A 144,179-nucleotide genomic window follows, 5' to 3' on the forward strand; every position below is an offset into this window, starting at 1 on the left:
TTGGGGACAAAAACCTGGAGTTGGAACATGGTTATTTTAGATGAGAGTTTCATATTTTGATAATTGTAGTTTTGATTTTTATCTTAACTCCTAAATTTCTTATCCTTAATTTTTTATTATTGTATTTTGAATTTTAAATGAAATTTGTAGATTTTATTTTGATTTTTTTATTTAATTATTTTTGAATTTTTATCTTACATTATTATTGTTATTTGACTTTGATTCAAGATTTTGATATGTTAAAGTTTTCTTGGGATCTAGCTTAAACTTGGATAACATTTGTAAATTTGGGCGTAAGTGTTTCCTTTGGTGATTTTTATGGTGTTTTAGTGCCTTTTAATGGAAGATCAAATCTTATTTTTTTGTTGTTTTTTTAACGGGTTAAAAAAGTCAGGGTTTCATTTTTATCCTACTTCTAATGATGGCAACCACATAGTGCAACACTCATGGTGTCCTAGTCCTAATTACACTATAGTTCCTCTAGCATACTTTTATCTAAGGCATCTATGTATGGGTATTCTAGGTGTGACGCATGGAATTGATAGGTGGGTTCTACACTCAAAAGTTCTAGTCAAGTTGCTAGCCTTCAAACCTCTACCCATGGATAAGTGGGCTTCTTTGATTAGTGGCTAGTTTGAAGGTTTTGGTGGAACCTTTGAGGACCAAAGTCCAGAGACATGCACCTACTATCCTTCCTTTAATAGGTAAAATGGGATTTTGATTCTGTTTACATGAGAGTGTGTGAATTGTGAGTGTTCAAGCATGCAAGAAAAATGAATAGGAAAGCAACAAAGAACAAGGGGAGTATATAGCCACATGTTCAAACTTACAAGCAATTGTAATTTCAAATTTTTGAGTTGCTATATACTCCCCTTTGGGCCACATTTGAACATGTGGCAATATACTATCCAGGTGACCACATTTGGGGATTTAATAGAAGCTAAGTTCTCTTGATGTATTTTAACAAAAACAAAGAAAAGGAAAGAGTAGAACAATAAATAAATATAATTTACTCCTACCAAAAAACAAGGATAATCACATATAGTCATAGAGAAAGAGAAAACTACAAATTCTTAGAGATTACCAAAAGAATAGAGGGGGTGAAGAAAAAACAAGGGATGTGATTTAGGTGCAATAAGACTGAATTAAAGTGCGATGGATAGGTTTTGAGGTGCAATGAGCAGGTTCTAGACTACGATAAGCAAGAAGGAAGATGCGATGAACAAGTTTTGAGGTGTGATGAGGAAGAAGGAAGGTGCAATGAGTAGGAAGGGAGGTGCGATGAGCAAGTTCTAGAGTGCGATGAACAAGAAGGAAATCTGATTTTGATGTTGAGGTCTATGATTGGACTGAATTCAAGTGCAATTTTGTAGTTCTGGGTTGTGGAGGATTAAGAGAATGTGTGTTTGGCTATTTAAAATGCGATGAGACTGAGAGGTGAGGTTTTGGACTTTCTAGGTTGTGATGAGATGAAAGAAGTTACGATTTTGAACTTCTGAGCTGTGATTGTCATAAAGGAAACAATGATTTTGAACTATTGGGCTCTGATGGGATTAGAAGGTGTTGTGATTTTGAACTTCTTGGTTACAATGAGATTGAGAGAATGTGTGATTTCAAATTTCTGGGTTGCGATGGGTTGAAAGTAATTGTAATTTCAAATTTTTGAGTTGCGATGGAATGAAAGGAATTATGATTTTGAATTTCTGGGTTGTGATGGGTTGAAAGGAATTACATTTTTGAGTTGTGATGGGGTGAAAGGAATTGTAACTTTGAATTTCTAAGTTGTGATAGGGTGAAAGGAATTACAATTTTGAAGAATATGTGTTTAGGATGAGACCTTGATCATGATTTTGGTGAAGACACGGTTTTGGGTGTGGTTTTAGATATGATTTTGGAAAAGGTACAATTTTAGGTGTAGTTTTGGGTGTGATTTTGGCACAATAACGATTTTAGGTGAAAGTTTGGTTGCGATTTTGGCACATAAATGGTTTTGGGTGTACAAGGAAGAGGTCTATCATGCCAATAAACGCTAAAACACGGTTTTGAATCGCATTGGGAATGTCTATCACGCCCAGCCTTCTTGAGATGCGATTTTGAATTGCAACCCAACAAGTTTTAAGTTCTTAAATCTTCACAGTACATAACAGAAAAATCACGAAATTGAACCCGAATAACACCCTATGAAAGTCCTAATAATTCCTAATGGAGCCGCCAGTTGTAAACTCTGGAAAGCTCATGGCCAATTCAAAGAAATAGAGTCGCCACCCATTTTTTAGAGGAAATGGGCCCTCATTTTTAGATTCAAAAAATTGATTTGCTTGCTTTGATAGTAACTCTACCCTCCATGGGAAAAGGCACACAACCGAGATAATTTGAGTCCTAAGGATTGGGAGAGGGAAGGTATTAGGCACCCTTTCTCTATGTTGCTATAGAAACCCTATATGGGAGTTGTTGAGCCTCGATTTCTAATGAAGATAAACAGAAATGGCTGTAGGAATTTCTTAAGTCTGGAGGAGCATGCTTTCAACTTCTCCTAACACCAATTTTGAGGTGATATTGTCGAGTCTTAGGTATTGATTTACCTAAGACCCTTACTTCTCTGCCTTTATTTTCAGTCAAGAATAAATTACAAATGATGGTTCTCCAATATTTCAGAACTTCAAACAAAAACTAAAAAAAAAAACTAAAAAAAATAGAGATTACGAAATCAGGTTGAAAAGTTAAAATGAAAGACTTACCTTTTGCATGTACCTTGTCAAAAGTTTTCCAATAGCTAGGGATGAGATAGAATGAAGATTAAATGGGTTCTTAAGCTAGGGAGTGCTTCTGGTTGCAACAACTTTTGCTTGAAAATGGAGGAGGTAAGTTTGGAATCTGAGGTTCAAAGTACCTCTGAATTTCGGGTGAATAGAAGTTAATATATGGGCTAGGAGAGAGCTTTCTTCTCTCTTCCCCATCCTCCTTTCTAGCTCTCTCTCTCCCTTTGTCTCTCTCTCTAGTTCCCCCCTCTCTCTTTCTATGGACCTCTCTTTAAGATTGAGTTAGATCAGTATTTACAAAGAAATAGAAATAATGATGTGTAAAAATGATATTTGTCATGCTCCTGCAATATGTAAAAATCTGTTCTCTGTCAGTTGCTTCACTAGAGATAATGATGTATATTTTGAATTCCGTTGTGATTGTTGTTTTGTGAAGGATTATATGGGGAGAATTCTCCTACGAGGGGTTAATAGAGATGGTCTATACTACTTCCCATCTTCTGCCACTGTCTCCACATCAATCATCTCCATAGGCGTTGAATGGGGAGCGAACCACGGTTCAAGGCTGGCATTTATAGTTAGGACATGTAGCTCTTCGGATTGTGTGATAGATTATTTCTTAGTTTGGTCTTCCTTACAGTTTAGATAAATCACTTAGCTCAATTTGTGTGTCTTGTCAAATGGGTAAAAATCATAGGTTATTTTTGTAGTCTTTTTCTTTTCAGTCTAGGAGACCTTTATGGAGGTGTTTGGTTGTGAAGTTTGACGTGTTAGGGTTTTTTGGGTCTCAGAATACAATGGTAAGGTCTGATTGTTCATATGAAGTTGGGATAATGGATGGTGGGTAGGCACGTTTTAAGGTGAGGCATCAAGTAGATAGTTCTGATATGAGAAAGATATGGTCAGTCTTGGTAATCATTCAGGGCCATTAAAATGGGACATTGGTGATTTTGTGGTTGAACATCGTAGATTTGTGGTGGGATTCGCTAGTTGACTGCTTCCTAGTGATCTTGAGGTGAGGTGTGTGTTGGATTTAATTTTGTGGAGTTAGAGTTTGAATATCGCATAGATCGGGGCCATTAGAAAGGGAGTTGGCATGATGAATGGTGGATATTTGGAGTTTAGTCATGAAAATTGATGTATAATGTCTAGGGGTGGTGTTTGATTAGACGTTGATGTTGATCTTAAGGTTCTTATTTGTCCCATAGATTGTGTCAAAAGAGGGTATTTCAAGGTTTTGGAAAGTTTCATGTTTCTATGTTTTTGGGGTGTAAAAGGAGGGTACATAGAGGTAGGGTGAAGGGATTTAGCAAAAATTGGGTGCTGACAATCATCAATTTTGGAGTTATGATAATTGGGAGCAATTGTACAAGCCACAGTAGATAATTCTCATATTTAGTTTTATAAGTAAATAGTGAGTAATATTTGGCATAGTAGTGGCAGACTCTATTGTTATAGAAGGAAGCAATGAGTTGGCTAGTATTGCTCTTTGCTCTTAGCAGCTCCTACTTGTTAGTAGCATTAGACTAGGATTAGGATAATCCTGAGATAATCTCTATCATGATTAGGATAAGACTAGGATAATCACACTCCTTAGAGTCCTAGTCTATGCTACTTGTTACATCTCACTTATCTTGTACAATCATAATTGTAATCAAACTCTAACTCTAATCAATATAAATGCATACCTAGGATCAGTTGAAAGTCACATTGAATCATAGAGTTTCTTCTTTATTTATTATCTTGTTTTCTCTATTCTTTTCATTTTAACTTGGTATCAAAGCTTATGGCCACCGATCCAGAAGCAAGAAATGTAACCTCCAATATGGGTAGCAGTGGAGTTATGTCGAATGGAAGCTCTTCAGTTCCTTCAATTCAAAATGTTCTACATTATCTCCGATTTAAATTATGAAGTGATAATTACCTACTCTGGTGAGCATAGCTTCTACCGATTCAGAGACATCATCATTTGATGGAGATGGTAGAAGGCAAGAAGAAACCGCCACCTCAGGAGATTGAAAATCCAAATGGAACCAGAACCATTTCAAGTCCAGAGTTCAAATGATAGTGTGATCTTAATCAGCTCATGTTGAGTTGGTTAGTTTCATCACTCAATGAAGGTGTGATGGTGCAAGTGGTCGGACTCTCAACCTCAATAGAAGTTTGGGGAACACTAGCAAAAATCTATTCAACCTACTTTAGGTCAAGGATTCTACAATTGAGAAGACAACTTTAGAGTCTAAAAAGGAATCTCTATCCATCTCTGCATAAATTCAATGGGCAAATCAATCTTCGATAGTCTCTCCACTGTCTATGAATTGATAACCAAATATGATCTCATTCTTTTTATTCTCATTAGTCTTGATAGTGAATATGATATCGTTGTTATTGCTCTTACAAATCATCCTGATGTTGATAGTCTTGGTATTCAAGACATTATGGGATCATTACTCAACCATGAATTTTAGCTCAATGAGCAATCTCGTTCTCTGAATGATGGATCTATTAATGCTAATTTTGTTGGTACAAAAAATAAAAATTCCTCACATCAAGATAAACCCAATCAATAGTTTCCTAAATTTAATAGTGGTCGCAAAAGGGGTAGGGGTCGAGGACCCTTCCCATTCAGTCATCAGTAATTTTATCAAAATAATTTTAATCAACAACTGTGGTTTCCCAATGGAGGTTGCAGCAATAAAATTCCTAATATTGTTTGCCACTTTGCAATAAAAATGGTCATGGTACACTACAATGTTGGAAAGCCAGGTATGCGTTTGGTTTCCAGAATGATAACTCATCTAATGATCCTTTAGCGTTCTATGGAGATTTGCAGGCTCCTCATTACCAGTTCATCAACCCCCATAATGGGAACTTGACATTTGACCCAACTTGGTATTTGGATTTGGGTGCTACTCACCACATGACTCCAAACATTGACAATTTACGGAACCGGTCAAAGTATATGGGTTACGATCAAGTTAAAGTTGGTAATTGGCAAAGTTTGCACATACTTCATACTAGGAATTCTTCTCTTCAATTCAATCACTTTGCTTTCAGTTTAAATAATATTTTTCATGTTCCCGCAATATTTAAAAATCTGATCTCTGTCAGTTGCTTCACTAGAGATAATGATGTATATTTTGAATTCCATCGTGATTGTTATTTTGTGAAGGATTAAACGGAGAGAATTCTCCTACGAGGGGTTAATAGAGATGGTCTATACCACTTCCCGTCTTCTGCCACTATCTCCACATCAATCATCTCCATGGGTGTTGATTGGAGAGCGAACCACAGTTCAAGGCTGGCATTTACGGTTAGGACATCCAGTTCTTCGGATTGTGTGATAGGCTATTTCTCAGTTTGGTCTTCCTTACAATTCGGATAAGTCACTTAGCTCAATTTGTGAGTCTTGTCAAATGGGTAAAAATCATAGGTTATCTTTGCAGTCTTCATCTTTTTAGTCTAGGAAACCTTTAGAATTGATTTTTTCAGATGTATAGGGACTAGCCTCAATTAAATCAAATAGTAGGCATTGCTATTATGTTTTATTTTTTATAATTATTCAAAATTTTTATGGATTTATCCAATGAGTCAAAAGTCAGAATTGTTTGATATTTTTCTAAAATTTAAGTGGCATGTGGAAGCGTAATTCAATACCAAAATTTGGTCTTTTCAATTCGATTAGGGAGGAGAATATCACAAATTATCCAAATATTTGGAGTCACAAGGTATCACTCATCGCATCACCTACTCTCACACTCATGAATAGAACGGAATGGTTGAATGGAAGCACCAACACATCATTGAATCAACCCTCTCTCTATTGACCTCCTGAATCTCTCGCATTTCTTCTGGGTAGATGTGGCAAAAACTGTAGTTTATCTCATTAATAGGCTTCCTACTGCCTCTCTTCATGGTCGATCTCCTTGTGTGGTGCTCAGTACAACCACATTCATAAGGGGTATCGTTGTTTTCATTCGGCTTCTAGAAGATTATTTATTGCAAGACATGTTATTTTTGATGAATCCTTATTTATGGGTATTCCACATCATCTTCAGCTCCGGAGGTCCCTTTCATCACTGGGACTTTTATTTTAGCACCACCTCGGCATTCCGATTCTACAAATATTTCTCCCTCAACAGAAGCCGCCAATTGCCAAGTCCTTTACATACTGCACCTTCTGATTCCTCTCTGACTCCATCCAGCATGGCAGAATCTACTCTGACTCAACAACCTATCACTTCGGTAACTACTCCTATTCGATTTCGCAACATTCAAGATATTCTTGATAATGCACTAGTCTTTTAGGCCCTGGCTCATTCCCATTCTACGATTACACATTCCATGGATAGCACATTACTAGTTCATTCTCATCAGATCTCGAGGTATCCTCTCCCTAACTTCATTATCTCTTTTCTTACTTCCCAAGAGGCAGAACCTCATTCTCACACTGAGGCCATGAAATCCCCTCATTGGCGTGATGCTATGCAGAAAGAATATAATGCTCTAATTAGTAATGGGACTTGAGAACTTGTTCCTTAATATTCTAATATGAATGTTATCAGCACTAAGTGGGTATTTAAAACAAACGAGACATCCAGATGGTACCCTCAACTTCTATAAAGCTTGCCTTGTAGTATAAGGCTTTAATCAAATCCTGGGTCTTGACTTTTTTGACACGTTTAGTCCAGTCATTAAACTAGTAACTATTCGTACCATACTTTCTCTTTCTCTCTCTCACAATTGATCGGTTCATCAACTAGATATCAACAATGCCTTCTTACATGGCCTTCTAGATGAGGACATCTATGTTGGACAATCCAAAGGGTTTGAAGATCCTTCTTGCCCTAATCATGTCTGCCAACTTCCTAAGGCTTTGTATGGTCTCAAGCAAGCTTCTAGAGCCTAGTATTCTTGACTTAGTAGTACTCTTTTGTATATGGGTTTTCAAAATTCTACTGTTGATCCTTCTCTGTTTATTTTTTATCGTGATGACACTAAATTATTTATTCTCATTTATGTTGATGACATTATTCTCACCAGGAACTCATCCACTACGATTGATCACTTTTTGGCCTCTTTATCTAATATCTTTCTATTGAAAGATTTGGGTACCATGCACTATTTTCTTGGCATTGAGGCTCAGTACAATTCTTTTGGCTTACATTTATCTTAACGGGAGTACATTTTTGAATTACTTCTTCACACTCATCTTGATGGCATCAAATCCGTCTCCGCTCCTATGGCTACTTCAATAAAACTATCAAAGTTCTCTAGCACGCCTCTTTCTGATCCTACAGAATATTGGAGTGTGGTTAGTACTCTCCAATGCATCACTTTAACAAGGTCGGATATCTCCTTTGCAATAAACAAGGTATGCCGGTAAACAACTTATCCTATTCTTACCGAATAGTTAATTGGATTCGAATTCGGGTATGACCTGATTCGATTCAATAAATATCCGAATTCGACCAGTTATTTAATTCCTATACATAATATATAAAATATTTTATATAATTTATATATAATAATTAAGTTATATGAAGAATTTATATATTTTATATCAATAAAATATTTATTTTATATATTTATTAATTATCTAAATAATTAATTAATCAAAATCGAATTGAGTCAAATATTCGAATATTTAATCAAATTCAAATTCAGATATTAATTTTCAATATTCATTGGATATCGAATCAAATTTAGATATCGGATTTTCTAATCGAATTCGAATTCGGATATTGCCTGATCTGATCCGTTTACACCCCTACTTGTCTACCAAAAAGAAACTTCAAAATTTACACATTCCTTCTTCTGATCAAGATGCTGGTATATTCACAAAGCCACTATCATCTTCCCGGTTTGATCTCCTTTGGTCCTAGCGTCACGTTGCCCCGTTCAACTTGAGGGGGTGTGTTAACAATATTAGATCAGGATTAGGATAATCCTAAGATAACCTCTATCAGGATTAGGGGCTCACTTATCCTGTACAATCATAATTCTAATCAAACTCTTACTCTAATCAATATAAATACATACATAGATCAGTCGAAAGTCGCACTGAATCCTAGAGTTGCTCCTTTATTTATTATCTTGTTCACTCTATTCTTTTTGTTTTAACACTACTGAATGACTGGTGTTGTTGCTGGAAGGTATTACCGATGTTCGAATCACACACGAAAACAATGGAAAGAATAAATTGGCTCCACCCAGAACCGTGTATTCATAATAGAATTCAAATAGAAGTCCAACATTCTTTTTGTTTTAAGCAGAGTTTCTTCCTTTTCCAATGGGACTAGCATTATCTGGAAATTAGTGAAACATAACTCAAATGTGAAAGATGGAACTTTGAATGAACCAGTGATAAAGCAATATATGACAATGACACCTTTTAACTTGGTTAAAATATTTACTAATAAATACACCTTTGGTTATATAAAATTAAAGTATACCTTGTGAAATGTAAACCAATGAAAGGTAGGAACGCCACAGTTCTGAAATATAAACCAATGTAGACCAGGTCATATCTTTAAAGTAATTGGTTGAAATTTTGATTTAATGTGCCGTAAAATAAACTTTGAAATACACCATAAAGTCTCTATTTTAATATACCAACTAGTGAATGATCCCGTACTAAGTACGGGGAAGTTTATATATATATATATATAAACAATAATGATTTTTATTACCATTTTTGTTACTGTTTATAAAATGCCATTTTTTAAGACACACATACAGTCTACAGGTCCACATAAATTGACCCTTACATATCAAACTTGTAAAATTATACGAGTCATTAAATTCAACTTGAACTGTTTATTACTTTAATTTAACCATAAGTAATTTGTTATAATTATGATTTTTAGTTAATTCCTGAAATAATAATTGCTTTTATATTTCTTTTAGTTTAACAATAATGGATAATTGAAAGTTTATAATTTAACTTTAACCAAATGAAATATTTATTGGAGAATAATAATAGTATTAATTATAATTACTTATAATAATAATAATGTAAATAAGTAGCACTAATTATATATTTATAAAATAATTAATACGAATTAATATAAATATAAAATGATTTTATCCCTATTAATAATTAACATTATTAAAATACTTATTAATTATCACAAATTAATTAACGTTCCGAAACAATAATTATCATTGTTATAATTAGGAATTAATAATCAGTAATTAAAATTTATCAGGAATCATTATTATTAGTAATAATTAATTATAACTATTGATAATAATAATATAAATAATGACTAATAATGATAATATAATTAATTATTTCATATAAATGTGTGAATTATAATTTATGATAATAATTCTAATATAAATAATTAAAAATAAATATTTATTTTCAAAATAATTAATATGAGTTAATATAAATATAAAATGACTATTTTCAAATTATTAATTACCATTATGAAAATCGTTATTAATTATAAGAAATTATTATCAGTAATTATTTAATATCAGTTATTAAGTATTAGTTGTAATTATTATAAGAAATTATTATCAGTAACTAAATATTATCAATGAGTTATTATTATTTGTAATTAATAGCTGAAATTAATTAATTAGGAGTCGTTAATTATTATTAGTACTCCTCTCTCTCAAAAAGTTGACTCATCACCATTGTCATCATCAATGACAACAACTTGATAAATACATAATTTGATAAAAATAGGTAAATAACATTAATTTATTTTTTATCTTTAGAGAAACTGAATAAGATAAAAATAAAATGGTGAGCATTGCAAATGAAAAATTATTTGGATTTTTGAAAAAAAAAACATTTTTGAACATAAAAAACCAATTATTCAAAAATAAGGTCATTAATCAAAGAGTATTTAAAACTATTCAGTAAATAATGATTTTAAGAAATTAAAATTATTAATTATTTATCTATCCGAATTAAAATGTGTAATTTCAGCAAATAATTTTAAGTAATTAAAATTTTCTATTAACATTTTTTAATAAATGAGTATTATTAATAGATTATAATATATTAATAATTATGAATTCAGTAATAATTAAAAGTATATTATTATTATTAACTAAAAATATATTCTTATTATGTGTGTATTGATTTTGAAATCAGTAATATTAAAGTATTATTATTATTATTATTTTATTTATTTTTTTATTAAGTAATTTATTTGTTATAAATACGATTTTTAGTAAAATAATTAATATTAATATAAAATGATTATATCCCAATTAATAATTAAATTTATTAAAATAATTATTAATTATCATTAACTAATTAACATTCCGAAGTAATAATTATCATCATTAGTATTAGTAATAATTAATTATAATTATTGATAATAATAATAGTATAATTATATTAACTAATATAATATTATTAATTATAATTGCTTATAATAATATAATTAATTATTTCATATAAATGTATGAATTTTAATTTCTGATAATAATTATAATATAAATAATTAAATGATTATTTCCAAATTATTAATTACCATTATGAAAATATTTATTAATTATCATTAATTAATCATCATTTCGAATTAATAATGAGCAGTATTGTGAGTAATAAATTATCAGTAATTAAGTATTAGCAGTAATTATTATAAGAAATAATTTTCAGTAATTAATTATTATCAATAAGTAATTATTATTAGTAATTAATAGCTGGAATTAATTAATTAGAAGTAGTTAGCAATAATTGATTAGTAATTAACAATAATTATTACATAGATTAATAGTTGCAATTAATTAATTGAAGTAATTAACAATAATTATTATTAGTAACCAATAGCTAGAATTAATTAATTAGTTTAGTAGTTAACATTAATTAATAACAAAGTTTCTTTTTTTTTTTTTCAGGAAAGGATTGAAAGTGGGAGCTTTCCACTTCTCACAACTCTACATGGTGGTAGACTCCACTCTCCATGTTAGTGGACTCTTTTCTTGAACTACCACTAATCAGAATTTGACACATATTCATTTTGTTTAAATCATTGGAATAACAGATATCTGAATGTAAATGAGTCACATGTGTGTAGGGGACTTTGGCCTGAAACATTGTTACAAACATGAACTTGGGCCTGTCATTATATATTCTCAATCCAGTCCTCTCATTTGGTCAAGTGCACAAGTCTAGAGGGAAGTGTACGCCTTGAGACAAGGCACACAAATACTGCTTCAAGGCTTAAGCTCCAAACCCCTTGTTTGATGCATAGTATTCTGTTAGATGAATTCCTTAGACCCATATTTCTCATGTTCAATGGTGGCCCATTCAGGCCATGGTTTTCAAAACTGGACTGGACCGGATGGTCGGACTGGAAAAACTGGGAACTGGTCACCTGGCTGGTTCCGTTTTCCCCAAAAGTCAGATTTCCCCTCAAAATCGTTGGTTTTGGTCAGTGAACTGTTGAACCGGGCGGTTAATCATTTGAACGGTTTTGACTTTTTAAAAAAAATATATTTTTTTTTTATTTTATTTTTCTGTTAGAACGGACCCGGTGATCGAATTTTAAAAAGCATGATTCAGGCCATTACCTTAACCTTTTGAAAACATTATTTGTTGTGTGTAGATGATGTGGGTGGTATTAAGAAATACCTGCTTTGTAATATCAGCTTATTGTTCTGTTCTTTTTTAACCGCACTCATGATTAGTTTAGAAACAATTTCTAGATAAAACCTACAAGCCTTTAACCCTGGGTTGATAGAGATGTGGATAAAAAATAGACAAATCAAACCATAGATCTTTTAATTGACATTGTTATCTAGTCTTCTTGCCATTTTTGACTTGAGAAAAAAAAAAAAGAAAAAAAGAAAAAGGATTTGGGTCCACAAGCGTTTTATGTTGGACTTTGCAAGGGATAAAAATGACCCGAGGTGGACCAGACCTAAAAGGGACCACAAATTTCAGGCCACGGAAAGGGATGGATCAATGGAAGATGAAAAGTTGCTAGATGCTAGCATGAGACCACAGTGTTAAATTAATTGAAGGCAGAGAGAGACGGAGATATCTAGCAATCGTTTGCTTGCAGAGAAGTCAATGGAAGACGCCTATGATGTAAACCATGATATCTAGCAATCATGTTGATATACGCCAATATCGATTTTCCAAATTGCTTGGAAGTGTATGTAATAGCTAGAAGCATCTTGTAGTCTTAATTGGTATCTTCGTACTTTGACCAATATGGGCCCCATCTCAAACATCTTGGTTCTTGGACAAGCAATTAATAAATAGGAATTTTCATTTTCTGTTCGGCTCTGGTTCCCTTTTAGGAGTGCCTATATTTGATAAATAAGTATAGGTTAAGAGCAACTTGTGGTGGTTCAGTTACTAGGATTTCTGACTCGTTGTAGGGATCAAATCTCGCTGCCATCAAGGGGTAAGGGAGGAGTCGAGTCCGGATTGTCTGTTCACACAAACTCTACCCACCTAATATCGCAATTATGCATGGAGAACATCTCATCCTCCTATATAATATTATGCGAGGGGAGATGTTCCTAATTCACGCATAAAAGTAGTGCATTGTAGATAAACGTGAACAGAATTCTCATGGGCAAAAGGTCTGGGCTCAGAAGGGAATAAGGATGAATATCCCTAATTGTGTAGTCCCATAAAGTAGTGCATTATAGCCTGAGTGTTTATCCTAATAACTGCTTATAATTATTTGGTGAAAAAGTGTTTAATTTAAATGAAAATGGTATAAGCATTTTGAAAATTATTTTGGGGGTTAAAGATGGGCCAGAAATGAGTCAACATTTTCAGCTTATTCAAAATGGACCCTTTTTTTAGAAATGCATAGAGGTGGTTATTGATGTGGTCCCGGCCTAAAATAAGCATTTTTTCAATAAGTGTTTAAAAATATGCACTTTTATATTTTTGGTATTTTAATGCAATACACTAATAACTTTCAAGGTAGGTGGTAACAGGTAAGGAGATTTTAATCCACATCTCCGCTTAGGACTATCTGGCTAACGTATCAACTGGAACCACCACTCAGTTAGTCCAAATTAGGGGCCTAGTTTGATGAGCTGGTTTCTTTTGAGCAAAGCTAAGAATTCATATTTCTCTTTTGAGCAAATCAAATACTAATTTTTTTTCTTGTATACATGGCTTGCAAAATGCACTAATTTAGTATAGGTGTAGAGGTGTAAAGTGGATCGTTGCAGGCCACCTGCACTATAAAAGGCCGTGCTTACCTAGTTTGGAATCCCTCAAAAGGGAAAGCCAAACACAGCCTGCAGCCCGAGACCAGGCAGGCCTGTTCCATGGGCCCTTGGTTGTACTGGGTCATGGGCTTGTTCCCTTTTTTGTTTACTTTTTTTTTTTTTGCTAGTTATAAAATAACAAAAAATTGAAAATAAAATTTCAAAAATTTTATTTCATTTGAAATTAATGTATACAATTGATCATATATGAACTAATAAAATTGAATTAGAAAATACAATGGAATTGGAATAAATAGTATAACAAAATTGAAAATGAAAATTTACAATGGGATTGAAAAAATAAAAAATAACTTTTAAATAAAATTTAAAAATATATATAATAATTTTAAAAATATTATATAATTATTGAATATTCAAAAAATTATAACTTCAATATTTTCTTTTAGTTCCACCTCCTCCATCTCCTTGATCTTGATCTTCATCATCTAGTGAACCATAACTTGAAGTGCTATGTCCTTGATCTTGTAGTTTGTCATCTACATTTAGCCAATCCTTCAAACATATGTATATTTTCATAATTTCATCATTTATACAACTTCTCTTGTTATACCCTAGTATTTACATTAAAAAAAAAAAACGATGGAAATGTAGACACTGAGATTAGTAGATCATATGCCATAGTAGTATATCTATCTATCTATCACTCACACCCAAAGACATAGAGCTGTAAAGTAAATATGATATATAATATACAATATATATTATATTATATAATTATATAACATATTTTATAAATATGTTATATTTCATATAATAAAATGTTATCTATATTATTTGTAATGTATTGTAATAGGCCCAAAGCCTGGCGGGACCTTTAATACGTGGACTTGGACTTATATTTCAAGCCTAGGGTTTAGGTTGGGCTTGGGCTATAGCCTTTATCATATGTTCTAAGCTATCCCTACATTACATGGAGGCTTTGTTTGCATTTCGAGAAGTTATTTACTAGGGTAAATGCACTGCTTCTTGGAAAATACTCTGCTGCGTAAGTGCATTTACTCATGTTCTTTCATTTCTCAAGTAAATAAGATAATGACCATTTTATCCATAATAATCCGTTATTAAAAGGGTAATTTTGTTTCATCCAAGTGTTGGCAACTTTCTCCCCTTAGGTAGAAAAGTTACTTATCCATGGGTATCACTTACCCCAGGAAAAATAAATTTTCTGTACATAAATCTGAAAAAAGAACATAGATATCTTGGTCAATAAGATAAATCCCATTGACTAACCCCCCTCAAAATCCAAAAAAAAAAAAAAATCAAAACAAACAAACAGGCCCTGAGTAATTGTCTCTCAAAAAGTGAACTGTAATACACTCTTCTTATTTTCACTCATATATTTGTATTAATGCAAATAAAATTGAACTACTTGGAAAATAGCCTTCACAACTTATATTCCTTGTATGAGGACAAAAACATCACGCTTATAGCCTGTAATCATGTAACATCATCATAGGTTGCATTAAATTCTTGCCCACAGTAAGGGTGCAACTTGGGTAGCATTTGTTAAATTTTGAATGTCACGTAGACAGTTACAAATTGCAATGATGGATTGGATGAGTTTGGATCTCCTTTGCTTAACGCTTTGTACTAAATTGTACACCTGAGAAATCATCAAAACTCATGGGGCGGTTTTGATTGGTTAAAGTCTAAATTGTGGGAGATTGAGATTCGGGTTGGGTTAGTTTTTTTTTTTTTTTTTTCTTTCTTTTTAGCCTAGCTCCATTTGGAATTCACGAGTGGAATTATATTAATTTTGCTTCCAACTTGATTTTGTGGAGATAAAACTGATTGGCCTTAACAAAGAACATGGAAGCATGGCTTCGTACATTTTTCATATTCTGCTACAGCACCTAAAGATTTTAGCCCCTAATTCCAAATTCACTCTAACCCAAACGTAATCTTAGGGTTATTTATCAACTGCCACACCATTAAATTCATAATTTTTTTTTTATAAAATGGGGGTATTTTTGCTTTCAAAAATGAAATCATACAAAATTAGAGAACATCCCATAAATGTATGGTAAAATTTCCATTAGAATTGGGCCCAATTTCTTGTGTTAAGGAAATGGGTGCATGATTCATAGACCAAACTTATTACCTACAAGGTTCCTTTGATAAACTTTATTTTCTATTGAACAGTTAATAAATGAAATTGGATAGAGAGGAAGCTTGGCCAATATAGAGGACGCCGTTATCATCATCATTGTCATAAAATATAATGAAACCAAGGTTCTAAATATTGATATCAAGCTGCACTTTTTTTTTTTTTGGTTTTTTTTTTTTTAAATTGATTCGAAAGATTGATTTAAAGTTCATCTACTCTCTAAACCAGGTCAGACCCTGAAATACCCACTGTAGAGATGTATCGAAGGTCACCGATACGATACATATTGACTAATACACCTTGATACGTTTTAATATTTAGAACATTGGGCGAAACCCATCAAACTAAACGGGAGGTCTAAAAAATATGAGGTAGAACAGAAGAATAAGAAATTGTCTCTATCTAACTAGAGTAAAGGATAATGCCCCATAGGTATACTTACATATGGAATGGCACCCACCACTCTGTTGGAATTTGACTCAACGTTTGATTAGAAATGGATGGTTGATGTGGCATTTCATGCACTGTAGATTCTTCTAGGTGGGGCCTATATAGGGCAGGCTACCGACAAGGGACTACTGGCACAAAAGCAGGGAGTGAGGAAGGAAAAAGGAGCACACTTAACTGGTTGGGTCACTTGAAATTGATGATGACTTGACCTAGAATTGTTTTGTATATAATTACATGGATTTCCTTCACAGGTTATTGGTGGACGACAAGAATGGAAAAGGTTGTTCGCCCCATCAATACCATTGATGTGGCATACGGCAAAGAGCATGGAACTCGTCATTTTATGTGTCTCATGAAAATGATTTTTACGTCACCTCATTGGATTGACTTAGGCTTGGTTAAAGCAAAATGTATGGAAAGGAAGGAAAAGGTAAGGAAAACCTATATACAAGGTTTGTAAAGGCTTTCTCTTTTCCTTCCTTTCCCTACTTTTTCCTTCAAATCAAACACAGTTTTACTTATAGTGGTAGAGTCCGGATCTACTCCTCACAGGTACATCCCACGGGAACATCTCCCATAATTTTATGTTATTATTCATGGGAGATGTCCCCAAAGGGTGAGCAGATCCCAATTCATAATGGTGGCGTGGTGTATGTACTATGCAACTATACCTAAGAATTCTAAAAGTAACTTTAGTCCAATCTTATCATATCTACGGTAGTATTCACCATTACAATCAGATTAGACCACCTTACTTTTCTTGTTAGATCACCATATAAAAGAGTAGGGAATGAACCACATGTATCAGTAATGTTCATTTCTGAGTTCATTACTTCTAATAATACCCTTTTTCTTAGACTTGGTTAATTTTTCTTTAACATAATCAATGCTGACACCAAAGTCGAAGTTATCTAGGATGAACCAACTTCTAATATTTTTTATACAGATATGGCATAAATATTTGTGCAACTACATAGAAAGTTGAATATGCAAAAGACTACGTTTAGTATCAATATTTAGAGAAAGAAGAAACAAGGCATACGTGGAATAATCAAGATCTAAAAGACAAAAACCATCAATTTAAGAATTAAAACCAAGCTGAGAATTATAAATTAAGCTTATGATTTTATTACTAAAACAAAATTTAAAACCCAATTAGTATAATTTGAAAACTAGAATTAAACGAATAAGAATAGCTTCAACTACAGAGTTTACCCCATTTCCTATGGTGATGATCTTTTGATCCCCCACTGGTTTTAAGGAATTTCTCATACAAAATTACAAAATGGAAATAGTGACTCCTGTCTTGACTTCGATCCAACTCGGTGCAGGTTTTGAGGAGAGTATGGATCGAGAGGTTTGGAGAGACGAAGAGATACAGAATTTATAAAATTTTCTCCAAAAAGCCATACCAACATGATCTTAGATGATGTGAAATGTAGACATAGATCAAATTGGAACGTGATGCTACATAACATGTTGTGAAACTGTTATTTTTTTCTGAGGCTCAGTTTGGAAGGAATATAAATATAAATATGTACAACAGTGCAAAACTTTGAATTTTATATTATTTTGTATGTACTTTTACTGTACATATTTATACTTGTACTCTTTCAAAACTGAACTAACGATGATGGAGTACTCCAACCCTTTGCGCGCATTGAGATAGAGATCATGTTCTCATCTTAAATTGAATGAATTCCAGCGACAGCGTACACCACCTTTCAATAAAAGTTCTCCATTCAATCCAATGATGGCCATGCTCATAATCTCTCCCCCAAGATAATTTCGAAAATTTAGACTCGGTTTTGTTGAAACTGACTCGCTATCGTCAACCCAGACAAAGAATTGTTGAATAAGGACCTCGTCTCCTCGGCAGTGCTGTTTCTATCCTCCTATTTTCTATTCTATAAATGCGCTCAAAAGTGATTTTAGCTAGACTTGGAAGTCTCCCTTTGTAATAAAACTATAAGAGGTACTCCATTTTCGGAAATATTTATTTACCCAGAGCCAGAGAAAATTCTGTGTGAAACCCGCGACAGCCTAGCTAACCTACTAATGTTTCTCAAGAAGAAAAACCTTTTTTTCGCCTCTATTGACTCCTCGACCTGATTCGGGTCTTATTATTCTACTCCAAAGATTTTCCTATCAGAGAGAGAGAGTTACAATTTGTCAATATGTAACCAAGTAACTAACGAATAGAAATTTATCCATTTTAGACAATAAAATTGTTGCAAGCACAGCTTCAAGGCTGAAATGAAAACCAGCAGTTTCGAATTAGCAGCATATGAAGTTACAGAAACCATGCAACAGTGCGTGCAGCGAGTCTGGTTTTATCGAACCAATCATGAAACTATACAACCAATACAAATTGTATTTACCTAATTAATTACACTTTACACACCACTCTTCTTGACTGAAGGAGGCCAAGACAACCTCCTCTGGCTCAAGCCGTCCGGGTGATGAGAATAACCCACCTCACTACTCTCGTATTCTGCTTCTTGTCTCTCCAACTCTTGTCTCCTCCGGCTATTAATAACCAAGTCATCAAAGCTTGGTTCCTCTCTCCAAGGAGGTGGAGTCACACAGTCAGAGTCTCCTACTACTCCTTGAGAAATATCCCTGCTGGGTGTAGAAGGCAACAAGGAAGAAGAATTACCCACTCGCAAATTTTGCAGTGTTGCAAATGTTTCCCTCATAGCAGACATGGCTTCAAAGAATCGGGTACATGACGCTAGAGCAACAGGAATTGGTCGGAGCATTTCCTTTATCAACCAACCAGACAAAAAACAGTAAATATATAAATGCCAATGCGTACAAAAACTTTATTGTGAGTTTTGTTATTACTAGTCTACAGCTATAGGTGCAACTAATATACAGGGAGCGCTACTCATCATGGTCAGTCCTACCAATTTGTGGAAACCTATGGTTGCTATCCGCAAATAAGAGTTTGGTAATTCTGGACCAAGCCATAAAATTGACACCAATGACTGAAATGTGGTAGAATTGAAGTATATTTAAGGAGCTGAAAGAACAAAATAAATGCGATTCCTAATTTTAATACTCGATTCATTTTTCTATGTTGTAAAAATGATTCTATTGCCAGATTGGTCAATGTGCACACTAAAAGAAAGGGAAAAAACATAAAAAGGATATCTATGTAAATTTATCTTTGCAAGACAGTAGTTGCAAATGCAGATGAAAAAACATACCCCCCATATAGCTGGTGGCTCCCTGAAGTTCTGGCTCCACTGAAAATCTGTGACAGATGCTGTCAAGGCCCCATAATCACTTGCAGCCTTAAGCAACAGTTCTGAAAATTGTTTCTGCATTGACAGAAACAAACAATGTCAGTACCTGCAAGTTCGCCTGAAATTAGGATATATCACTGCAGCCTTTATATGGCGAACTTTAAGGTGCCATCAACTGGACTGTACAGCCTTTATATGGGAATGGAAATTAAAATCATCTGAAACATGATTTGTTTTGCTGAGCCAAACAATTGGGATAAGGTTATATTTCGCTGTTTCTGTGAATACCAAAACTCAAACCTAGGTCTCTTGGGTAACAACTTAACCATTCTTGCCACCAAGGATGGACAAAAATGGTATGGCAGCAAGCTGAAAATTGTTTACGGTGAATAAATTTTTTGTTGTCAAAGGATCAGGAAGTTTCATACATACTGTTAAAAAACAAACAAAAAAAAAATGATAGCACAAGAATTTGGCTAATATGAGTATTTTTCTCATTTCAAAATTAATCAGACCATGATACAAGTTTTGATCTTTCTCATGCCTGATATTCTGCTTCCACTGGAATGCAATCTAGTGAATATGGTTGTTGAAGTCGAGCAATGATGCGATCCTGCAAAATAGAATAATATATCAAATAATTCATAACAAATAGCCATTTCATTTACAAGATTGAAGAAAACGAAAATAGAAATGATAGACAAAAGAGAAAAAAAAAATTAAAGAACAAAATCAAATATAAGAGAAAGGTAAAAAGTATTATTTCAAAAAAAAAATTGATAAAAGTATTACTGACAGGGAAAAGAAAATGTGATTTACGAGTCTGTAGAATGTGAGAGCATACTAATAGTTTATTTAGATCAAATGTATAAAAAGAAAACAACATATAGCCCCTACACAAAAAAGGTACTTCACTCTTTTGGTAAATAAGAGGAAAAGAGTTAGGGTCTGTTTGGTTTGCTGGAATAGGGGTCTGAAATCGGAATCAGAATGGGCTATTCCGATTCCAACTGTTTGGTTGGGTGGAATCGGAATCCCATTCCTATTCCTGCTGGAATGGCATTCCCCCATTTGAGGGAATGGCCATTCCCTGCCCCTCCCTTGGGAATGAAATCCCATTCCTGCTGATTTTAATTTCCATTCCCATTCCTGTCTGAACCAAACAGACTCTAGGAATGGACCATTCTAATTCTGATTCCGGAGGATTTCGCTTCCGTTTCCGATTCCGGTTCCGGTTCCAACTACCAACCAAACGGACCCTTAGTCTTATGCCTGTAAATCTCAACAAAAGAAGAAGATTGAGGGAGGGGGAGGGAATGGCCATCCCCTCAAATGGGAGATTGCCATTCCACCAGGAATGGGAATGGGATTCCGATTCCGCCCAACCAAACATTTGGAATTGGAATGGGCCATTCCGATTCTGATTCCAGACTTCCATTCCTACGAACCAAATGGGCCCTAATTCTGGGTAAGGAGATGAAGAAAAAATCTTTCCCAAACACTTGGAAAAAGGATATTAAGATAAAATTTGAGCCCAATAACAGAAATAACTTGACTCCACTTTGGCAACCTAAAGAAGTCCTTGAGAGAAACTCAACCAATTCAATCCTACTGTATTGAATGAGAATGTTAACACTGTTACACCAGTTACTAGCTGTTTCATGGTGTACCCTTAGGATCCCTGAATGTCAAGATAACTGAAGCGTGACTAATGGAGAGGTCTCCTTGAGAGGGTTTGGAGTTAAAGATTCAGCACAAAGAATACAAACAGGACTGATGAAAAACACCTATAACATCACCATATAAATAACAATTGAATAGCTCTCCCATGCCTTTACCCACGAAAAAAAAAAAAGAATAGCTTCCCTGATGTACCAGCTCACTGTTAAATTAATTAATAAATTTTTCTGTTACTGATGAAAACAAAAAAAAGAATAGCTCCCATACCTTCAGGTTTCTTATCCTACTTTTGATGCAGCAGTAGAAAAGAGAAACAAACAGGAAACCCAAAGCTATCATTTTTGAAGACCAAAACTTGGAATTCCAACCAAAGTCAAATTAGTTACAATGAAAGCCAGATAGATGTATTGCCAAATAATTACTTTATTCTGAATAACATCCTTCAATATAGCAGTAGTCCTTGCCAGTGATTCACACTTCTTTTCCATTTCACTCACATGCGTTAGATGTGCAATATTCTTGTCGTCCTAAACATTAAAAAGACAAATCAGCCAAATAAGTAAATTATAAAAGGGTTTAGAAGATGATGTTGAAAGCACAACGTAATGTCCAATGGTTAATCAAGAGCACCTTCTCTGCTTGCTGTAAAGGTTTGTATGGGTTTGAAGGAGAAGGAAGGGACAGGTTTGTATAGGTTTCCCTCCTTTCCGTTCCCTTCTTTTCCCTACCTCTTTGTTCAAACCAAACACAGCCTTAAGGTATGATGGAGAAAAAGAGGAAATTGTTGTATATCGTAAAATGAGTAATTAGATAAGTGTACCTTTCGACCTTGGAGCTCCACTTGCAAATCTGCTATTTTTCTTTGTACGGTGGTTAACTCTCTCAAGACCTTTATCAAATCATCACTCTTGTCACCAGTATTGGCAGACAAGCTTTGCAGATCTTCCTACAGAAAAGTGGACAAACTGCAGTATTAGTTTTAATAATGACAAATGATCAAAGGAACCAACCCAAAATGGGGGGTGAAGGATGCCGTAGCACAAAATCCATTGCAAAGAAAATGATCAAAAATCAACAAATTTGAACATATGATTCTACTTGAACAAAAAAGATTGGATGTGAAATAAGAAATGCAAAAAGCAACAATGCGACAAAAACTAATAAGAAATTCTTTTATTAATAACAAATGATTAAAAGAGAGCTTGTAAATGATAGAAAAAAACCTGCTGCTAAGTGCTAAAAGCAGAGAATAAAAACAGGTAACATATAACTGCGCAAGAACCAAGAAGTTAAGTTATCTTGCCCCCACCCATCCCAATAGCAGTTAAGACCTCCAAACCCCTCTTCTTGCAGGAGAATCAGATAAGGCATTATCCAATCTGGGGAGCCACCTGAACAAGCCATTCAAATGAGAAGCTAGTGCTCTGGTCTCTAATTCCCAAAACTCCATTTAAAAATTTATTTGCCAGAATTTTGATGGTTTCTCTCATGAAGATAATTTTCTTCCTTTTGTCAAAAAAAGGCTTTTAAATTAAATCACACCACACCATCCATCATTCTTGTCAGGATACAGCATTTTACACCATATCATAATTAGCTGACTAATAAGGGTAACAATGTAATTTGACTTTTATTATGGAGATTTAGTATAAAAGGTAGATACCATACGTGGCATGGACCTCGCTGCTATGCCCCAATTCTCTCTTTTCTTCATTCTTCTTCCTTCTCTTGTACTCTATTTCATCTCTAAGATTACGACTTGGAATGGAGCCATCTTCAAGGACAGTCTTGACTGTCCTTCAACACAGATCATATCCACATTTAACTTCCTAAATTGTGAAACAAGACCAGGAAGGTCTGTTGATTAGGAATGATACTGTTTAAGATGGAACATATTTCTGAACATGCAGAAGTGACAATTTGAAGTCTGGCTAGTTTTGAGTTTTATGGGAGCTTTTTCCATATCTATTTTACTGCCCAACTGCTGTTCTTCATTATTTATGATGAATTGTTTATGCAAACTGTTAAGACCCGAGTAGCAGCAGACCCAGAAGGAAGGATCCAGGCCCACTACTCGCAAAGCCCAAACTCAGGCCGCTCCAAAGATCACGCGCACCAAGCCTCTGCTGTGGTTTGTGTATCTGTATGATCTCTTGAGAAGGGCAGAACAGAATACAATAATCGTCTTCTTCTCCTATCTTTCTCTTTCTTCTTCCTCTCTTCTCTTATCTTATCATTTCAGGAAGGTGAGCTCCCTCGAACCAGCTCCAACTCTCTCAACTCAGTTGTGGTTCTACCAAATGGTATCAGAGCCACCCAGATCCATGGATGCGCATATGACAAGGCTCGAAGACAGTGTCAGTCGCCTTGAAGGAAGTCAGAGGAATCAGAAAGGAGTTCTGGCCGAGCTGAAGGTGATTTTAGACAGGCTTGGCACGATGGTTGGTTCTCTAGAAGAGCGTAGTCGCCAAAGTCCTTCCGTCATCACTCATTTCGGAGAAAATGGAAGATCAAAGCTGATAGAGAGCATTGGAGAGGCAATATCGACAACGAGATCATCACCAGGCGTTGAGACTTCAACTCTAGCAACGAGCTCAGCATTGTTAGGTGACAAAATAGGAGAGGTGGTACAAAAGGGCAGTGTGAAGACTATAACCTCATCCATCGTTATCCATGTAACTCGACCCCTGGTCCCTGTTCTCTTCCCTCTCACTTTCTCACTTAAATTGAGCCTGTCCATACCCAGCCCAGGTCCGTCTCAGTTGCTCAACCTCTGGTCATCATTTTCGTTGGCGGCAACCATGACCCAACCCATCTAACCATGCCACCTGAAACTCGTCTCTGTCCATCCTCCAATTTTACAGATCCCTGTTCTTTCTCTTCTTCTAGGGCTCCCTAGTGACAACTACGAGTTCTAGTTCATTATTGGAGTTAGGCCTGGTGATCACAGAACCTTCGACCACGAAGATCGCGTTGGACGTGTGCTTGTTTCAACCAAGTTGTTACGATGTCGACAGATTCTCTCCATCATTGACAGTGATGCCAAAATAGCTAAGGCAAACTCAATGATTTGGGTTTTGGTTCCAACAGGACCTCTAGACACAGGTCAACAACGAAAGGGGGAAATGATGGGTAATGGTGAGAATCCAAGCATCTTTAACATAGTCGTTGCTCACCTTGTCCATTCTAGCATCTCCAATAGTGCCAAATCCTATATCTGGGTGGATGTTGTTTTTGTATGTTCAGGCAATTTGGAGTTGGATTAATTAGTGCTCGTCTTGTTGCTACAAAGAAGAGGTTTGTCATTGTCATTACAAAGAAGAGATTTGTCATTGTCATCATTGTCCCAGCCTCAGCTATGCTCTCACCAAAGAAGATGAATTACGAAGATTTTTGCCATATTGCTTCTGTATGTACGGAGAAAATAGGTCCAAGGTGTCAACAGTTTTTCAGCCCTTCAAATTTTATGAAGTCTGAGAAAGATAAATCTGGAAGAATTTCCATCCTGTCGTTTCACCTTTATGTGATGCGCACAGTTTCCCTCACTATGGCGAGAATTGATATGAGCGAGCTTGATGACGATTCTGATGGTTTCCTTCACTCTCATGAAATGGAGGCCTACATTAGAGATCTTATTCATAATCTGACACAACGACAAGGTAGGCCTGTAGCTTTTACTCAAATGAACTGCCACATAGCTGCATGAAAATTTTTCTTCCTTTGTGATCCTCACAGGCGAGGTAAAGCATGCATAAAGAAGGAACTACTTAGTAACTGCCTCCAGGAACTCATGGAACTAAACCAGGAAAGTCAGGAAGAAGTCACTTATACTGAAAACTGGTTCTCATTGACATCCGCCCAACGGATATATGATATGTTTCTTGCTCTAGATAAAGTTCTGAATGGAACATTGAGCAAGCAGGAGCTTCGAGAATATGCAGATGGTACATTGACAGAAATATTCATGGAGCGTGCATTTGAGAAACATTTCGGCGTGGCAAAAATGGTGGTGGTGATGATAATGCACGGGAGATGGATTTTGAAAGTTTCCTTGACTTTGTTTTGGCCCTAGAAAACAAAGATACACCGAGAGGATTGACATATTTGTTTCAATGTCTTGATCTCCATGGAAGAGGGCACCCTAAAACAGCTGATATCCACACTTTTCAAAGATGTACATCAAAAATGGATGGAGGGAGGGAACTACGAGCTGCACATTGAGGACGTAAGAGATGAGAAATCAAGATTACTTAAATTGCATTTGCAGAGAGCACAACAGCGCATGGAGTTGGCCTACCACCACGATCACCGGGAGCTTGAATTGGCAGCTAGAGATTGGGTCTATCTGAAACTTCAGCCATATAGACAGGCGTCTCTGGCTCAAAGAGCATCTCAAAAGCTGTCTCCTCGTTACTTCAGCCCATTTCAGGTGGTTGAAAGAATCAGGAGCGTAACCTATCGTCTCGACCTTCCCACCAAGTGCCAGTTACATCCTGTTTTTCATGTTAGTCTCCTTAAGCCTTGCTTATCTCCTTCTGACATCACCATTCCCACACTCCCTCCACTCTTTGAAGTTGGTGAAGTAATGTTTAAACCACAATGGATTAGGGATGTTCGTTGGGTAAAATTCGGTAGCAAGGCCCACAAGCAGGTCCTAGTTGTTTGGGAGGGCTTGCCAGAGGAGGGTGCGACTTGGGAAGATTACACCCAACCCCAAAAACGGTTTCCCACCATCGACCTTGAGGACAAGGTCATTCTTGATGGGGAAGGGTATGTTAAGACCCGAGTAGTAGTAGACCCAGAAGGAAGGATCCAGGCCCACTACTCGCAAAGCCCAAACTCAGCCAGCTCCAAGGATCACGGCACCAAGCCTCCTCTGCGGTTTGTATATTCACGTCGTCCACGTCAGGTGGAATGATTGGGTTGTTAAGTTGTATGATAAATATCTGTATGAGCTCTTGAGAAGGGCAGAACAGAATACAATAATCATCTTCTTCTCCTATCTCTCTCTTCTCTTTCTTCTTCCTCTCTTCTCTTATCATTTCAGGAGGGTGAGCTCCCTCGAACCAGCTCCAACTCTCTCAACTCAGTCGCGGTTCTACCACAAACAGTGTGTCAGGTGGTTGTTTATGTGTTAGAGTTCCTGATAGTTTTCTAGGAAACTAAGTACATAGCATTGTTTACAACTTGAGTATCAGTCCAGTCATTACTTCTGCCATTGAAATGTTGTAGTCTTCGTCTATCTTTTGATGTTCTGGAGTACTGCACATCTGTCTGTCGGCTACAAGTACACATGGCTGAATTGAGTGATGCAACAGACATGGCTACCAGCTCCAGTCTCAGCCCAAATGTTTTGTTCAGACTCTTGACAGGCCGATGTAAAGATTACAACTGTAAAGTTGAATGAGAACTCTCTAGAGTTGTCTCAGTCAGTGAAGATGTTCATAAGAGGATAAAAGAAGTTGGGATCTATCAATGAAACAGTCAAAAAACCAAAAGAATCCCCAACGAAGTAAACAGAACAATGGAAGCAATCATAGAAAGCATCACAATAAAAGTGGTGCATTGGGTAAAGACATTGGACATATTCAAGGACTTTCACAGTGGATGATTTTGTAAGAACTTGGGGAGTGATAGCTGCTTCTTTATCAATCAATCACCAAGTCCGGGAAGAATGGAAACCTCCTACTAACAGCAGGGTAAAGCTGAATATTGATGGGAGCTCACAGTGGAAACCAAGTCCTTCTGGGATTGGATGAACAGAGAGGGATGAAAATGGATTGATTTTGGCTTTCTTCTTGGGAGGGATTCGGTTTGAGGCTCGTAAAACAGCTAACATCAGAGGAGTGGAGGTTGGAGGGATTCAAAGCAATTAATATCTTGGTTACCAGATTGATGCTAGTTTCTCTTTGGTAAAGCAGTCTGCAAATAGTTTCGCAGGTTGCTTTGCCAACCAAGGGGCGTCAAGGGATCTTATTTCTGGGCTACATTGTAATTCTATGGGGGGTCCAGGTTATTATGACCTGGATTGTAATCTGGTTTGTACCCTGGTTTACTTTGAAGTTTTAAAAGTTAATGAAGACTATGTTATTGATAAAAAGAAAAAAAAAAAAACAGATTCCCGAGTGTGAAAAGTGAGAGCCCAAAAATCTGATTGTTATGTACTGGCTCATTAACTCCATGTTGCCACAGATCAGTAGGGTTTTTTGTTTCTAAAAACTGCCAGGTAGGAGTGGAGCCATGGTGTCCTCACAACAAAAGAATATTACAACAACCTATCAATTAAAACAGGAAATCTCAAGCTAATGTCAAGGCGAGAAATCTTTGGCTATTACACAATCTTCCATGCTATGCAGAGGAAATGGACCATTATCAAATGTTTAAACCCAAGTGTAAAGTGGATGGAAAAAAAATCAAGAGTTAAGTTAAACAAAACTATATCTTTGAATTTCTTGCAGGCTGAATGCAAAATATGAGGTGATTCAGGTTCAAATTCTTGGTCAGGATGCTCTGCCTTCCTTGAGCCAAGTTTGTGCACTTGTTCAAAGCAAAGAGAGTAGAAGAGCATATGGAAGAAGTATCATGGGCAGTGTTTGAAATCCATGTGTACAGCTTCTTGTTGTACATGTTCTCTCATTAATGACATTATACTTTACCTGTTCGCAAAGAAAAATAAGTATCATAGATGATAAGTATGTTCTGGCACCTCTCATTAATGGCATTATACTTTACCTAATCCTCCAAAGTTTAGAAAGCAGATTTTACAAAGTACACAGTTTTTATTGAATTTATTTTTGTAAAATTGAAAGCTTTCCAAATTGGAGACTTACAACCTTGCTTGTACAAGGCAATAATTAAGTCCTCATCCACTAGAACTCACATTCAGTAGCCAAGTGATAATAATTTTTTGTTGCAAACTCTTCTATTTAAGTATTGACACATTATTTTGGCATAATTGCACAAGTTCCTAATGAGCTTGTTGTTTGTAGTTGACAACTACAAAGGTTTTGTAGGAAAGCATACTCCATTTTGTTTTATAGTAAAACAAGGAAAGAAATTCATTAAAATTAAAAAAAGGTATTACAAAGTCGGTAAAAATTTTTTGCCAATACAATCATCTCATACAATGACCGAAATGGGGACTTCCTAAAGGCATGCTTCATATTTAAAAAAAAAAACATATTAAGGCATAATATTGTCCCACGTTCTACCATGTAATCAGCCTTCTGAGGATGTCCATTTGTTTAAAGCACCAAACACTTGCAGAAACCCACAATTTTGCTTTGAAAAGCATGAAAATTCTGGTTTTCCACAAGCATATACCACTTAAAATAACTCTCTAAGCAATGAATCCAATCTTTTAGTACCTCAGGATTGCTGTCTGCAAAATCATCTGCCACATCAAGCTTCAGCCCTTTATCCATCTCATACCCATACCCTAACACTGGCTACAGGTTGAGATGCCATAAGACTGTTTATGATGCTTAATCATTTCCTCCGCATAAGCATGGATAAAAACATCAAGTTCAGTTTATTGTTATCTTCCAATATATAGACATATTAGTTTCATAATTTACCAAGATTTGCTTTAATACCAGACTGATGTAGGACAGTATGTTCTTCTGGGAACTAGGTGGTTGAAACTCAAAGGAATGACTCAAGGTGATAAATTGCACCATTAGGAGAGTTTACTGGAGCTCTCTAAGATGTCTGACTTGACCTATAAAGGTTCTTTAAGTCAAATTCACAATCTGTCAGATTCACCACCAGCTGCTCTAGGCATGGAATTTTTATATGAAATTTAGAGGATTGATTAATAGAGCAAGGGTAAATTAATTTGAAAAGGTTCTGAGTACTTTTGGCACAAAAAGGAAGAAAGTTCCCCTCCATAAGAAAGAACGGAAGACTGAACTGGTATGATGGATCAGAATAGAAAATAATGGAAGACTGAATTGAAAGGAATCTAAGTTGATGAAGTATTTCAAAAGTGCGAGGTGGAAAAAAAGCACACGGGTCAATTTGCGCCCAAGAGGCAAGGTGCAAAGTGAGGCACACCTTTTTGAAGCAAGGTGAAAAATACAAAAATGCCAAATAAATTAAAAAAATGTCACAAAAATTTTAAAAATAAAATAAAATAAACATATTAAACATAATATTAACAAAAAATATAAACTTAAAATTTAAAATAAATGTTTTAGAACCTATTATCTAAAATTAAAATACATAAACATAACATGTAAAGCACATTCAAATGAAATTTAAAAAAAAAAATCAAACATATAAAACAGTTTCAAGCATGTAAAACCAACAATCTCTTTTTCTCCTCAGTTGCATTACTTCAAATAGCTAATGTGATGTAAAACATATTGCACTCCTGATTCTGCGAGCCGCCTTCCCCTTGAGGCAAGCCCAAATAAATCCATGTTAAGGTCTTAAATTCTTAATCCTTTTTTTATAATTAAAATAAATTTATTAATCAGCAATAGACAATAGTACAAAGTCCCCGAGGAGGCACGAGTTGCAACCTCTCCGGGCTAGTTAAGTACAAATTGCCAGATTACTAATAATTACAAATTAGCACAAAAAAGATCTTCCCTGTAAACCCCCTGTTTGGCTAAAGAATCAGCCATAGAATTGGCAGACCTGCTAACCCATTTTACCTCAACTCTCATATTGTTGGTTAACCACTTTACTTTTTTGATGAGATCTTTGTAGCCCCAAATGGTAGTATCCGGGTTTAGAAGCCACCTCGTTACCACCTGAGAGTCTTAAATTCTTAATCCTTACACAAAAATAAATGATATTATAATATTATTTGTCTTTTAAGAAGATATTTTACTAGGATGAATGAATGAACAACATTAGCAAAAAAATTAAAAAGGCACACACCTGGTCTGAAGGGCAAGGCGCACTAGGCACACGCCTTTTGAAAGGGTTGTGCCTAAGACCTAGGCGAGGCACATACCTTAAAATGCCCCTCGCCTGAGCACCACCTAGGTGCGCCTATTAAATCACCAAGTCAATCTTACATACAAAGACAATTTTCCTGAAGAAGAAAACCCAGGAAAAGTTGAAGCTAAGAAAATTGAAAGGGGATAACTTAAAATTATTCAAAGAGTCCTAAGGAGTGATTTGAAACCTTGTGAAGAGATAGAAGAGGTACTAATTGGTTAAACTTGTAATAGAGAACTAACAAAAAAGAGAGAATGTAAAAAGAGAGAAAAAGGGAATAGAGGTTCACATTTAAAAAAAAAAGTACTAGGAAGACATTTACTCCTCAAAGACAAACATTCCTTACGAGTGATAAGTGGAATTTTATAATATTAAGAAGAAACTATCAGTGGATACAGTATGGAAGTTCCAAGAGGTGCAAGCTGCAGCATCAAAGAGAATTGCAATTGAGCCCAAAATAAGTTGTCCCTAAACACCCCTTGCTTAGCTAGAGAATCTGCCAGCCCAGTAGCTGATCTCCTCTCCCACAGAACTCTCACTGTTATGTTGGAGGTTAGCCACTTGAATCTTCTCATCAGGCTACAGTCTCTGTCTCCTTCAGCCACCTAGTTACAAGTTTAGAGTTGCCTTCTATCAGCAGGTTCCCAAAGTTCAGTTTTCTAGCAAGCTGTGCTCCCTGTAAAACTGCTTGAACCTCTGCATTAACTGCATTCCCCACTCCAACTGGGCCAGAAAATAATGCAATAATCTGACCCTCCGCATTCCTAAAAAATCCTCCAACACCAAAGGGTCCCGGATTACTGAAACAACTACCATCGAAGTTCAGCTTGATGAAGCCTTCTTCAGGAGGCTTCCAGACTGCTAAAGGTTTATTCTTAATCGATAAAGAATTAGCAACCAATCCCCAGTTTCTCCAAAGGTCCTCAAAGGAGAGCCGTGAGACTAGATTCAAAACTTTAGCCTAGTTGATTGCCCTGTTCATAATGCAGCTCCATACATTATCCACATCCCTCTCTGTCGTTAAAAATCCTAGCATTTCTTACCTCCCACACTGTCCAAACCAAAGCAGCCCTAGCACATCTCCACAACACTCTCCCCCTTCTCTTAGGCCACCTGAAGGTAGATGGGTTGAATAGCCCACCAATGCAGAGGCTCTCAAAAACAATCACTTTTAATTCATTCTCTGTCCAAAATATGGCTTACATGATAAGCGTCAGATTACCGTTCAACCAAATTACAAAATCGCTTCAGCCAAAGAAGCAATATAATTCATATTATACTAATCATATAAATATGAAACTTTAAACACAAGGTAAATAAGACTTATAAAATAACTATCACATTAAACATTTAAATCCACTAGAATTATGTATAATTACCAAAATATCCCTAAAACAGATAAATTGTCAAAAAACACAAAATTCAAACAGATCCAAAATAATTCTAGGTTGATTTTAGGGCCATCATGATGCCCACATCACCTCCAAGAGCAAAAACGTGAAGGAATGATTTAACTGGACTTGTTTAAGATATATTAAAAGTTTATAACTTATACTAATAACAGACAGATATTTTGGTTCTGCATTAAATGATTCTAGGTTTTCTTTCTTTTGATATTTTTCTTCTTTTGATAGATGGATTCTAGGTTTTCTTTCTATTTTTCTCCCTAATTCTACAAGAAGACCTAAAAGCCATCAAAAGACCAAAAATTCTTCATTAAATGAGTTCACTCAACATCCCTAAAAGATTGAAACTGATGCAGGTACTTTTTTCTTTGGCTTATATAAAAATCCAAAATTTTCTAATTTCAGCCAATTTCATCCTTTCATGTCAAACCATCTCTTTTGCCCTCATATTTGGATTCCCCTGGATCTTTATCCCCTTTAGTCCTACCAAATTACATTGCAACATTCAATCTGAAACCCTAGTTTTTTTGGCACCTTCTCTAACAAAGAACCTTTTTTTCATATTTTTCTAAAAAATGCTACTCAAAAAGTTTTTCAAATTAAACCATCTTATAAAATCCATCATTCTAAACATCTATATAAAGTTTTATTAAAAAATTCCATCCCTATGCTTAGTTTTTTATTTTTTTATTTTTCTACTGTCCCACAAAGATTCAGCAGCTCTTAGAGAAATGTCCCAGAACTTTTTTAACACCTCTTAACCTTACTAGTAGTACTAAAATCATCCCTAGACTCTTTTCTAGCCAATCAATACCTTCCAAGGTTCACCTGTGAGACATAATCATCCTACATCACATCTGGGGTGAGGAAACAAATGAAGTTTATATGCCCAAACCACATTGAAACAAAATATCATGTAGCAGAAAAGCAAACCAATTTGCTACTAATCCATATAGATGTAAAGAAAGTGCATAAGGACAATATTTAAAAAAAAAAAAAAGTGCATAAGGACAATATGAAGAAAGAGAAATATATAAGAAAAATGTTTATACTTGGGAAGGAGGAGAAACTGAAAAACCAAGATCAGCTGCAAGAGACAATGCATCAGACATCCCTCCTAGGCGCCTAAGAGGTTTCTTTCCAACCCAAGTCGTATCACTCCCCATTGACATATCAGCAATAGCAGCCTTCCAAATCAACAGTAGGCCCCCTCTCTTCTCTGTAGCTCCACATAAAAATTAATAAATAAATAAGTACAAAGTGTGTACATTATGTGTTGTGCATCTAGTACAAGTCTCACAAAATTCCAAAATGGTACAGAAGAGAAACAAAATAGAGTTTCAACCAGGGAATAGACTATAATGAGACAATAGCCATTCTACATATCCTTACCCTATAAATATTAGCCAACTGGGACAGGAGTGATCAACTGATCCCAATCGGCCCTTTATTTCTTATCTTTCTCTCTGTTCTTTTCCCTTTTTTCTCTTATTTCTGTTCTCTAATTGCTGTTATTTCCTGCTGGTTTCTATATTTTTTGAGTATGACTATACCTAGCTTTCATTGGATCCATTACATCTTCTGCTAATAAACTTGGCATGGTGTGACTTGTGAAATGTGAAGGTGTGACCCACCAAAAGAACCCAAGAAGTGGAGATGCTAATGCGCAAGTTAAAGGGCAGAACACATTGCATGGCCTAGAATAGCATAATGATGCAATTCTCCATAGGCTCATATGAATGTGTGCTTCTCTCTCCCTTTTCAATAATGTGGGCCCAAATCCATCCTTGTAGTCATACAAGGCAGGGCATGGGCCACTTTGATAGGGAACTCATTCAGCTTGCATAAGTAGTGTGAGGGTGAGAACTTGAGCCAGGCCAAACTCAAGCTAGATAGGTCCAAGGCTCCAAGCAACCTCCTTCCCCCAGGCCCAATCTTATATTTAGGTAGGTGTCGTGGAGACAATTAATATGTATTCTTTTGGATGGATAGGCAAGCAACTGAAGCTGTCTTTCAGATAGAGGACTCTTTTCTAGGAAAATCCCCCAGCTCTTACAAAAGCAATAACTGATGCCTAGTCTCCACTACAGCCAACAGGAGATTTTCCTCAAGTAACATTAACCAATAACCACCCAAGATTCTGTTTTTTTTTAATTAAAAAGATCCTGTAAAATGGTTTGCATGTTGTTGACCACATCAGAAACCAATCTGAACCTTGAACCAAGAATAAAGGTTGGAAAAGGATTCACCAACCAACTAGATCAAGTTTCAGGAAATGGTTTGTCCAAAAAAAGAATCTTTACACCACATTTCTTCAATTTTCATTTATTGATTCTTTCAATATTATGATGAGATATGTATATCTTCCATGTAACAAAATCCCAAATTCAAGAAACTCTAGGATCTTTTACTTCATTTATTCAAAACGAATTTACAAATCAAGGACAGGAAGTGATCAAAAAGTAATAAAGAATTGCATGGATTACTAACTACTTAACCATTGTATACAAAACAGAAAAAAAAAAAAAATTTGGAAAACACTTGAGTTATTTGGATTTCTTTCCATGATTAGATTAGCAAATAGCGTATTAAAGTGGTAAACAATAAAAAAAAAAAGGTCTTACTGACTTCGCTAGGGGTTTTTGTTCTGAAAAATGAAAACCAAGGTCAAAAAATAGCACAATGATTTTCAAATCGGGTGCTGATCAAAAACAAAATGACCCCATTAGGCCCTTTATTTGTTTCTTCCAAACCAGGTCATGAATTGGAAATAGATAAATTGGCATTAAAGATAGCATGTAGAGATGAATCACCACCATTACCATTACTAATTAGGGTTTCTTTGAAAAAGGGCATACACACCTGTTTAGATGTGAATCTGAGTGATTCGACTAAGTCGTCTTCAAATTCCTATTAAGGATGATGAAGTGGCGGAAAGCGGCACCCTTCATCAAAATGCAGAAGAGAGGGCTTTAAATGGAGTGTTGTAGCTTGAAAGTGAAGGAGAAAGGAGAAGAAAAACCTGGCAGAAGAGAAAACAAGTTAGGAAAAGCAGGTGGAAACAAATAAAGAAAGGAAAAGTAGAACGAATCTTACAGAGATTCGAGTTGGAGAGAACCCTTGTTTTGCAAAGTGAGAACTTAGAGTTGGAGTGAGCAGGGCGGGAGAGAGAGAAGAATCAACAAAGGAAGAAGAAAGGGTTACAAGGGTTACCAAGTTGGTTCCCAGTCTTAAGGGTACCAGGCTCGGGTGCATTAATAAGTGGATGGAATCCATCTTACCAAGGTGGATTCTATGCAAACTAGAAGTAAGAAGATCAATCACAGATGGAAACCAGACACTATAAACACATCAATGGACACTCACTTTATCTACTATGTCCTTCAAAAGTTAAGAAACTATCTCTTTTGAATATTTGATTCCATGCATAACTAAGGAACAAGTACATTTTAGCTTGATTATGTTCCCTCTTTCACTTGGCTAATATTCCTTGCTTTTCACTATCATGAATCTAGTGTCTTCCCCTTGTTGACAAGAATAAACCCTCCTATAGAAAATAAAAAATAAATAAAACCATTAATCATTAAGCTGTCAAACTGCATTGTCAAATCAAAATCTTCATTGCATCATCCAATAAGAGTTCTTTCTGATTCATTTATCAATGGTTTATAGTGTCAGATTTCCATCCGTGATTGATCTTCTTCTATTCTGCATAAAATCCACCTTGGTAAGATGGATTCCATCCACTTATTAATGCACCCAAGCCTAGTGCCCCTAAGACTGGGACCCACCTTGGTAAGATGTGCGGATGCAGGTCATGTTGGAACGTGATGGAAAAGTATTATGCTGTGAGCAGATCCAAGCCCATGCCCAATCTTCATCCTTTGTTGATTCTTCTCTCTCCCGCATTGCTCGCTCCAACTCTAAGTTTCTCACTCTGCAAAACAAGGGTTCTTTCTAACTCGAATCTCTGTAAGATTCATTCCACTTTTCCTTTCTTTATTTGTTTCCATCTGCTTTTCCGAACTCGTTGTCTCTTCCGGCAAGTTTTTCTTCTCCTTTCTCCTTCACCTTCGAGCTACAGCACTCCATTTAAAGTGCTCTCTGCTACATTTTGACAAAGGGTGCCACCTTCCGCCACTTCATTATCCTTAATAGGAATTTGGAGACAACTCAATGTGTATGCATCAAGAGTCCGTTATCTCTTAAAAGGCAGGGCCTATAGAACACTAGCTCGAACAATAACAATATCAAAGAAGAACACAGCAAGCAAGAGCCAATAATCTCTTAAAAACATTTGAGCATATACCTCTTTTCATAATACAGATAGCAGTCACAAGATTAGGAAACCAGTAACAAAACGCAAAAAGACAATAATGGGACCGGGTCTGCGTCGAGAGTCTATAGGAGCTGGTTCGGTAAATCCTCATCACCAGCTCCGTCGACCCTATTGCAAACCTGATTCCCTAACAATGTACATAGAAGGATAAAAAAATAAAACATGGAGGAAACATTGACAGAATCTACCTTATGGGATTTCAGCCTTAACACGGATGACGCACAGAGAAGACTTCGTTCAGACAACTCGTCTTGGAACAAAGAGGATGACTGAGATTGAACTTGAGAGACCAATGAAGAGAATGATTTACACCGTTAAGTTAGCTTGAAAACGAGCAGAAGAACCTCAAGTGACAGCTATCATGGTTGCCTATGGTCTGATTTTGGCTCCGATCTAATCAATGCCACTCATAGATCCCAATAAACACCGCCTTGAAGTTTGCTCAAAACTGAGAAGAATAGCATTTCGAACGACGATTACTATGATCGACTCCGGCTAGGGCTTCTGGTATTAATGAAGAGATCAGATGACCGGCGACGCTTGCTGCAATCAGTTCTGTTCAATCGACAAAGAAAATGGAGACGGGAGGGGAAATGGTGATCAACTGGGTAATATGGACGGAGGTAATGAGAGAGAGAGAGAGAGAGAGAGAGAGAGAGAGAGTAGACGGGCAAAGAGAGAGGCAGAGGAATGGGAGAAAAGAAGAAAGGGAGAGAGGTTCAGACCTGTCACTATAACAAACTACAATTGGCGGTGACGAAACAAGGGTAAGAGATACAGAAAGAATGAAGGAGAGATAGAAGTACGTGAGTGAGAGGGAGGGAGAAGAGAGAAAAATGAGAGAAAACGATGGGCAGAAGAGATCAGAGAAGAGGGAGATGGGGAGGCCAAACCGCCGCTGTCGAGAGTTGCAACAGCGGTGGCTGAGAAACAAAAACAGGGGGGCAAAAGAAGGAAAAGAGAAAGAAAAAGAGAAGAAAACAAGAACAAAAAAAAGAGAGATGGAGTTGAATGGACGGAGGAGAACGAGAATAAATTGGTGAGGGGAGGTTACCTCTTTACCGTCGCTGTGCTGCCTGATCTCAGAGACAATGAACAGTGTTTGTATCTTGATTTGCCTGAGGAGGGTGAGGATCTGAGATGGGAGAATTTGTGGAGGTAGGCCGTTGGAAAAAAGCTTTGAAGATTGAATCTAAGGAGCTCCTATTTGAGGAACTGAGATTAAATGGTCAGCTGAGCTTGAAAATCAGGGAAGCAAAGAGAGGGATGGTGCTGTTAGAAGGGTTGGGGGTAATTGAAGGGCTCAAGGAGTTTGTGGAAGGTGCAAGTAACAAAGGCAAGCAAAATAGTTGGAAAGAGCTTTTCTCAGAATCTGGAAGAAGGGTTGTTGTAGAGTGTAAGAGAAACCTTAAAGGTTATTTTATCTCCTTGACAGAATTTTTTGGCAAGGGTAGAAAGTAGATGATCTGCTTTCCATAAGGAAGGAAGAGTCAGGGCTGGAAGGCAGTTCTTGGCGCCTTATGTGAACTGCTGAAACGCATGAGTGTAAAAAGAGAAACAATAGTAAAAAGGAAGATAAGCAGGTCTAGTAGTAATGGTGAACAAGACTAAGCAAGAGACTCCTTTAGTGTTAGCTGGGGCAGGCATTTACAGAATGGGAGTAAACATACAGAGAGGGGATTGGGAAAGTAAATTGATAGTTGAAGCTTCAGCTCCCATTCTTGACTGGAGGAAAGTTGCAGATCTGTTAACAGCAAGGTTAAAGTTGAAGAGCACATTTATTTTAACATCCTTTGAGAAGAACAAGGCTTTGCTGGATTTTCTTGAGAATAGAGTAGAAGTTGAGGCTTTAAACATCCAAGCTAAGCTTGGAAATTTCACAGTATCAAGATGCTGTCCGGGATCAAACTCCAAAGATTTCTTTGTTGAAGATGGAGTGGTGGTGCGTCCGTTAGGTCTTCCCTTTCATTTGTGGAAGCAAGTAACTGCTGAAGCCATTGCTTTGATGTGTGGAGGATTACTAGGAGGGGCCTTTTGGGGAGACCTTCGTTCAGCTTCCATTTTATTGAATGGAGTAAAACCTGAGGAGATACCTCGGAAGATAGAGGTGCTAGTCGAAAGGCAGTGCTACTCAGTGTGGCTGGCTTCATCCACTGAATCGATGCTCTGGAAAGAGGCTCGTATGGAGGGAGATGAGAAGGTTGAAGAAGAAGAGCTGCGTGGCAAGAAAGGGTTGGAGGATTCAAACAAGAAAAGCACTTTCACTAAATTGGAAAAACATTTGTTGGAGAAACAAAAGGGTAGTAGGCAAGGGGTGGGATTTTCACGTGTGGAAGAAGTGAGCAGACTGGAGGGTGGCAGGTCCTTTGCACAGGTTGTAACTGGCGCCAAGACTGTTCTGAACAGGGAAAAGGGGCTGGGCCAAGGAAGATTTGAACTTAAACCTGTTAGAACCAAACCGGGGTCAGGGCTGGACGTGCGTTACCTTCTTAAAAGTCACGTGAGCTCGCGGATGCTTACAAATGGGCCAAAGCAAAAGCCCATCTGGGCTGCTAATGGTATTCTTAAAAGGCCCAAACAGGCCTGCGGGCCCGACCCAGTTTGTTTTATAAGGTGCGTGAGCCACTAAAGAAACACGTGACTGGAATTCGACTATGATAGACATCAGCTTCGATCTATCATCGTCCCCAACCGCGAGCCAAAAGGGGGAATGCACGCAGCGTCGGAAACCAGGAAAGAAGAGGGCGTTATAGTGGGTCTCCCGACGCAGCTTGAAGGAGGTTAGCCCCGTGCGAGGCTTCTCAGAGAGGCCGGAGCTAAGTTTCACTAGGGGAAGAACTGAAGAGAAGAAATAGAAGTTTGAATGATGGGTGCAGTGCGGTGAAGACGATGGTGAACTGGAGGACCTTTCTATCGATGGCTCTAGCGTGGGCAGTGTAAACGATGAAGGCAGCTGTGCTGGAGGTGATATGGAAGGGTGGAATATTGCAAGATTATTCCAGGGTGAAGACTGCAATCGGATTATCTCATTCCCAAGACCACAGAGTGTGCAAGGTTTTTCAGAAGGGGAAAACCAGGAGAACCAGAAGCAAAGCAAGAATATGCTATCTAGGGGTGACCCAGGGGTAGAGTGGAAAGATCACCAGATTGACCAAAGGACAGAAGTACTTTCCAACCAACTCAGGAAGACAATTGGTTACCAACCTTCAGAACAAGAGAAGGAGGCCGGGAGCATTCCTATTCTAGCTTATCCTTCAGTCCCAGGTGACCATGTGTTTTCGGTTTGTGATACTAATGTGTCTCCTGTGTCTTTGGTTCCAGATTCCGTTCCTGTACCATGTCCTGTAGCCCATGAATTTGCAACCGAGCTAGTAGGCGGGCTCTCTGAGGAGGGGGAGAGGGGAAGGAAGGATTGTGGGAAGGTGCGGGAAGAAAGGTAAAGAAGTGGACAAGTGTGGGAAATCATTGAAAGAGTGTTTAAAGATGTGGAAGGGCAGTTGATATGGAGGAGGGAAGGGGAGGAAGGAAGAGAGGAGGGGTCAATGGAGAGGAGGGACAGGAATGAGGGTAGAGATGGAGAGGGTAACGAGGAGAAAGCAAGGAAGGAGGGAGGTAACAGTAAGGGGAGGAAGGTTGGAAAGGAAAGAACTGAGGTGGGACTAGAGGAGAGGAAGGAAAGGCAGGTGGACAGAGATGAAGGGGATTATGTAGGAAGGGTAGGGGTGGTGGAATCGGTGAGAGAAGACATGATAGCAGAATTTATAGGGAAGTTGGGTTGTAGGCTGGAGGATTTGAACGCGTTGAAAGAAAACTTACAGAAGAGGAAGATGCAAGTCATAACAAAGAATAGGAGGTTGAGTGAAGTAGAGAGACTAAAGAGAGATGTAGAAGGAGACAAGAAGCTCAAGGTAAAAGGAGATAAAAGAAAAGGGGGAAAGTAGCAGGTAGGTGGCAAGGGGTTTGTAAAAGAAAAGGAATGAAGATTCTTAGTTGGAATGTGAGGGGAATTGGGAGTGCGAAGAAGAGAGCAACAATAAAAGAGGTAATAAGACGATATGACCCAGACATTGTGCTGTTGCAAGAGTCTAAGAGAATGGAGTTTAGTGACAAATTGACAAGGAGTGTATGGAAAACCAGGGGATTAGCTGGGTGGCGGCTCCATCGTGGGGTGCTTCCGGGGGGATTGTAACAATGTGGAAGAGGGATGTGGTTGAAGGGATGGAGGAGTTGATCGAAAAGTACTCGGTTTCCATGAAGTTTAAGCAGCAAGAGGATGATTATATGTGGGTGCTCACAAATGTTTACAGACCAAATGATTATAGAGAGAGAAAGGAGCTGTGGGAGGAACTGGCTGATGTTAGAGGTTTGTGGGATGGGCCTTGGTGCATGGGTGGGGACTTCAATGTGATAAAGTTCTCGGAAGAGTCCAATAAGATAAACTAGAGGGTGACAAAAAGCATGAGGAAGTTTAACAGTTTTGTGGATGCCTTTCAGCTTAAAGAGATTCCCCTAGCGCATAAGGCACTTACATGGTCAAATCTCCAATCTAGACCCATTTGCTCTAAGTTGGATAGATTCCTGTTCTCTTTGGATTGGGAAGAACATTGGAGAACCTTGGATGCTAGAGCTCTCCCAAGGGTGACCTCGGATCACTGGCCCATAGTGTTATGCAAGGAGGAAAGAAGGTGTGGAGGTCCTACCCCCATTAGATTTGAAAATATGTGGTTACTGCATCCAGGGTTTACTAACAAAGTGAGGGATTGGTGGCATGAGTGTAACCCGTTGGTGGAGTGGGAGGGGATAAAATTCCATAAGAAACTACAATTCTTGAAAGCAAGACTTAAGGAGTGGAACTTGATGGAGTTCGGGAGGACAAAAGAAAGAAATGGAGACTTGATGAAGAAGATTGAAAGCCTTGACTTTAAAGAGGAAAGGGGAGAATTTGGAAAGGAAGACAATGACCTCAGGAGAGAATTGAGAAGACAGTTAGAGGATTGCCTGCACAAGGAGGAAATTAGCTGGAGGCAAAAATCTCGGTGTAAATGGCTGCAACAGGGAGATAGAAACACTAGGTATTTCCACTCTCTAGCAGATGGCAAGAGAAGGAAGAACTTTATCTCCAAATTGGTAGTAGATGGAGTTGAGTTAGTACAGCAAGAGGAGATCACCAGGGTTTGTGTGGAGCATTTCAAATCTATTCTAAGAAGGCCTGTGAATAGAAGGATGTGGGTAGAAGGTTTGGACTGGCCAGATGTATGGGTGGAGAACAGGAGAAGGATGGAAAGAAGCTTTAATATAGAAAAGATCAAGGAGGTTGTGTTTTCTATGAATAGAACAAAAGGTCCAGAGCCGGATGGGTTTACAATGGCTTTTTATCAGGATTGTTGGGATATTTTGAAAGATGATCTCTTGCAGGTGTTTGACGAGTTTTTCAGGAGAGGAATTGTCAATCCGAGTGTGAACTCTACATTTATAGCCTTAATTCCCAAAAAGAAAGATGCATCCCACCCGAAGGATTTTAGGCCAATAAGCTTGGTGAATAGCTTGTACAAGATCATTGCAAAAGTGTTGTCTCTGAGGCTGAAGAAGGTAATGTCGGATATCATTGAACACTATCAAGGAGCTTTTGTGAGTGGAAGACAAATTATAGACCAGATTTTAACTGCGAATGAGTGTGTGGAGAACTTTAAGAGGGATAAGAAGAAGGGAGTGGTCTGTAAGCTGGACTTGGAAAAGGCTTATGACTTGGTGGACTGGGAGTTCTTGAGGAAAGTTTTAACCAAATTCGGGTTTGGGGCCAGATGGTGTAAGTGGATCATGGGTTGTGTCCGGAATTGTCATTATTCAGTGCTAGTGAACGGGACAGTGGTAGATTTCTTTCCAGCCAGTAGGGGTATAAGACAAGGAGACCCCCTTTCTCCTTTCTTGTTCATTTTAATTGCGGAGGTTTTGGGGAAATTGATTCACAGAGTAGATTCTAGGGGGCTCATTAGAGGTTGGACGGTTGGGAGGATGGAAACCCCCCTCACACATTTACAATTTGTTGATGACACGATTCTATTTTGTGAAGGTGGTAATGTGAGGTTTATCAAGAATTTAAAGTCGATGATACAACTGTTTGAGCAATTGTCCAATTTGAAGGTTAACCTTGGGAAAGGTTGTGTAGTGGGGGTGAATTTGGCGGAGGGAGAGATCAGGGAGAGTGCTGAAGTGTTGGGGTGTGAAGTCACGGGGTGGCCTCTGAACTATTTAGGATTACTATTAGATAATAATCCCAAGAGAGAGAGCTTCTGGAACCCAGTGATGGAAAGGTTTGAAAAAAGATTGGTATCCTAGAAAAAGAATTACCTCTCTCTTGGTGGGAGAATTACACTAATTAAGGCCATGCTTGCTAACTTACCCATCTTCTTCATGTCGGTGTTTAAAATCCCAGTGAAGATTGCTAACAGATTAGAGAAATTAATGAGAGATTTCCTGTGGGAGCCGAAAGAAGAGAAGAGGGATCATAGAGTTAGCTGGGAAATAGTGTGCAGGAGTAAGTCGTGTGGTGGTTTGGGGCTTGGGAGTATTAGGAGAAGGAATATGACTTTGCTGGGGAAGTGGCTATGGAGGTTTCCTATGGAGAAGGAGAAGCTATGGGCTAGAATAGTGGCAAGTATTCATGGGCTGGAGCACAACGGATGGGACGCTGGAATCAAAGCTAGGATCACAAGCAACTCTCCTTGGAAAGCCATTCATTCCTAATATTAGGTATGACTTGAATTCCGGTAACTCCATAAAATTTTGGGAACAAACCTGGGTGGGGAGCGCCCCTCTAAAGGATCAGTTTCCGTCTTTGTACGCTCTTTTCTGATTTGAAAAATGAGTCGATCTCGTCTTTCACATCCCTGTCCTCTTCCACTTCTGAGATTGGGTGGAACTTGGGTCTAAGAAGGGATTTGAGGGATTCAGACGTCGAGCCTTCTTGCACTTCTTGATAACGTTGTCTTAGACCCCACTAGGGTGGATTCTAGAATTTGGACACCTAACCCCAATGGCATTTTCTCTTGTGCTTCGTTCTTCAAAGTCTTAAGTCAGTCCACCAGTCCTACCCTGTCCCCTTTTCCTATTGGTGAGGTTTGGTGCAGAGCTATACCTCCTAGGGTTGGTAGTTTTTGTTGGAAAGCCTATTTGGAAAGAATTAACACCGGTGATCTACTCCAAAAGAAGAGACCCAATACTTGCTTGTCACCTCAGTGGTGTGTTCTGTGTAAAGCAGATGGGGAGACTGGTTTTCACCTAATGGTGTCGTGCCACTTCGCAAGGTCATTGTGGGATTGGGCTTTCTCCTTATTTGGATGCAGCTGGAATCCCCCATCAGGCATGCAGGGCCTTTTCGCCCCTCCTCCTTCAGGTGGCGATTAAAAAGGGGAAGGACAATGTGGAGAGGACTAAGGACTCCAGTATGTTGGACATTGTGGGAAGAAAGTTACTCCAGGATATTCTCAGAAACTCAGAGAGGGACAGCAGATTTGAGGGCTATCATACAGTTTAGGGCGGTACATTGGCTGAAACCTCTAGAAATATTCACAGATTACACTGTGGATGACATGTTGAGGAAGTGAGGTGAAATTGCAAGTTGCACGCAGGCCAAGTCAGTAATGAGTGTGGCTTGGACCCCCCCCACCTAGTGGATTCTTGAAATTAAACTTTGATGGATGCAGTAGGGGAAACCCGGGACAACTAGGGATTGGGGGTGTTTTTAGAGATGAAAATGGGGTCATCTCTGCTATGTTCTCAGGCCCAATCTGAGTGGGTGACTCCCTTAGAGCTGAGACATGTGCAGTAATGGAAGGAGCCTGGAAAGCTAAAGAATTGAACATCAAGAAACTTATAATTGAAGGGGATTCAGAGGTGGTGATAGGGTGGCTGACCAAAGAACAAAATGATCTTTGGAAGTATAACAATGAGAAGAGGAATTTCAAATGGCTGGTGCGGGAGAAGGAAATTAAGACATGTTGGATAAAGAGATCAGCTAATTCTATAGCTAATGGTTTAGCAAAACAAGGGGTAAAAAGGGATTCCTTGTAAATAGTGGTGTTTTTTATAGAAATTTGACAGGGTAAGGTTTTTGAGCATTCTGAGTTGATTGATAAGGTCAGATTGGCCCAATTGGGCCCGGATCAGGCAAATCTGGAAGGGTGAATAATTTGGTCGATTTAGGGCTTCGAAATAGAAACTTTATGCGATGGGGGGAAAACAAGGGTGTTTTCTATTGAAATTTCATAGGGTAGGGTTTTTGAGCATTCTAAGTTGATTGGTAAGGTTAGATTGACCAAATTGAGCGCGGATCATACACCATATCAGGTGTTTTATGAGAATATATTCAATTTGTTCATTAACTATGGGTGGAGAAGGCATAAATACAAGGATTGCCCAAAGAACAAGAACAACACTAATGAGGGATGGACTTTAGTTTAAAACAGAAGGAAACATCAAAAGGTGTTATTTAACCCAAGATACCAAAATAACAAACATGTAGATAGGTGTAGAGATAGACATCGGAATGCAAAAAAGGACCAATGGTCTCAAGTTAAAAACTTTAGAATTGAAGTGGTGAGAGTGATGTCTAGAACTAAATTCATCAATGCTGGTCATGCCTCCATGAACCTTCGAAGCAAATCGTCGCTCATCCAAAATGGATTCAGAAAAAGAAATAGATGGAAGGAGCACAAGTGAGTAATATCTTGCCCAAATTTAGTGTTGAAATTGACAGAAAAAACTTTTTTCAATAATTCTTAAGTTATTGCTAATCCCTTTGAAATGCAAGATGATAAACATGAAAGTAAAAATGATTATTCTATTAAGTTGATGGAAGATGAAGTTGAAGGAAATCCTAAAGTGGATGATGGAGAGGATGATGATTTGATGGAGGACCGAAACAATCAACAACTAATTACTAAAGGGGAACCCATGAAGGAATATGAAGGAAAAAATATGTCCTACATGGAGACGCTGAACTTTGAAATTGCTAAGTTGGAAGGAGACAATAAAGATCCGAGCGAGATTACCACTAACAATGCAAATACTTAGTTGGGACGTTCGTCGGGCAAGAAGAGCTTACCTCCAAAGACAGGTCATGTAGATAATTAGAGATTATAAAGTTGATATCAATTTTTTAATGGAAACAAGAGTTAATCCAAATAGAGCTAGAAAGATAATTAAAGAATTTCCTTATGAGAACTTTGAAATTGTGGATTCAATGGGTTTCTTTGGGGGCTTATGGGTTTTATGGAACAAAAATACATGTAATATCCAAGTCATTTTGACTAATGATAGAATAGTTCATGTCAACATAAAAGATGCTTCCCCTAATCGATCTTGGAATTACACCTTTGTCTATGCGGCCCCAAACAAAATGGAACAAAAAATTGTGTGGAATTGGATTAGAGAAATAGCTAATAATTCGAATGGACCATGGAAGCTTATAGGAGATTTTAATTCCGCAAGGGATAGTGAAAATAAGAGGGGAGGTAGAGAAGTAAAACATAGTCAGTGTAGGGAATTTAATGATCTTATTTTTCACTATGAGCTAATGGAAATTGAAACAAAGGTAATCCTTTTACGTTGAAAAACAAATCAATATGGGAGAGGTTGGATTGGGTTGTGGTTAATGAGGAGTGGAGAATCCTTTTCCTGAAGCCATCCTCAAGAACCTCCCACTCATGGCTTCAGATCACTCTCCTTTGTTGTTGGTAACTAATGGTCTTCAGAATTATGGGCCGAAACCTTTCAGGTTTGAGGCAATGTGGTGCCTCAACCCAAAGTTGAAAGAAATAGTTGACCAAGCTTGAAAGCTTGAAGCTAGTGGTTCAAGAGCTATTAAATTTATTAAAAAAGAAATAGATTAGTGGTCGGTCTTAAGATTTGGAATAGAATGCACTTTGGCAATATATTCAAGAAAAAACAAGAAAATGTTGGCGCTTTAGGAAAGGTTCAAGTGAGGCTGGTTGATGAGAATAAGGACAGAGCTTTGAATAATCTTGAAAAGACCTTACAGAAACAATTAAATAACACCTTAAGGAGGGAAGAGGCCTATTGGGCTCAAAAGTCTAGAATTGACTGGATTAAACTTGGGCATTGGAATATCAGATTCTTTAAGGTTTCGGATACAATTAGGAAAGCAAGAAATAGAATCACTTGTATTACTAATAGAAGAGTGAAAATCAAAGATTACAGTCAAACTGCAAAGTGTTTTGTCAAGAATTTAAGGAAAGATTTAATAGTGAAAGAACGTATAGAGTTAGGGGTTTCATCGAGGAAATCAACAAGAATGTTTCTTAAGAGTAGAATAAGAACATTATTAAGGATGTGACAGAAAGAGAAATTTATGAAGCCCTCCTGTCCATTGGAGATCTTAAAGCCATGGGTCCTGATGGGCTTAATGCTCTTTTCTTTAAAAAATTTTGCAACATTATTAAAGGAGATTTTTGCGGGACAATTAAGAATTTCTTCCATACATGGAGATTGTGCCCCATTCTAAATAAGACCTTCATTACATTAATTCCAAAAATTGGAAATCTTGAAACAGTGAATACCTATAGACCAACCGGTCTATGCAATGTGACCTACAAGGTGATCACAAAAATTATGGTGAGAAGAATAAAACCTATCCTTGAAAATATTGTCTCACCATTCCAAAGTGCTTTTGTCACCAATAGACAAGCAAATGATAATATTTTAATGGGAGAAGTACACTGTAGCCCAATGCAGAATTCTGAAATTACAACCTCCCATAGTCTACCAGTAGCCCCCTATAAATTGCATCCTGCTTATGGATTTGGCATCAATCCACGATCAGGATTCATCCCCCCTGTACAGTGGGGCTAAGAATTCTAAGCTGGGTTGATCAGTCATTCTCCCTATTTTAATTACTCATTAAATGTTCCACACTATGAGAAGGAGAAAAAGGGAGAAAAAGAATCATGGCCTGTAAAATTGACATGGAGAAAGCCTATGATAGGTTGGAGTGGAGCTTCATTGAAGAAATTCTTAGGAAATTTGGTTTCCATGATAAGTGAATTCGGTGGGTCATGGAATGCATCAAAACTGTGTCCTATCAAATATTGATTAATGGGTCTCCTACCAGAGAGATTACCCTAACTAAGGGAATAAGAAAGGGTGATCCGCTTTCTCTTTACATTTTTGTTTTGTGCGCCGAGGCCTTAACCAGAAAACTTGGAAAAGAAGTTGATCTTCCTAGGAACCCAATTGGATGTAGAGTTGCTAAAGATTTTCCTAAAATTCCTATTCTTTAGTTTGATGATGATTGTATTATATTAGCTGAGCCTATGATTTCTACAAGCTTGAGGATTAAAGAAATATTTATAAAGTTTTCTAGGGCATCTGGACAAAGCCCAAATTTCAATAAGTCAACCATCCAATTTTCTGATAATGTCCCAAATAGGTTTTAGAAAATGCTAGCTTGGATTCTTAAGCTCCCTATGCAATCTTAATCACATTTTTATTTGGGGGCCCCAATCATTAACTCTCGGGTCACCAAAAACACATTTCGGTTTGTTAATGACAGAATATGTAAAAGAACGATTGGATGGAAGAAAAATACTTTGTCAATAGCAGGAAGACTGACTTTGTTGAATTCCATGACCTCCATGATGCCGCAATTCATTATGAGGTCATTTATGATTCCCAATAACACTATTGAAGAGATTGAAAAAAACCCAGAGAAATTTTTTGTGGAATAATAATAGTGGTATAAAACCATTGCATTTAATGAACTAGAGAAGAGTGTGTTCTCCTAAAAGATGGGGAGGCCTTGGGTTAAGGAATCTCAAATGGTTTAATGATGAAGCAAGTCCTGCTAAGTTAGGTTGGAAGATAATTACTCAGGAGGCTAATCTTTGGGTTAAAATTGTTAGAGGGATTTTAGGTGTAGAGAGGCATTTTAGGTGCCCGAGAACTCTTGAGAATGGATCTTAAGTGGGTCGTTGGTAACGGGGAATCTGTCAAAATTTGGATAGATAGTTGGGTTAGTAGATGCTCTTTAGTAGATTCTTTTTCCCCTTCGTAGGAAATTCAAGAAAGTGCCCTAGTAAGTGATTTCATTGATAAAGAGAGGAATTTGGAAAGAGAATGAGATTTCGAGTTTGGTTCAGATAGATATTTGGAATAAAATTAAATCAATCTTTATTCCTATGGGCATTAAGGAAGATAAATTAGTTTGGAGCACAAATCTAAAGGGGATTTTCACCTTAAAGTCGGTATATAATCTCAAATGTGGGGCTGACTGCAATCGGGTGAACCCGCTGAATTGGAACTTGACTATTGGAAGTTAAAAAGTCCTCAAAAATTAAAGTTTTTCATGTATCTCCTCTTAAATGATAGACTTCCATCGAAGGCCCTCCAAAAAAGGAGGGGTCTTGATATCGATGAAAATTGTAGTAGATATGGTTCCCCTGAGGACATCAAGCACATTTTCTTTGATTGTGCATCAACAAAACAGATTTGGGATATTTCAGGTCTTAACATTGCCAAATTAAATGGGAGTAATATGGGTATTACGGAGTGGTGGACAGAAGTGCATGGAATTGATGTGATTGAAAGAAACCAACTTAAGGAGAAATGTGCATGTATTGGCATATATGGAAGAACAGAAATCAAAAGAATTTCAATGATAAAGAGGACCCCCCCCCCAAACTATTCTTGAGAGAGCCTTTAAATCTTTCGAGGAGTTTAGGTTTCACAATGAAAATCAGAATATTAGCAAAGAAATGAGGAAAATGAAGAATATTTATTGGGTCCCCCCGAATTTGGGTGAAATTAAAATTAATTTCGATGCTTCTTGTACTAAAAATGGTAGTTGTACTGTTGCTGCTATGGCTAGAAACCATTTGGGCAACGTAGTTGACTATAGAGAAAATTTTGTAGGTAATTCTACTATAAATGCAGTGTAGGCTTGGGCGGCATGGGAAGCTCACAACTTGGCCACAAACTATAAATGTGGTGGAGGCTAGAAACCATTTGGGCAACATATTGGACTATAAAGGTTATTTCATAGGTAATTACTCTGACTCCTTGTGAGCGTCAGAAAACGGCTCACTTGCCACTTGGGCTGGAAATGGAATCGCCACCCATCATATTAGAAAATTGAGGTGATGGGACCTCCAAGAATGGTATCAAAAATCTTTTTTATCAAATAATGACTCCAAAGCCCGAGGCACCAGCGAACCAGTCCAGGTAAGACTCGGATGGGAGAGGGAAGGGGTTAGGCACCCCTCTCCTGGGTCTGATAGGTGGAGCCCACATGGGATACCAAACAAGCACAAATAACAATTAATTAAACAAAAGTAAACCTCAAGAATAGCTATAATAAAAGCAAATTTTGTCTATTTTTATGTTTATTTTTATACTTTTATACTTTTTATTTTTATTGCTATATTTTTTATCGCTTTTTTTCTTTTTTATTTCCTTTCTTTTTTTTTTTTTTGCTATCTTCTCATGGTGCACTAATTGCATATTTATTATTTAATCGATCACTAGCATATCTTTTCTCCTTTGACCTTCCCAAACTCACCAATATATTTTATCTACAGACCTAGCCATTCGGTTTCATAGATTAAAACCCATAATCACATTTTCATCATTTTTCTAAATAATTTATTGTCCATTGTTATTATTGTTATTTACTTTTGCTTTTTGCTTCAGAACTATGCTGCTTACTGTAACCGACATCCCCCTGCATTCAGTCTAATATGCAAACATGTTCAATCACCTCTGATTTGTTACTCTCGTGTCATCAACCCCTACTCCTACTGATATAACATTTCTTTTATCTGCGAATGGTTTAATTCGAACTATTTAAATCAACAAAGCAAGGTGAGGATTACTTAATCTACACTCAAACAAATTGAAACAAGGAATGCATAATCTGAACTAATCAACAATTAGCAATTTAATGAAACAGAAATAAACAAAACTGATATCGGTCGTAAACATAGCAGGCGGAACAGATGACAGGTTAATAGACTGAATGAGAGAAGAACGGTTCTATTTAACAATCAAAACCTATTGGCTTTATGCTCAATATGATCTAATCCGGGCAGAAAAAGGAAAGAAAAAAACAAAAACTAAAACAGAATAAACTAGAAAAGATAATCACCCGGAAGCAAAAAAAAAAATTGAAAATACGATTATAGCACTTACCTGGCTGAGGATTTCGGCCTGAAACCGGACGCTGCAACAGAGGGATTTCAGTTAGTTCTTCCTAGGCTGCTTAATTTCATAAATGGCAGAAGTGGTGATAGAGGACTGCAACTGAGAGATTAGCAAAAGACGACGCTATTTCGGATGCATATCACGTTCAAAACAAAGGAATGCCGAAACATTTGAGCTGCCAATGCTATTTGACGATTCTGTTCGACCGGCGACCATGACAGAAAGAAAAAGAAAGCAGGGGATGCGGTTGGGGTTCTAACGAAAAGGAGGAGTTGGAGACTGAGGTGGTAGTAGCGGAAATGAAGGAAAGGCAAGAATGAAGAAAGAAAATGTCAAAGAGAGAGAGTGAGAGAGAGTGACTACTGAGAGAGGGGGAAAAAATGTTCGCCGCTGTTCAATCGGGGAAGACGATGAACAGTCGGCGTTGAATTAAGCTTTCTTCGTAAAAAACCAGATTAGAAGAAGGAGAAAATGAAGAGGAAGAAGAAGAAAATAGAAAGAAAGAGAGTGAGAGAGAGACAGATCGGAGGTGGGGAGACGATACGCCGGAGCTGGACAAGGTTGCCGCCGCTGCTGCCCGGAGATGAAGGGAGGGGTCGCCGCCTTTCCGCCTCTTTTCGAACGAAGATGATGGTGAATACTGTCTCCCTCGAAATCTTCGGATCAGGACGAAATGAATGAATCGGTCCCTTTTTAACGAGTGTCGGGGGTATTTTTGTAAGTTCAGTGAAGTTCAGGGGTAAATTTGTAATTTTCGTAACATTGGGTCACAATTAGTCCAGGGGTCGGACCGGGGTTTTGGTTCAATGATGGGTGGTTCTGGGTAAAGGGTTGAGTTGGATCTAATAGCAGAGGGGCTTTGTGTGAATGGGCTAACAAGATTCACCGTAACCGAATTTTTCTAGACATATGGGTAAACGGGGGTATTTTTTACTGAAATTTTACAGGGTGGGATTCTAGACATTCTGAGTTGATCGGTAGTGCTGGATTGGCCCAAATAGGCCGGATTGGGCAGATCTGGAAAGGACTCAATTCGGTTAATCTAGGGGCCTCAAAACAGAATCTGTGTGATCGAGGGGCAAACAAGGTGGGCGTTCTAAGGTGATTGGTAAGGTTAGATTGAGCCAACTAGGCCCGGATTGGAAAAACTTGTAATCTAGTCAGAAACTTAAAAATGGAATCTTGGTGCGATTGATGGTAAATTGAGGTGTTTTGGGATAAAATTTCATATGTAGGGGTTTTCTAGCATTCTTGGGTGATTGACAAGGATTGATTGGTTTAGATGTGTTCGGATCAAGTGGATATGGGTTGTGGGTACAATAGGGGTCGAAATAGAATCTTTGTTTAATGGACGGGTAAACGAAGGAATCTTGAATTCAAACTTAATGGGTAGGTGTTTTGGGAGGTCCTGGGTCTGGTGGTTGTGTCTGATCTAATGGTTGATGTATAGAAGTAGGGTTTGAGTTTTTTTGCTGCGGTGACGAGGGCCAGAGCCAACTTTTCGAAATTTGAGTATCGGGTCTCTGCGCCGCTGAGGACCTTACTGGTGTAGTAGATCGGCCTTTGTACTCGGTCCTCTTCTTTGACCAATACTGAGCTGACAACCTCATCCTCAGCCGAGAGGTAGAGCAATAGCTCGTCCCCCACACTCAGCTTAGTCAGGAGGGGCGACGAGCTCAGGTACTACTTTAGTTCTTGGAAAGACTGCTCACACTTTTTTGTCCAATGGAAGTCCTTTGGCCGTAAAAGAGCTTTGAAAAGGGGAGGCACCGGTCCACGGACTTAGACATAAACCTACCAAGGGCGGCCATTCTTCCGATGAGTAGTTGCACTTCTTTGTGGGTCTGGGGGGATGGCATGTCAAGAATGGATTTTATCTTTTCCGAATTTGCTTCGATTCCTCTCTATGTTACCATAAACCCCAAAAACTTGCTAGAGCCAACCCCGAAGGTGCACTTGGTCGGGTTTAACTTCATCTTATACTTTATAAGTGTGTCAAAGACTTCGCGGAGGTCGGCCAAGTGGTGTTTGGCCTTTTTGCTCTGCACAAGCATATCGTCGACATACGCCTCCACGTTCCTACCGAGCTACTCTTTGAATACCTCGTTCACCAGCTGCTAATAGGTAGCGCCGACGTTTTTTAGGTCAAAGGGCATTACCTTATAGCAGTACAAGGCATGGTCAGTGATAAAGGTCGTTTGTTCTTGGTCGTACGGGTCCATCCGGATCTGGTTGTAGCCTGAGAAGGCGTCCATGAAGCTTAGGAGTTCATGTCCTGCTGTTGCGTCGACGAGCTGGTTGATCCGAGGAAGGGGGAAGCTATCTTTGGGACAGGCCTTATTTAGGTTGGTGAAGTCGATGCAGATCCTCCACTTTCCGTTGGCCTTGTTCACCATCACTACATTGGCTAGCCAATCGGAGTATTTGACTTCCCTAATGAAGACGGTATTGAGCACTTCTGTACTTCCTTGGCGATCACTTGCCACCGCTCTAAGGTGAAGTTTCTCTTCTTTTGCTTCACAGGTCGGTAACAGGGGTCAACTTTTAGCCGATGTGTGATAACTTCGGGATCGATTCGAGGCATGTCCTCTTTCGACCAAACAAACATGTTGACATTATTCCTCAATAGTCGATCAAGTTCCTCTCGGAGGTGGTCACCTAGCAGGGAGCCAACTTGGACCGTCTTTTCGGGGTCTTCCTCAAATAGAGGGACTTGGATGAGGTCTTCCACGGGTCGACCGCACTACGCCATTACTTTGTCATGCAGGTCATATGCGTCCGCCATCAATGTCTCGGTCACTGGACATAGTCCTTGGCAAGATAACTGATAGCAATGTCACGTTGTTTTCTAGTCCCCACACGCCACCCCTATGCCATATTTGGTTGAAATTTTCATGGTGATGTGGTATGTTGAGACTACGACCTACAAGGCATTAAGGGTCAGCCTACCGAGGATCACGTTGTAAGAGGAGGGGCAGCGCACCACGATGAAGTCTACCATGGTTGCCGTCGCCTCCGATCAAGAGGGGAAGAGTTATCCTCCCAGTGGGCTAAAGGGACTCTCCCAAAAATCCCATCAAGGGAGTGCTAACCAGTGTAAGCCATTCTCTACCAATGCTGAGCTTTTCAAACACATCCTTCAAACAGTACATCGGTAGAACTCCCTATGTCGATTAGGATCCTCTGAAGCTCAAAGTTGGCCACTTTGGCTATGACGACCAAGGCGTTGTCGTGCGGAGTCTGGATTCCTCAGAGGTCGTCGTCAGTGAAGGTAATAGATGTGTCACGCCTCCTCTTGTGACCTCGATCGTCTATCTCGCATAGCCGTGCATATCTTTTCCGTTTTGGAGCTGCTTTCCCCTCCGGAGGCACTTCCTCCCGATTTTACGTGGATGACGCCGACTGGGGGGCCTCGGGGTGGGGGTTGCCGAGCTTCATCCGCATTCCTTTCCTCTTGGGATGACTTCGACATTCTGTCTACAAAGCCACTGAGATAACCGCACCTAATTAGATCTTCGATATGGTTATGTAGGTCGAAACAGTTCTTCGTATCGTGGTCGTGGTCCTTGTGGAACTCGTAATATTTGTCTCGATTCCTCTTGTTACTTTGTGTCTTCATCTTCTCGAGCCACCTGACATAGTTGTGGTCGTGGATTTGCATCAGAATTTTAAACCGTGAAACATTAAGCAGCGTGAAGTTTCGATAGGTCAACAGAGGGGTGCGAGGTCTATGGTCGGTTCGGCGATCTTGCCTCTTGTGGTCTTTGCCCGTCCTCTCGGACTTCTGCTCGTCGTTCTCGCTCCTTTTTCTGTCGAGCTTCTCATCCTCGTCTTTGAGTTGCACCTGGGCCTCTTCAGCATTGATATACTTCTGTGCGTGGCTCATTAGCACGATCAACGTTTAAGGAGGATTTTTGGAGATGGAGAAGTTGAATGGGGAAGGGCGGAGTCCGTGTTGTATGACCATCACCGCGACTGACTGATTCAAGTCCCTGACTTGAAGTGCTTCTTTGTTGAACCTTGCCAGGTAATCTCTAAGGGACTTCGTCTTCCTCTATCGAACTTGCATATGGCTGGCCGAGGTTTTCCAATGCTTCTTACTAGCTATGAACTATGCCAGGAACTGGTTCTCTAGTTGGGCCCATGAAGCTATAGACCTCGGCGGCAGGGAGGAGTACCATGCTAAGGTTGGGCCTTGTAGCGTGGTTACAAAGGGCTTTGCACATCAATCCCTCCGACGCACCATGTAGCATCATCTAGACTTTAAGTGCCGCACCATGGTCGAAAGGGTTGGAGTTCTTGTCATACTTGTCGAATTGAGGGACTCACCATTCAACAGGGGGTACCTCGTCCACTATGTCCTAGATGAAGGGTGGCTCCTTGGTGATATGCCCGGTGGCCTATACAGGTTGATTTACGACGGAAATTGCACTCTTGTGGGTGGAGGTGCGCTCTAACTCTTCCAGACGTTGTCAGAGCTCTTTAATTTCGACATCTCTGTTGTTTGGGACCGTAGTGTGTATGGCCTCCCTTTTGGGTCGCATGGGGTGATCCTTGATCGAGCTTGACTTGGCGGCTGAAACTACAAAGGGCGACGTCCTTTTATCGAGCCTTTCTTTGGCGGGGATGCGCGCTAACTGGTATGTCTAGTTATGGTAGTCCCGTCCTCGGGAACGGGCAGTGGCGGCAGGCCTTCGGGCGTGTTTTGCCTCATATGCTCGAACCGCTCTCCCCTTATGTCTGATCGATGCGCTTTGGGGTCCTCAGTTCGAGGATCGTCCTTCGTGCGTTTTGGGGCATGAAGGGGGACCGCCCTGTTGGGTGGCATGGCAGACCCTAGTGTTTGCATGAATTCAAAAATTTTATCAACCTTTTCCTGCATGGCTTGGAGCTGTGCTGGACCTACTGTGGCCGAAGGTTGCAGGACTTCTTGGTTCTCCCGAGATGGGGAATGGCCAGTTGCTCGTTCAGACTGGTTTTTAGGCATCTTAATCGCTTCCTTGATTGTGCGGTGAGGGATGAGATTTTCAGGGAAGGCTTTTTGTGTTGTTCCCACAAACGGCGCCAATTTGATGCTGCTCAATCCTAGGTGGTGCACAAACTGAGGAGAGCAAGCAGATAGTCCTTGTTGGAAGGGCGGGGCCGAGCTACAAGGACGAGGTCACGCTTCAAGACCTGTGATCAAGGAAACAGAAGTCAGAGACCCGAGGAATTATCCCCGGGTAGGAACTCCGACTCTCAAGCCAGTAGGTGGTAGGATGGTCGGGTCGATCTATAAGGATGCCTGAGCTAAGTAGCGGTGTAGGTCTTAAAAGTTGGATCCCTTACCTTGAGCATGGAGTACCTTTTCATAGCCGAAGATCCGTGTCCTGGTTGGACTGAGCTTCCGGGGTTGTCGGGATAGAGTTAGCCGTCGAGGTATTCGAGATAGAGTCCCATTCGCCAACGGAGTTGTCTTCCTTACTCCTCTTTACCCGTAGTTGTGCTCATCCATATGACATGTAGTTGACGTGGCTGGAAGGATAAGATGGGGTTCTACAGTAATAGCGTAGCTTGGTCAAGCTAGCCCGTCATGGCCGTGCTAGGCCAACATGGCCGAGCTATACCGACTCGACCTAATTAGGATGATGTGGCAGGGCGATAATTGAGCGGCCACGTGTCTCGCAGGGCCAACTTAGCCATGACCCAAACAAAAGGTAATCTCCACATTAAAATATTTTGATATATATCTTATATTGCACATAGGCCTTTTACCAGCATGATCTGTGAACACTGCCTTTACCACATTATGTTTCCACAGAAATCTTTGATGTGGTCATGGCCTGTGAACACTGCCTTCACATCTCCTCTTTCTTTCATGGCTGTGAAGAAACCCGAGTTCAGATGGTTCATGTTCATCAGTCGCCAACCAATAACAACTCAGCTCAACCAAATAACAACACAACAGCTTTTGCGTTCCCATTACATTCATGAGCTTGCTCTTACTCTGTTAGACATGACATAAAACCATGAGAGATTGAAACCCTGCAGCTTGGGTTATTTTTTATAGAAAGCAAATCCTTCTTTCCATCTCCCTTGCTAATACTTTAGATTCCTCATAGATAATTTCAAAAACACTTGTGTCACTTCCACCTACAGCTGAACGCAAGGGGAGAGGCATTTTTTCAGTGAAAAGTGTATCTTGTTTTGAGCTAGTACCAAATGAAGGGCTATGAAGTTCAATTCACACACCAGAGAAAGAGAGAGAGAGTACCTTGCTTTGTTAACCTTCTCCGTAAAGAATATACAAAAGCACCAATAAGAAGAACTCGAACTCTGTTCTTATCCATGAATAGAAGGTACCAGAATAAAAAAAAGGGGGGGGTCTTTGATTTGAATAGGCAGCCGTATACATATTCCAGGAGCTGTGGCCTCTACGGCAGAAGCCTGTCCACTGAATGGATAGAAGACAAAGAATGGAGGAATCCATGAACATGGGTTGCAGATTCTAACAAAGGTCCCTTAAATCTCACTGTTGCACCACTCTTTCAGCAGGGTCTTATATATTGCCTAGTTATTGAAATGGGAACAGTTTTCTGAACTACAGATGAGCTGTGATAAGCCCAGCCCTTTATTGTACATGTGAGTACGAATCATTCAAACCCATCAGAAATTGCATTACTTATTTGGGTTTGTTGTTGATTAGAAGAATTAAGTGTGAATTTTCTTGTTATTGGAACCATTTTAATGTTTTTTACTGGGTAATATTCCCCATGCTTGTTTTTTATTGGAACAACAGGAACCATTCTAATGTTTTTTACTGGAATAACTTGGTAGAGGGGTGTAAGTGTGAATTAATATCCTCCATGCTTACTAATAAAGGGTAATTTTAATCATTAGGATGTCCACAATTTCACGAAAATAAAAAGAAATATGCTAGACATATACACGCTGAAAAGTTAAATTTTATTATAAGATCCATATTATTGGGTAGATTACAGGTGATTAAAGAGAAAAAGATAAAAACAGTTCTTAGATACAAAAAAATGTAATGTTAAAAACAGTTCTTAGATACAAAGAAATGTAATGTAATGCTTGTCCAATTTTTTTCCTTCGATAAATTTCTGGTTTAAGTTAAATAACCTGTAAAACTATGTTCTTGAACTATGTGAGTAGAGTTTTTGCTTGCAGGAGATCCAAGCTCAACAAAAGTATGGTAAATACATCAAATAAGGCCTATCCAGAGATTGAATTTCATAACACTCCAGAAATCTTACACCTTCAAACATATGGAATAGGTATGTTCTTGATATACATTCAAAGTTCAACTAGGACAGTGGACAAATTCAGAGAGGGCCATAGGTGCTAAAGGTTAAAAATGTTCCAATAAATGCTAAACAGAGACAACAAATTGTTAGTTTTTTATTTAATAGATAATATACTAATGCATAGCTTTTGGCTAGATATGGTTAATCATATGGCTGTTAACATGCCATTAGGTTTAAAAGAAACAGGTTATCAGGATCAAGGTTAGGAAGGCATGGAATATATGGGTTAACACAGATGTGAGAAGGGATACACAGGAACCAAAGACAGCAGTGTAAAGAGGCAAGCATTTGAACAATGCAAGATTTAATGCTTCAATCCAATGGGAAAAGAAAAAGACCAAAGTGTGTGTTTGGATCCTAAAAAAATATTTTGGCAAGCAAATATTTCTAAATTCTAAAGGAAGATAAGTATTTATAAAAATATCATTTTTACTAAATTTGATATCGCTTGATTGTAGCTTGAAGAATGTGGTCATTGTTAGACAGTTATATGCCCTTAGCCCCAATCAGAATGATGTACATTATGACATTTATTGTAAATGAATAAAGTACATATTTGATTCATGTTCTTGTGGTGTGTTTCTATGTAATACCCTTAAACTGAACATTTAATGAGACTCGTGTTAGTTTAGAATCTTAATAGCCGTTGGATAAGTCTGGGGAGATTTATCCTGCTAAGACTGACACTGGTGTACCGCCAAGTATTGGGGTGGCCTGTCTCAGCTGCCAGGGTGAGACCCAAGGTACATGCAGTGTAGGTTTACTTGAAACCCTAAACCGGACAAGATTTCCAGTATTGCCCTGGACCTTGGAGATTAGTGGACAAAACTGGAAAGTTACACCTGACCCCTAGACTCGATTGTGATACTGACTAGATGTCGGATTGGGTTGTCTTTGATATGCCAATCAATGAGATCCTTAGAGGGGGTCAAAACCTAGGTATGTTGGGACAGTCCGAGAATTCATCTGAGTGGGTGATCATAGTGACAGGATCAACCCCTTTGTCGGACAAAGATAATGATCGGGGATGCACTCTCTCTGATGGAAACCAAAACTGCCGGTAGTCGATTTCAATCGTTGAAATTTGTTTTGCAAAATATATTTTATATACGGAGGGAGAGATCCTCTCTTGTCGGGCAGTGTTTGATCTTTATAGGCTGAGAGGTTAAGTGTAAGACCATTGAGGATAATACCTGATGGGCTAATCTTGCATCTGCCCACAGTCCCTGGGTGTTACAAGGTGGTTTGGCCTAGGGACCACTTAGTGTAAGTGTTGGACCCATAGAGTTCATGTGATGGGCTCAAGGGGTTCACTGGGTTTTCTAGTGAATTCGGCTAGGCCTTGTAACAAAGGTTGGGCCGAACCCTTGTGGCTGATGTGTAGATCAATGCTTGGGTCCCACGCCATACAAGGAAGCTCAACTGGGCAACAGTTTGGAAGGCTAAGTGAGCACATATACTTATTGGGCCTAAAGCCCATTTCGAACTGGACTGATTTGATCAGTTAAATAAAGGGGCGAATCTGATATTAGATTAGCAGGTAGAATAGGGTCTTAACCCTATCACTCAGAGAATCCAAATCTAAATACAAATTCAAATCTAGAAACCTCCTGATAAGATCAGGAGAGGGCTGATCTAATCTGCAAATAAGATAAGGGTCTATCCTTATCACTTAAGGGGAATTCAGATCCAAATATGATTTGGATCAGCAACTCCTAATGGGATTAGGAGCTGATCCCTATAAGGTTATAAAAGGAGAAAGGGGCGACAACTTATAGAAGATCATCACATTCTCAATTTCAGAGAGAGAACATAGCACCTAGTGAGACTGCGCTATTTTCTCCTTGCCGCCTCCTTCCTGTCGCCGCCATAACTGCCAGTTCGATCTCCTCTTTCAAGCACGAACGATCAAGATTGGATCTTGATATCAACCTTTGGAGAAAGGCTGATATGAAGTTGTGCTCATAGCCTCCAGTGAATTCTTGTGAAGGGCTCGGTTCGTTGGATGAACATTGCTGATTCTGCTCCATCCTACACTGCGTCATTTTTAGTGGGAGCAGTTTTTAATTCCTTCCTTGGGCGTGAACACCTCCATTGGGAGATATTGTTTCTCCGTATCAGGTATATTCCTTTCCTACTTCTGGTTTCAGATCAGGTTTGGTTTATGATTCAAGATTGATCATTGAAAATGCAGATTTTCTAAAATAGGGAATGTGATTCCCAGATAAAGGGAGAGGAAATTTTTGAAATTTCGCCCAACCTACCTGCAGGGTTTGGCCATCCATATGATGGATCTCTAATCCCTTCAATCATGGTCTTAACTACTAGATTTTAGGAATTGGTAGAGGAAAGAGAATTCATGAAATTGAAAAATCTATTTAATGGAACTGATTTTAATGAGACAATTATATGGTGGAACTTTCAAAAGCAAAGCCCATTATCTCATCCAAGAATCTGGATATAATAACCTACACTCTAAAGGGGGGCAATTAATTTAACTCCATTCTCAGTCTAGTTTAGGATAATATTTTGCTTCCCTTTGTATTTTACTGGCAACCAAACACTAGAAACTATTTTCTAAGTAACTGTTATGTAACATATTTTTGCCCAACCAAATAAAGCCAACATTCTGTTAACATTACAATACTTGGATGGTGATCATCAGCCACTCTATCCAAGTTGAATTATATGCCAATAAATTATCTTGTGGCTAATCAACTCATAATCATCATCCATGCTCTATCCCAACTATATGGACTTCAGAACAGAAACTACCAAAATAAACAGATGAAAGATCACCAACTTTTTCAGAAGAATCAGCAGGCAAATGGGAAACAGCAGGAGGATTATGAGCAACAAGTCCTTTTAGAGATACAACTTTTAATGGCCAACAAAGGGAAACTTTTAATACCATTGTGTGGGACAATATATTCTTTGCTGCCTTCAAAGTTTTATCAATACTCTCGTACAGATATCAACACAAACAGAGAGACAGAGAGTTCAAAAATTGTATATCTTATCAGCTATGGGATTAGTAGTTCAGTGAAGAACACCAGACCTATGGAAACTACTAGAAGAGAAAAGTAGTTTTACTATTGCCCATGGGATTAGTCTTTTGTTGTGTTTCTTAGTTAGTTAATCAGAATACAAATCCTAGATAATGGTTTGGTCATTTACCAAAGTTAAGGGATGATCATTATACAAATAGAAGAGAACTATTGAGGATATTCATCAGTGGTATTGTTATATAGCAATGGTGTCCATCTGTGGCTGCAAGCAGACAAACAAATAATAAAAAACAAAGACAAATATATACTATTGACAAACAAACAAAAGAAAATGATTAACTGATATATGCTGCTTATTAACATACTGATGGATTCAGCTTCCAAGAAATGCTACAAAACATAGGAAGGATTAAGATAGTGAAAAAAGAACCAACAAACAAAATCAACAATGCAAATATTATTGACAAACAAATCTATGATTGTTGATATGTGTATAGAACCTCATCATGAACAAAGCAAGTGTCAAAGTCTTGTAGGTGGTCTTCTCCATAGAGATGGATCTGATCTTGTCTCTCAAATCATGACAAAAGTAGATAAGACCAAGGCATGTTATTTCCTCCATTCACTATATTTGATAATTATTTGAGTCACTATCCATCATTAACCTGGTTAAGCAAAGGCTTTGAACCGTTTGGGCAGTATCAAGACAAGCTCTATTACCCATTGCTTTCCTATAGAATTCATTGGAAGCAGCCTCTTTATGTGTATTTGCAGGAGTAAGGCTGCATGAATCTATCCCTCCCCAGGCCCCACATTGGCAGGAGCCTCATGCATTGGGCTGCCTCTTCCTGTAGTATTTGCATTTTACTTGATTTGAGGTGATCATTGATATTATGAAAATTTTTTCCAATTATTCAGTGAAAGCAATACATGGCAAATATTATTAAGTTTTTAGAGCACTACAGTTACTGATTAATGGAACCAAACAATTTCATTCCATTTGTTGTTGACTGCTGGGATACCTGAAGAAAGAAACCACATAATATTTGATGGTAGAAGAGATCTCTTAGGAATCTATATATGGTTAATTATTCTTTTGCCCTTTGTTTAGGTCTAAGTGTTTTGCTTTATTTATTTATGTATTTATTATTTGATGGGGTGTGAATAGACATTTTGGGCAGTGTTCTTAGGTTAATGCTGCTGGTAATATATTAACATATTATATAGGGATGTTTGTATAAAGGGTCTAATCCCAATAGCTTGGTACCATGACCAAAATAAAATGCTTTCATCATATCTTCCAAATTGATATTCCAATATCTTTTTGCCATTTCTCCCCATAACCTGTTTTTCTTTCTCTCTTTTTCCTTAAATAGATGATCTAGCAAAAGCTGGTGTTCAGGGATGTCTTGTTTAGTGATAGTTCTCTTCCTACTTAACTCTTCAAGTTGTAATTTCTGTGTACATCTCCTATGTACCCTCTTTTTCTTTAATAAAGTTACTATCTTTTTCAAAATAATAATAATAATTATCTCATAATTTTTTAGCAGTTTGTGCAAAACACACAAGGACCAACTGTCTAATGAAGTAAGGATCCTTTTAAGAGTCAAGCTACTTATAAAATATAAACCAAAGTTTAATTTGTTTATAGAATAATAGGGTAAACCACTTAAAGCTTCTACATTTTCCTCATTTAAGACAATAGAATTTAAAGCATATTCATAAAGTGTCAACTTTTGGTACAAGTGTGAGAATACAGATTTGAGTCTAAGAGTAGCTAGTGCACAAAAAATGTCAAAGGTCAGATCCATATCCAGACCACCCTCTTAAGACACTGGTTATCCAAAGCCAACATTGGATAATAGCCCTTTAGGCATTTAAAGTCTGAATATACTGGGCATCAGCAGCAACAAATCGAACATATTTCAGCTTTAGCATTTTGCAATGCAGCCTCTTGCAAAGCCAAGTGTTGGCATCATATAGTGAAGTTGGGGAGTATGAAAATTGGGATCAAATTCATAGCTTTAAATCTGTAGGGATCATGCAATCCAATAAAAAATTAATTGTAACTAGGGTTAAAAATATTACTAAAGCATTTTTATCTGAACTATTCAATAAAAGTAAAAACTGAGTGGCACAAGGTTGCATACCTACACCGAAGTCCCAGCTGTCTGCCTCGATCTCCTTCCACATTAAGGTATCCTTGATACATGAAAAGCAAACACCATAAAAATATCCGGTCAACAACACTACAGTTCAAGTGACCACAACAGAGACCAGATACATAAATAGCTTGAAAATAATCTAAAAACAAAAAGTGACATATTTTGGTTCCAACCCCTTCCCCTTGGATAAGCAATAAAGTTTATACAACCACAACAGATACTAGCTACATAAAACCAGTCTGGAAATTGGAACATACAATATTTCTATGTTCAAAATTCCTAGACAAAATCATAAAAGATATTATTTGATTTTGCTTCTTCCTTTTGAGGACAAGTGTTTGTTCCGTTTCTTTCCTGGTTGATTAAAAGAACTCCAACAAATCTCATTCACCCATTCCACTTTAGAAAAGGGCCATATTCTGTCAATTGTTTTGTCAAGGCACTACGCCACCACCTAGGCAACTGAAATCTAAGCAGGCTCCTCTCCCCTCCCCTCTCCAATAAGAGAAAGAAATGGTAGTTCAAGCTTTTTACTTCTAGAATTTCTTCTGAATTCAACAAGAGGTTATTGCAGTCCTGAAGATCCACTCACAAACTGCAAATTGGAGTGAAACAAGGGATTCCTTTGAAGCAAAGAGTCTGGAACAGGGAAAGAAATGACTGAAGATTTACCAGAAAAGAAAAGGAAGAAAAAAGAACCATAGCAAGGACGAAAAGATGGGAAAGAAAGGATATACTTACCTTATTTTGTGAGAGTGAAGATGATGATGAAGAAACATCTTAAGACGCTTAAAGGAAAAACAGAAACAGCCTTGACACAGAAGAGGCGATCATGGATTACGGTAGATGCAAAACGTCACATGGGAAATTACAGAACTGTTATAGTTCGGAGTCTAGATAATTACCTTGAGGGAATTGCCCCCTATTTATACGAAGGGCCGTTTAGAGGTAGGTTGGATTTGGACGGTTAGGATGGGGTCCGACCTCTGTTCCACCGCACCCTCATTAGGTCCGCCCTGAGCGCTCCCACGCGCGTGCGCTCTATTGATCCGGGCCTTCTACGCCTACATCAGGAGGTACCAACTTGTTGCTTGTGGGGAGTTGGTGTCGCAGTCCTGGACGTATCGCCTTAGGACGTGATTCCATAACTTGGTTTGCATGGTTAGAGAGGATCAAGACCAGAGCTATTGGACGAGTCTGGTTTTAAATTATTGCAAAATTGGACATTATTTGGATCTCTCTGCTCTTTCCCTTGGTCTTATCCGTTTAGCCATCTAATTTATGCATTTTTTTTTTCTTTTTTAATTTTGGAGCCTTTTTCTAATGGAGTGAGTCCATCTTAGCTTTAATTTGTTGTTGTAACATTTGTAAAGGCTCGGTTTAAATGCATGGGAGTACAAATAAGAAGCATAAATTGTAGCTAAGTTTTGGTTATGAGAACGCAATAGATGTGAACTGTTAATCCGTTTTCATATAAAAAGATAATGATGATATATAGAAGGGGTAGTGGGATAGGAATCAAGATGATATAGGCAGTCGCCCCCTCTTTATACGAGAGATAATTGAGGTGGTAGGAAGGCGGCGCAAACCTGCATGGTTAATGAATGGAAATCAGTCAACAGGAAAAATACAAATTTTGTATCATATAAAGGTACAAATCATCATTGAGAAGTGAAAAATTAAAAGGTGCAAACAAACAGAGCCAAGGGACTATTCTCACTGTATATATAGTTCCGTTTGGGAGTGCCTAAGCTTTCGTGGAATTGCTTTAGCTGAGCTTAACTATTCGAAGAAGCCAGCAGGCTTTAACAAATTAAAGGAGTGTCATGGACTGCACCTCCCAATGCCCAGTGGATTCCACTTGGCAAAGCCAGAAACAAATATAAATTGCTTACTTCTCTCTCTCTCATTATGTACACACAGAGAAACAAATATAAATTGCTTCACCAAATGAACCAGAATATATACAAGGTATTAAGACAATAAAAAGCTTTCCCACTTAACGCATTAAAACAAAAAGTTGGAATGCAAAATTTGATGATTGAAGTTTAACCATCCTTTAATTACATCATCTATGATATATAAACACACTCACCGTCGTGCGTCAACAGCACTAATTCTAGCATCAAACAAAGCTAGTAGCAAAGTTAGTTCATTATTTATCTACTAGGGTTGTGTTAATCTTGGCTGAGAAGCCTTACTAGAAGCAGAAGATTTGGTGATAAACAATATTTTCTTTTGCTTTCATAAAAGTGTTTTCATAAAAGGATTTTTAGTATTTTATAAAAGTGCTTTAATGTAAAGCATTTTTATAAAAGTATTTTAGTTTTATAAAATTATTTTTATAAATTTACTTTTATAAAAGTAATTTCGTAAAAGTACCTTTATACACTCTAATGTTATTCATTCTTGCCTAGAATGAGCAAGAATTAAAAAAATGAACAAACATGACCTTATTTGAAAAATCATTTAAAATTTAAAGAGAATGAAGGTTCAGCACAAGGTTAGAATCTTTAGGCCCCAAGTACAATTGGAGTGGATGCCGGCTGGAATTGATGCCTATTTACGGGCAGACATTGATGTATAAAATGAGAATTTTTGACATTCTGAAATGGTTATAGATCTACAGTAGAATTCAGAAATCTGCATTGGGCCTGGGCCTGTAAACTGAATGATGATTTACTATCAATGGGAATTACCTTTTGGGCTACTGTAATGACAAGAAACATAGACAGTAACCGCTGAACTCTGCTCTGCTTAGTGATAAGATGTTTCAAGAGCGTGGGGCTAACTGGCATTTTCAAAAAAGTGGCTACAAGTTCGACCAGATTATAGTTGAGGTATGGACGGGAGTTCGCATCATGTGAACCCGTAGGTTCACGGGAAGCGTGAACTTGCAAATCAAAATCAAACACGTTAGTTTTTTTTATTTAACGGAAACTTAACAAAGATGTTCGGTTAATAATGGTCCGACTAATTGAACGAATGACAAAAAGACAAAAAAAATCATAAAACTCAACCATACTTTCTTCTCTCTCGTTTGAACTGCTCTCCCAAGTTCCATCGTCTCGACGAATACTGTGGCTATATATGCCACCACAACAACCGACCTTCCCTCTCGAACGGCGACGTCCATGGCAAAGACAACAACACCACTATGTTCTTCGATCACATCGTCCACGTCGTAATAACTCTTGATGCTGCCTATCTCCGACTCCGAGGCTCCATGGCAGAAATCTTCTCAGTTATTAACGTTAACAGACCTTCCCGCCTATCTCCGCTCTTCTTCAATGAAGAACGGGTGGATTGAGATCAATCCGATCACCCTCAACTTTCAGAACTCCGCCTTTCCTACCTTGCATACCATTTGGTGAGCTAAGTTGGCCTTGGTACTGTTGCCAATGACGAAGCACCGTCAGATATCGGCATTAATCGGAAACCCCTCATAATTTCTTGCATTGAGGAATATCATAGTGTTGAATTTGTTTGTCTGTCGGGAAGGGGCGGAGTTAGAATTTTTTATTTATTAAAGGGGTCAAAAGCTAGCAAGTATGGATAAGGGAGGGGCCAAAAGATAATAAAATATAGATACGAGGGCCAAAATCTAAGAGGGATTGAAATGGGCATTATGAGGTATTTATTATCTTTTTCTGTTTGGTTAACGGTTAAAGGCCCATTAACGTTAATAACTTTTGAATATGCTGATGTGGTCGATTTTGATTTGCTGGTTCACGCTTTCCATGAACACAAGATGCAAAACTACAAGGCATCATAAATGGAGCAAAAGACACAAACTTTGCTCTTATTGTTATAAATCCTTCGTCACCATGTTTTACCATTGGGCTTTCAACAAGGAAATGGTCAAAACTCGCCAGAATGTTTAACATACTTCCATCACATGAGGTTTACAACTTCAACTTCGACTTTGACCTGTACGGTTACTCAATGAATGGAATCGACCATGGAGTCTGGTGCACACCAATTGCTGCCATGAATGTAGATAAAGGGTAGGCAAGGCCAATGATTGTTGGAGAGCTTCCCCGTCATTGCATTCAATAAAGAAAGATATGGGTTGAACCATTCGAGTTGATTGAAGCACGATGCAACACTAATTGGGTATTTTTCCAAAGTTATACCCAAGGCACAGAATACCGACCATGGTTCCATTCGATAGAATGTGGAACAAGTTCTTGGAGAGTTTGGTGGTGTCTGGTAACAATGGTATTGCTGAAGTAGTTACACCTAGGGGTGTTTAAGGGTCGGGTTGGGTTGGTTTATTGGCGTTTTCCCAACCGACCTGACCTGGTCGGGTTACCTGAGGTGAAAACCGAAACGACCCACTGATAGATCAAACCAACCTGGTCGGGTTGGGTTGGTTTGGGTCGATTTCGGTTTTGTTTCTGTACAAAAGGACACCTAATTGAATTCTAATTGTAATTGTCTAATGGGTTGCCTATTTGGTGTAAAAGATTATTTAGAAATTAGAATAGATTGCCTATTCTAATTGTAATTGCCTAATGGGCCTTCTAGTTCTAGTAGAAGACTAGTTATAGTTAAGTAGGAAACTACTCAAACTAGGAACTACTACTAGTTCGGTTCGGGTCAGGTTAGTTTCTATTTTCACACAAGAAAATTGAAACCGACCCGATATATCGATTTATATATTTGCCCAACCCAAAACCGATCGGTACTGATGAAAACCTGACCGACTCGGGTTGGGTCGGTTCGGGTTGGTCGGGTTGGGCATTCTTATGAACAGCCCTAGTTACACCAATTGTTCCAACCATTTAGTGATGTGGGAGATTTGGAGTTCTAGTCATACTCAAACTTTGCCTCTCCTCAGTATATTTATCTTGTATTCTCTCTGTACTTTATCTCTAATATATAAAGCTCCAATTGGCATGCCTTGTCAGCGGTCCTCTCCTTCCTAATTTTTTGTTTTTTTTTAATTTTTTAATTCCACATAATTACCTATTAAGCCAATAAGGAAATCACATATGCTTGACTATTTCTAACAACCATAAAGAAAGAGGGATTTGATTTCCTAATGTTTATCAAGTGGCATCACTTTCCCCCACTTCCTCCTAAATTGTCTCTAACTCCTATTTATCTCTTAAATTGTCTCTAATTTAGTAGAGAGATTCTCTCCTAAATTATCTCCAATTCCTATTTATCCTCTCCCCCACCTTTTATTTATATCTATCTAAAGAAAGTTTCAATTAAAAAAATCAGAACTATTTAAATGTTATAACGAAATTGTATACTAAATTTAAAATATTTATTAAAAACACAAAAAAACTAATAGATTTAATAATATTCATATTATTAATAATTCAATAATTTTACAAAATTCATCATGAAATTATGTAGTAACAATATAAATTATAGTTTTACAAATTATACAAATTAAATGCTATTAAAATAATAAAAATTTAACATTAAAAAATAGAACATTATTTAAATATTACAATAACTAAAAATGTTAAATATAAAACATTAAAAATATCTAAGTAATATAACAAAATATTTATTATTACGTAATAACATTAAAATAAATAAAATTCAAATAATGAAAATTTTAAATATTTTACATATTATTTAAATATTTAAATAACAAAATATTTAACATGACAAAATTTAACATAACAAAATTATATAATAAATCTAAAAAGATTCTTAAAAGTATAGAAATAATTATAAGAGAATTCATAATATTCATATTAATAATAATTTAATATTTTACAAAATTAATAACGAATTATGTAATAACAGTACAATTATAATTTTATGGATTATTAAATTAAATAAATAATTAATATTTTAAGAATTTAAATAACAATATTATTTTAATAACTAAATAATAATGTAAATAACTAATTTTACTTATATCAATTAATAATTATAGAAAATAACTATCAACAAAATTATATTTATTAGTAATAATTTTACAACAATAGTGTATATTCATTATATGTTTATATATACTATAATTAATATTTATTTTATTTTAAGTAATTATTTATTATTTTTTTTATAAATACACTTTCATAAATTGTTTATAAATGTATTTTTTTGTTATTTAATAGAAAAACATCAATAATTATTGGAGATTAAACAACTATTATTTAACTTTTGAAATTTAATTTATCGTATTTATTATATTTTTGTAATTATTGTATTTTTATTATATATTTATTATATTTTCATTATAAACTTATTTACAATGATTGTGTACGTTTGCTATAAATTTTCAATAATTATTGGAGATTAAAATATTGTTATTTATTAGAGATTAGACTATAAATTCAGTTAAAATTAAGAGTGTTCAATGATTGGTTTAGTTCAATTGCAGACTGTTTCACCAACAAAATCGATTTGGTCAAGTTTGCAATTTGTCACTCGAAACCGATTGACCATTAGCGAAAATCCACAAACTCGGGTTGTATTGATTTGGGTATATTTTCGGTTTAGCTTGTTTGTTCAAAAGATTTAGACTTAAAAATTAACTTTAAATTTCATAAATTATAATGATATTATTAAAAAATAAATTACAAAAATTAAATCTATGATATAAAATATTTTAGAGTAACAAATATGGGAATTTTCCTGCTTTCTCATATTAAAAAATTAAATTTAAAATATAAAACAATTATATACTCTTATGTATTTCTATTGTTTAACTTTCACTTAACAAAGCACGAGTCCCTGTCACCATGCCTCTCCTTGCTCCATTATCCCCACCCTGCATTCTCTTTGACTTTCTTTCATCTTCCCTTCCCACCACTCCCATTAAGCCATGTCACTCAATTTCCTAAAAATATTCCTATAATCTCTCTCCTAAGGTATCTCATTTAAACCAATAGGAAAGTATCATGGTGCCCCACTCCCTAATCAATTCCTAAAATGCATCTCCCCAAATCTACATTCACTCTCCCTCATTTAAAATATTCATATTAATTAATAAATAGTTAAATACAGTTAATATTTAATCTCACCTCTACTTGAACCCACCCAATACTAGGGACGAGGCAGGGAAATTCAAGCATTCTCCATCCTTAATGAGGAGTGGGGTCCCTTGCTCCTGAACTCGCCTAACATTGAGGAGTGGTTATCTTGCCCTAAACCTCTGTGGCACTAGGGCCGGGGCCGGGATGGGGTATAGTATCTTGACTATGGGACAAGGAAAGGGATGGGGTGCCCTGCCTTGAACCCACCCCATCATCATTCCTATATAATTGTTAATTATTAGTGGAATTAATAAAAATGTTAGATTTTATAATCATTTCTATTTATTTAATATTAATCAAATTTTCATTTAAAATTAATAAAAAGAATAAGAATTATTAAAATTACAACAAATTATTAATAAAACTAAATTTATTAAAAAAATATTTATTCATATTCAATTAACAATATTTATTTTTTATAAATCAACATTAAATGAAAAATAAAATTATTAAATCTTTCAGATTTTCCCGTGCATCGCACGGGTCCCTGCTAGTAGATTATATATATATATATATATGAAGCTCAGAATGAGCAATTCATGCTTGTTTTCACTCTAACAATCTATATTTTTCATGATATTAGAGCATGTGACGATAGTCATGGCAACCTCTTCTGAAACCTCTGCAACCTAGTAATCAATCATGCCCATCACCATGATTGTTAACATGAATCTCCCACCAATAGTGTCGCATCTTACAACAGTAGAGTTGGACTGCACGAATTACTTTCTTTGGCGATCACAACTCATTCCCTTTTTCAAAGGTTTCAAGGTAATGAGATACATTGGTGGCTCCCCCAAATAACCAAGTACATCAATGAAGGAATAAACTCCACTTTGAATCTTGATTTTGCTTTATAGGAACAACAAGACTAGATATTGCTATGTTGGTTCTTGTCCTCCTTTATTGAAGGCATCCTTGCCCAAGTTGTTGGTCACAACACTTCAAAGGCAATTTGGGATGCACTCTCTTGACTGTTTGCTTCCAAATCGAGAGCATGCACAGTACAACTACATTTTGAACTAATGCATCTCAAGAAAGGAAACTTGATAATGGTAGTTTATAGAAAGCAAGGCTGATTGTTGACAGTCTTGCATCAATTGGAGAGACTCTTCCTGATGCTGAAATTATTCAATATATCCTTGCTAAGCTAGGACCTAATATAAAGTTTTTGTTATCACTCCTTTTTTATGATGACTATTTACTTGAAGAAATTCAAGCTTTTCTCATAAATCTTGAAATCAGAATGAAGCATTCAAAACTCTTATTTGAATCTATTCAACCTATTGTACATGTGACAACTCGTGCTAAGTCTAGAACTGCATTCTCTTCAACCTTAACCATAAGGCTTTCATGCACAGAGCACACTATGATGAAGATTTTCATCCTGATACTTCTGCATCTCCTACTGATCTCCTACTGCATGTTAGCATATACAACTTCATCCTCTCCATTTATTGATAGTAGTTGGTATCCCAACTCTAGAGTGAGTCATCATATGACTTTAGAATTGGAAAACCTTCACCTTTGTTCTAATTATATAGGTCCTGATCAATTAAAGTTAGGAACAATGCAGGGCTTTCATATTAAGCATATTGGACTTTTTAGCTTTTCTTTAATTCTCTTCTTGATAGTTTATTTTGTATAATGTTCTTCATGTTTCGAAGATAACTAAGAACCTTCTCTCAATTTCCAAATTTACAAAGGATAATAACTATTACTTTGAATTTTATCCTACAAAGAAATCACTCTTGAAGGGACCAAGTGAAGATGGAGTATACAACCTGTAAGTGAGATCTCTTGATTGTTTTAATGTTCCTAATTCTTTGCCATCAATTTTCATTGGTGAATGGACCTCCATTGACAACTAGCACACATGTGTTGGGCGTCCAACTCCACCTTTGGTTCGTCATGTTCTCCACTAGAATAAACTTCTAGTGTCGTCTATGTCTTTGTCATTTTGTACTTTGTGTCCTCTTGGGAAGGCACACAAATTACCATTTGTCTCTAGTACTATTATATAAGAACCCATTGGATATAATTTCATCATATTTATGGGTGCCAACACCTGTAACTTCAATAAATGACTTTAGATATTATATTGTCTTCATTGATGGCTTCAGTCATTTTGAATGGACCTTTCCTTTGTTTAGAAAATCTGATCCGCTCTAGGCTTTGATTTTGTTTAAGTCTAAGGTTAAAACATTGTTTAACACTAAAATAAAGCAATTCTAGTCAAATGGTGGCGGTGAATTCAACAAGTTCAAATCATTTTTGGCAGTGCATGGTATTACACATAGAGCTTCATGTGCTCATACACAAGAAAAACTGGATTTGCTGAAAAGCGACATCACCAAATTGGTGGGATGCATGTCATGCTATTGTTTTCCTTGCAAATAAATTCCCAACGCAAACACTTAACATGTAGTCACCTTGGAGCTCTTGCTTAACACTCAAAAATTACAAGTTGTTGAAAGTCTTCGGGTGTCAATGCTTTCTCTTGACACGACCTTATGATAAGAACAAGCTAGAGTTTTGCTCTATTAGTTGTACTTTCTTGGGGTACCTTGATGAGTACCATGGCTATAAATGCCTTGATCAAGCTTCTAGACGAATATATATTTCACACCACATCTTGTTTAATGAATCAATGTTTCCTTTTGCCTCTTGACATCATCACCACCTCCAGCAACATCCAAGCCCTCTTCTCCAATAGGGTCACTACCTATTGTTTAAATTATTTCTCAAATGCACAAAAATGCAAAGTGATGCTACACCACTGTCACGTCGATGTGTTTGCATGGTCGACGGTAGACATGCCAGGGATTGACCCTAAGGTCATCATCCACCGTCTCAATGCCGACCCACACTACCGACCAATCAGGAAGAAGAAGAGGAGCTTTGCCGTAGAGTAGTGGCAAATTATTGATGAGGAAGTCCAAAAGTTGCTTGTCGCCAGCTTTATTCGGGAAGTAAAGTACCCAGACTGGTTGGCCAATGTGGTGATGGCGAAGAAATCGAAGGGGAAGTGGAGGATCTGTATTGACTTCACGGACCTGAACAAAGCATATCCCAAAGACAACTTCCTCCTACCAAGGATAGACCAGCTCGTTGACGCAATGGTAGGCCATGAACTCCTGAGTTTTATGGATGCATTCTTAGGGTGCAATCAGATCCAAATGCATCCTGACGATCAGGAGAAGACCACTTTCATCATTGACCATGGACTATACTGCTACAAGGCAATGCCCTTTAGCCTTAAGAACACTGGTGCTACTTATCAGCGGCTGGCGAATGAAGTGTTCAAGGACTAGTTTGGCCACAACGTTGAAGCGTATGTTGATGACATGCTCGTAAAAAGCAATGAGGCTAAGCACCACCTAGCTGATCTCAGGGAAGTCTTCAACACCCTTAGGAAGTACCAGATGAAGTTGAACCCGACCAAGTGTGCCTTTAGGGTTGGTTCCAGCAAATTTCTAGGGTTCTTGGTCACTCAACGAGGAATCAAAGCCAGTCCAGAAAAAATCCAAGCCATCCTCGATATGCAGTCGCCCCGAACTCACAAAGAAGTGCAACGCCTCACTGGGCGGGTAGCCGCCCTTAGCACGTTCATGTCTAAGTCCACAAGTCGGTGCCTGCCCTTCTTTAAGGCTTTGAAGAAGGTCAAAGACTTCTAGTGGACCGAAGAGTGCGAGCAGCCCTTCTAGGAGCTGAAGAGGTACTTAAGCTCGCCACCTCTCCTCACTAAGCCGAGCCTTAGGGACGAGCTGCTGCTCTACCTCTCGACCGGTGATGAGGTGGTCAATTCAGTACTAGTTAAAGAAGAGGACGGAACACAAAGGCCAATCTACTACACAAGCAAAGTCCTCAATGGTGCAGAAACTCGATATTCGAACCTAGAAAAAGTAGCCCTAGCCCTAATCACCATGGCAAGGAAGCTCAGGCCATACTTCCAAGCCCACAACGTCCACGTGCTTTTCGACCAACCTCTCAGATAAATGTTATAGAGACTGGAAGCATCTGGTCGCCTAACCAAATGGAGTGTGAAATTGAGTGAGTTCGACATAGAGTACACTCTGTGGCCTGCCATCAAGGCACAAGCCTTGGCCAATTTCCTAGTGGAGTGCACATTCATGGTACAAGACCCGACCTCGACACTACAAATATGGGCTCTTCATGTGGACGGTTCATCCAACAAGTAGGATAGCGGGGCCGGCCTCATTCTCTTTGGACTAGAAGACACAGTGCTCGAGCACACCCTAAGGTTTGAGTTCAAGGCCTCCAACAATGAAGCCGAGTACGAAGCTATGATTACCGGACTCTAACTTGCCTTAGACCTCGGTGCGTGACACGTAGAAGCCTTCAGCGATTCCAAGTTGGTGGTTAACTAGCTCCAAGGCCAGTTCGAGACGTGGACACCAACAATGGCAAGTTACCTGCAAAAGTTGCAAGAGCTCGTTTAATGTATCGATCACTTCATTATCCAACAAATCCCTTGAGTTGAGAACGTCTGAGCATATACACTCTCCAAGCTGGAAAGTTCGTCGTGGATGAACCTTGACGCAATAGTCCGGGTTGACGTCCTGGCCCAACCTAGCATTGCTCCAATGGTGCTCCTCATCCTTCCCATACAACAAGGCTTGTCTTGGATGGATCCCAAAGCGCAATACCTACAGGATGGCAAGTTGCCAGAAGACCGCACAGAAGCAAAGAAGCTCGTGCTTAGAGCCGCCTAGTATTGCCTCATCGAGGGAAAAGTGCCTCTCCCCTTCTGAGGCCGACTACATCTTTAGGGAGATACACAAATGAATTTGTGGGGATCACTTGGGCGCCCAAACCTTGGCTCACAAGGCACTTCAACAAAGGTACTACTGGCCAACCATGAAGTAGGATGCTGTCCAGCTCGTTAGAAAGTGCAATGATGTCAAGGAACACTAACCTCCATCACTAGCCAGTGGTTCCCCTGAAGATGATCACTAGCCCATGGTCCTTCATGCAGTGGGGAATGGATATCCTTGGAACATTCCCTACCGCGATCGGGCAAAAGAGGTTCCTTCTGGTTGTCATTGACTATTTCACCAAATGGGTGGAAGCTGAGGCCCTAGCCCACATCACAACACATAATGCCCGAAACTTCTTCTGGGAAACATAGTTTGCTGATTGGAAGTTTGAAGCGCTCTTCACCGACCCAAGATCAAGCATTGGACCACGGCGATACACCGACCCCAGAGCAATGGGTAGACCAAAGTGACTAACCGAACCCTACTGCATGGCCTAAAGATTAGACTTGATTAGGCTAAGGGAAGGTGGGTTGAGGAGTTGCTGAGCATTCTCTGAGCATACAGAACCACACCGTTGACAACCACTGGAGAGACACCCTTAAGCTTAACCTATAGGGCCGAAGCCATGATCCCTATAGAAATAGGCTCACCAACTCTTCGGGCTGAGTTCTATGATGAAGAGCAGAACAATGAAGGCCTCTCTGCATAGAGCTCAACTTCGTAGAAGAAGCACGGGACCGAGCGCATCTTAGGATGGCCGCGCAACAACAATGAATGGCAAAGTACTATGATTCCAAAGTCCGAAGAAGAGAGTTCAAGATAGGTGACCTAGTTCTTCGGAAGGTCATAGTACCTGCACCTAGAGAAGGTAAGCTCAAACCAAACTGCTAAGGACCATATTGAGTCACCATATTGATTGGACTCGACACCTATAGGCTAGAAGACCTCAACGGTAGGCCTATATAGAGGAGCTGGAACACCAGCAACCTCTGAATGTACTATTAGTAGTTCTACATTAATAAAGATGTTTGCTACACCGCACACACAACACACATCGCACAAATCTTGGCGATGACGAGGATGTTGTGGTAATTGACCTAGAGGAGGGTTACCATTCCATGGTTCCGCCTTCTTCGCTAGTGAGCGTACTTGGGTGTAGCAGCTCAACCTTGCACATGCCGCAGTGGACCATCCATCCTGAGGACAAGCTTGAGACGGAGGGCGTGCTCGAGAAGCTTCTCTGTGGGATCATAACTATTGCCATTCGGCGGGAGGCCAAGGAGACAATGAGCGGTACCCTGGAGTGCCTGTGAGATCATGACTATTGAGGTGTCTCCTTAATAAAAACAATTCTAAACTCTCTTTTTATCCCCTCTCTTAAAACCTCTCCATACTCTTAATTTATTGTTCTTAAAACTCTCTTTAAAGTCCTAATTCCTAAAACCTCTCTCATTCCTACAATATTGCTCATAACCAACTTTTTTTATACTCTTAACTAATCCCCACTTTCCCACTTCTTATTAAGACACGTCCTCTCTCTCTCTCTCTCTCTCTCTCTCTCTCTCTCTCTCTCTCTCTCTCTCTCCGATCCATTTAACTAAAGTGATGTGGTTTATTGGATTGGGTATGGTTTGGTTTTCGTTAGTCCAACCCATTTACTTTGAATGGTATATTAACTATTGTTTATAATTAATAGTTTCATTTTATTTTATTATAATTCATACCAAAATAAATTAATTATCTTCATGATTAATTAAAAATTCCAATACAATATTACCATTTTTAATAATTAATAATTTTCACTGTAGTAATATTTTTGGGATTAATTACTAATATTTTCGATAGTTTACTAATAGTTTACCAAAATTAATTAATTCATTTTAGGATTAATTGAAAAATACCAAAATTCACTTAGAATCTATTATTTATACCCATGATTTATTAAAAATTTCCAAAATTTAATACCAAAATATATTATTGTTTTTAGTAATTAATATTGGTGATATATTACCAACAAATTAATTAATTACCAATAATAATTAATTATTTTATTAATATTACATTTTAAAAATTAATTATTGTCTCAAGAATAATTAAATTGATTATTTTATTAACTATTATTACTATTAATAATAGTAATATTTTTTATAAATTAAGAATTATAAAATTTATTAATTCATAATTAAGAATTATTAACTATAATTATAAATTTATTAATATTTTTTAAATATTAATTATTAACTATTTTTGTAAATAATTAACAAATACCATAAAATATTACTATTCTTAATAATTAATATTACTATTAGTAACTATAAATTAAAATTAGTGCTATTAATTATTAGCAAGGACCATGTGATACACAAGTTTTGTTAAAAGAATTTGAGACCAAAGGAGCTAAGGGTGTACCTTGGGTTGGGTGGGCCTAACTCGAGTTTGATCTAGTTCAAGCTAACCTTTTGCACAAGTTGGTCTGGAGTAATTGAGCTTCAAGTTAGGTTTAGGCCAAAAAACTTAAGGCTAACCTAAGCTCAGGTTGGGTTTGGGTTGAGCCCTCGGGTAGTTTAAGATTAACACAGCCCAATTTGGACATATGCCAACATTTTTACGACATACAGATCTACATATTGTCAATATGTCCTATTTGGAAATTGGGCTATAAAGCTCAATACGCCCAAGCCCAATTCCAATCCAAGATGTTCAGTTAGGCTCAGGTTAGACCTAAGTTGGGAAACTCGGGCCTGTGTTAGTAAATTATCAGTAATTATTGAAAATTAATAGTAATTTTTCTCTTACCAACCTAAGCCTAACCCAGGCTTTAACCCAACATCTAGTGTTAGGCTTAGGATTGGACGTGTTGAGCTTCATAGCCCGATTTCTAAGTAGAATATATTGACAATATGTAGATATGTATATCACAAAATGTAAATTGGTCGAATCGGGCTCTACCTACCCAAGGTCTCAATCCAAGCCCAACCTGAATTTAAGTTAGGCTTGAGTTTTTAGGCCTAAGCCCAGCTTGAAGTTGAAAACTCAGTCCCAACCTATGCAAAATCTTTGGTGGAGTTGGGTTGTGTTCGAGTTAGGCCAACTCAAGCTGCACCCCAAACTCCTTTTGCCTTGTTCTTTCAAGAAAGCCTGTGCATCGCATGTGTCCCCACTAGTTCCCTAATATATTTGAAGCTTTACCCCTACATAAAAAGAGTGGTTGTTTCCAAGATTTGAATCCTGATTACCCAAATCACAATGGAATAGCCCAACCATTGGGCCAAGGCCCAAACATTATAAATTATTAATTAAATCAACTGAAGATGGCTTTGATATTATACTTCAAGAAAAAAATAAATTGGAAATTACTTGCAAGAAACTTGAACCTATGATAATTAAATAAAAACACAACATTCAAATCCAATCGGATTATATTGGGTCGTGTAGTGGTGAATCTATATTTGATCCAGTTATAATATATTCAATTTGGATCACCTTTAATGGGATTGAATTCAAATTCGAATACCAACGATTGGATACCATTTGCAGTCCTATCTTTTGGGTAACGTTTGTAGATAGCAGATCTAGATGCAACATGAACTTCTATGAAAATTGGAATTGCAACAAACAGAACATACAATTAATATCAACTAAATTAGTAACAAATGGAAATAAAAAAAGTATTAAAAAATTGTTACAAATAAGGGTGGTTTGGGGATTTAGAAGAATTTAAGAGCCAAATGGTTAATCTATTTAAGGCTGACGACTGATTGGGTCTGGGTCTAATTGAGACAAAATCACAGGCCCAGAACCATCCCATTAATAACCGGCATCGGGCCTTGATTTTCATAGGCGGGATGGGCTGAGGCAAGTTTTAATTTTTAGGTTCAGTTAAATGCAAATACGTACAGAATAGTATAAAGTACAACGTTTTACACTCTACATATTTGTATTTATACATCTTCCAAACTGAGCCTTAAGAGAAAAGTTATGTTATTTGGAGGAAAGTTTTAAAGAGGCCCAACAAAGTCCAATTGGGCCTTTAGGGTCTGAGAAGAAAAATAACTGTATTTATATTGATTTACTGAGGGCATGGGATAGGGGAGTTTAGACTTTTGAGGGCAAAGTTTTGTGTTTAGAGAAGCTTAGAAATGCATGACGGTCTCAAGGTTTCTACAGCTTTAGTGACTTAAGGCCCGTCAAAATTCAGGTGATAAGGCAGGGTTCAAGCAAAACTCATCAATAATATTGCTACGTCACAGAATATAAAGGCAAAGTCCTTCTTGATGCTTTATGAAGTGCTCATTTGGGAGAGTTTTTGGCGCTCTGAGCTGGGCTCTACACTGAAATCACACAGCTTGTATTTGGTGAAAATTTAGAAAATCAATATTAGCATTTCGAACTTGGAAAATCAATATTAGCATTCGAATACTATACCTTATTACTTGTTGCAAATATCTAAGAAAACGGAAATAAAATTGGCAACTGGGAGGTTGGAAGGCATGTTGATATGGATGACCATTCTTAGCTTATCCCGGCCTGGAAATATTTATTATTTAATATAATTGATAATATATGTATTATAATAAATAAAATATTAGGTTTAAACTTTGCCAAATATTTATTACACATAAAATCAAAATTTTAGTCAATTATATTAAAGATATTACATGATTTATTCACTTTTCATTAATTTGTGTTTTTACAGTATGTGTTATCATCAAGGATTAAAGCATTGGTGTCGGACAACTTGGATATGGATACACTTTAGAAACGCATTGATATAAATGAAAAATATGAAAACACATGGATACAGTAAGGATATACACACAAATATCATAAATACATTAATAACACTAAATTTAAGATCAAAATGATCACAAAATAGTATACAAATATATAGAAAATATAAATTTTAATGATATATATATATTACAATTAATTAATGTACCGAGATGTGTAGATATCATATATATATATTGCATCAATCAAGAGTTCAAGACACTAAACATATGCACCTATTATATTTTAATTATTATATCAATTATTTTTATTTTATTATTTTAATCTTTTAACATTAAGAAAAAATCAACTAAGTATTAAATTTTCAAATGCAAATTAAAATATCTATTAATAATTTATAAGCATATAATCTTAACATAAAGTATATCAAATTTGTTAAAATTTTTAAGATACATATCGTATATAAATTCGTAATTTTTAATTACAAAAATAATTATTCCATTATTAATATTTTATTTCTATAATTTTTATAAAATAAAAAATCATTCTTTTGAAATAAATGTATATTAATGGATTTGAAAGATTCAATTTAATATTATATTCTTTAATACTTAATATATAATATTTTTTATTTTTTGTATATAATAAATACATTGTTATTACTTATTAATGTAATTTAAAATATTAATTAATAATTTGTAAAAATATATAGAAATTTTATGATTTATATCATGTACAAATTTATAAATTTTAAGTTTGAAAATAATTATTCTATTATTAATATTCTATCTGTATAAATTTATTGATATTAAAAATCATCTTTTTATATAAATGTGGATTTGATAGATTATTTATTCTATTAGTTTATAAAATATGATTTTTTTTTTAAATTTAATTAGAATTGTTAAATATAAATATCTATGTGAACACAAAATGTTAATAAAAGTCATTTTATTTCTCTTTTATTAGTAAATGGAGTGTAGCTTGATGGTTTGGAATTGCAGTGAGTTTTGGACATGTTAGGTGACTTGAATTCAAATCACCTCATGTCAATACAATGCGGTATAAGCCAATATGTATCTGTATCCATATTTGTATCTCTTATCAATATTAAAATCCTTTTTTGTTTTATTATACAGTTCATGTATCGAGAATTTTGCCAAAATATTATCTAAAATTATATATAGGCATGAAAAGGCTTAAAACCTGGCCCAACCCTATCCATTATATCATTCCTACTGGTTGGGCTTCCACTCATCCATTTAACCTGCCAATAGAATGTATTAAATCAATTCCCATGATTATTGGCTTTCCATTTTATATGATTCGGGTTCTATATATGTAATGCATGCCCAGACCAAGCAGTAGTAGAAGTGTTTATTCATGATATATAAAATAAGATAGTCATCAAGCTTGATGGATTGTATGACATATTCAAGCCAACTCAAATTGTAATGGAAAGTAGTTAGAATCATTTTTCACTAATGTCTAGGTGAACATTTAGAGACAATGAGACTCAAGTGTTTTCAAGAGTAAAGGGGTTTTGGGAACTGTACAAAAGCAGAGATTTTGACTTGGATTCAGTGATTGAGATTAATATTTAGGCTCGGTTTGCAAAGAATATAAATATAAATATTTACAATACAAATAAATACAAAATGGGAGGTTTTGCACTCTACATATTTGCATTTGTGTTCTTTCCAAAATGATCCTTAGGCTACATTTGGAAACAACGCAAATAAATGTGAATGCTATATATATATATATATATATATATATATATATAGTGTTAAACGGTTCATATAAATTGTAAAGTTGGGTTAGTTTTGCACTGACAAATTTACCTTCTTATCAAACAGACTTTTATTTATAATGGATGTAAACACTAATTCCAATAAAGCATATGTCTTATTTTATCAAAAGACCACTTGAATGCAAATTTACTTCTTTTTTATTGATGTACTTTTACATCTTATTATCAATGTAAATATGCATTGATTTATCATTTGTCAATGCAAAAATGTAATATTGTTAAACACAGGCAAAAGTAAACTAGAGTGTAAGTTTACCTTGAACCGGGATTTACACTCTATTTGCATCATTTCCAATCGCATTCTTAATTACTAATTATTTAGCATTGATATCACTCAAGTGGAGGTGGAGAGGGATTGTCAATGCATTTGGATGGATGAAAATTTATTCAGTGACTGAGACTGATGTTTGATATGAATTCACTGAAGTAGAGGTGAAAGAGGATCTGCAATTGCTTAATTGGATGAATGGAAGGGCAGGATAGCTGGATAAGGTCCCTTGGCCACTTGGAAATCATATTACAAAGATTAGATATGGATCATGCGGGGTGAACATCTCATTCAAACACATCTGATATCAGCCAATTCCTTTGGTTGACAACCTCGTTTCAGGAATTTGCTTTACTTTTATGGATAGGATATAAAATCCTCCCGAGGTTTCTGACAATCACAAAACCTCCCCTCAAGTTTCATTTTAATAAAGACCTTCTCTAAATTTAACTTTTTGAAAAACTCAATTCAAACCTCACTTCTGATGAACTGCAATCAGAGCAATCAACATAAGTTCATAGCCATGCCATACCGCCAAATATAGCAAGGTATTTTCGTTTTCAAAGAGAAAAGTAGTGTATACACTATTAATTTTATTTCATCACTAGGAAAATAAAGGAAAAAGTAGGAAAAGGTAGAGAACCTAGGTTTGTGAAGGTTTTCCTATTTCTTCAAACCAAACACAGCCTCTATGATATCGGAAAGATGTGGTATCAGAAGAATTTTGACCAATCAAAACAATCTTGAATTTTGATGAATACCACCTGATTAGTCATCTATTTTATGATTTTGGTTGATTGATTGTAAGTTTATCCCGTATTATGTCTTTTAAGTATCATAACTGAACCCATAACTAAAGTAAAATCTATGATACCAAAGACACGGTATCGGAAGAATTATGACCAATCAAAGCACCCCTTATATTTGTAGCAAAACACTGCCCCAAACAGGGGGAATTGATTCAAATCCCCAGCCAACAGTGATTACAGTTTGAGAAAAGCAATGGATTGGACAGTTAAAACCAAATAGTCCAACCAAATTATCCACAACTCTCAAAGAACCGTTCAACCTAAAAGCTTAAGTTGTTAATTGAGGTTTTTGAATAGGTTTTATTCTCTAACATGTCCCCTCATACGAAACCCCATTGGTCTTGAAGCATCGACAGCACGAGCCCACCTATATCTTGTGCTGAAACTTAAATTAATTATAATGGAAGAGATGAGAATCGAACACTAGACCACTTAGTTAAAGTGGCTCTGATACCATCTCAAATAACCATTCAACCTAAAAGCTTAAACTATTAATTGAGGTCCTTGAATAAGTTTTATTCTCTAACAAACAATAAAAAAAATCCAAAACTCTATACTCAATTTAATCGAATTGAGTTGGAAAAACAGGGTAAGGTCAAAAGCAACTACAATTGAATTGAAAAAGCTTATAGGGAAAATAGAGATCAAACAATGCAAAAGAACCTACTTTTGAAGCTCTGACGTTCTTTTACACAACAACAAAACCAAAAAGCTCTAACTTTACAGAACCATCAAGGATTTTCTTCGGATCAAAAAGCCAGCAATGAAGATAGAGTCACAAATATAAATGCAGAGTGCATCCTCTAATTTGACTCAATGGAGATTTAGGGAAGGGAGATTGCAAGATGAGCAACAAGACGATAAATGGGTTATTTAAGTTAACATTTCCTTTGGGGTTATTTAAATAAAATTCTTTATTTGCAGCAAAAAAAATTAAATGTTTATGAAACCATATATAGAAGGATAAAATGGCAAAGTTAAAAAAAAAAATGCATCGAATATTTTCCGTCTGAAACCAACAATAGAAGGGAGGTTTATGTCCAGTTTTCCAAATGTTGGAGATTTTTGTTAAAGTGAAACTTGAGAGGAGGTTTTTATGATTGCCAAAAACGCCAGGGGAGGTTTTATATTTTACCCAACTTCTATTGTCCATGCTGCTATTTGCTTTTGGATTTTTTAGGTGTTCTTTGCATTATCCAGCACCAGCAGCAGGTTTTGGATATATCTCCAGTGGAATCTCCTGGATTTGCTCTCCTCTTTTTTGGTACATTTGTTTAAGAACAATTTAAATCAAGGGTGTGTTTGATTCGCAGTCAGAATCGAAATTAAAATCAGAATTTAGGGATGTTAACGGAATGGTCTCACCCTATGTTGGTTCTGACTGCGAACCAACACCAAACAGACAAGATGCTGCCCCTATTTGAGGGCATTCTCCCTAATTTCCCACAAAAGCTGAGATATTTATTGATTTTATATCCACAATAACATGTTTGTTGTTGACACGATGTTGAGCGTGCAACTGAAGCCATGCAGAGTCTTCAGGGAAGCATGCTACCTTTGTCCGACCGTGGCTGCTTACACTTAGAGTAAATTCCAGGAAATACGAACAGTGACATATATCTTCAAAATGTTTAGGTGGTTGTTTGTGACAGAAGAAGATATCAACGATCTACCCTGTTTCATTGTACCCAGTAATATTTCCACCATTATGAGAGATTTTTGTTTATTTATGTTTTTTTTTTTTTTCATTTTTTATAGAGTGACAGTTTTTGTGATTCTTGTTTGTTTATGTGTTTTTCTTTTCTTTATTTCATATTTTCTCCATATATGTACTTGGTAGTAGGTTGCTTGTGTGTGTATATGTTGAAAATATATAATTAGTGGATGTTTTTGAGGTTCTTTTAACGGGGGTAGAATTGAAAACTTTGACTGGTTCCAGTTCCAGCTTTTAGTTGAACCAAACAGCAGGAATTGAAATCCAATTCAGATTCCTGACTGAACCAAACAGGTGCCAGGAATGGACCATTCCGATTTTGACTCTAGAGAATTCCGATTCCAACTACAAACCAAACGGATCATTAATCTTTTGAAATCAGAGTCAATCTATTTCCATAATCTGTTTGATTCATATAGAAATGAGAGTCACCAGAAATGGGATTTCATTCCCAGGAGAGGGTAGGGAATGGCCATTCCCTCAATTAAGAGAATGCCATTCACCCTGGTTCTATCCAACCAAATAATTGGAATCTGAATAGCCCATTCCGATCCCGATTCCAGACCCCTATTCCTGCAAACCAAACGGAGCTTAAAAAGTTCAAAATTAAACATAAAACTAATAACATTTGAAAGATAATAGTAATTTAAAACTAATAACATCTGGACCCTATTGTCTAGAGGATATGTAAGGATGCTTTTAATTCGACCTGATCTGGATTTGGAATTAGATGCAAAGTGGGAATTAGTGCACGGGCCAGATTAGACGCAATAATTAATCCAGCCTCATACTCTGGCACCAGACCGCACTAACCGGGGCCAGTCACAAGAGGTTGCTCATATGGTCATCAGTCGTCACCCCTCAACCCTAATTTTCAGCTTTTAGCATCTAATCTGGTGCTTGGTCATCAGTCGTCACCACTACTATGTAAGTCCACACCTTCTTTTGTCTTTCCAATGTAGAATTCTTTCATTTCTCATTATTCACACACATGTCCCATCAAATCTCCCACTTATGTGTGAGTCGTTAGGCATGCAATCGGAACCATGGGTTTTGATGACAATTTACTGTGAAGTTACGAACACAAATATACATAAGAGAATTGCAAAGTATACGTCGTTTACAATTCAAAAGCTTAATAGGCTACTCCTTATACATAAATTCCTTTTATTTTCGGTATTTACCTCAATATAGGACTCTTTCACCTGTATTCCAATATATTCACTTGTTAAACATAGTAAGATAAAGGAAAACTTGGCATCTTTCAAATCACTGGGCATTGGTTGCAACAACGATGCCTGAGACTCTGAGGCTTAACCCAGTAGTAGGTAGAGTTGGGCTCAGGATGGGGCCTCCCCTTAAGCTGTTCAACTTTCATGCTTGACTGGAGCGTCGCGCCTGGCGGTGTCGGCCGGTCTCGGGTTCCATTCAATGCATACCTGGACTGATGTTCCAACCAACGATGGACATAATACAGCTGGACTTGACTGAAAAGCTCACTGGCTTTTTATGATTGCCAACGACAGATCCATTCCCATCCCAACTACCAAGTGCAATATGCTTAAACGTTCTTGGGTCCTCATAGCTTTAGGTTAGGTTAAACCAAGACGCATTCACCATAACAATTGCAATGGAACCACCGTATCAATTATTATGGTTGGCATTACTCACATGCAGTGATATCCAAAGCGAATGAGAAAGGTCTCGAATTATTAAGGTTAAGTACTCTTCAACTCAATGCAGAATTCTGAATGACATTGACACCGCCTATATAGTATATACCACATCCTGCTCGTGAATTTGGCAATTCATATTCAGGATGCATCCCCTATACGGTGAGGCTACAAAATTCTGATCTGCACAGATCAGTCATTGTCCCAATTATTAATGTTGTTATTCGGATTAGCCGAGGGCAATAAGGTAATTTTGCTCCCGGGCTTCGAAGGATGGCTAAAGGCTTTGAGGGTTCGGAGGAGGTGGGCCGAGGCCGAGGGTTGGAGACCACATCCTGCTCGTGAATTTGGCAATTCATGGTCAAGATGCATCCCCTATACGGTGAGGCTACAAAATTCTGATCTACACTGATCAGTCATTCTCCCAATTATTAATGTTGTTATTCGGATTAGCCGAGGGCAATAAGGTAATTTTGCTCCTGAGCTTCGGAGGATGGCCAAAGGCTTTGAGGGTCCGGAGGAGGTGGGCTGAGGCCGAGGGTTGGAGACCAAGGCGGATCACTCCTTCGGATACTGTAGAGGCCAAGGGCTAGTACTGAGAAGGACATTCGGGGATACCGAAGTGCAACTGCTCACTTGTGCATACTAGGGGTCTGGAAGAGCTCTCGGGAGTTGCTCTTTAAGGAAGAGAGTGTTAGAGGCCTCGGGTTGAAACACGAGGCAAGGACTCCGACAGTCAAGTTAGTGTCCGCACGAAGTAAACAGTGAGTCTGGAGCCGAGGTCTTAGATAGCGCCAAGTCCTCAGAAGAGAGAATGTGAAAGGTCTCAAAAAGTTCCAGATCCCTTACCTTGTGGGAAGCGCCTTGCCTTTATAGTTAGAGCTTCCTGGGAGTGGCTGGGCTTGGATGGCCCAGATGTGATCCGTATGAGGGCTCGCAAGATATTCCAGCGGAGGCCACGCGACGCCCCACGATTGGGCTTGCCCGGTTCATACCGAAGGGGTCCGTGTGTCCTTGGCGACCCCATGCTGCCGCCCGTCGTCCGAGACGTGTTAGGCCCATATTGGGGGAGCCGAATGTGCCTACATTACTTGCCCCTCGCTCTCGAGGCCGAGGCGGGGGTCTAGATAGGGCTTCAGCTTCGGCTAAAGGGAGTGCTAACATTTGTAGGTGCACTTGGGTTCATCTCGCGAGGTGTGCCCTGCAGTGGTGTCGCGTTTGTCTTGCGTGTTTTTCGGCATGGTCTCTTCTTCGTGGTGGAGTGGTGAAGTTGTTGGGGCCTTGCCTCTGGTTGGGAAGTTCGTGCAGGTTGGTTCGGAGAAGCCGAGTCCATGCCTCATGCCCAAGTGAGTTGCTGCATTGGGGCCATCCGCCGTATGGGCCACGTGTGACAAGAGCCTTCCATAGGCAAGACGTATGCTCTGAGTGAGACGGTCCGCAGGCTCGCTGGGTCAATGGGTTTGAACCAGCGGGTTGTGGTGAATGGACCCGTCGGTTCGGCCGACGTCATTTCGTCTCCCTGAGACTAAGTGCCGAGTGTCGCACCACGGATGGGCAACGGAGGCGGAGGCTTCCTCACCATTGGATCTGGCCTGATCTAGGCCGTCTATTCTCCTATAAATAGGGGCCTTAGTCGTGACTTTTCTTCGTCATTTGACTCTAGGAGTCCTTGCAATCGAGACTCCCACTTCCTAAGCCTTCGACTAACACACTTCGTCTAGTACCTTCCAACCTTCGTCTTTAGGTAACACTTCGACCCAATGTCTGGTTCCGATTCTAGCCTCGAGTGTTTCAAGCTTCCTAACCCACTCTCCTTAGCTCCAATTTGGGGCTGTCGATTGTTGAGGCCCCCCTTGGCGAGAGGTGGAGGTGTTGAACGAGAGGGTAGTTTCTGGGGGTGTTGAGGGCAGTCACCAAGGCAGTGACCCTCCTTGTGAGAGTGTTGCGTCTGTGATGCCAAGGGAGCCGGAGGGGTCTCCTCTTGCCGAGGGGGACTAGGTCCCTGAGCACAATCTGAGGGTGGCGGTGGAAAGCACTTCCCGAGGGGTGGCCCTGGCCAATCTACCGCGTTCGGAGTTCGAAAGTTCTCTGGATGTGGATCAAGTGAGGGCCCTGGCCAGGCACTTCTACATACCTCAGTCCTACTCCCTCCGAGTACTCGATGTTGGTGATTGTCTATGGACTCCCGAGGAGGGGGAGATATGCGTGTACCAGCATTTCTTAGAGTTCGGCCTTAGGTTCCCTCTCTATCCTCTAATTTTGAGTTGCTGAGGTGGTATGGGATCACCATTAGCCAGCTTGTCCCCAACGCCCTCTGAACCATGGTAGTCATGCTGGTAGTGGCTCGACTTCAGGATGTGGAGCTGATGCCTAAGTTATTCCATGCCATGTTTGTGCCAAGGAAGCACGCCTCCGAGGCTAGAATGTATTACCTTCAGCCTCAGAGGGGTAAGCCTGTTGACAACCCCTTGTCTATCCATAATTGGAAGGATAAGTTCTTTTTTATTTCTTGTTTCGAGGGTTGGTTGTTCAGGTTGAGATGGGGAGAGGCCTGTACGACAATGGAGAGGTGCCCCCCCACACTTCAAAACAAGGAGGCCACTGACATAGCCCACCTACTCGTGTTGGGGAAGGTTAAGGCCAAGCCTTTGGTGGAGGAGGAGTTCCCCTTGGAGTACGCGGGGCTCAGCCTTGCCCCCATCGGTAGGAGAGGTCCTGTAGTTTCTTAACACGTTCCCCTCGTCTTCCTCAATTTACTAACTTGTATTTCTTGCCTGTTTACAGAGGTTCTAATGGACGCAAAGAAGCTGCTATTGGAGAGCGTCCGCACCAAGAAGAAGGCCCGAGGGGGCAGCACTCCAGGAGGGCAAGCACCGAAGAAGCTTGCCGAGGGAGCACTTGCGAGGGGTTAGAGGGTGCCTGCTCCCACCAAGGGAGGCAACCTACAACAAGTCCCTGTTGGCCGAGGGGACTGGGGGAAGAAGCTAGTAGCTAAGGGAGGAAAGAAGAGGCTAGCGGAGGAGACTCCACGGGACCGCCCGCCGAAGAAGCTAGCACACAAGGACCGACCCGCCAAGGCTACTGCCATGAAGAATCCCCCTACGAAGGGGTGTCCTATAGGGCCTTCGTCCACCCCTACGTCTGCCCAGGACCCAACTGGGGAGGCTGACCGCCTCACTTGGGTATTTCGTCCCCGCTGGTAGATTCGCGAAGGGGACTCCATCTCGAAGAAGGGGGTCACCAGGGCCCTAGTGAGCGGGGCGGTCCTTCCGAGGGACCGCTTTGAGATGATGTAGAGTGACCCCTAGTTTGTCCGCGATAAGGGTCTCTACCATGTGGCCAAGATATGCCTCCTCCCTCATACAACATCCTTTCCGTGGCACTTAGTTAGTTAGTTAGTTAGGTTTTTTTTTTTTTTTTTATCGCGATTTGCTTAATTGATGGTGCTCTCCTTCTGTGCAGGTCTATCGTCACTGCATTGGCATGGCAGAGCGAATGAGACTTCTTCTTGAGCGCTTGCCTCTATCCGAGAAGATCAATGAGAAGCTGGCCGTGAAGGTAGCCAAGGCAGAGAGTAGCTGAGACGAGGCCATGGCCTCCATGAAGGAAGAGAAGCAGCTCCGACACACATTGGAGGATGACTTGAAGAGGGAAAAGGCCCGGGTTGACCGCGTGAAGGTGACCCTCAAGAAATTTGAGGAGGATCGGACCTGTCTCGACGGAGTTGCTTTGGGGGCCTCCAAGCGGGCTGTAGAAGCTAAGAAATGGGCAACTGAGATCAAAGCACGAGCAAATGAGGCCGTTGAAATTTGGAAGAAGTTGGTGGAGTACCAAAAGAGCCTCGTCGACTATGCTGCCCAATCCTACTTGGACGACATTGAGGACTTGAAGAAGGCTGTTTTGCAAGTGCTGTTGGACTTCGATGTCGAGGGGCTGCAAGTGTACCTGGAGTCCCCCGAGTAGAGCATCCAAGTCCTCGACAAGTCCGCTGATGGTGCCGAGGTTGTTGATGGAGCAGAAGACTCTGCCCTCCCCCCGGTTGGTGGTGAAGTGTAGCCGCATCTTTCCTTGTATTTTTGTTTTTCCTTTTTTTGATGTACATGTGCTCGGCTTGCCGAGGCCACAAAATTTTTGTAAATGCTTATACGAAATGAATGAATGAATGGTCAAAGCATTTTTTGCACAATGTTCTATCCTTCTTTTTTCTCTTCTTTCTTTCCTTTTTTTTTTACCCGAGAGGTCCCCGCCCCTCCCAATGAAGAGATCACGGTTTACAAAAATGGATTGTAATGGCTCACTTTAAGTATACGCTAACTTTAGACAGCTGGGGGACCAAGGCTGAGGCGAAAGTGTACGATCGAGGTATGGCTTGTCTGGCTCGCTTCTTCCCAAGTGTTTACTTAGGGAAGACCGAGGTGGCCTGTCGAAGTGTGGGGGAGGGGCCGAGGCAGAGGTGTAGCTCACTTGGCCACTCTTTCCCAAGTGGTTACTTTGGCCAGGCCAAGGTGACGTTCTAGGGAGGCCGGGGTCTCGGGCCAAGGCAAATCACAGAGTTAGACGGGGTTGCCATCTTTATTTAATCGTGCTAAGTATGTAGGACCAGGAGGTCATCCGCCACTAAGGCAGGTAGTGAGGCGTACGATGCCTCGACCGCCTCGATGTATTTCCATTTGGTGAGGTGTTATGTTTGGGTATTCGCCACTAGCTATGTGCCCTGGTGATGGTTCAACACGAGTGCATGGTCCTCGGGAGAGGCTGTGTGCTTCGACCAGTTGCGAAGCCGAGGGGTCCTAGGGACTTAGTGAGAACACACACTGAACATTGAGCCAAAGAGGAACTTTGCTTTATTCATTCGTCATTTATCCATCAAAAGTTACATTTATTGGTAGTACATCCGGAGGTTCTTCAAGTTCCATGTCTGAGGAGCGGGTCTTTCATCTAAATGTTCCAAAAGAAAGGTGCTGGGGCCAAGGACTTGCTTGATCTTGTAGGGACCTTCCTAGTTGGGGTCCAACTTTCCTACTCCGAGCTCGGGGACCATGACCTTCCTGAGGATGAGGTCTCCCTTTCGGTAATGCTCTTTCACCTTCGAGTTGTAATAACGGGCCACTCATTGCTGGTAGGCGACTACCCTAATTTGTGCCTACTCCCGGGCTTCTTCCAGCAGATCTAGGTGCTCTTAGTGCTTCACTGTTCTCGACTTCATTGTACACTTCGATCCGGAGTGTCAGCTGGCCAATATCTGTTGTGATAACTGCTTTTGTACCATAGGTTAAGTCGAACAGGGTCTTGCCCCCCGTTGCTTGAGGGAAGGGGCCGAGGAGGTCCATTCCCCACTTGGTGAAGGGCAATGGGCTGTTGAGAGCAGAGAGGGTTGTGGCCAGACGATGGCATAGGTTGGCATGTCTCTGGCATTGGTCACACCTCTGTACTAGCTTGACAGCATCCTTGTAAAGGCAACCAAAAGTACTCCTGCCTTAGTGTTTTTTGGGCTAGGGCTCTACTACCGAGCTGGTTGCCGCAGATGCCTTCATGTATCTCTTGAAGTACATACTCACCCTCTTCCGAACGAAAGCATCAGAGGTATGGCAAGGTGAATGATCTTCTATACAAATTCCCTTTGAGCAAGGTGTAATGGGCTGCCTAGCGTCGGAGTCGTCTGGCTTTGTTCCTATCATCGGGCAACTGCTTAGTCAAGAGGAAGTTGATGATGGGGTCCATCCATGATGGTTTGGCTCTACTGGGAGGACTTGCTGGACTAGCTGATGATGGGGTCCATTCAAGGTGCTTCCCAACTTGGAAAGGACATAAGCTCTTGTGTTCTCGGCTCGCAGGACTTGCTGCAGGGAGAAGAGTTGGAAGTGGCGAGCTAGCTCTTGAACCTTGGCGATGTACTTAGTCATGCTATGTTCTCTAGCTTCATAATCACCATTGACTTGGTTCACCACCAGCTGCGAGTCGCTGAAGACTTCAATGTGCTGGGAACTGAGGTCCTTGGTGAGCCGCAACCTAGTAAGAAGGGCCTCGTACTCGGCTTCGTTGTTGGATTCAGGGAAGTCTAATCTTAGTGCGTACTCTATTACTATGTCGTCTAGGGTGAGAAGGATGAGGTCTGCTCCACTTCCTTTGGCATTGGACGACCTGTCAACAAGTCTCCATGCGGGATGAGCCTCCTCGACTGGGCGACCCTCTTCCAATTCATCTTTGGGGGCTCGGAGGAAGGTACATTCTATTCGACAGAGGTGATGCGAAGTATCTCTTCAATTCATCAAAGGCGTGCTGGCACTCATCCGTCCACTAGAAGTCTTTTAGTTTCTTGATGGTGTGGAAGAAGGGTAAACAACTATCGGCCGACTTCAACATGAAGCAGTTGAGGGCTGCTATTCGGCCAGTGAGCTTCTGAGTCTCTTTCATCGACCAAAGGAAAATTATCCTTACGGCAGGCTCGGTTAAGGTCTGTGAAATCAATACAGATCCGCCACTTCCCATTAGCTTTATTTACCAAAACCACATTGACTGGCCTAGAGCTTAGGTCCTTGCTCAGCCTATGAGTGATGATCGAGGGGTCAATTTCAGGCATGTCAGCGGCGGACCAAGCAAAGACGTCGGCATTAGTTTTAAGGAAACTTACCAGTTAAGATAGGCTTTCTGGGGGAAGGTTGGACCTGGCACGGACTGTTTTCTCGGGCTCGACCTCATCTAGGGGAACCGAGGTGAGGTCTTCGACTGGTTGGCCTTGGCTCACTGGTTCCTCCCTAAGGTCAAGACCCTCTATGTTAGACAGTCTTGTATGCCCTTAGCTTCAATCGAATTTGATGTACTTTTATTATTTAGTGGAAATAAATTAAAGTGCATGTTTGATTCATGTTAATTGGTATAATTCTGTGTAAGACCCTAAAACTGGACACATATAGAAACTTGTGTTACTTTTAAATGTTCACAACCATTGGATAAGTCTGGGGAGATTTATCCTGCCAAGGTTGATACTGATGTGCCACCAAGTGTTGGGATGGCTTGTTTCGGCTATCAGGGTAAGACCCAAGGCACATGCAGTATGGGATTGCTTGAACTCTTGAACCGGACCAGATTTCCAATATTGCCCTAGACCTTGGAGACAAATGGGCAAAACTAGAAAGTTACACCTGACCCCTAGACTCGATTATGACACATCACTAGGTATCGGATCGGGCTGTCTTTGATGTGTCAATCAGTGAGATCCTTAGTGGGGGTCAAAACCTGGACATATTGGGGCAGTCTGAGAATTCATCTGAGTGAGTGGTCATAGTGACAGGATTAGCCCCTTTGTCGGACAATGGTAATGATCGGGAATGCACTCTCTCTGATGGAAACCAAACTGCCGGTAGTTGATTTCAATCGTTGGAATTTTGTTTTGCAAAATTAATATATATATATGTATGTATATGTACGGTTTCAAAAGATTTGCAAAAGGTTTTAATTCGCGGGATCCATGTGAGTAGAGAGTGCAGCACTGTTCCTTACAACCGAGGGAGAGGTCTTCTCTTGATGGGTAGTGCTTGATCATTAATGGCTAAGAGGTTAAGTGTAAGACCATTTAGGATAATACCTGATGGGCTAATCTTGCACCTCCCACAGTCCCTGGGTTTTTATAAGATGGCTTGGCCCAGGGACCACTTAATGTAGGTGTTGGGCCCATAGGGCCCATGTGATGGGCTCAAGGGGGTTACTGAGTCTATCAGTGAATTCGGCTGGGCCTTGTAATAAAGGCTGGGCCGAACCCATGTGGCTCGTGTGTAGATCAATGCTTGGGTCCCACACTATACAAAGAAGCCCAACTGGGCAGCAGATTGGAAACTGGTTAAACACCATACATAAAATGGGCCAAAAGCCCATTTCGAACTGGGCTGATATGATCACCAGTTCATGGGGCGAATATGAGATTAATGTTAGTAAAAGGATTGGGTCTTTAACCTTATCCACTCTAAGAGACCAAATTCAAATTAGATTTGAATCTGGTAACCTTCTAATAAGATCAGGAGTTAAATAACTTAATCCGCAGATAGGATTAAGGTTAACCCCTATCCAAATACTGATTTGGATTGGGATAACTCCCAAAAACATTGGGAGGTTTCTTAATCAAGAAGAAAGAGGAGAAAACCCTAGCAGAAATATCAGATTTCAAACTAGGGGGTTTGAGTAAGCAAGAAACACATCCTGCAATATGAGATTTGATCTCTCACAGACTCCAAAGAGAAGAGACAGTTCTGCCCTCTTTGTCCTTGGACTTCTCCTCCTTCAGCCGCCGCCACTCCCTGTTGGAAGATTGGATCTTTGCAGCAACAGGAAGTCAAGAAAGCAGTTCTTGACAATAGTCTTGCAAGAAAGACAAAAGGATTTGGTGTTCAAGGTTTCCAGAGGGTTCTTGTGAAGAATCCAGTGTATAGGACGCACCCTGCTAGTTTCGTTCCATCCACAGTTGTGTCATCTTCAGCAGGAGCGGGTCTTGGTTTCTTCTTTGGGTGTGAACACCAACTTTGGGAGATATTGTTTCTCCGGATCAGGTATAATTCATCCTGTTTCCCTTTTGGTTCAGATCTGGTTTGATTATGGTTCAAGTAGAATCCTTGAATAATGTATTTTAAATTTAGGGAATGTGATTCCCAGTTGGAAGAAGGTAGGAAATTTTTGAAATTCTCCCACCCATTCCGCACCTTTCTTGGCGTCCATTAGATGGATCCTACCATTCTTTCACTCTAGTGACAATGCTTCCTTGGTCTTGCCCTTTAATGCTGCCACATAGCACTGACGGGTGACATGCTGGTCCCCTTGAATGACTCCGATGCCGTGCTCGGGCACAATCTTCATTTTCTCAAAAGCTTCGTAGAAGAGGATGTTGGCCGAGGAGCCACTGTCGACGAAGATCCTCTTCACTACAAAGTTGGCGATGACGACTGAAATGACAAGGGCGCCATCATGGGGGACTGTAAACCCCCTCAAGTCCTCATCCATGAAGGAGAGGGTTTCCTGAGGCTTCGACTTCTTGGGGCAGGTCCGTGGATGCTCAACTGCATGGCGTAGGCCTTGTAGGCCGAGGCTGGGGCTCCATCCGAGGCCATGCCCCCGATGATGACGTTGATGGCGCCGACTACTTGTTGGTATTGCTGCAGTTGCTACTGCTGGGAGGACGAGGCGTCAGCCTCGCCCTCAACATACTGCTTGAGGTGCCCACGGTGAACGAGGCGCCAGTCCTCTTCATCTTTTCAGGCCACTTCATGAATTTCTCCTCCTCGACCTGCATCAAGATCTGGGTTTGGGTAGAGTTGAGTGGCGTATACTGGTTGTAAGCCAGGGCTGAGGCCGGTGGTTTTTTGTTGTCCTTGTTGTTGTTGTTGTTGTTGTTGTTGTTGTTGTAGTGGTCTCCGCTCTTCTGCTTCTTCTCTGGGGGCCCGTTATGGTGCTCGGCTTCCCTTTCCTGGTTATTCCCGTCCGAAGCCTCCTCGGCCTGGATGTACTTCTAGGCCTTCTTGAGGAATTCCATCTTCATCTTCGGTGGGGTCTTGGACACCGAGCGTTTTAGGGCCAATCCGGGGAGAAGCCCGCTGATAGTAGCATGCATAGAGACCATGTGGTCGAGGTCTCGGACCTCGAGTTCTTCATTCTTAAAGCAGTCAATGTAGGACCGTAGACTTTCACCTCGCTTTTGCTTGGTGGACATCAGCGAGATCACGCTCTTTTGGAACCTTCTGCTGCTGATGAAGCGGGCGAGGAAGAGGTTGGTGAACTGCTCCCACGAGCTGATTGACCAAAGCGGGAGACTGGAGAACCAACGACGAGCAGCCCCCTTGAAGGTGGCCTAGAAAGTCCGGCATGTCAAGGCGTTGGAATACCAATAGAGTATCATGAGCACTCTAAAACTTTCTAGGTGGTCATTGGGGTCTGAGTTCCCGTTGTACATCTCCAGTGTAGGGACCTTGAAGTGCTGGGGGAGAGGCTCGGAGATAATGTATGGGGTGGAGGCGTCCATCCTCCCCGTCGAATTGCCTTGTTCAGCTGAGGCATCAACTCGGCTTTCTCAGACTTGGTGGAGCTTATCTCTGATGGCCCCGACCTCGGCTTGTAGTTCTACAATTCGAGGGTCGGTTGGAGCATGTGCCCCACCCTTGTCCTCACGGGTTGGACCGTGCGCCTCCCGTCAGGCACAACGGTCATTCAGGATGTCGTAGAGATCCGAGATGTGTGGGGGAGAGGCGCGGCATTGGCTCTCGGCCCTTGAGTGGTTACTAGGACAACCGAGGTGCCCACCTTTGTCCTGGGGATTCTCTCTTTGGTGGCGGTGATGCTGTTCGGAGGGTTGGTGGTTGCCTTTGGATCGAGGTGGACTGGTGGGTTGGCTACTGTAGGACTCCGAGGGCTCAGCCTGTCGAGTGTTGGCTTGGCCAAGGGCTGGCAGCTCGGCCAACTCATGCTGGCCCTAGTGATCTGACACCCCGGCGGGGCGGTCGCCTCGGAAGGGACCTCCTACCTGGGGGCAGACTTGTTCTACACGTTGCGTGAGGTATTCCAGACGATTGAGGATCGCTTGGAACTGTTCATTGATAACCAAGTTTTGGGGGTTCCTGGCTCTTCGTACCATGGTGTCTAAAGCTTAGGAGATCTTGAATTTGTAGTGTTTGAAGGGATCGTTTTAGCAATGTTTCCCATACATGACGCCAATTGTTGTTACTTGGATTAGCTAAGGGCAACAAGGTAATTTCACTCCCAAGCTTCGAAGGATGGCCGAAGGCTTTGAGGGTTTGGAGGAGGTGGGCTGTGGCCGAGGTGGATCACTCCTTCGAATTCGGTAGAGGCTGAGGGCTAGTACTGAGAAGGATGATTGGGGAGACCGAAGTGCAGCTGCTCACTTGTGCATACGAGGGGTCTAGAAGAGCTCTCGAAAGTTGTCTTGCAAGGAAGAGAGTATTAGAGTTGGTGCCCGCATGAGGTAAACAGTAAGTCTGGAGCCAAGGGGTCCAAACGAGGTCTCAGATAGCACCAAATCCTTAGAGGAGAGAATGTGAAAGGTCTCAAAAAGTTCCGGATCCCTTACCTTATGGGAGGCGCCTTGCCTTTATAGTTGGAGCTGCATGGGAGTGGTTGGGCTTGCATGGGAGGCGCCCTACGATTGGACCCACCCGGTTTGTACCAAAGGGGTCCACGCGTCCTTATGGCGATCCCATGCTACTGCCCGTCGTCCAACACATGTCAGCCCTGCATTGGGGGAGCTGAATGTGCCTACATCAATTAATATATCAGAAATTTGTGTACTGAACAAACAAGGTCACAGTTATATATTTATATCAAGAGTTATAACAGATAGCAAGAGGTGCAACTTGGACCAAGTTTACATGCATTTATCACAGATATTGTATAGGTATATCCAATTAAAGTGTAATAGATTGGGTTTGCATGGTTGGCCAAGATGGCATGATGACAATGTGGATGGGAGTGATGATAATGATGAGAGGGAAATTATCTATATAACCTTGTTTTATTTAGGGTTTATTCATTTTTTGGATTTTTAGGGGGAAAGTTGGTCAATGGGATTTTGGTTCCTATTGACCAAGAAACCTATGTTCTTTTTCCAGATTTATGTGGGGATCAGAGAAAATAATTTTCTCTAGTATCACTTACCCAGGTAAATAATACCTACCTCCTAGGTGCATAAGTAACTTTTGACCTTGGAGGGGGGAGGGGAGATGGGACAAAATTTCCTTTTTTTAATAGTTATAGTTAAAATGGTCCTTTTTTTATTTACCTAGAAAATATTCCACATTTGCCCAGGTAAGTTTATTTACCCCAATAAGTAACTTACCAAAAAAGAAATGCATGGAGCCTTATAATGTTTTAAACTTCCCTAACTTTAAATATATAGATCTGAGGAACCCTTGACAAAAGATAATCTATTAAATCTTTCAAAAATAAAAAATAATCAATTAGATGACAAATAAAAAGAAGCAAAATCACTACTCTACCCATAATTAAACATTCATAGTGAACTGTTCAGATGTGTTTGTCTTAATATACTGAAAATATCAAAATGCTCTTAAATAATGGATGTTCTACAAAAAAAAAAATGCTAGTGATGACATACAAATGAAACATGAGAGACCATTTTTTAAGTATATGTTTGGCATCGATGCTGAGAAAATGGTGCTGTTGATGTGTGGGTTGGAACCACCGTTTTCTGAGAAAACGGTTTCTTGTTTTTTTGTTTGGAATCGTTGCTGCTAGGTAGGACATTTTCTGGAGCAATTACTTTTTCTGTTTAGTACCAATGCTCCAAGAAATGTTTTCAGCACATGTACCCATTATCCAGTGCCACATCACTACTACCTCACATATCTGTTAGCAGCAACGAGCTGCAGATGTAGGAAATACCAAATTCAGCATTGCTCCATGCCATGCCTTCTCGATTTCTAAGACATGACATGAAATACTATTTTTATAAAAAAATATTTCTAAACAAACGCCCATTTCCTGAAACACCGTTTTTTCCGATATAATGTTAATATAAGACCGTTTTCTGGAACAATGGCAACGATGCCAAATAAACGCTAAGTATATGTGAGGCGGCTTTGGCCCCCGTAGAGGAGTAGTACACATAGATCCAGTTAATGGGATTTGTAGTAGCAGAGGGAGGGATGGATGTTCGGGTCCATTAGCATTCATGATGTCAACATTGTCTTCAACAAGTTTGATCCTCCTACACCTCCTCAAACAGAAGGATGCGAGTGACCAATTGAATTAGTAGCTAGGTTGTGATAATGAATGACCCATTGAAATGACAAATTATTGAGCAGGGGACATATCATTGTTAGGTGTTTGCCCATGTGATCAACACTTGATCTTTTCAACAATTAGACAAAGTCAGTATAATGTTTGGATTTGGCCATACGTCAAATTAATGTGGATTTGTGCTTTCTTTTTCTTATAATATTGTTGATCTAATTCCTTTGCCGGTTTGGTTCAGACATGAATTAAAATTAAAATTGGTTGGAATGAGATCGGAAGGTGAAGGAATAGCCATTCCTTTAATATAAATACTAATGGGAAATGTCATTGTTGGATTCGAATCTAATCCACCCAATTCTATCCAATCAAACGGTTGGAATGAAATGAATCTTCCTAATTCTGATTCCAGACCCTATTCCCGCAACTTTCTATTTACAAATTGGTGATCGATCTTTTAGGTGAAACAGTTTTGTAGGTCCTACATGGGAGGCCCTCCGACAAGAGGGATTCTCCTCTCGACACGCGGCTAATTTGTCATTCAGAAGAAAGGGATAAATAAATTTAATTTAAAATAAAAATAAATGGTAAAATAGCATGGATCCCACCTTATCTTGAAAATCATGTGATTTCGTGATTCAACTCAGAAAGTTGGGTTATAACATTTAATGGCAAATCAAATATAATTATTAATTTCCTGAGTCCAAAACAAAATGATTTCAAGCAATTAAATTGGTGTGGACCCCACTGTCTTAGATAGGGTGGATAGAAGATTCTGATTTATTTTACCTTACTTTGTTTGATTGATTGCAGTATAAAATAGACCTCCGTTTATAAGCCTTGACTTTTGGTTCGGCCCATGAACTTTTTACATTGGTTTGAGCCAGTGTTTTGGGTTTTGGATTAGGTTCATTTGAAAAATTTTCAAAAGTTCAATTCTAAAGATGATTTGACCTATCTCTGTGGGGTCAGATTTTTTGATCAATGATTAAGGCAGTGGGGGTGGTATTTGTCTATGCCGACGGTCCTTGCTCCCCAACCCATCCCAACTAAAAGACTAATGTTTTAGGTAGGATTTAAAAAAATAAAAAAACTAAATTTGCATATAGGAATGACGGGGATCCCCATTTCCCGCACAAACGGGATGGAGTTGGGATTTTTAGTCTCAGTGGAAAACATTGTGAGATATTTGAACTTATGATTGAGAAAGGGACATGCAAAACCTGGCCATATTCCTACTCACTTCCAACTTGTTTCAGGGGAAATCATACTTAACTTGGATAAGGTTGCACATTGGGCAAATTTCATTCATCAAATCATACTTAACTTGGCTTTGCCCCACATCCATGCCATACATCTCAACTTCCGTAGTACGTTGGTCTTAGGAACAAGAATACCAATAGTGTCCTCATAACCACTGTTGCGACCTATTAACAAGGTGGACTGTAAGTGCTTGTATGACTTGTACAATCATCAGTTTGTCGTCAGACTCCACTTCAATATTCAAGAAACCATGATTTGCACACATCTTAACTCCATTTAGGAGGACATTGATTTGTGTATTGACTTATGCACAAGTGATGTCTGGGGCCGCCCCCCAGTCTTTTACTCAGTCTCGGTTGTGTTAAGATTGAAAATTAGGGATGTCATATCAGAAAGAGCACCTCTACTTAACACACTGGCAGATCTATGTTGAAGTGGGTGTGGATAATTGCCTCCAGCCCTCCTCCACTGAGATTTTAAAAAATTATATACTTATGAAACTAGGCAATTAATTTATTTATTTTTCACAATTACCTTCACTCATAAAATAAAATTTGATTTTGAAATATAATGAGATTCTTTTCTTACAGGTGAATAAGTAAGAAATATATATCCAACAATGAAAGAATTTAGGGTTTTTAACTTTTCTTGTTTTTCTACTTTCCGTCTTTTTGAATTTTACACCATTTCACATTCTCCTTCAGCGGCTCAATCTTATCTTTCTACTTTATCTTTTCGAATCTAGAGATGGAAATATCCACGACGGAAACTATCATGATGGAGATAGGAATTAACAGAGATACCCGATCAAGGACAGAGATGGGGATTTTGTAAAGTTATGGTTTTCAAAATCAGATTGGATCGAAAAAATCGGGAATTAGTCAGGTGATCAATTCTGATTTTCCTCAAAACCGGATTTTCTCTCAAAATTGTTGATTTTGGTTAGCGAACCGCTGAACTAGGCAATTAACTGTTTGAACTGTTTGAACGATTTTGACTGATTTTTATTTATTTGAAAATTTTTATATATATTTTTTTTATTTTCTTGTCAGAATGGGCCGAACATTTGGTTTAAACGGTTAGACTGTTTGACCTGATAACCAAACCCTTGACCAATTCGATCACTGGATCAGTTTTAAAAACCATGAAGTGAACTCTCCGCTCTACCCAACCCCAATGAAGAACTTGAGGATTTCCATCAAAGTTTTTCCTTTATCTTGAATAAATCTTTTTCTCAAGAAAAATCTTGTTGGACGGATTCAAAATGTTTATATGTGTTTTCAATCTCTTTATTTCCCATCTAGTCATCTACAATTAACTCAAATGAGATGGGACTTTTACTGATGTTGACGGATGAATTTAAGTTTCTTTGGCTTTCAAAGGTGAATAAATAGTAGGGTAAATTGCTAAAGCACTCTCATGAAGTTTCTGACAATTATTAAAACCTCCCTCAAGTTTGATAATTGTAATTATCTCCCTTAAATTTTTTGACACAGTTACAAGTAGACCTCTCCTAAGTCTATATTAATGTTTGTGTCAATGGCTTGAGTGCAGATATATTTATTTTATTTAGGGGTTATTTGACAAGTCTTTCTAATTTCGTGTGTAACGAGCTCGATGATCGCGACTCGATATTTGTAGGGAATAACCCTACTGGGAACTTTCATGGGTAAATCCAAATACATAAATTTCGGTCTTTTTGTATGCTCATCTTCACGTTTCTCAGCCTTCATGTTTTGTGCCTACCCAATATTTTTTCAATGGTGCATGAGTAAAAGTTCCCATGATATGGCTTAATTTGATCCACTACATAAGTGGGTCCACCACACATTTGAATTTGTACCAAACATAAACATAACAAGAGAAGTCATACCACGCCATTTACTATCATTGTGATATGGGATGTAATTAATTTAACTTTTCTTAATTTGTCTTTCAAGTAAATTTACATGCACTTGGATGAAAAGCCTTGAGATCTCAAATTAGTGGAGAGAAAGTGTTCGAAAGAGAGATTTGTGTTACCAACGTTCAACCTGATTTAGTAACTCCCAATAATAAAATCTTCACAATACCAGTATAATATCAATTTTTAGAAAGTGAAAATGTAGGGGAAGGTTTTTAAAACTGATCCGAAGAATGAATCGGTCAGGGGTCCAGTTTTCGGGTCGAATGGTCGGCTCATTCTGATCCCAAGTCAGTGATTTGTTGACCAAATCAATGTTTTTTTTTTACAAATATCCGGTTTTGAGGAAAAACCAGAAACCGGTCACTTTTTCCGATCCGGTCCGGTTTGGTTTTGAAAACCATGATGTAGAGGAATTATATATTCTCGCTATTAAGAATGCAGTCAACCTTATTGCTTTTGCTAAAATTTCTTTTATTGCGATTACTATTACTCTTTCCAAAGAGCTAGCCATATTAGGACTGTTGGGTCATTACGGACCATGCTAGCTGCAAGCTTTCTTGAGTGCCTTGTGCTTTTCACTTCCCAAAACATTTTCTTTTTTCAAAGGATTGGGGGACTCGATTGAAGACTGACTGAAATCTTCTGCTACTGCCTCATTTGGGTTCTATCTCTTGTCTCTATAGGCCGAGAAGTCTCCTCTGTTTGCAAGGGACTATATGAGACATGTCAACTGATTCTCTATTTTTACACGTGGAAGTTGTCATTGAAGATTGCTTTTCTTTATAGTCTCGTAGGCATTCCTTAGCATCTTTAGTTTAACATATTTTGGACAGGTATAAGTAACTTCATTATTTCTGCCACTTTTCCACTCCTCTGATTTCAGTTTAAGTTGGCCACTTTGAATTGGTCACCCTCCATTATTAGCACTAGAACAAATAAGCGTACTGGTGGATGGAGAGCTGTTTTAAATGATCCCACCAGTCATATGGTTTATTTCTCACCAATCCGTATTGCTTAATGCGTGCCCTTGCTGTAGCCAAACTACCATCACTCATACTTGTTTCTAATCCACTAAGCATGAAGAGTTTCAAGCACTACCTTTTAGTAATTCCCATTCAATGGTTTTGATAATTCAAACCATGATAGATGCAAATTAGGTAACTATACCTTCATTCATTTTTATAGGAATTATATCTTCAATTGAATTGTCGCTTATTGGACATGCATTGTGATCCGGAATTCACTCATTTTTTAAGAAGATTTCGTGCCCTAAAGATGGTACACCATCTTGTATTTTTTAGTTGCATTGCAATTTAAATGGTATTTTGTAATTTTCTTTGCTACAACCAATTATTGTTTTACATAGAAGTTTACATGGGTATGATGAAAGTTTTGACTGTTTGGAGTTTAATGATTTATTATTCAACACCAAATCAATGGAAATTCTTGAACCCATGTTACCTATCTTGTCACTTGGATTGTAACTTATTTTACAATCATTGGATTGTTTTAATCCAATGGTTGATGTGGTCCCCCCTCCTCAGGTTAAAGAGGGTTTTATATATAAAAGCTTTCTTTTGTATGTAAGGTTTAGTGAGAGTGAGAGGGAAATAGAGAAATGGTGCTCTTAGTGTAAAGAGTGGGGTTTTTCTCTTATTCTTGTTCTTTGGGTTGAGAAGAAAAGGAGAATGAGTGTACAAAAGTTAAAGGCCAGAGAATGAGTGTACAAAAGTTAGGTTACAAGCCACAAGGTACCTATATTGTTTCTCTTTTTTCTTTCATAGTGAAGAACAAGTTTCGTCTCTCCTGTGGACATAGGTGATAAGGCCGAACCACATAAATCCTTTATGTTCTTTGTGGTGCTTGTTTATTTGCCTTTTGCTTGGTTGTCTTGTTGTTTTTAGGTTATTTCTTGCATTACCTTGTTGTTATTCTAGGTTTTGCTGAGGTAGTAGTGTACTACTTTGAAACCTCTCCACAAAGTAGTTGATTAGTAGGAGCAATCTACTGGTAGTAGTTGACTACCAAGACATAGCAGTCGACTATTAGGAGCAATCTACTAGTAGTTGACTACTAGTTCTAGTAGTCTACTAATCTTGGTAGTCAACTACAAGGCACATGATCCTCAACAAGTGGTATTAGAGTCGAAAGTTGGTATTTACAAAGTGTTTGTGAAACTGTTTAAGAGATAATGGTGACAAAAGGTACAAGTTCTTAGTTACAGATTAAGAGGTTTGACGACAAAGGCAACTTTACCTTATAGAAAAGAAGGGTAAATGACATACTGGTTAAACAAGGATTGGTTAGAGTATTGAAGAAAAATGATGGGAAGTTAGAAGACATGAAGGATACCGATTGAGAGGACATCGAGTCAAGGTGTGTCAGCATGATATGATTGTTCTTGGCTAATAGTGTTATGTTTAATATTATGGAGGAATATTCTATAATGAAGTTGTGGGATAAGTTAAAGAAAGTTTATTTGGGAAAAAAGTTTAAAAGCAAATCTATATTTAAAGTAGCAGTTGTATGGGCTAAAGATAAAAGAAGATGAGAATCTCCTAGGACACCTAAATGTGTTCAACAATATCTTTGATCAATTAGGGAAAGTTGATGTCAAGGTCAAAGAAGAAGGCAAGGCCCTTTTGCTTCTTACCTCGTTTCATGATTCGTATGAGAACTTAGTAACATTGTTGTATGGGAAGGATGCGTAGGAATCTAATATCAGTCTTTAATGGAGTGGTTTGCTCTTCGGGTGGTCTGATGTATGTCCCAAAGGTGCATAGGAATCTAATATCACTAAGTTGGTTGGATTCCATGGGTTGAAAGGTCATTATTGCAGGTGGAGTCATGAAAATCACACACAACAGTATTGTCATAATGTTTGGAGAAAAATGCAAGGGTTTGTATCATTTGATTAGGAATACAGTGGCTCACAAGACCTCAATGGGATGTTGGAAACGAAGTACACAAGGTAGTGTGGCCACATGGAGAGTCTCAAGACAAGTGTTGCATATTTTCAAGGTACAAATGATGGTGAGAGAAAAATTCTTGTTGTGAGAGAAGAAGGATCAAGATCCCTCTCTAGTGTTAATTAGGACTGTTAGCTTAAGTACAATTACATAAGTATATTGGTTGTTTTTTTCTGAATCAAGTGGAGTCATGACCAAGTGATTCAGATTACATGTAGTTGGTGGTGTTTTACAAGGCTAGTGGAGATTTGCAGTACTAGCAAACAGGTGGAGGCACAAATGGTAGATCTCTAAAGTGGTTGAAAAATGAGCCAAGGTGGAGATTATTGATGTTGTTTTAATCTAACGGTTGGTGTGCCCCACATCTTTAGTTTAAAGAGGGTTTTACATATAAAAGTTTTCTATTGTATGTAGAGTTTAGTGAGATTGAGAGGAAAAGAGAGAAATTGTGCTCTTGGTGTTAGAGTGGGGTTTTTCTCTTGTTTATGTTCTTTAGGATGAGAGGAAAGGGAGAATGGGTGTACAAGGGTTAGGGGTTGGTTTGGGTTACAAGCTATAAGGTACCTGTTCTGTTTCTCTTTATCCTTCGTCTCCCCCGTGGACATAGGCAGTATGTTCAAACCACGTAAATCCTTTATGTTTTTGGTGGTACTTGTTTATTTGCCTTTTGGTTGGTTGCCTTGTTGTTTTTAGGTTATTAATTCCATTATCTTGTTGTTATTTTGGGTTCTGTTAAGATAATAGTCAACTACTCTAAAATCTCTCTACAAAGCAATCAATTACTTGGAGTAGTCTACTGTTAGTAGTCGACTACCAGGACATAGTAGTTGACTATTAGGCACAAAATCCTCAGTAGACTAAAATAGGTGACCTTTGAGGGAAAAAGATAATGGAATTCTTGAACCAATGTCACTTATCTTGGCACTTGGATTGAAATAGGTGGCCTTTAAGGGAAAAAGATTCATCTTACAAGCGTATCGGCTCTCATTACTTATTTGAAAAGATGGCAATTCTTGAACTCATGTCACCTATCTTGGCATTTGGACTAAAATATGGGGCCTTTGAGGGGGAAAGACTTTCTTGTAGGCTTATCGGCTCTCATTATTTATTTGACAAGATGGCAATTCCTGAACCTATATCACCTATTTTGGTATTTGGACTGAAATGGATGATCTTGGAGAGGGAAAGATTTAGCCACAAACCTCTAGCATTTTGCACATTTGATGGAAAGGTAGTTCTTGAACCCATATCACCTATCTTGGCATTTAGACTGAAATAGGTGATCTTTAGGGGGATTAGCTCCACTATTGGTAAGGATGATGCCCTTATCTCTCTCACTCTTTTCCTTTATTTCTTTAACAACATGCCCCTTGTTTATGCAATAGATAATTTGTTTTTCATAGAGTCCTCTCTCTCTTAATCACTTATTCTCTAATAGTATATTATTTTGATGACTTCAATATCATATGAACTATAGGTCTTTCTTTCTAACAATCTCATTGCATGTCTTGTTTGTTACCAAGCTTTTTTTTTCTCTTTTTTTTTTGTTTCAATTTAGCCGTTCACAATTTATACTCATGTGAGCCAAGAGTAGTAGATTTACATTTTTCAAGTCATTCACAGTTTATACTCATGCGGGTCAAGAATAGTACATTGAATTTTTTTCTTTTTGTTTGAGTCGTTCACAATCTATACTCATGTAGTTTAGGAGCTATATCGAATTTTTTCTCTTTTCTTTTTTGGTTGTTCACAGTTTATACTCATGCGAGCCAAGAGTAGTACATTGATATACTCACTTGCTTCGAAGAATGATTATGCATTTTGAGACTACCTATGTACCGAACAAGGGATTAAGTCTTAATGTAGTTCAGAGCAAATAATGCTCCAAAAAGTGTTGAGAAACTTCTACTTTTACTAAAGAGCATGGCCGGCATTTTAGGCTCATATCTAGGAGCAATGCTAGATAATTTATGCTCATATATAGGAATAATTGTAGATAGTTTAGGTTCGTATCTAAGAGTAGGCACTAAGTAATTTATGATGTATCCAAAAGCACTGATAAATAATTTGGACTCATATCAAGAAGCAATTTTGGATAGTTTAAGCTTATATCCAGGAGCAATGGTAAATAGTTTATGTTCGTGTTTAGAGCAATTCTAGATAGTTTAGGCTTGTATCCAAGAGCAGTTGTAGATAGTTTACACTCATATTTAGAGCAATTTTAGATAGTGTAGGCTCGTATCTAGGAGTAACTGTAGATAGTTTATGCTCATATTTAGAGTAATTCTAGATAGTTTAGGCTCGTATCTCGAAGTAATTTATAAGAATTTTTATGGGTACTATTTTTAAATATTTTGCATTAATAAGTTCATAATGTAATTTCCATTTTACAATATTAATAGATGTTTTCTTGAGCTTCTCTTCTTGAATACTTGTTATTGATTTGAAAGTTCTCATGTTGTTACATGATTTGCAAAACAATATTCTCATTATTTTTAACTTGTTCTTTTTTAATTTTGGATTGAGGAGCTTGATTGGTGAACACCAATGTTCTTCGCTTGATTGTCAAATCATCAACTAAATTTATTTCAAGCGTAACTTGCCACTTCATGCAAGAATGGGTAGAACTATGAAGGTCATCACTTCCTAATGCATTCCTTAAATACATGTATCGATAACTGAAGTTTAACAAATCTTATCCCGACTATTTAGATAGATATTTCTCTATCTATCAATGTATTCAATAACAGACTCATCTTTTTTTTTTTTTTGCTTTGTTGTAGTTATCTCATACATGTTTACTGTACGACGAGTGTTGTAAAGATGATCCAAAAATTCTCTTTCCAATTGGTCCCAACTATTAGTAGAATTTGGTTGGAGGCCAGTATACCAATCAGAGGCATTTCGCCTTAATGATCACACAAATTGCTTCACCATCAAGTCACCATAAGTTCTTGCATTGTTGCATGTTTCTATGAAATATGAAATATGTTGTTTGGGATTACCCTTTTCATCAAATTGTGAAACTTTAGGGGTTGATATCCTAAGGGCATAGGCAAATTATCTATATACTCTATGTAGGGCTTGGTAAAAACTACAAAAGATTGTGGAATCCATCTATCTTCCCAGTCATATTTTGAACTTGTTGCACAAAAAGGGATGCAACTGAAACATGTTGAGTATCATGTGAAAGAACATGTTCTCCCAAGTCCTACATAGGATTTGCTTGTACAGTGACTCTAGGTGCATAGGAAGGTGCTTAGCTAAATGCTACACTTTGGGCTTGTTCTAATCTATTCATAAGTGAAGCTATTTGGGAAATCTTTTTTTTTTTCCATTATCTTCATTAATTTCACATGGTCATAGCCATTTCAAAAAGTTGATCTTCGATTGTGTTAGCCCCTACAATCATGATAAGCATGACAATAGAATGTCCTAAGGATTTGGGAAGAGCTTGGTTTTAAAAGCATTCTTGTGATGGTGATGCCACTGATGGTGATCCTAGCCTTGATCCAGTGCTAGAATATTCATCAAAAGATGTGTAGGCCTCCTTTTGTAACAAAGCATTTGTCAAAGCAACATGTCTTAGGGATGCACTTTTCTCTTCTATATTTTCCTTATGTATAGCCAATAAAATGAACGCCTTTCATTGGAAAAAATTTCCTTGATTCATAAGAGAAACACTCCCAAATGATTAAGTAACTCCAGTTTTAACCTTGCCTCGAGTTGTTGGGCTTGTATAGTTAGTGCCAATAGAAGTAGTGTAAAGGCCATTCAAAGCATTTTTCTTGCCGTTAATACCTATAGAAGACTTCTTTGAAGCCATTGATCAAATGATAACTTTAAAATGTGTGTTAATTTAAGAGATATAAGAGGAAAGAGCATCTCAATTGGGACACAAACTGATTTTTATTTGAAATAAATGGGATACAAACTCTTTGTATTTGAAACTATCTTACAAAATAGATAGAACCTCTAATTTGATAGTGCTTTTTGCAATTTGATGATTTGGATTTGACTTGAAACCAAACCAAGGGTCCGATGACGTGCTCTTGTACTTTAGACAACAGTGGAGGTTACATCCTTCAATTAGGCTTGGAAAGCTTGACCAAAAGAATGGTTCTGCTAGATTTTAAAGGTGTTGTGGCTTTTCTCTTTAGAAGGTGGTGTATGTGCTTCCTTTTTCTCAAGAGCCTTCTTACATCATTTAGTTTTTCTCTTTGACCAAAAGTCCCCTCCCTCTTGACAGAAACCCTTATTTATAGATTTTTCGGTCCAATCTCTTCTTCCCCTCCATTAAGGATTTGATAAATTCTTCTTACCATTTTTAGAGAGTAAAATGTTGTAATTACTACCATTCTTGGAGTGAATAATTCATCATCCATTATTCTCTCTTCAATCAATGACTAATTTCTATGTATGGAAAGATGTGTCTTAATTGACTAGAGATCTGATTGGCTCTAGTTACCTTTCATAAAGAAGAGGGTTTGTAATTTACCATTTACAGAGAAACATTTTTCAATCAATTGTTCTCTCTTTGATCATTGACTAGGTTTCCATCTTTAGGACTTGAAATGGGTTCTAGCTAGATTATTTCCATAAACCACTAAGACTTATAATTCAATTTTGAATTTGAATTTAATTTTGACTTCAAAGTGGATCCCACATGGACTCCTCTACCATGCTAATGGATTTGCAACAACAAAGCCAAAATTTTAAGGCTCATGCACATATATGAAAGTATGGGGTATGGTCCAAATAGAATGGTCCATACTAAGGATCATGAGCAAATTTGAGTTTATGAGGGTAGGGTATGAAAATTTTAATGTCTACAAACCCCTCTATTAGAATCCTCTAACAAAAAGAACAAAAATGTCTAAAATACCCATGTAATTATAGCTAGTCTTTGTCGCCAAGTCCAGTTCAGTTAAAGACCGCCCAGCTCTGACAATGGTTGACCGAATTGGAGTGCAGCCAGGCCCAAAGGAGCACAACACCACCCATTGATCAGCCCATGCAACCAACCGGCCAGCTTGTCAAAGAGCCACCCTTTGTCCAAGAGATCATGGACGAGATTCCCCCTACAAGATGACGCACATCATAGTTTGACAAGTACGACGGGAATACCGATCTTGGCGACCACATTGAAGCACTCAAAGGCTAGATGATGCTGCATGGTTCTTCCGTGGGCCTGATGTGCAAAGCACTCGTGGCCACCCTCAAAGGCTCGGCCCGGACTTGGTACTCGTCTCTCCCCCCGCGCTCCATAGCATCATGGGAGCAGCTGGAGAGCTAGTTTCTAATGCAATTTACGATAAACCATAAAATTTGGAACACTTCGACCAGCCTCATGCAGGTGCGGTAGAGGAAGACAAAATCTCTTAGAGACTACCTTGCGAGATTCAACACCGAAGCACTATAGGTCTAGAACCTGAACCAGTCCATAGCTGTCACGGCCATACAACATGGACTTTGCCCCTCTCCATTCAATTTCTCCATATCTAAGAATCCTCCTCAGACACTGGCCACGCTGATGAGCCATGCCTAGAAATTCATCAACGCGGAGGAAGCGCAGGCTCAACTAAGAGATGAGGAGGAGCAGCCTGACAGAAAGAGAAGGGATGTCGAGGATGGAAAGACAGAGAGGGACTAAGAAAACAAGCGGTAGGACCACCGACTAGAGAGGAGGCCGTGCACACCACCTCCAACCTTTAGGAATTTCATGCCATTAATTGCTCCATGGTCTGAAATCCTGATGCAAATCTGAGACAAGTATGTCCAGTGGCCCGAAAAAATGAAGAGGCCAACAAGAGAAGTTGCAACAGGTACTACGACTTTCATCGGGACCACAACCATGAGACTAGCAACTATCTTGACCTCAAGCACCACCTTCAAGACCTGATTAGGCATGGCTACTTGGCAGGGTTTGTTGACATAAAAGAAGACAACCCTCCTAAGACAGAACTGTGCCCCAGGCCCCTAGGCCGAGCTCCCCCAGCTAGAGTTATATCAGTGATCTCAGGAGGAATGGATTTCGGAGGGGAGAGTAGCTCGAGCAAGAAGAGGTATGCTCACTTGATGGAGATCAACAACAGGGAGCCAAAGAAGAAATAAGAAGAGTTGGTCAAATTCAACGAAGATGACCTCAGGGGGGGTCCATACCCCCACACGATGATGCCCTGGTGATCACGGCCGAAATCACAAACTTCGAAGTTCGGCGTATCCTGGTAGACACTGGGAACTCAACCAACGTTCTGTTTGAATACGCCTTTGTCCAGCTCAGCAATGGCAGAGATCGTCGCACACCGGTCAACACTGCCTTGATGGGCTTCTCTAGGGAGTCACTTATGCCTATAGGAAGGATCACTTTGCCCTTGTTGATCGGCGATGGCAAGATCACTTTGATGGCCATGGTGGATTTTATCATCGTTCGATGCTTGTCATCCTACAACGCCATCCTTGACCAACTAACTTTGAATGTTCTACAAGCCTCTATGTCGACCTTCCACCTGGCCATGAAATTCCCAACCCCATATGGAGTGGGAGTGGCTCGAGGTGACTAGAGGGTGGCACGACAATGTTACATTACGTCCTACCGAATAAAGTAGCCAGCCACGTAGACCCTCACGATCGAGAGCGTAGACCTGTGTGACGAGTTGTGAACACAGTGCAGTCAACCTCTAGAAGACTTTATCCAGGTGTTGCTCTCCGAGGAAGACCCTGAGAAGACAGTCTAGGTTGGCTCCCTCTTGGACACCCGCCTGCACGACGACCTCATCCAGCTTCTTAGGGATCATGCCGATGTGTTTGCATGGTCGGCAACAAATATGCCAGGGATTGACCCCAAGGTCATCACCTACCATCTCAACGCCAACCCGCATTACCGACCAATCAGGTAGAAGAAGAGAAGCTTCACTGTGGAATGGTGGCAGATTATCAATGAGGAAGTCTAGAAGCTACTCGACATTGACTTTATCTGGGAAGTAAATTACCTAGATTGACTGGCCAATGTGGTGATGGTGAATAAGGCAAATGGGAAGTGGAGGATCTGTATCGACTTCATGGACCTGAACAAATCCTATCCCAAAGACAGCTTCCCCCTGTTGAGGATGGACCAGCTCATCGATACAACGGCAGGGCACGGACCCCTGAGTTTTATGGATGTGTTCTCAAGGTACAATCAGATTCAAATGCATCCCGATGATCAGGAAAAGACCGCCTTCATCACTAACCACGAACTGTATTGCTACAAGGCAATGCCCTTTGGCCTTAAGAACATCGGTGCTACTTATCAATGACTAGTGAATGAGGTGTTCAAGGACCAGCTTGGCTACAACGTTAAAGTGTACGTCATTGACATGCTCGTGAAAAGAAAGAAAGCTGAGCACCACCTAGCTGATCTCAAGGAAGTCTTTGGCACCCTTAGGAAGTAGATTAAACAAAACACTTGCAGAAATAAAGATCCAAAGAATGCCTAGGTGGATGGTGGTATACAACCTGTGAGAAGATGTTGTCTTTATTATGCATATGAGATAAAACAGATTTGGAGACTCTGAAATGGATTTTCAAATGGTGAGAAAAAATGATCTCACTAAATTATGTTAAAGTCTAAAAGAAAATAAGATGTGCAAATGAAGACTATATGTTGCAACATGAAGTGATAAAGGTGCATTTGAACATTATGAACTTTTTCCTAATTTATTTCTTCGGATGCCTTCGTAGTAGAACAACTATAAACATGCAAATATCTAAACCTTGTAAGCCTAACTACTCTAATGCATGAGGCAAGAAGAAAACTGAATTCAGATGATTGAAATTAAAGTGCAATTTTAATTTGAGAGAGATGCCGAGTGATTTTCTATGCAAAAATATTTAAGTGGTGTCCTAATGTAAGCTAAAAGTGAAAAGTGTCTAATAAATATACATAGACTAAAACAAATTAATGGTGTGTGATCAAAGTGAAATCCTAACAAATTGACAAAGGCTCAAATTACGACAAGAGAAGATTAAAAACAAAAAAGAGAGCAAAAATATACTAAGAAATCTAAATTAACTAATTAAGGTTCAAATATGCTACATGCATAAGTGGTAGGAAAAACAAAAGGAAGAGTGCTAGCAAGGTAAGATAAAGATCTAGATGGTAAAGCAATGACATTGACTAAAGAAGGAAACACTCAAACTAAATAAATAAATAAAGTTGAAAATGCAATGAAATAAGAAAAAAATGGTGCTGGAGTATTCGTCTTTGGACATTCAGTTTGATTAAACCTACTAGAGAACTTTAAAAAGGAAGACAAGAAACTTAGAAAGAGAAAAAAAAAACATTAGTAGCAATCATGCTGCTGGGTATGCTAAAGGGTGTACCTTATGGAAGATTTTAACTAACCGAAATTGCCTTGATCTCCAACGATGCATTCTCTTATGATAGCATAAATATCTTCAAGAAATTTTACTTGGAGACCTCCGTAGGATGTGATCTTGATCATTCCTTGGCTGTTCTTGGGTTTGAATTGTAGCCCTAACATGTTGGATGACTATAATTTTCTACAACATTGTTTGGACTCAAGGATGCTTCAAAGTTTACACCATGGATGTAAGAACGATTTGGTGGTTTCTTGGACTGTGATATTGATATGGGGGGCTCTAGGGGCGTGAGAGATGGTAGAGAGAGAATATAGGATGTGAGTTAGGGAAGCTTGGGGCTGTTTGGAACGTGACAGAGGGTGGTGTCTAGACCAATAGGTGTAGAATTCTCTCTTTAGGCTTGGATTGTGCTGGTTAGACTGTGTGTCTAGGATGTGAAAAAGGGGTGGTATTTATAGAATTTTTGAGAGGGGAATGGAGGTCTGAGATGAGAGACAAGGGAGACCAATGGCTGATGTTTAAATGGTTTTTAGAGGGAGTTTGATTGAGAGAATGGGCTGTCAAGACAGCTTTGTGAGAGATTCTCTCAATCAATCAAGACAAAGAGTGAAAGATTTCACCAATTTACCTAAATTGGACATTCCAAATTTAGGTGATTGGCTTGATTGGTTGGAAGCAATAAATGGCCAAATCTTAGATTTTTAAGATGTTTTTAGAGGCTGAGGGGAAGTTTTGCTCGTGGAATGCCCTAGGTTCGAAGTTATTGTGAAGAGGATTCTATACGGAGGGCCCGCATCAGGTCTAGTCTCGGGTCTCCGAATGGAGGGGCTAACTGTGTCGGAATTAGACGATCTTGGTACCATTGGAATCGGAATTTTGAGCTCTATCTATATATAGGGTTGGATGTCAGATTTTCTCGGGTTTAAGATTTAGGATTAGAGATGATCCCGATCGGACCGATTGGAATCGATTTTGGCTTTGGGTCTCGAGATGAAGGGGTAAGCGTTGTTGGATTTGGGTGATCTTGGTGTTGCTGGATTTTGATTTTTGGGCTCTATATACCTATGGATTTGATGTTAAATGAGGTTTAGGATCAAAATGACTCCAATCGGACGATCAAAATTGGTTCCAACTTCGGGTCTTAGGATGATGGGGTAAACGGTGTCGGACTGGGTGATCTTGGTGTCATTGGATTTGGATTTCTTTGACCTACATACCTATGGTCTTGGATCCTCGAGGCCCCAACTTTTGTAATATTCCAAAAAAAACCCCAGGTCAACTGCAAGGTTAGCTAAAGCATGCTTAAAGCTCAAAGTGCTATAGAAAGATTGAAGAGCACAAAAATGGTGTGTCTACATTGAGCATTCTCTAGGCATACAGAAGCACACCATGGACAGCCATTGGAGAGACACCCTTCAGCTTAACCTACGGGACCAAAGCCATGATCCCTATGGAAATAGGCTCACCAACTCTCCGGGCTGAGTTCTACGTTGAAGAACAGAACAATGAGGACCTCCGCGCAGAACTTGACTTAGTAGAAGAAGAACAGGACTGAGCTCATCTCAAGATGGTCGTGCAACAACAAAGAATAGAGAAGTATTACGATTCCAAAGTCCAAAGAAGAGATTTCAATACCGTTGACCTGATTCTTCGGAAGGTCATAGTACCTGCATCAGGAGAAGGGAAGCTCGAACCAAATTGGGAAGAATCATACCAAGTAACTAGAGTGATCGGACCTAGCACCTACAAGCTAGAAGACCTCAATGGCAGGCCTGCACAAAGAAGCTGGAACACTAGCAACTTTTGAATGTACTATCAGTAGTTCTACATTAATAAAGATGTTGTTTGCTCTATAAAGTTGATTGTCCAATGCACAACACACACTGCATACATAGCACCACACACACTGCACAACACACCGCACAATACACAGCATCCAACCAAACTAATTGGAACTCCGCACAACGACTCGACTGATCTGTAAAGGCTCAAGCTCGCAACACATAGCTAGTAGCTAACATGGCAATGTATATCCGACCACTTAACTCGGATGATTGACAGCCAGAGCCTAAAATGGAGAAGATCGCTCCCGCCTTCTAAGGCTAGAGAGAGGTCCCCAAACTCCGTACGCCACTGATGAAGCGTCAAGATAGAGCTAACTGAGGAACGACTAGCCCACGAAGAGCCAAAAGCTCCCGAGACCTACAACTGAGCATCCCTCTAGAATAAGAGAGCTCGGATGACACCTAGGCCAGAAACCGTGGACCAAAGATCTTGGCCACACATAACCTTGGTCGTAAGAAGATCAAGGCCTACAACAAGGAAAAGGTGAAGGGAAGCAACAAAAGTGCACAATCTTGGAGCCCAAAAACAACTCTTCCTTAATTTATAGAAAAGCCAGTACAAGTAAACTCGGCATACCGAGCTGTTTACATAAAAAAAAAAGAGAAAAGAAAAAAAAGGGCATCATCTAAGCAAATCAAAAACTCAGGCAGGTAGCATTGGCAATAACGAGCAACAGTTCAATCTTTGGTAGGAGGATCCACAACCTCTTCATTTTCTTTGCCCCTACATTCTCTTCATGCACGTCCGCAATGGTGTCATCATCGGCAGACGGAGAAGCATTGTCATAGGAACCCCAAGTCTGCACAACCTTGGCGAAGTCAAGGTAATGGCCCAATGCCCTCCTCCTAAAATGGTTGAACCCTACCATGAAGGAGCACGCAGTAAAGTCGTCCATCGCATGCTAGCACTCCACCGAGATATTGAATTGATCAATTGCCTGCTCACCAGCCTCCCTCTTCAATCGCTCCCGCTCTGCCTTCAGATCAGTGATATGCATCTTGAGGCTATGAATAGTGTGGGACTATTCATCAGTTTTGCGCTTCAGCTCAGAAATCTCCACCTCCATCGCAGCTATTCACTCACCAGCAACCTCAAACTCAGCTAGCCGGGCCCGCAGACCCACCAGCTCAGTGTGCTCCTCATCCTAAAGAAGCCGCAGCGCCCAGAGGCGGTCAACCACCTCAACCATCGAACAAGTGTTATGCAAAATAGACCACGTTAGTACAATCAACTTCAACTAAACAGGAACCCAAGAATAAGTGTGGACTTACCGAAGCAACTTGGTGAAGGAGCAAGCACTCCAAGGTATCGCTCATCTCCTCGGCCTCCTGTTGAATGGCCATAGTCATGATCCCACAGAGAATCTACTCAGGCATGCCCTCCATCTCGAGCCCATCCTCAGGATGGGCATTCCACTGCAGCATGTGGAAGGTTGAGCTATTGCTCCCAAGTACGTCCACCCGCGAAGAAGGAAGAACCGCGGAATGATAACCCTCCTCCAGGTTAACTACCACAACATTCTCTTCATCGCCTCACTACCTAGCCCTCTTCTGCTACCGGGATGCCCTCTTGGTTGACCTCAGCATATTCACTTCAGAACGAGACTAGGCCCTCGCACCACCTCAATTGTGCCTCAGTTGCTCGAGCGCCATTCTATAGACAATCTCCTCCTCACTCGCCATATCGACACCTACGCAAAGGGTGTGAAGTCTTCCAAGACGAGTATAAACTCGGAAAAAGAATCAACAAATGAATTGAAGCAACAAGACAAACCGGCCTCCCCGCACATTAGCCTGTTGCGAATTAACGTCGAAGGTGGTAACAACATCACATTGATATCCTCAATCATGTTTATAGCCACTCTCTCCTCCTCAGTCAGCCTATTCCACTTGGGTTGCATAACCTTAGTCCTTGGTTCTTGAAGAACATCTCGAAGGGGCGAGCCCTCGGGACAATGCACAAAGAAGAATCCTCCCTTCTAGTACTTCACCGAGGATGGGCCCCCGACCAGCACTTTGATGCGCTACTTGGCCGAGAAGTAATAATAGCCCTGCTGGTGATGCTTCAGTTGAAGGAAGTAGCTCATCATCCCCAGGGTAAGCTCGAGATCATGGACGAAGTAGTACAACATCAGGCTAATCAGTGACATCAATTGCACCGGCAACACCAGGTAGCATTCAAGCACCCCAACTACTCCCTTGTGTAAAGGGAATCTCAGCTCGACCTCCAGACTCTTCTCATATACACAGAGCTCATGCAGTCGAGCATCTGGGGGCATCTCACCGGCCTGTGGACCTCAATTCGTACTCCTTGGGAGTGTAGTATAAAGCTCAGATCCGAGCAATATCCCTGAGAGTCAAAGAGCAAGGGGTGGTCTCAAATCAGCATCCAGCCCGCGCAGGAAGCTCTATCTCCACGCTCGACAACCTAGCCTCAGCCTCGGTAAATCTCCTAGAATTTACCCCCACAAAATCCTCGACCTCGGGCCCCTGCCCTCTAGCCTCAATGAAGATCTCGGCTCAAACTCATAATGGGAAGCACTAAAGCTAGAAGAGGAATCAAAGGAAGAAGAGGAACAGAAAGACGAGGAAGACATCTTACCAGACTTAGAACCGCAAAAATGAAGCAAACACCAAGCACTACAAATCACCTCTCGCTAAGCTTTCTAAGTGACTCCTCTCGTAAATGACGAAGGAGAAATGATTTACCCTCCCCTATTTATAACTTCCAATGGTCTGAATCAAAGCAAGAACAACGACAAAGATCAAGTTCCGCTCTAACAAGCTCGAGAAGGCCAATCGGTGCCTCCACCCTTCGCACGTGCATAACCTCGGAAAGTGAAGCAACACTTCTAATAGCCCGTTTCAGAGATGGTATGACCATCGACCTAATCGAATGAGTCCAGATGAACCGAATCAACCTTGAACCACGTGAACCGGACCAGAAGCTCAACTAAACTTCAATTGTGAGTTCCTCAACTGAAGACTAAAGACCTCTTCCATGCTATACCTCAGCCGAGCACTTTACTCCTCGACTTCATAACTGGGGGAGTGGTGTTCGGGTCATGGTTGAGCTGGCTCCGGGCGCCATGTGGTGCCTACATGGTAGACGTCCAATCTCCTCGGCCATGTTAGCACCACATCGACATCTATGGCCCATATTATCTCCTCGGCCACATCAGCATCGCGTCACCTCCGTGGCTCCACTCTGCTTTTCTAGCCACGACGACTCTACGCCATGTGGATAGACCTGACCAAGACAGGAGAAGAGATGGGGACAACTCCGTTGGGGATTAGATCTTATCCCAATGACCTAGGCAGTTATGACACAGGTCTTTGACCTCATCACCGACAACCTCGAAAGCCTAATTCGATTATGACACGGATCTTTGACTATAAAAATGTACTCCACACTCGAGGTAAGGGATCCAACTTCTAATTCTCATACCGTTATACTGCTCGAACCAGCACTGTTCTCCAACTGCTCGACCCGACTACCTACTGCCCTTTACTAGCTTGAGTGTCAGAGTATCTACCCAAGCATAACTCCCTGGGCCTCTAACATTTTATTGTTTGTAGATCTCATTGCGTGGCTTCGTCCTTCCACCTCGGCTCTGCCCTATTGGCAATGATCATCTGACTGTGACCTCGGTTCTTGCACTACATAGGATCGAGTAGCATCAGATTATATTCAAATTCATATGAAATAAAATTTTAAGATTTTTTTATCAATTTATTGTCTATTTTATTAATTTATTTTATTTTTTATTAAAAAAAAGAAAAATCTTAGGCACAACCGCATAGGTGGATGTAGTAGGCGCGTTAGGTAAGCACAATGAGTGAGCACGTAATAGCTATGTGACACATGTCCCAACTAATGCGCCTTTCCATCCAAACATTTTTTCTCCGTTATCTATTATTTTATTATATTTATCAAAATAATTAAAAATAAAAACAATGAAAAAGGAAAACCTAAGCGTGTTGGGAGTTAGGATTCATTTATGTTTTCCTTTTTTATTATTTTTATTTTTAATTATTTTGACAAAGATAAAAAAATAATGGATACTTTTTGTCTAATGGAGCAAAAATGTTTGGATGAAAGGCGCATTAGTTGAGACATGTGTCACACAGCTATTACATGCTCACTCATTGTACTTACCTAATGTGCCTACTACGTCCGAACCCAATACGCCCCGCTTAGCAGCCTGAAATAGTGGGCAAATAGTGGGCTGTGCAGCCCAGCCCGGCCCACATTACATATCTGATTAGAGACACCAATCTAAAAATCTTCATCCATGGACGGAAACCGATCATTGGAAATTTCTTTTTTATTTTTTTCTGATAGATCTTGTGTTCTAGACTTCTAGTTTTGATCGTAGCTTTGTGCCACGTGTTGAACAAATCCCTACTGAGGGATCTCTCCTAACAACTTAAGGTTTAGGTTGAATGCTTGAAAGATAAGAATATTCAAAGAAAATTGATAAGGAAAAATAATCCGTGAAGACCAAATTACTGATGTAGAGAGGAAAGAGATCCTGAGCACCAGACCTCCAACAGAGACAAAACTCATCAAGAGACTCCCCTAGTGGCTCATAGTTGAACCATTGATCCACTTCTTAATGTTCTTCTCACCCTGTGTTGAGTGAGGTTTCCTCTCACCCATGATTCCTTTCAACAGTTTGGGTCGGGATTAATTTGATAATTATGGTTGGACTCACTCCTTTCGACGGTTTGGTTTGGACACTACTATGAGGAGCCTTGCCATCATTTTCTGAGGAGGTTATTGGAAACTTTTTCTTTTTGGGGGGCATTCTTTTTAGCCTTGCCATCATTTTCTGAGGAGGTTATTGGAAACTTTTTCTTTTTTGGGGGCATTCTTTTTTTTGGATTTTGAGAGGGGGAAAGTTGGTCAAAGGGATTTGGTTCCCATTGACCAAAAATCCGGTTTTCTTTTTTCAGATTTATGTGGGGATCAGAGAAAGTTTATTTTCCTAGGTACCACTTACCAGGTAAGTGATGCCCAATTACCCATCTCCCAGGTGTGGATAAATAACTTTCCCACCTAGGGGAAAGTTGCCAACACTTGAAGGGGACAAAAATGCCCCTTTTAATAATAGGTTTTTATGGCTAAAATGGTCATTACCTTACTTACATGAGAACTAAAAGAATACGGGTAAATGCACTTACCTAGGTAAGTGTTTTCCAAAAAAGACTTACCCAAATAACTGCATTTACCCAGATAAATAACTTACCAAAAAGCGAACAAGGTCTTTAATTTGATCTTTAGCTGCTAATTCTAGTTTTAGAAGGGAGGGATATTGACCTTCTCCTCTCACCCCAGCTGTGAAGTTTGGGGTTTTTGATTGCCATGGGATGGGGTTTACCTTGACAATCCATTTGCACTCTAATCGTAACAACTCTTCTAGCTAGTTATGTGCATGTTTCCTCCATCCCCGAAAAAGAAATAGAAAACAGTAATGGTCAATTTTAGTGATTTAACTAGTGCTTATGTGGATCATTTTCTATCATGAGCTCCTTTTCGTTTTTCTTTTTCTTCGATGATTAGATACCGATAATGTGGTTACTGTATATTTCCATGATCCATTTTGGTTTCTAGTGATTTACTCTATGGTTGAAGTAGAGAAAAGGAAGAAATTAGGCCCTATTCCTTTTCAAGAAGTTATTTATTTGAGTAAAGGCACTTATCGGGATAAGTATTTCTCAGGAAACAGGTACTAGGGTAGGTGTATTTATTACTCATGCTCTTTTATTTTCTAGGTAAATAAGATAATGGCCATTTTATCCATAAAGACTATTATTAAAAAGGACAATTTTATTCTATCCAAGTTTTGCCAACTTTCTCTTAGGTGGAAAAGTTAATTACCAACTTGGGAGATGAGTATCATTTACTAAGGTAAGTGATACCCAACGAAAAAAAAATTCCATATATTCCACATAAATCTGAAAATAGAACATGATGCATATCTTGGTCAAGAAGAACCAAAATCCCATTGACTAACTTTTCCTTTTCTCAAAATCCAAAAACAAATGGGCCGTTAAAGAAAACCTAATCGAATCTAAGAAAAGCACTATCAGTAATATCCACTGATTAACAAAATATAACTCAACTTCCCAAGAACAGCCCACTAATACTATTAGCCCTGTGACCTTCATTTGCAATCCAAACAGCCGCCTGATTCTCCTCCCTATGAATATATAACTGTATAGTATGTTGAGATTTGCCTCATAGCTCATACTCCTCCATCAAACGACACCTCTAGTTATTGAGGCAGAATCTTGGAGCACTAGAAAGTCTTCAATGGTAGTTTTGAAGTCTCCTTCAACGACGCTTTTATCCGCATACCTTTGCTAAGTTGTGGGCCTTACGGCCAACCTTCATGTCGGCCACGGTTATACTTGTGTTTCCAATCCAATGGGTCTCTTAGAAATTTTAACTATTTTGCCTTTAAAGTTCCTGGCAATACATCCAAAAGCATAACTATCCTCTTTTATTTATTAGGCATCAATATTTATTTTTATCTCGTTGGATTAGGGGAGGACCACTTTATACATTGTTAATTTTTTTTCTATTTTAGTATTTATATTTACCGGTTTTGCGTTTCTAGGAGATTAAATCAGCCCTCACAACATCCCACAACACATCCTCGCCGTGTATTGGGAACATCTCCTGATGATAGTACCAGAAATGATAATGTCATCATTGGAAGATGTTCCCAATACACGGTGGGGATGTGCTGTGGGACGTTGTGGGGGGCTAATTTAAATTCTCCATATAGTCCCTTAAAAGTCTCTAAAACTTTCTTCATGATTTCAGAGGTCTAAGTTCTTTATTATTAAATACTTTTTCGCCAAATATATCACAAAAGAAAGCCAATTTTTCCCCAAAAGATGGGATTTTCTGTGTTCTCATGTATTAATTCATTCCATGGATTGGTAATTTCTCATGAGTGGACTAGGGATTACATCGTTACTTAGCATCAAGACTTGGCTAGCCAATTGGTAATTGATGAATAAGTGGTTAATGTCTTATTTTTCTCCACAAAATATACACTTTGGGTCACAATTAAATCCTCTATGAATAAGCCTTTTCTTTCTAGCTAGGGAGTTTAATTTTAAGAGTAAGCCATGACACTCAACCTTCTTTAGTTTTGGAATGAATTTCCTAGGCTGTGTTTGGTTAGAAGGAAAAAATAGAAAAAGGAAGGGAAAAGATATCCTAATTGATCATTCTCTTCCTCTTCCTTATTATTAAGCAAAGTATATGTGGGTTGACTTTGTAGCAAACAGCATCCTATCTTCTTTATTGTTGGATGGTTTGACGGTTACCATCGCTTGGATTTTTTTTGCATGGTTTTCAAAACTGGATCGGATCGGACGGTCAGACCGGAAAAACTAATAACTGTTCAGCCCCCGGGTTTGGTTATACTATAAACCACTGTTCGATCCAAGCAACAGTTCATGGGTTGCGAAATTTAATTTCATTCGATTTAAAAAAAAAACAAAAAAATGGCATTCATGTCCCCCGGTTCCATCCTTACGATTTAGGGTTAGAACGAACCTCTCATACCCTGACAACGCAACCTACGACCTGCGGCAACCACGACCGGCATCGACCAACGTTGGATCACAACGACCGGCAACTACGGCGGATTTCCTTCCTCAGAAGGGCTTTATCTACGATGAATAGTGACTACAACTTTTCTTCCTCACAGAAGGGCTTCACCTATGGCAATCAGCGACACGACCAGCGATTACAACCTTCCTTCCTCACTGAAGGGATTCATCTATGGTGACCGGCGACTACAGCCTTCCTTCCTCACAGAAGGGCTTCATCTATGACAGATATCTTCTTGTAAATAGCAGCAACAAGGAGCAGCGGCAGTCGACAGTGAGCTTTGAATTTTTTGCTTAATTATTTATTTTCAATTTGCAATTTTATTTTTCTGTAGTTTTCAGTGTTTATTTACACTTTTCTGTTTTGTCTTTTTTGTTTTTGTTTCTGTATTTTTTGGTATTTATTTGCACTTTTTCTGTTTTTCTGTATTTTTTTAGTTTTTTTTCTGTATTTATTTACAATTTTCTGTGTTTTTCAATTTTTTTTACAATTTTCTGTGTTTTTATGTAGTTTTTGGATTTTTTTTTTCTATTTTCTGTACATGTATGAGTACGACTAAACACATCCTAATTTATCTTTATTTTTTCTCTATTTTTTGTGTTTTTTCTGTATTTTTTAGAATGTTTCTGTACTTTTTTTGTATTTTCTATTTAGATAGTTTTATTTTTCTGTTTTTTTCTATATTTTTTGATTTTTTTTGTTTTGTCTGTATTTTTTAGAATTTTCTGTACTTTTTTGTAAATTTTCTGTATTTTATTTTTATATTTTCTATGTATTTTGTATTGTATTATTTTTGTATTTAGATACTTTTATTTTCTGTAAATTTCTGTATCTTTTTCTGTTTTTTATTTAATTTTATGCTATTTTTATTATTTATAAATATATTTTTAATTTTTAATTTATTTATGACATCACAGGTCAAACTGTTTGACCTGGATGGTTGAACCGCTTAACCGGAAATCTGTCTCTGGTTCTATTTCCTGTTCGTTTTTAAAAACCTTTTTCCTTTTTTACTAATCTCTTCAAAAAATAGATGGTTTTTTCTTGATAATTTTTAATGACAAGTTATTCTCCTCTTTTAGGATTTATCTTCCCAACTTCATTAGGACATCACTAGGTTTGCAGTGTTTTATGAGGTCCGTTATCCTTACGCCTAGGCTTCCATTGATCTTAGCATGCATACTTTATTTCCATTTTTTAAGATGGAATGGTTTTTCTCTCGTTTTTATTACCCCATAATTTTTTTTGGTAACTTTTGAAAAGAGTATAAATGTAAATATGTACAGCATAAATACATACAAAATAATACAAAATATAAGGTTTTGAGCTCTACATATTTGCATGTGTATTCCTTCCAAACTCAGCATTAGGCTTTGCTTGGGGAATTAACAAAGGTTCATCTTGTATTAAGTAGGGGTGCAAGTCTAGTGGGTTGGGCTAGGTTTATGGTCAACTCGGGCCCGGTCCTAAAATCTGAGCTTAAGGCCCGAGCCCAGACCAGCTTGAGGTCAAGCCCAATTTTTTCAACCTGAGCCTAGCTCGCATTGAAATTTGATGCATTCAAGTTGGGCTCGGGCCCGAGCTGGGTTCAAGTTGGTCAATGAATTCACTCTAAAATTATACATATATAAATGTATTTATACAAATATGTATACACATATTTATGTATATGTAGATATGTATATATATAGGTAAGTATGTAAACGAATGTTATATAAAAATGTGTGTTTATACATATATATATATATATATATATATATATATATAGATATGTGTGTATGTATGCAACATTTACATATATACACATATATAGTTGGGCCAGGCTCGGGCCAAGTTTGGTCTACCTAAGGACTAGGCTTGGGCCCGGCCTGAAAAATGAAAAAGCCCAACTTCTTGAGCCCGATCCCAACTTGAAGATCAAAAATTCAAGCCCAGCCCATGTAAAATTTTGGGCTGGGCAGGTTCGGGTCTGGACTGGGCCTGCCCAAATTGCACCCCTAGTACTGTGCCTTGTTTCCTATAACTGATTTCAGCAATGTAACCCTACCTCTTATAGATAGGGACTAATTTGATTTTGATATTCTCTATATATTCCTTGAATGTATTCATTCTAGCCCATTCATTCATCATTGGGGCTGCCAAGCATTTCCCTTCTACTTTTCTTTTTGAGATATTGACTATTTTAAACAAGCTTCTTTGTAGACTGTAGTCTCTCAGGGAAGCAGAAAATCCACTTCATAACGGCTGTAAAACCCTAATTGTTCTCATGGTTGGAAGCAAATTCCCGTTGTTTATGCTTGTTTTTGAATCTAAGATTGTTTCTGTTTGCAATTCAAATCTGAATCAGATACAAAATTTCACCCCCAATTCAGTTTTGTTCATTTGTTTGTGCTTATGATTTGCACTCTTATCTGATTTAAAACTTAAATTTTTTCTCATTTGCATATATTAGCAATTCAACATTTGAAGTTTTGGACCACTTATTCTTACCTAAGTTCTCTCATATAAAGTGGGAATCACATCAATTTGCTTCCTAGCTTTCACTCCCCAAATAAATGACTTTCCTTCCACTTCATTTATTTATTTATTGATGCCAAATGGCATGAGATTTAACTAGAATTGTTCATTGTACGAGATTCAGGAAAGTTATAAACTAATGAAGTGTAAATGAAGAACAGAGGAAAAATGAATATCTTTATTTCAGAACCAGAGTTGTATATGTAGATACACTAACTCACTTGAGACAAGTGGCCTAACTAATGCAAGCAGTAAGTCCATTTGGACAGCTGGACTAACAGAATTTGTTTTCACAAATTCAATGTGTTGTTATACGCCCCCTCAAGTTTGAGCATGGACTTGGGTGATGCCTAACTTAGGAACTGAAGCTTGAAACTGATCTTCCCCCTTGGTTGCAATTTTGAGGAGATGTATGCAGTAACAATAGTTTGGGATTGAATGTATTGGCAGATGTAATGACAATTAAGCTTTATATGCTTGCTTCGTTTGTGATAAACGAGGTTAGCAATAATGAGAAGGGTTGTTTTATTGTCACAGTAGAGTTGCATTGGCTCTGATATGGTGGCCTAAATCATGAAATAGATGTTTTAGCGTGCATTTACAAGCAATTACTCTAACATTCTTTAGAATATCCAACGCGTATTTACATTGGCTAAGAAATATGTTACGATTGTCACACGATACATCAATGCCCAAAAAATAATGTAGAGGACCAAGATCCTTGATGGGAAAACAATTGATAAGATGTTGTTTTAGAGCTGCAATGGCGAAAGGATCATCTCTAGTCATGTGAGATACATTTGGGAAAATCACTCAAAGGAAAAAAAAACCTTTCAGTTTGATCACTCCTAAAATCAATTGTAGAGTTCAAAAATCTTTTATCCCCATTGCATGACAGAAGTATTAGACTTACATCGTACACTTTGCACTATATAGTTTTTGTCGCCCAAATTATCAAAGTTTTAATGTGCAATTAACCCCTATATAAAGGGCTCTCATTACCTATCAAAATGACATGTGCTATAGCAATCACATTACCTTTGTCAAGTTTTCAAAAACATCGAACATCAAAAAGCAAAACCCATAGAAACTCAACGCAAAAGCCAAAATCCATATTCAATTGGTAAACCTCCATCAAATATTTAAATCAAATATTTTCAAAAATCAAAACCAGTAAAAACTTAAATCAAAAAATCAAAATCCATATTAAATTAGTAAACTTCCATCAAATATTAAAATTAAATAGATAATTTCAAAAATCAAAACTCATAAAAACCCAAAACAAAAATCAAAATCCATATTAAACTTCCATCAAATATTTTCAAAAATCAAAACCTACAAAAACTCAAATAAAAAATCAAAATCCATAAATCAGATAACTAATTAAAACCCATAAAAATTCAAATCAAATGTCAAAATCCATCAAACATTCAAATCAAATAACCAATTTCAAAAATCAAAACCCATAAAAATTCAAATCAAAGGTCAAAATCCATCAAATATTCAAATAAAATAACCAATTTCAAAAATCAAAACACATAAAAATTCAAATCAAAAGGCAAAATCCATCAAATATTCAAATCAAATAACTAATTTCAAAAATCAAACCCATAAAAATTTAAATCAAAAGCCAAACTCCATTTAAATCAAATAACTAAAACCCACAAAAATTCAGATATTTAAATCAAATAACTAATTTCAAAAATCAAAACCCGTGAATATTCAAATCAAAATTCAAAATTCATCAAATATTTAAATCAAAATCAAGACATGTAAAAAACTCAAATAAATAAAACAAAATCCATATTAACTTAGTAAAATTCCATCCAACATTTGAATCAAATAGAAAATTCAAGCTTCAACATCAATTATCAGAAACTTAAATCCATAAAATCTCAAGAGTCTGTCAAATCAAAATTTATAGGCTTTCATCAAATCATCAATTCAAATCTCACAACATAAAAAGGTTAAACCCATAAAAACTCAACCTATAAGCATCCAACAAATAACAAATTTGAAATCCATAAAAAAAAAAAAAACTTAATAAGCTTCATCCCATACTAAAACATGTCAAATCCTTCAAATCATCAATCACTAATGCATGTATTAATAAAATATTAAACATTAACTAAGACTAACTACTTGTGAAATGGCACCACTATGTTTTTCTCATATTTGTTTGATAGTTGAAATTGCCTTCCAAGGCTTGGGATATCACACATTCCAAGCAAAAGCTTTGTAATACATTAACTTCAACATTGACTGAAATTTTAGCAACAAAATTCTGGCCTCCGACCACTTATCCCTCATAAAAATCTTTTGTGTTTCTTTTTTCTTTGTTGTTCGGAAGCTTGTTACCTCTAACAAATAGGGGAAGTTGTCGGCACCCAATTTTCGTTCGGTCTCATCACCCTACCTCTTCATACCCTCCTCTTAGACCTTAAAATCTTGAAAACACAATTAGGTTAACTTGATACTTTCCAAAATCCGAAATACCCTCCTTTAACACAATCCGCGGGACGAATAAGAACTTTGAGATCAATATCAACGTCCGATCAGACATCATCTCCAAACTTGGAAAACTACAACTTAGTTACATATCAATTTTCATGACTAAATTGTAAAAATCACCGTTCATCACACCAACTTCCTTTCTAACGGCCCCGATCTATGCGATATTCAAGCTCCAACTCCTCAAAATCAAATCCAACACACTCACCACCTCAAGATCACTAAGAAGCAATCAACTAGTGAATCCCAACACGAATCTATGACAACCAACCGCAAAATATCAAGATCCTATTTTGATGGCCCTGAACGATTATCAAGATTAACCATATCTTTCTTAGATCAGAACTATCTGCTTGATGCCTCACCTTAATTCATGCCTACTCACCAAATTGTAGCTCAATTTTTTTTTTGTTTGACACACCATCAAGACTAGATCGTATTTTAGCAAATCTTATTAATTAGAACATACCATCCATCATCCCAACTTCATATGACCAATCAGACCTTACCACTGTATTTGGAGACCCAAAAAACTCTAGCACATAAAATTTCATGACCAAATACCTCTATTTGATTGTTGAAAAAGAAAGATTCTATTTTGGGCCCTCTCGTTGATAAAAAAACCATAAGCTAAGGCTATGATCTAAAATAAATCAGTCAATTTACACCACTGATCAAACACCCATCACTTCCATTAGATTCAGGACATTCAATAGTATCAACCCACCAAAATTTCATCCCAAAATTCCCCCCTTTGACCTTCGTCAAACAAATATTCTATTTTAGCAAATCTCGTTGGCCCAAACTTGCTAGCCATAGATCTCAATCATCTTGACCCTGTTTGTCTGATCAGACCTCACCATTGTATTCAAAGACCCAAAAACCCCAACATGCCAAATTTCATGACTAGATTCATCCGTTTGACCATTAAAATAAAAATATACCATTTCGACACACCAAATTAAATTGCCACATTATCTGTTACAACTTGAAGTCTCAAAAGGATAATAGATGATGCCAAACCAATTTTTGACCCATTAGAACACTTGGACCAATGAAATAGAGCCTAATAGACCTAAAATGCCCAAAAACCCCAAGATATCCTTACTTAAAACCAAGAAAAGACAAAATAACATTTTAAATTATCAAATTTACATTTTCTACCATTGACAACTCCAAATACAAAACTACCATGGCAGGCATGCCCCAGGCTCCCATTGGATGCACAAAACCTATGAAAATCACCCCCAAATTGAAGAAAATGTTTCACCAAATATGAAAGCTTGACTAGGCATTTGTTTCTTTGAAGAAGCCTATTTGTGCAAAAAATTATTGTTGAATCTCAGGCACTATAGCTGAATGAGTTTCAAACCCTTTCCCTCATTTTTTTTCTCTATAAATAGATACCTAGTTCGAGCTTGGGGGGGGTAGTTTCCTAAATTCTATAATACACCCATCCTACTTGAAATCCTGAAATCCTTGAAGCCAAGCTCAAGCCTCAAATTTATTTCCCCTATTTTCTAGACTTAACACAAAAAAATGCTTAGCCTAGCCCCGTAACTCGCTCAATCTTCATTTGAAGTCTTTCTAGCTGTTGAAAAGTTTGTTTTAAGGTCGCACACAAGAGGTAAGTCTCTTTGCTTTTAGTTTAGTTTCGGATTGCTTAAAGTCCTAAAACCATGGGAAATTTGCATTCTCGGCGTTCTCCAGATTGAGAAAAAGAGGCAGAAAGGCGAGGGTCTTAGGAAAATCAGTACCTATGATCAGATAACATTACCTCAAATCAATTTTGGGCGAAGTTGGGAACGCTTTTGCTAGATTTTAGGAGATTTGAGCAATCATGTTAATTCACGTTTCACTAGAATTTGAGCCCAAACAACTCCCATATTGGGCTGTTACAACAACTTGGAGAGAATGCTGCCTAACACCTTCCCTCTCCCAATTCTTAGAATCCAAAATCTCTCGATTACATGCGTTTTTCATGGATAATGGAGTCACTATCAAATACATAAATTGACTTTTCAAATCTAAAATAAGGGCCCATTTCCTCTGAAAAAATGGTTGGCGGCTCCATCTTATTGAGCCGACCATGAGCTTCCTAGAGCTTACACCAATTTATGGTCAACCTGGGCCCCACCCTAAAATTTAGGCTTAAAGCCCAAGCTCGGACTCAACCCAAGGTCAAGCTTGATTTTTCCAGCCTCCACTATAATTTGATGCACTTGGGTTGGGCTCAGGCCCAGGCCAGGCTTGGGTTAGCTAATTAACCCACTCTAAATATGTATGCAAAATTAACATATATATACATGTGTATATTTGGGATGGGCTCGGGCTAGATTTGGGCTACCTAAGAGCTAGGTCCGAGCCCGGCCCAAAAAATAAAAAAGACTAATTTCTTGGGCCCGAGGACCAAAAATCCAAGCCCAGCCTATGTTAATTTTTGGGCTAGGCCGATTCAGGCTAGGGTTGGACCCGCCCAAGTTGCACCCCTAATCATGGAAGGTAAGAGTAATGTCAGTTGTTGGTGAAAATGAAAATGAGTTTTATATATGTGTTCTAATCTTTTTAGGGAGTGGTTTTAAGCTTCTAAGATTGCTTTATTCCAAGAAAGTTGGTGTTAAGGCCTAATAAGAGAACTATATATGAAGCCTCTAAGAGAACCATCCCAAAGATAAAAGAGAAAATAATCAAAAGGAAAAATGCAACTATATAGAACAAGAAGATGTTGGGGGTATTCTCCAGCATAATTGCTCCGAAAAAATTCATGTTTTCCAAACCATCAAATAGTTTTCAAAACAAAACAAATTTTGTAGTTCAGATATTAATATATGATTTATAAAACATGACTTTGAACAACCAGATAAAAATATGTTATGTTTTTGCTTTCAGTTTTAAATACAAAAATTGAAAAACATGTTTTTGGTTTCAGTTTTAAAAACAAAAAATGAAGAACATGTTTTTTGTTTCAGTTTTAGAAACGAAAAAACATGCACTCAATCAGTAACATATTTTCTATGCTTCTGTTTTAAGAACCAATTCATTTTCAAACCAGATAGTTTTAATTTATATTTAGAACTTGGGACAACATTTGAGAAGGAAACATTCTATGAAAGAATAAGGCAATATGCGAGACGACCTAGCAGTTGAGTCACTTAAATCACACTCCCATATCAGAGATGCGAGATCGACCCTGCCAAACTGCAGCCTTTCCGTGGTATACAGCCGATGGATTACATGTGAACCCTTTTCTGTCCCCACCTATGAGATTTTAACAACCACTGAGGCACTAACCAAATTATTCATATAGAAAGAAGGTAATGCCTGACTCTTTTCTACTGGTAGTTTGGAAATTTCCTTTCTATGGTAGAATCATAAAAAGATTTGAGACAAGTATTCATGAATGAACAACATTTGCATTCCGGACAGCTATCATGGTTGTAATGTCCTTACCCCAATCATGACAGCACAAAATTTAAACCACCATAAACCCTTTGTTTCACAGAAGGAAAAATAGTGATTAGGGTTTTTTTTTTTTCGATTTAGGGTCTATTATTTTGGGAATTAATGGGTTTTTTTATTTTTTCATTTATTTATTTTAATGGGTCCATGGAGAACCTGCAGTTATGCAGATCTGACCGCATGCTGCCATATTCATCAGAAGGATAACAAGTGACCATCGGCTACAAATTGCATATTCAAGAAATATGAAATGAGATGAACAGAAGGTCCAATAACCCCAAGGTTAAATGCAGAGAACATCCCTTTATTTTAATGGTATTACATATAAAACTACCTTGTATTTTCAGATTCCATCACTACACCTGTGGTTATTTCGTCAATTTTGAACTTTTCTAAGACCATCTGGGTCTTTGAACTTCATTTGAGACATAGAGCTACCTTGTATTTTCAGATTCCAATAAACTTTTATAAGAACATCTAACCCTCTCATTTATTACATTTTCAAAACCAAAATTTAAAATTTTCTTATCATTTTTTTTTTTCATTTCCTTAAGAGTGAAATCGGATGGTCGAATTGCTGATCCAAAAACTAATGGCCAAAGTAGTTCGGATTCCAGGTCAGTTTTTAAAACATTGGTTAGATTATTTTATTGGATTAATTCAGTTTTGCAAAATTTTGATTTTTAGGTAATGAAACCAGATTAGCCAATAAAATTGAATTAACCAAATTTTATATTCATAATATATAATATGTTAATGTATATTAATATATTAAAGAAATTTGATTTTGGTTTTCAGGTTATGAAATCCAGTTGCCAATAAAATAATAATATATAATATGTTAATGCATGTTAATATATTAAAGAAATTCTGTTTTAACCAAAAGCTGAACCGAAAATTTTTATTTTCCATTATTTCAGTTTGCTTCAGTTTTCCATTAAAAATTTGATTTTAAAAATCATGGATTATTCAATTAAGTTTTTAACCCGTATAAACCGATTGCTCACCCTTAATTGATTTCCAAATCAATCTCATTCCAAGTGCTTTATCGTTTCAAATGATGTCTGACCTTGACCTACAGAGTGGGCTGTCTATTAATCGTTCACTTCTTAGAGCATAGCTACCAACGAAAATTTCCACCGGTGTTCACGGGCTGATTAAACGATTGGAGTTCTACTTCTACCAACTATCACATTGGTAGTACACTAAAGACGAGTTTGGTTTCATCGGAGGGAGAAGAGGGATTAGAAAGTCTGTGTAGTGTAGATGCTCTTTTCTATGTCTTGAATGGGTTGTCTATTGCGAAGGGATTCTGAAACTTTGGCTAATCTCATTGTGCGCAATTGAAGCTGTCACATCCTGACTAAACGTATTTCAGTTCAGCTGCCGAAGAAAGTGATCCTCAAACCACTGCTTGATATATCCCAGACCCAGAAGCAATGGGTGCAAATCCAGAGGTGATAAAGCCAGGATTGTTCAAGTTTAATGGCATCTTTGAGTAGATAAGCAGCTTTGAGGAATCGATGATGTGGCCCAGGCCTCTCTCTATTATTCTTCACCCATTTAACTTGGGCCGCCTCAGTTCTCACCTTTACTAGTCATTGCTATTGGAGGTGTTGGTGAAGTTCGATAGTCAGTCTTGCGTGTTGTGTGAACGTTGTGAGGTTTTGGCAGAATGAAGTTTCCATTTAACTACTCATCTTAAAGCAAATACAAAAGATTTTATGCTGATTGAAGGATTTCAACAATTCCATTGCTATAAAACAAACCATTCAACATCAAAATCCTCCAGAAGGGCAAAACTGGGTTTTAAAAAGTTAATGACACCCATGTAGTCATGTGCAATTGTAAAACAACTTAATTGAAGGATTTTATAAGAATTGGGGAAAGTTTTAATTCATTTACTAAAATCTTAAAAACTTAAGAAAGGATAGTTTAAGAGATTTACCCTATTATTAATATATTCTCATCATTTTTAATTTATTTATATCCGATCGAATTCAAATTCAACCAAGAATTGGATATACCCATATCCATAATCCAATTCAATCAAACTACAACATTTTCACATGAGACCCATTTCACCCACCTACCCGATAGAGTGGTTCAAACAACTGAGTTAAATTACGCACAACATGATCACTAAGTTGAAAAGATTCCAGAATGTCTTCCGGAATAGCTTTTAATCCAGCATTTAGCCCGACCAGAATTGGACCCAGAAACTAAGTGCGCATTAACAGAGTATGGACCCCAATTGGGGACTGTAATTAAGACGGTCCAATACTTCGGGGACCGGAGGGTACTACTATGATGCCTGGTTGACACCAGTTAGTTTAAGCTTGTACTCTTTGTTCTTTGACACCCCATCAATCTGTGAAATGTCAGTAAGCCAATGTTTGTTGCTTGGGAGTTTGGCTCCACCTACTCGGCCCAAAAAATTAGAAGAGAAGATGAGGACAAGCTGTAGATGGGAATGATTCGAAGACTGAACTGTCTTATTTGTTAAAATAAAATAATCAGGATAGGATAACAGTCCTTCCGTCCAAACGACTGAAGGTTCGGTGCAACCAGGTCTGGAGCTTAACAAAAGTTCCGTTTGATTCAGTAAATACTCATTTTCGAGTTGGCTATGTGGCACTGGTCGGCTCGGCTGCCCGGCCTCCGTCCATGATCCACACTGAAACAGCCAAGCCAAGCCTCCCTGACCGGGTTATGGTTGCTGGAGGATGGAGACTGGAGACTGGTGAATAGCAGCACGGGATACTGACATTCCAACGGCATCAGTTTTTGTTGAGGAAAACGAATGAAAAGAAAGGCTTAAGCCTGGGTGGCTGGGTAACTTTGGTCAATATCAACATTTATAGCTCTAGGCTCTAGCTGTCGACTTCCTTTGGACTCCATGAGCACCCAATCTAGAAAGTGGAGAAAAGCTTTAACGATCTTGGACTCTCACCACCACATGGCCATTCCTTCAGCTTGAACCACAAAACCTCCAAATTCCAAATCTGGCAAAACAAGAAGATAAACCCTTTTTCACTCTTTTTAACATTTCCATCTTTCTTTTGATTCCTCTTCCATTGAAAGATTCAAATGTTTACCAAAACCTAAAGAAACCCATTAAGCAATACCATCTTTGAGCTCTGGAAAACATGGATTTTCATTGATATCTCTGTATGCCACCACCACATCTGCCAGAGGGGTTTGCTTCAGTTGCCAAAACAGTTCCCAAAATCTTTCAGAATTGTTGACACTAAGCACGCCACCCCAGATAGTGTTCATGCAGACACTAAAAGCAAATTAAAACCCCAAGAGCTCTATCAAGTATGAACAACAAAAAACCATCAAAACCCTCTAAACCCCAAAAGACAAGGAACTCAGATGGCCAAAGTGAAGGTTAGTACATGGGAGGACATGAGAACAGCCAAACATCAAACGCCATCGCAGCAGCAGTTGTTATCGTTGGCAGTTGCGGGAGTAGCGGTGATGTTAGTGTGTTTCTTAGAAGAGCCTTTGCAGAGCTTAACTGGGTACTTGAGAGCGTTAATCTCCACCTTTCGAAGAGCAGCTTTACCGAGATCAACACCACAGATATCAGAGAGCCTGACCAGGTAGAGCAGAACGTCTGAAAGTTCTTCCCCTAGGTGTTCTTTCTCTTCTTCTTTCCAATCTGGCAGTCCCTTTGGAACCTCTCCTTTCCACTGAAAGATCTCGGACAACTCTCCCACTTCTCCCACCTGAAACACCAAAATAGCAAAGCAGCCTGTTTCTTTTCCTTGTCTTTGTTGGTAAAACACAAAACTAGCATAAACAACAAGCGGGTTTGTGAGTATCTCCATAAAACAACAAAAAGAAAGCTCGTGGTAAAACAATGACGATCTGATTGTTTCTTGTCGTCTTAACTTCCGCTGGCCATATCTTCATAACCTTATTAATTTTTCATTTCTTTTTTACCAAAAGGCAGGATAAGATAAACACCACGGTGAGTAACACAGTGAGTGCTATGGTTCACCGGAAATATCTTTTCCGGCCAAAATCCGGAAATGGACAAGGAATGCGATGCTTCAGTCAGGAAGAAGGAGAAGCAAGTGGACAGAAGAGAATGCAAGATTGATTATTTAATGAGTGTTCAGAGTCTTGATAAATTACCAGAGCAAGTAGAAGATTTCGAGGGCTGTGGAACTGATCCCAGTCTCTCTCCTTTGCAAATTCCGCCATTTTTCTCTTCAACTCATCGAGGGTGACGCTCTGTCCTTCTGAAACGCCTGTCATCTCTTCTTCCTCTATCTGTTAGTCTTCCCTGCGTATCTGCGTATCTGACTTTCTGTTACGGTGCGCAGGATAAGAGCGAAGAAAAAGCTTTGAGAGACTCGCAGCGGACCAGACGAGAAGAAACTAATGCGTGCGTTGTATTCAAAGCCTCAAAGGGGCTTTTCTCTGGCAATAAAAAGCAAGCAACCGACCGAGACAGAGAGAGCGCTCTCCTCTATGTATTTCGGGAGAATATAAAAGGCATAGGGATACCCTTTTAAGGAAAGAGTATTGTTATTGTGTTATCACAAGCACACAATAAAGTTCCATTGACCCTAGTCTTCCTCCGTTATGATTATAACACTTGTCAATTCCCGGACCTGTGGGGACCACCAGGTCACATTTTATCCTTATACTCACACAGCTTCTTATAGGGCCCATTTCTTTTCTCGTGAACACGGACGATGGACGTAAACCCAATTTCACTGTGTGACTAGTGAATAAACAGGCCAACACTGAGGTCCATCCTCACCGCTTGATCGATGGAATCTTGTGGGTCATGGGCTTTTGACTAAAAGCTTTGATATTGATTACCAAGGACCGGATGTGCTAACCTAGAACTCTTTGGACGAAAAATCCTTGTCTGCTTCATTTATAAACCACAACCAGAGACTGAATTTGTTGAGGTAATTAATGTGGGAAGGGATAAATGCTTGCTTGTTCCTTAAGGAAAATATGATGGTTTCTTCTAAGAATGAAGTGGGACAATTCAAAACGCTATGGGGAGGCACGGCGCCTCAACGATTTCACATGCACATCTAACCGGTATTAGAAACATTTTCTATTAATTAATAAATAAATACAGCACGGTGGAACTAAGATCGGTGTGAGGGACAGATTCGGTCTCAATGATGTGGGGACCATGAATAATAAGTGTATTTATGGGCCGAAAGCTCGAAAGCCCATCGAGATAGGAATACATTGAGGATTATGTCATTTGTTTACGTATTCTCTTGCATTACGATCTATCTAAGCATTTGCAAATGGGGCACTCTATAATTGGTGGTCCCTGTGGTACCATTTCCTCTCCCACCATACAAAAAATTGTCACGGGTTTCAATATTATTATTATTATTTTTAATTCCATCAGCCCACGTTATTTGTTTTTTAATACTTGAGGTCCTGGTGGGAAGATTAGTCATTAGGCATGCCCTACATTGATATTTAAAATTAATATGAGATCCTTAACCAGGTGGATAATGATGATCATTAATTCAAGGGAAGCTTTCGAGAGAGAATTTCATTCTAGATTATTAAACAATAGAGACCGAGAATATAGATGAAACGTATTTATGTGTTTTTAAAAACACACAACTTTCCCAAGCTCCCTCTATGGTTCCAGTTATTTTAAGCATCAATAACAATCTTCCATGAGATATAGACAACGTCAGAACCATCCACATCATTGATTTGGTGGCAGCCAGAGAGGATGTGATGTGTCCTCCACGCTTTATTGGTGGGTAAGTTTCAGCCTTCTGACTGCTTGCCCCCACCATGTGGCAAAACAAACTTTTATTAACTTTAGAAGAGAAGAAAAAATCATGGTTTCAAAACCAGACCAGATCAGACCAGTTCTGTTTTTCGCCTTAATCGGGTTTTTGCCAAAAAACGTTGATCTGGTCAGTAAACTATTGATTTGGGTGGTTGAACTGTTTGAATCGTTTAACGGTTTTGACCATTTTTAAATTTTTTATTTTCTTGTCAACGGACCAACCATTCGACCCAAAAACCGGACCCTTGATCGATTCATTATCTAGATCAATTTTAAAAACCTTGAAAAAAAATAGGAAGCATGGAAGCTTTCTTTTCTTATCTACTTCTTATAAACCCATCTTACATCTTGTATCTAGAAGATGATTGCAGATCCCTCCTGTAGTAGTGACTAGTGACAATGAAACCCACACTTTTAATGAGACAGTGAAACAATATGTGGTTTTATAGTGCATTTGTTAGGAATGTGGGAAATTGAATTCATATTGTTGGCATTGCTTAAGAAATAAAGTTGCCTTTTTTTACTTGGGGAAGTGTCCAACAAATATCGTGACTATATAGAGCTGAGCAGCTCCGTCAATGTTATCCCATTATCCAAGGATTCTAGGGGTTGGTTTGTTTGAAAAATAAGTGATTGATCAAATAAATACTTATTTTTAAGTATTTATTAGTGATTTGGAGGTCTTTTTTTCAAACCACTTATAATGTTTGGTGAATCCCTTATCCCGTAAGTATTTATATTTGCAGAAATGATGATTATAGTACTAACTTTAGATAAGCATACATTAGATGATTAAAGAGCTAAAAAACAATAAATAAAACATTGGGAATATTAAAAAGGGATTGGAGAAATAATGAAAAAACAGAGCAAAACATGAAAAATATGGAGTTAATAGTGGGATTTCACGAACCTGATTCTGAGATTCCACAATAGGGTTGGGGCAATCTTTGTAAAATAAACAAAACATTGGGAATAATATTGTCCCAAAAAATGAAATAAGTGCTTACTGAATAATCACTTAAAAAAAGCCATTCAATTCATGCTTATTTTCAAAATAAGCACTATTCTGAGCTTATTTGCCAAACATAAATAAATACTTACTATCCATTATCCATTATTGTGTGACCTCAAGACTTAAAATAAGTAGTACTTCTTTAAGTGTTTGCAAACAGGGGCTAAATCTATTACGAGCACAATTGTGTATCTGCATAACTAATCACCACTAATCAAACATACATCTCCTGCAAACAAAAACTCTACTCGCATATCATCTTGCCATGCATTGAGAATATCTCCCATACATTTATGTTAAATTCATGGGAAGGTCTCCCAAGCTTTCAAGTAAAGTTTTAGCTTCCAAGGAATCCCATCACCACTAATCATGGTACAGGCATGAAACCAGTGTTTCATACACATGGAGCCCAGATGTAGTGTGACCCCATGTGTTCACTCATGATTAGTTACATGGCATGTGAGTACCATGTGCACAAAACACTGGTATATTCACTGATGATTGATTATGCCGCCCAATGTTTGTGTTTGCAATGGATCCCAACGCTTATCCAAGCCCAAAGTTGAAATCCAATCCAATTCAGGTGGATTTAGATCTAAAAACTCAGATCCGTTTATAATTTTGTTGAATCTGGATAAACCCCTGACCCAATTAAGATACAAAGTATAATAGTATTAGTATCAACGTTCATGTCCATGTATATATAATATTAGCATATATTTAATAGTAAACATTGGTTTGAATATTGTATTTTTTATAAGAGTTCTACTAAAGGTGGTTTAAATAATAGTCTTACAGTATCTTATTTTCAATAAAACTCCCAATCATGTAGGAGATTAACTACAAAGAGGTGTGGCCTATTTGGGATAGGACTCTAAACACTCCTTGATGAGTTAGGAGTGTGAGAAGATCCATACAAGTAACCCTTCTCTTTGGCCCCTCCCCTAGCCACAACTATTGCAATAGAGTTCCCATAACTCCATTAAAGGACAAAAAAAGGAGAGAAGGTTGGAGAAAGGTAAGAAGACTTGGAAAATCTAGGAGTTGGGATGGCATAAATGATATGGACACAGTATTGCTGGATTTTTTTGGGTCAATCTCCAACCCATTTTGGTTACTTATATGTGGTATTAGAGCCATAGTTTGTGGTTTATAGGCAAGGGCGGAGCTAGGGGGAGGGGGGCCATGGGCCCATGTCCTCTCTATGGTTTGATAAAATTACTTTGTTGATGTGAAACTGAGGAAAGAGGGGGCCATATGGGCTTTGGTCCCCCCCCCCCCCCCTATGGATCTAACAATGAACCTGTTAGTCAAGTGTTTTCTTGATTCTTAAATATCTTTCATTTTTTTATGTTTTTTATATATCTAATTAATTGGAGGAATTCAAGAGTGATTTTGTTATTTTTTTTAACCTTTTTTATATGGGCTTTGGTCCCCCTGCCTTGCTACCCAGTGCCAACTTGTCTTGGCACTCTACTAGGGGTGAACATTTCAGCCTGGCTTGCACAAGCCTAGCCCCAATATTTCGGGCTTGGACCTAGGTTCTGTGTTTAGTTCTAATCTCAACCAAGTATATATTTAAATATATGTATTTTATTTATAGTGTATACATATGTATATGCATTACTTTATGAGAAATTATTAAAATATGGGTAAATTACAAAGACCCCCCGTACTATGGGGTTAGTGACAAAGACCCCCCTGTACTATGTTAGTTAATTCAAGCAATTGTACTTTAGTCAAATGTGCGTATAATGATGAGATGAGTGTCAATTCCACAGATACAACATCACAATATCAAATCAATTTTAAATTAAACTAAGTTGAACTCGTGAATCAACTGAATGAATAAAAACTAAGAAGAGTTAATGCAAATCTAAAACTTAATAAAAATTGAATCGATGAATGAATGCAGCTAGGGTTTAGATTTCATTAAATCAAGGCTATATAATTACTTATTTAATCCAATTTAAGACAGAAATTACCCTAAAGTATATTAAAGTTATTTGCATGTGATGGTGGATTTCCCTAAATTAATTAATAAGCTTTCTCAAGTCATATTAATACTTTATTAATCCAATTCTACCATCAAATTTCTAAGTGGTTGTCAAAAGGAAAAATAAGCATTAAGTTCTTTGGAAACCTCTAATCGTAGATGGGGATTTGACTCACTAAGCTTCCTTGATTCCCACACATGAGCTAATCATCTTTTGATATCATAGTCTAACATGCGATTTTTATTGCTTAGGAATCTAATTCATAACAATCATTTGGTCAATCATGCATAAATCATCGAATCATTAAAAGATTGACTAATTCTTTTAAAGCATTAAGCACAACAATAAAAATTTCTCATGCAAACAATGAAGGTCTTGAATTGAATTAAACAAATAACTATATAATCCTATGATCAAAATCCATCTAAACCCTAGTTAAGAGAATTTAGCTAGACATAATTAAATTCAACACACTCAGGAAAAGTAAAGAAGAAACACAACAAAAACACATCAATGAACGAAAAGAATAACAAGAAAACTTTAGCCTTTGAAGGTAGAAGACGAGTGTAGCAACTAAGCCTTCTTCCCTCTTGGATTCGAATTCTTCCTCTCCTTCTCTATCATGCTAAGATTGCTTCATCTTTTCTTCTCTGCCGAATTCTCTCTAAGGATGTGCCCTTTTGCCTTGAGTCTATGATCCTTTTTATGGTGCAGCCCCACTTCAATTTTTTCTCAATGCAGACTCCTAATTCAACACAAATTAGGTCTCTTAGTCTTTATCAAAGTTGAATTCCTATCTCTTCTGCACTGCCAACTATCAGACCCGAAACTTGTAGCTCAAATTTCACTTGATTGTTGGCGGGATTAGGGTGTATGATAAACATAAGAGTTGTAACCCTATTTCTTAGCTTTAATTATCTGTTTGAATCACCTCAATCTGAGTTATAGGCAGAAAGTTATGCCTAAAATATGGGAACTATATCAAAATAGGAAATTTCTCTGTTTTGTGCATGCATATCAAATCCGATTTCAATGGATTTCTCCTTCATGGCTACATCATGGAACATCATTGCTGCATGGACTTTCCTCTATGATTGTCTTGATCAATTAAATCGAATTCTTCTTTGAAATTTCACAATTAAGCTCCAAATCACTTTGTAAGACAATTTCATCATAATTAGTGCAATACCATGCAAATTCCAAAAAATATTATTACCAAAATCATCAAGTTAGAGATATGAAAATATGTATAAATATAGGCTTATTAAATACCCCAAACTTTGATTTTGATCGTCCTCGAGCAAAGTATGAATGAAATCATACTTAAGCTCATAAATTGATCATGCTTTACTTATCTTGATTTTCCAAAGTATATGCCTCCAAGATTGCATAAGGTATATAACTTAGAAAGCATTCAAAATAACATTCAAGAATTATCATAAATCTTATGCTAACAAAATCTCATCATGAAAATTGAAATGTGTGTGTGTGTGTTTTGCCAATTCTCAAGTTTCATGCATGCTTCTTAGCTCAAATTATTCAAACCAATAGATCTTCTGAAATTGATCATTGAAATTTTTGGATATTCCATAGGCTTATTTTTCATAGTCATTCTCCACTAATATAGACAATCATAAAACTTTAGATCAATAGGTCTTTATTAAGCTTGTAATGTGAGGCCTAGATAGGAGCTAACAAAGAAAGGATAAGGAATTACAAAGCAAGAGTATAGAAGAATATGCACATATAAATGTACTCTCCAGATATCCCCATAATCTTTATTTTTCTTTTCACATGTATCACAACCCCCAAACTTATTTCCTTTGATCTTTTTGGGTAGTGAATAAACTTTTCAGCACATAATTTTAGGCTCATGATATATTCTTGAAGCCTCTTTTCTATCTTTCTTTTTCAACACTTTTTTTTTTTTTGCAAATAATGAAGGTATTGCCTTGTTTCATTCATCAACATTCTTGTGCAAAATTAAACTCTCTTGAAGGGTAGAACATGGTTTTTCGGGTTTGACAGGTTAAGTATAACGAGTGTTAAAGAAAAGAATTCAAATGGTGGCTAATCATATGCTTTACATATACAATTCTTTTGAAAAGGCTCAAAAGGGTAACTAAGGATTGAAATATATCAAATGTTGGCTTTAAAAGGCTCAAACGATCCAAAGATGGCCAGAATCATTTCTAAAGTAATATGTTGTCTAGAATTTTGCCTTAAAGGCTAATCAAACAAGTTCTAAACTATCACATAATGATCATAATATTCCATATAACTCACATAGTCATTCAGCAAGCTACACACAATTCACAAGATCATAGGATAATGTGCTCAAGAATTTCAACATTCATGATACAATAGAATTAACACAAGAATCAATCAACCCTCAAGATTAGCATTTATCTTTCTTTCTAAATCATATTTGGTTTCAATCAATAATTTATCACAGGCTTTTAGTCATCAAGAAAATTTAGCAATCACAAACTTAAGCTAAAACATATTTCGAGAAAAGAAATTGGTGTAATCATATCATGCTCTCGGGTTTACAAAAGAATTTCACAAAAATTGCAATCTCCCCCCTCCCAAACTTAACTGTAACATTGTTCTCAATGTTAAGCAAGTCAAAGAGCAAAAAGAAGGAAAAGAAACTTCCTTTTGAGTTGGTCTTGGTTTCGGCTGTACATGCTGAAATTTCCTGTCCATAGACCCCAAAATCGCAACCCACCTTTTATCAATCAAAAGAAAAGAAAAACAACAATAGCAAGAGAAAGCAAAAATTAAAACAAAACTTAAAAGGAAAAAACACAAAACAACTAGAAATCATAAAGTGCATAAATGTAAAATATAGTTCTAAGTTATAGTCGTTAGTTTGACTCTATTTTCATTTTCATGGATCTTTCAAGTGAATGGTGGATTTGAAGAAAGAATTATGTCCACCATCAATGCAAGTTTTCAATCTTTGCCCATTGACTTTGAAAGTCCCCTTAGTTTTATTAGACACTTCAATTGCACCATGAGGAAAAACTTTAGTCACTATGTACAGACCACTCCATCTTGACCTTAGTTTGCTGGGAAAATGCTTCAATCTAGAATTATAAAGAAGAACATTGTCTCCAACTATGAGCTCATTCTTTTTCATGTGTGCATCATGACATGCCTTGTTTCTTTATTTATAAATCTTAGAATTCTCATAAGCTTGGTACCACCATTCTTCAAATTCATTTAATTGCATCTTCCTTTGTTTACTTGCAACTTGCAAATCAAAGTTAAGCAGTTTCATAGCCCAATATACTTTATGCTCTAATTCAACAAGAAGGTGACAAGCCTTACCAAACACCAACCTATAAGGAACCATTCCAATAGATGTTTTGAAAGTTGTTCTATAAGCCCAAAGTGCATCATCCAATTTCATTGTCAATCCTTCCTAGATAAGCTCACAGTCTTTTCCAAAATTCCCTTCAATTCCCTATTTGAAATTTATTCTTGTCCACTAGTTTGAGGATGATAGGGGATAACAATCTTATGAGTAACGCCATATTTAATTAATAAATTATCAAACTGTTTGTTGTAGAAGTGTTTACCTCCATCACTAATGATAGCCCTTGGTGTACCAAATCTGGTAAAAGTATTTTTTTTCAAGAATTTGATTACAACCTTAGCATCATTAGTGGGACATGCAATTACTTCCACCCATTTACTCACATAATTAACAACAACAAATATATACTCATTATTGAAAGATTTTGGAAAAGGACCCATGAAATCAATGCCCTAAACATAAAAAGTATCACAAATAAGAATATTGTTTAGGGGCATCTCATTTTTCCTTGATATATTACATATCCGTTGGCATCGATCACAAGAACTTACATAGGCATAAACATCATTGAATAATGTAGGCCAATAAAATCCACTTCGTAAAAATTTTGCCGCCGTCTTGAATGGTCCATGTTGTCCACCTACTTCTTTGTCATGACAAAAACTAAGTATACTCCACACCTCTTCCTTTGGTATGCATCTTCTCACCATACCATCTGCACAAATCTTGTATAGATATGGTTCCTCCCAAAGATAGTGCCTCACATCAAATAATTTTTTTTTTCTTTTGATGAAAAGAAATTGTCAAGGGGCAACTCGCCACCTACAAGAAAATTAGCAAAATCAACATACCACAGCTCATCATTATTATGCACAAAGTGTAATTTCTCATAAGGAAATTCATAATGCAAAGTGTGTTTATCCATGCTCTCCACATACTTCCCGTCCAATCTAGACAAGTGATTAGCTACCATGTTTTCGATGCCTTTCTTGTCTTTGATTTCTAGGTCAATTTCTTGCAACAATAAAATCCATCTTAACAACCTAGGTTTTGCATATTTTTTAGCAAGTAGATACTTCAATGTAGAATGGTCAGTATAAACAATCACTTTAGACAAGATCAAATATGGTCTAAATTTTTCAATAACAAATATTACAGCAAGTAAT

The 144,179-nt window shown here is 38.4% G+C and overlaps 2 protein-coding genes and 1 long non-coding RNA gene across 17 annotated transcripts; 1 reads left to right on the forward strand and 2 right to left on the reverse strand.

Annotated features, from left to right (window-relative positions):
* Positions 1-18,797: 18,797 nt before the first annotated feature.
* LOC148874455 (AUGMIN subunit 2-like) lies at positions 18,798-64,041 on the reverse strand. Of its 15 annotated transcripts, none has more exons than XM_088960493.1 (10): positions 63,609-63,884; positions 63,402-63,506; positions 62,853-62,904; positions 60,872-60,964; positions 32,887-33,053; positions 22,297-22,422; positions 21,899-22,003; positions 20,341-20,409; positions 19,758-19,871; positions 18,798-19,310 (listed from the first exon to the last, which is right to left on the reverse strand). In XM_088960493.1, exons 5-10 carry the CDS (start codon positions 33,004-33,006, stop codon positions 18,942-18,944), a joined length of 903 nt encoding a protein of 300 aa, XP_088816619.1. In that variant the 5' UTR covers positions 33,007-33,053; positions 60,872-60,964; positions 62,853-62,904; positions 63,402-63,506; positions 63,609-63,884; the 3' UTR covers positions 18,798-18,941. The 15 variants fall into 15 exon arrangements, with proteins under 15 accessions (XP_088816619.1, XP_088816618.1, XP_088816623.1 ...); XM_088960492.1 differs by lacking the exon at positions 63,402-63,506 and adding an exon at positions 34,697-34,856 and having other exon boundaries at positions 63,609-63,766; XM_088960497.1 differs by lacking the exon at positions 63,402-63,506 and adding an exon at positions 50,376-50,406 and having other exon boundaries at positions 63,609-63,697.
* Positions 64,042-122,292: 58,251 nt separating this feature from the next.
* On the forward strand, positions 122,293-123,726 carry LOC148874456 (uncharacterized). Its single transcript, XR_016105274.1, has 2 exons — positions 122,293-122,665; positions 123,475-123,726. It is a non-coding gene; the product is annotated as an uncharacterized LOC148874456 (long non-coding RNA).
* Positions 123,727-134,011: 10,285 nt separating this feature from the next.
* LOC148874457 (uncharacterized) lies at positions 134,012-135,354 on the reverse strand. The gene is made up of 2 exons (XM_088961441.1): positions 135,026-135,354; positions 134,012-134,613 (listed from the first exon to the last, which is right to left on the reverse strand). Exons 1-2 carry the CDS (start codon positions 135,146-135,148, stop codon positions 134,308-134,310), a joined length of 429 nt encoding a protein of 142 aa, XP_088817567.1. The 5' UTR covers positions 135,149-135,354; the 3' UTR covers positions 134,012-134,307.
* Positions 135,355-144,179: the final 8,825 nt, after the last annotated feature.

The sequence above is a fragment of the Nelumbo lutea genome, chromosome 1 (genome assembly GCF_056320005.1).
Source record: "Nelumbo lutea isolate HS-2025 chromosome 1, American lotus-T2T, whole genome shotgun sequence".
NCBI classification, from domain to species: Eukaryota; Viridiplantae; Streptophyta; class Magnoliopsida; order Proteales; family Nelumbonaceae; genus Nelumbo; species Nelumbo lutea.

Bases quoted from the DNA above. Each gene is read 5' to 3' on its own strand.
- LOC148874455 (XM_088960486.1), bottom strand. From the start codon at position 63,160: ATGATTTTGTCTAGGAATTTTGAACATAGAAATATT. The intron at 22,423-32,886 runs GTATAAACATTT...ACTTTTCTGTAG, and splicing joins CAGTTTCTCCTCCTTCCCAA to GAAGATCTGCAAAGCTTGTC. The intron at 19,311-19,757 runs GTATGTTTTTTC...TGGTTGATAAAG, and splicing joins AGCCACCAGCTATATGGGGG to GAAATGCTCCGACCAATTCC.
- LOC148874457 (XM_088961441.1), bottom strand. From the start codon at position 135,148: ATGACAGGCGTTTCAGAAGGACAGAGCGTCACCCTCGATGAGTTGAAG. The intron at 134,614-135,025 runs GTAATTTATCAA...TTGGTGTTTCAG, and splicing joins GAAATCTTCTACTTGCTCTG to GTGGGAGAAGTGGGAGAGTT.